Raw genomic sequence first — 144,179 nt, 5'->3', positions numbered from 1 at the left:
CTCAAGCTGAAGCCAGAGACTCCCTCTGTATTGGAAATACTTGTGGGTGACGCTGCTTTCACGCTCGCTCAGCAGAGTGGGTTGGGCGAAGGGCTCCCCTCAGCCCGTCATGTTGCTGACCAGGGCTCTGCTTTCCACACATGGCAGCCCTGCTGCAGGACCCGGCTTATAAAGTCACCCCTTCTCCCTATTCCCACAGCTCTGCTCCTGCTGTCGTGCCAGACCTAGCAACCAATCCGAATGAAAAAAAAAAAAACACACAGGCCACATGTTTTTTTTTTTAAAAAAACACCTTATTTCAGCCTAGTTGGGGAGGTAGTTTGTGGGTAAGAATCATCAGCCAAGATGAGGACCAGGCAATAGCTGCCTAAGCCATCTGATAACACTCAGCTAAGAGGTGCCTGGCAGACGACACAGTAAAACGAGCCAGGCTGTAACCTGGTGCTAAGGGAGAAGGAGGAGAGAAAGGGCAAAAGGAAGGGCAGGAAGGAGAGGACTTGTACCCACCTGGAGTTTCGCCGTGGGTGGAGCACAGTGGCTGAGACCTTATTCCTTGGGCAGCCACGTGCATCCCTGCTCTGTGGAGGCTCTGCAGTAAAACATGACTTACCTGGGGCACACGGGGAGCAGCCCCCAGCTGCCCTGCACCCCAGGCACACCTGCGTGACAAGCAGTATTTCTGCCCTGTCACTATTCATCTATGCAAAATAACTGAGTGGATGTTCTGGGGGGCAACTAATGTTACGGTACTTTTCTGAAAGGTGATCTACCCACGGCAGCGTTGCGTAGTTGAACACCAGGCTCACATAAATAATTAATATCGCAAATCTTCGCCTTGCCTTTTATCTTTGTCACAGCGACTGGAATGCACCCCACTACCATCTGTGATTATAATTCATGCGTCACTAAAACCACAAGGTATGCTCTTTACACGCCTGATATTCACCCCTCCACCCACCAGCACTGCCCATAAATCTCCTTTTTTTCCAAAGATGCTAGTACCCACTGGCAAAATCTGAAGACTTGCCAAGTATTTGCTTGAAATATTAATATATTGTTAAAAACAGGAGCTCTTCACAAAAGACGTATCTGACATTTCCAAGGAGTGCCTGGTGAGCTAGAGAATCTGGAAAGCATCTGTTGTGAGCGTGATGGAAGAAGTGGATCAGAATAATCTTTTGCAGCAGGGAACAGTTTCAGCAAGGACATTGCTTCACTAAAAAGGGAGATGTTGATAGAATTAACCTAAAACAGATGCTATATTCATTGCCATTATTAGCAGTTTTGATAATAACAGAAATAACAACAACAACAATAATAACAATAATAAATCCATGCAGGATGGGCTGCCTGCAGCAGGCTCACTGCCCCCTCTTGCTTATTTACTGGGCTATATAAGTGGGGAATCCCTAAATGTGACTGCATATTAAAGAAAAAAAAAAATGCAGCTCTGCATATTTTTAAGATCCCCTGCAAAGTCTGTGTAGGGTATTAAAACATGTAGAATCTACGTAGTGGAATAATAATTGAAAATAATAAACCCCTCAGACAATCCAAACCATGAGACTTCCCTTGCGTACACAGCAGTGAGCCTAAACAAAGCCAGGAACACTGCTTAGAGCAGAGGCTTTTTGTGGCACTATGGAGAGACAGACCATTCCCTAAGAGAGCAACACCATTTCCACAGGTATCTCGCTTGTCTGGGTACGCCTACAGGCTGACAAAATGTTTTTATTCTGAAGACTGTTTAGGCACCCAAAATTACTTGACATGATGAAATATTGAGCTCAGTGTGGTCCTGTAGGATGCTGCTAGCTTGTTGGGAAATCATAGTATGCCAGCGACTAGGTCGCAAAATCTTTGCTTAGGAAATGATTTTTTTTCCACCGCTGCTCCAGTGATGCAGGTGTAGTTAACCTGTCCGCAAAGACATCACAACCACTTTGTCTGAAATTGCCAGCACTAACGCTGCAGTGAGACAAGGACAACGATTCTTCTGCCATACGACGCAGCGGTCACAACAGCCCAGGCCCTGATAGCAGGGAAGGGAGGACGTAAGGGGGCTCAGGACTAGCCCTAGGTCAGACTCTCATTTTCCTGCGTGCTGTAGTGTGCATGTATGGGTGCGTGTAGCTTTCGTGACAACTGGTACCAGGAAGAGAATATTTGGCAAATGTTTTTCATGACAAATCCTCTCTTCTTGCTTATCCCTCCACATCCCTGCCTGCAGTGCCACCGCTGGTCACCCTCTCTGAGCACTCACAGCACAGCTGTCCAGATGTTCTTCACCCCTTTTGCCTTTACCACACTGTAGAGGTTGAGAGAAGATCCTTGGAAGAGTTTTATTCCAAATCAGCCTGGTACACTACAGAAATGCACATGGCAGGGTGTTCACGCTGCCTAACCTAACCCTCCCAGGGCACGGGTGACCCTAACAAAGCCACCTCTGGTCCACACCCTCCGTGGCCTCCACCAACCACAGCAGGACTCATGAGTCATGAGTTTTTATTGATGGGTTGAGCTAAAGGCTTGAGTCAGTCATGAGTAAAAAAGGCTGAAGCACTTCGGGAAGACTGCTGAATACCGCACAGGCGCTATGGGTGTTTAAGAACAAGGCAACATTTTGTCAGGACATCTGTCAGAAATAGTACATCTGCAGCTGATCTTGCCTAGGAGCAGAGGATCCAGCCCTGCTTCTTTGTGGCTCTGTGGTATTCAGTGAGTCCCATGGTCAGGAGGAGGAAAGCTGGAGGAAGCCACAGAGACCCCGAATTTCTCAGGAAGCTGTAACATCTTAGAAAAAAAAGTTAATGAAAAAACAGCTTTGAGGAAATGTGAAGTGTATCAGAAATTTATATTTTGAAACTTGCCTGAGGTGTCACTTCTGGAAGAATCAAGCTACTAAACCAGGTAGTGACTTGATGTGGGGTTATTCTTACAGCTATGTGATGTTCGTTTTCACTAGAAAACGGTGCTAAGTGAGCAGAGGAGTGTGTGGTTTTTGCTACAAGGTTCAGTGCCTTTGTGAAAGAGCTTGGGGAGAGGCTTTGGCAAACCTTGTCCTGAGCTGTGCCTGGCACAAACTGTACCAAACAGAGCTTATAAAGTCACTGTTAAGTCTTTAGCCTTCACCACATCTATTTGCAAAGTAAGGTCTGGGAAGCAGAGCTGGTCTAACTCACAGTAGGTTGGATGAATCAGAGGGTTTAAAACAGTTCTCATAATCTCAGCCTCTACCGCTCTGTCTGTCTGCATGTGGGACTATTTTTATGGCCAGATCCTTATCTGGCCTCTTTAATAGACTTGGTGCAAGGGTTCACATCAGTCCACACTCAAGTCTGCAGAAGTTTATCCATCTGTGGCACCAGCCAACGTCTCATCTATCAGGCTGCCACTGAAAATTTGCTATCTAAGGTTGTTTGCATATCACAGAATGTAATTTAAAGGCTGATCATTTAAAACACAGAGATCCTCGTCTTTCTTTCCTAAACAGGACGTAGACATCCATGACAACGTTCCAGTCATGCGAGCTATCCCACCATGTCTCCATGATTGCAATGATATCATGGCCCTGTGACTGTACCCAGATCTCTAGTTCTTCCTGTTTATTCCCCATGCTGCGTGCATTGGTGTGCAGGCATGTCAGGAAGGGAGTTGATCGATTGTCACGGACAGTCTTGATATTATTATCACCCTTCCCCTTCACATCTAGTTTAAAGACCTGTCAATCAGCCCCACTATCTCTTGGTCAAAGATCCTCTTGCCCCTTTGAGAGAGGTGTCTCCCGTTTGATGCCAGCGTTCCTGGTGCCGTTTATGCCATCCCATTATAAAAAAAATACAAAACTGTGGTGGTAATACCAGTCATGGAGCCACGTGTTGATGGACTGGATCTTCCTGTACCTTCCAATGTCCCTGCTTTCAACTGGAAGGAGGGAATTAAAAATAACCTGTGCCTCAGATTCTCTCTGAATCCCACTAACCATCCCAAGGCCCTAAACTCTCTCTTAATTGTTCGTGGACTACAAATTGCTGCTTCTTCTCCACCCACATGGAAAATCAGTACACTTGTAAGACATGTGTGTTTTCACCTTGAGTGTAAGGCAAGATGCTCACACTTTTTACCACCCTGCATTTGGGGCTTGATTCAGAGACCTTGAAAACTTTCCATTGACTTCAGTGGAGTTTGGATCATGCTTGAAAGCTTCCCATCGCCTGGAAAGGGGAAAAGATAAACTGACTTTTTCCCCTGGAAAGATCCAGCAGAGTTTACAAACCCGTCACAGTCCTTGTGACTATTCCAGGGGCTGGTGAGCAAGCTCCGGGAAAGACAGAGGTTTGATTCGGGCTCATGTGAGCCACACTCTTGTTTAGTCGGGGCCTGGTCCAAAGTCGGTCTTAATGCTCTGGTTTGTGTTCTGGCTGAACTAAGATTTGCTTTTGCATTTCTGAGAGAGCCCAGAGAGCAGGCTCCAGGTGTGAAAGCCCTATCAGCTAGGCTGCTGATGTGAAAAAAAGTCTCACATTTGTTTCCTTTCACATCCCTTTGGTTTAGAAGCACACAGATATGTTTAACAGGAACACACACCCTAAAAATAGCAACTTCAGAACAGTTGGAAAACCAAGGTTTTTACTTTTTTAATGATTACCTTAAGCAGCTCTGCTCTACGATCTGGCCTTGGAACTGATGTCACAGAACCGATCAGCCTTACAAACAAAAACAGTTTTCACACCTTGCTACTTTTAAACTAAAATGCCTTTTGGTAGCTTTTCTACTAACTAGCTGCCATAATGTCACACTCTCTTGGCAGAGGCTCTTTCTAATGTATGTCAATAAACCCACCAAGCATTATGGTCTTTTATTCATAAAAGGGATAAGGGATAAGCAAGCATAACAGCGCTGCTTTCTCCCCACTAATGGCCACCTCCAGCTGCATCCCTCCGAACGTCAGACCTGCCCAGGCAGGAGCTGCCAGGAGGGGCTGGGGACGGGGAGACCCCTCAGTAGGGCTGAAGTGGCCAGGAGGACGGAGCAGAAGGCTATCACTACAGCCCTGTCACAGGCTTCTCTGCTGCTAAAGTGAAGTGCAAAGCCCAGAGGCATAGCCCCCCACCTGGGGTACAGGGGACTGATAAACCAGGTGGCCGTTTCGGAGGCAGAGAGCGTTGTGCAGCTGCCCTGTTGATCCCTTACAGCTCTCTGCTTTCTCACAGGAGAGCTCTTCAGTCTGAGCAATGTACCAATAAACATAATGTCAGTTAAAGAAAAAAGACATCTGAGTATAAATAAAAGGGGCCAAAGCCTCCGTAGCTCTGGTCAGCCTCTAAACATCTCCATGATTGAGATGTTGCCAACAAGTCCGGCTCTTGCACTCTCCCTCTTACAAATGGCTTTGCTCAAGCAGTATCAAGCACTGACTGGGCTAATACCAGTAGTGGATGTTAAGGGAAAATACACACAATCACAGCAAGGAGTGACAATGATGCCCTTGGATGCCCATTTTAAAGTAAATATCTACAGTCTCAGTTCTTCAGCAGTCCACAACAGGACCAGCCTAATGCCATAATCTCAGGGTTTGTTAGCTAGAATCATACTGACCATTGGCCTTTCCAGGTTTACACTGCAAGCTGTCTCATTATTCCCAGCTAACACTATTGTGCTCATATTTTCCACACAATACAACACTCAAACATTTTAAGCCAATAGTTTAATTAAATTATGGCAACTGGGGTTATTTCAGTTCCAGGAGGATCTGACGCAGAGATGCTGAGGGTAAACATGGCCCTTACGCTTTCAGGGAACGGGATGGACTCTGTTCTGTGTGAAGATGAAGCTTTCAGAGGAGTGAATTTCATTGGTGTCTGAATCTTCTATAAATCATGCTCCTTTCATGCATTTCAAGTTGGATGCTCCAAGATGGAAGCCATGAAGATCGCTTGTGGAAATTTTGTCTTGCGTATGCAAGGAGAGCTGGAGATCCAGCTATTCCTCTGTGCTACTGAAGTGTTTTTACATGGTTTAGACATCCTTCGTGCAGCCAGGCATGCCAAGACAGCATGGCTCCCTATGGGAAGCTCTGCTTGGCCTTTACTTTTACTAGCCACCCAAAGAGCGACATTAGGTTTCTATGTCTCATGTGACTAAAGGGCAACCACAGCCAGCAATAAGACCCGCAAGGATCAATGACAGATCGGAGCAGCCTAGTGACCTGAGCAATGAAAATAGGGCCGACTGAATTGGCAACTTCCTGTGACCATCAAAGGAGAAGGATTAGACCATTACTGGTGTGAAACACCCCATGATGGGACAGCCAAATGAGTCAGACAGTCATGCACAGGAAAGGGAGATACTTCGTAACAGGATGCAGGACTTAGCATGGTAAGCACAGGAAGGAGAATTTCAGGATTGTCTAAAATTTCTTACGGGAGGTTTTCAGGGGACTATGGGAATGTGTGGGTCTCAGTAAGGGATACTTATGGGAAGGACCAAAGGTGGGAAAATGGAAGCATCAGGATGAATTGAAGGAATAACAAACATGAGGAAATAGAGCAGAAAGTGAGATAAAAGGGCCCAGTTGAGTGTACACTTGCTTGACTGAATCCTATCCTTCCTCACTACCATTATCCTGTATTCTCACGAAATCCTATTTCTAACTGGCTTCTGTGAAGTTACACTCCCTATCCCGAGTCATTTTGTGTGAGTGCTACCAAGCTTCAAACCAGACTAGTAGGGTTAGAGAGTACCAGCACCCAGAGGGGGACCACAAACCTTTGGGGCTCATAGGTCCAAACACCAGCAGCTGGAGGAGACTGGGAGCTAGGTGCCAGCTAGAGGACAGAGTGCTATGACCAGCTCCTGAAGTAGCCCATACATTGTGCATATGGCCCAGTCATGGATTTCAGTCCTGATCCCCCAGAGAGGGGAACAGGACTGGGCTGTCTGTGCTGTCCATGTTTGTGTGAGCGCTGGCTGTGCTGATAAAGGCACTGACTCCTCTTTGTGCTGACGCATATGACTGGCAATGTGCGTATTTATAGAATCACAGAATGGTTTGCGTTGGAAGGGACCTTAAAGTTCATCTAGTTCCAAACCCCCCATCACAGGCAGGGACACCTTCCACTAGACCAGGTTGCTCAAAGCCCCACCCAGCTTGGCCTTGAACACTTCCAGGGATGGGGCACCACAGCTTCTCTGGGTAACCTGTTCCAGCACCTCACCACCCTCAGAGTGAAGAGGGGGATGTGTGTGCGTGTGTTTGCCTATGGGGAATACATGCTCATCCTCATTACAGGCTGGACCCATGAATGTGGAGCTGCTGCAGCCTCACCTACATCCCAAAGCTCACCAAATTCAGCCACCTCTAGCACTATGAACTTGCTGGACACTCCATGTTGAGGCACTTTCCTAGCTTTCCAGATATAGTCTTTGTCCCAAAAAGGCTTCCTTTCCAAGTCTCATTATCAACTTTCAAAATGTCCCATGCAACTCAGGGAGAAACATCTGGCTACCTCTGGCTTTGTATCTTTCCTAGGAGAATGGTCCAACACCCCTGGTTACTGAATCGTTGCTTCTTTGGGAATGGAATGACTGTGGTTTGCCAGTTATCCTTAAATCACTCCTACCACCAGACAGGCTTGAAGATAAAGTAAGGAATGAATTTATTCAGGACTCCAAAGATCAGCAGTACAATCTCCTTATTTAGAGGCAGCTGCAGACAGATTATTCTAACTCTGTTCTCTGTTTTATCCAGTTAAAATTCCCTCAGCATGCTTACATACCTTTCAGCTGGAAACTTGTCTTTAAGAAAGACCTGGTCCAGAGCATGTATTTCATTGAAGGGATGTTGACTTAGGGATATGTATGTCCTTGCACATCTCTTTCCTCTCCTGGGATGTTTCAGGTCCCCCTCACACCTCTCCCATTCATGCCATCACCTGACCTGAGAAGTGTTGGTGCCTACTGGATAGGTGGGATCTTCTGCCCAGACAGGGAAAAAATATCACCATCCTGGTGCTTACCTCAATGCATGCTGACTGTGAAGGAAAGCTTCTCCTCGAAGGCAGAGCAGGATTCAAGCCTCCTTGCATTAATTCTTTGTACACTCAAAACACCAGCTCAAATATATGCATAAGCTAACAATCATAGTAGATATAAACATATAAACAGTGATAATGCACATAGTTAATTAGATCTTGGCTGCATCGGGACAAGAATTAATAGTAACCAAATTATTTCAGGTTGACAATGACCTGAACATGCTTGGCATGAACAATGCTCCTGCAATACATATGAGGGCATTTTCTTCCTTTGAAGGTATGGATGTACTGGCTGAGAGATTTTTGGAAAAAATCCAAACCAAAAGTCATTTATCATATCCCACATTCTATTAACACAGTTTTATTTTCCATCTGTTCTCCCAAATCCAGGACCCATGTTACCCAAAGCTTTGCATCAAGCAGTCCCTGTGTTTAGATCTCGTATGTGACACTAGTGCCCATCCTCATTTGCAAAGTTGCAAAACTGTCCACTGATGGCAAAAGTTTTTACTTCTTTTGTAAGGACTGTAGACATACCTGCCACTGTCACATTAACACCAGGAGGAACGATCTTGGGTTGTTTGACATTAATCTGATCTCACCCCTGCGAAGAATGATTTTGACTTACAGGTTATTTTGCTTTGCACAAGCACTGCTGTCTGGCTGCTGGTATGCAAAAGGGTTGTCCTTGATAAGATTCTGGCATTCAAATCTACCCAGCCACCAGGAAAAAGCCGAGTGATTTGAGCTGCTAGCATGCTACCATGTTTGAAAAGAAGAAAAAATGCTCTGTTACCGGCACATTGAGAGATGATATAAATCATTTTCCATCATAGCAGCAATAGGTCACACATTTGAAAGGCTTCTCTATTCAGTCCTTTAATGCAACTGTGCCAGAAAGGGGACTTTGGGAGCTGTGTGTTTGAGATCCCCTGGGATCTGAGATCCTCCTCCACCCAGCCACAGTGCCCTGCAGCGTGTGTAATGGAGGTGTGTCTCTTTTACCGAAAGGGAAGCAACTTTACATCATGTTTGGTGGCGGATGGCTATGACTGCAGAGTAGCTCCTCCTGGGCTGGCAGCACCAGAGTGAAGCTGCAGCAGAGGTTGGGCACTGAGGGGGGGTTCTCCTGCCGGGGCTGGGGCAGTGAGAGGCCTCTTTGGAAGGACCCATCACAGAGCTTATCTTTGGGTCCTTAATCATTTCAGGGCTGGCCTGGATGCCATAAACCAGGGGAACGAAAAGAGCAGCTGAGCGGGTTACATGCCCAGGTGAGCTCCTACCAATGCTCTGCTGTGGCTCTGCACAAGCCATCCTGGAAGTGTCTTGCAGTTTTGCAGAGGAGCAGGCACCCTCTGTCCCCTTTTGGTACCCAGATGTAGAGTAAATGGAGATTCACACCTTTTCTGCAGCACTCAGATTTTACTTTTTTCTTAAGATATAACCTCCTTTAACCTGTGGGATTCTAGGAATGAAATTATTGCATTTCTATACAATTCAATATTTGTTTTTCTAAAAATTTGATCTCTAGAAGGCAAAGCTGTCTCTGGAGTCCTTCTTGAACACAAGGATAGATCAGGACCAAAGCAGGATCAGAGCCAGAGAGCCCACTGGTCTGGGATCTGGTGCCTTTTTAGGATTTGTTGTGATGATGCACATGCCCTAAAGCATTTTAGCATGCAAGGCAGAGATAACAACTTCTCTTTCTTTCTACTTGTTCCTCTCCCTTTGTTCTAGACTCTTCAGTGCCAGGAGGCCTTTCTTTTTATACTCCTTTAGGTTTGGCAACTACTGAACCTCTTCAGGCCCAAGCTCAATTGCAAACCATGGGTGATACCCATGGCTCGTGCAGAGACTCAGAAAAAAGCCTTCTTCTTGATATGATCTTGCAAAGGAGCACATTCCTCCTAAAAGACAAAAAGAAACACTGCTGCCTGCTGAGCAGGAGCCAAGTTTAGTGCAATCACAGATCAAAGAGGTGTGAACTTCTTGTCTCCATCTTGTCAGTGTGCTCTCCAGAATATTTAATGTTTGTGCCCAAAAATTAAATGGCAGATTTGTTTACAGAAGTGTTTTCCAAGCGATGCTTGGGTTATGCTCAGCAGCTGCCCCTATTGCTGGTGCTGGGCATACCTTGAGTGTCTGGGTGATTTATCAATTTGAAGTGCTTTCTGCAAGACTCCTGCTTGCGTGCTCCAGCATGGTGGAGCAACCATAACACAACAGCCGCAACAGATGGCTTCAGCTCTCGTCTTGGTTTGGCACGCCCTGCCAAAATGGTGCCAGACGCGCGTGCTTGTGCGGGGCTTGATGGATGAGGAATAACGCGAGAACATTTGTCAACTGCAAACAAAGAGGAATAATGTGCCACAGGGAGATAAAGTTAAATGGGGAGATGTGGGGAATGAGGTGAAGGGGGAAAACTGCAGATGTTTTGAGGAAACAGCTGTTAATCCTTGACGGGAAAGAAGTAGTGGCAAAGATTCTGAGGTGGCGGAGATGGAGAGGATTAGCTTTCATAGCTTGAGTGGGGAGGGGAGGTTGGCAGACCACACTGCTGACACCACAGGTGCCCAGGGCATAAAGGAAGCAGGGAGCGATGTGGCATGCCAACCGTAACAGCCAAGAGGAGAAGAGATGGAGGAACATAGAAAGAAACACAAAGAAAATTATGGTAATGCTAAGATGGTCTAGTATTACATTGGAGGATGGTTTTATGAGGCATACAGGTGGCAATTAGAAAAAGATCAGCAAATTCATAGTCAGGATAAGTGCAAAACAAGAATGCAGATCTTGCATGATAAAGACACTAATCTCACTGTCCGTCAGTCATATTGTATGTAAGTGTATCTTTTTAAAGCATGAAAAAGGCACTGTGGGTTTTTTCCCAACAATCTGAAAATCTGAGAGCTCTTTGTGTGTTTTGATCAGTGTGTAACTAACAATTTAGCTAGTCTCAGATGATGAGACACACACAGCAAAGATGTGTCACTTCCTTGTTCAGAATGCTTTGATTTTGGTTTCTGCACTCCGACAACTTAATGGATAAACATGTCTGTCAAGACTTTTAAATTAGTGCATGGCCATAGAATTTATTATTTGTCTTTGAATCATTTTTGAAAAATCTGAGCAGCTCTGATGATGATAGAAGTAGCTCTGTTGTTTAACTGAGGTGCCATAAAGAGCTGTCCTCCTGGTAAATGTCATGTTCTCTGTTGAATTTGGCCATAAAATTAAGGTGGCATTTTTAATACACATAGCTTTTTTTCAGCCACCAGCAAAATCACTGTGAATTCTCACAAAAGGCATCACTGAAACAGATGAAGTACTAATACAATCAGCTGAAGACTTCTTATGTTATGGATGAGAAAAGAGGCAAATCAGTGACGCAGCGAAGAGAGAAAACAAGCATTTGAGGCTGATCATAGTCACATACAGGATATGGGTAAGGGGAAGCAGTAGGTGTCAGGTTTGACATTAATTTTGGCACTTACACCCAGGCTAATCTAGGCCCTACAGTGAAATTTTTCTCATTGTGCTAAATGGCCTAGAAGGTACACAGTAGCCCTGGGCCACACTTCTATCAGCAACGCAGCAAACTGCTAGTAAAGATTGAGTTACCAATTACGCAGTTGATTATGTCTCCAGGGGAAGGATATACACCCTAACGTCAACAGTTGCTCTTTATAAACATAACTTTTTAATATTCCTGGGCTTGTTCAAATTGCACGATGGCCTTCAGCAGGCTAACCTGACCCACCAGGCTTACATCAAAGCAATGCCAAAAAGCGGGGCCGCTGCCCTATTCCACAGTGTGCAGAGATGATACAAGGCTTGAACATTTTGTGCAAGATTTTAGCTTTATCACCACTGCCAGCTGCATTATCCTAGTTCCTATTTCTGCGCTGTTTTAGAAAGTGCCTTTGAAGGTAGTATAATGTCATACTAGTTTTACAGCTGATGTCCTATTTAATGCGCCCTAAGAACAGCCTGTTGATTGTGATGTAGTGTGTGCAGACAGGATGATTTTGGGGTGCTGGAGCACCTCTGCTTGAGACCATGTGCCTCCTACCCAGCATGAAACCTGAGGCAGAAGATGTAGGGAAAGGGCTATCTATCACAGCCGTTCTTGGTGCTTTTTGGTGGGAAATGTACTTCTGCCAGAAGGATCCTTCTAATGGCTGTGGAGATTCTTAGTCCACTAACGGTTAGAGATTTTTAATGACCTCCGTGTATTTTTCATATCTTGTCCTCAGCAATGATCTCTCTCGTAGTTTCTCCTATAAGTGGGAAACCTGAGCCCCAGGGAGTTTAATTTGATTTTTTTTTAAGTGCTTGGCACTTGCAGCTCCTCTGTCCTTCAGAGGGACTTGCATGCACTTGCCAGGTTTGATAACATGGATGTAAGTGTCACGTCCAAGGTCACGCAATGAATTAATGCCAGAGCTGGGATTACTATTACTTATTATGGGTGGGCTGGCAATTACACCTACGCTTAAGGGCAATCTGCAGCTTCTATTACAAAAGTCTTAGGCATGGCAAAATAAAACTGCTTAGGCTGAAATCCCTCATCCATAGAAGCACCCTCATACTTGGGGGCAGGTGAAGCAGACTGGGCTTTTGCTTGCTTAATTTTGCTAGGGGTAATTCCTGACTCTCGCTGCTGAGGTTGCAGCACTGTACTTCTCTCCAATAACAAGTTATCTCATGAGAAAATACCTCTCTTCTAAAAGGAGTCCTGAAAGTTGCTTTTGCACATGGACTCATATTGGCAGCATTAGGTACAGTGGGGTAAAGACATTAACTCAAACAGGCAAGTAAGTGTGCAAATGGGGCACTGAAATTCAGTGCTACTGGGATTGCTTCTCTCACCTGCTTCGAACTCGGGCAATCACTTGGATCCCTTTGTCACTGCAAACCCACAAATAGTTCTAGGTCAGCTTGCTGTTAAGTGAAGCCTGCTTAGCTTTATCAGGACTTAGTTTTGTGGATTATGAGGGCAGATTTAGTTTTGGACTGAAGAAGTCTTAGCATGATCCAAAAACAGCAGCTACAGCAGAGTGAATGAGTATTTCAGCCAAAATGGGAAAGGGCAGAGGTGGGGCCATGAAACAGCTGCAAAGAGCAGTGGCCTTTTGTGAGCTGTAACATTTGCTGAGCAGATAAATGGAGGAGTCAAGAAGAAACGATCCCTGCTTTTCCAAACTTGTCTGCGCTCTGGAGATACACCCAGAGCTGCCTCTGGCTAAAGAGGCACCATCCCGTCCCCTCTTTACTCAGGGCATTTGTCAGTGCTGTGTCACTAGGTTTGCAAAGTGACCCCTGGGATATGGGGCCATGAAGTAGGGGAGAAAGGACGCAGTGCAGACTGGGGACTGGGTTTGTCTCCCTCAGTGTGAGCGGGGCAGGGGATGGAGATGGGGAGAGAGGGGAAAGCTCCGAGGTTTTCCATGAAAAGTTTGTTTTTAGAGTTTTTGGAGAGTTGGGTGTCTGAATTTCCAAACTAAGGCTCATTTGCAACATTTCCCCAAATGTGGTATTGTTTGTGTGGGGGGAAGAGCTCCTGCCGGTGCTCTGAGCCTCTGCCAGCCCCCAGGCCGGGGGGTGCAGGCTGCAGAGGCTGGGCATGGGGCGGGCCAAGCACCCCGAGCGTTTGGGTTTGGAAACAGCTGCAGAAATCCACAGAAAGACAAGGAAAAAAAAAAAAATCCATCAAGGTCATTAAATATAGTTTGCTTCTGTCTCAGAGAGTCTCCAAACCAAAACCTGTGGGAATTCAGGAAATCGTTCTGGGGAATATATGTTCCCAAGCACGAGCCACTGGCCGTTGCCGGTGGTAAGCAAATGGGCGAGGCTAACCTACATCTGGCCCAGCGCAGGCCTTTTTGTGGCACCCGACACACAGCGAGGGCACCTCACGCCAAGCGAGGCGCATTTCAGATAACTTCAGTCACCAGAAGTTCGCCGTCCCCTCTCCCCCCGTACTCAGCCGTGGGAGATAGGCATCTCCACCCCCCAGAGCAAGCACGCAGATAGCCGCTTACGCTGGACGCCAGCTTTCGATGGCGAAAAGTAGGTGAGGCGAACTGCTGATGACAGCGCCCGTGGAACACGCAGAGGTCACGGGCCTCCGAGCATTTCAGCCTGCCCTCGAGCCTGCGCGTAGCTTTGCAGCGATGACACCTCCTTGGAGCCTTGGCTTAAAGCACAGGGCAGGAGGGGAAGCCGGGCAGCGACAAGGCCCCTGGGAATCACACACGCTTTGCTGCTGCGTACGAAGGCGCCTCCATCTCATCTCTGCTTCAGAGCCTGGGCGTGGTGATGGCGGTGAGGACAGCCGCCTGCCGGGAGGGAGCTAGGGCTAGGGTCCTCCAGGTGGACCTCCGTCCTTGGGTGCCTGGAGGTCACTGGCACCCCTGAGGCTGCTGCTGCTGGAGCCCAAATGCTGCCACAAGCATTTTCACAGGCGTGGGAAGGCCTGAAGGTGTGCCACACTGCTGACACCCAGCGTGCCTCCTGGCAAAAGGCGGTGTGCCTGCAGGTTTGCACGGAGGTCAGCGTTTGCGCATGGCCTACCTCCAGGTGCAGGGCAGCTGGATCTGGGGTTTTATGTGCAAATGTCTTGTTTGGAAGGGGAGTAGTGGTGTGACCCGTGGCTGCGAAGGGCGAGAAGAAGCAGGCAGGCTGGTGGCTTGCTAGTGCAGCTGAGTCCCCAGTTCATAGCGGCAAATGCTAATCCCATCTTCCTCACCGCGAGGGCCTGAGGGTAAAGTGTTTGCAAAATATTGACTACCAGAAAATCTCCACAGGCTCCCTTTTCTCCTCTGGCTCTGCTGCTAAGTCACTGGCGGTCAGTATCGTATGTACAGAACCTACGTCTAAATCCCTCAAATTAGATTAAAGGCTCAACAACATCATAACGTCGTTTTAATCCCAGTGCTACCTACCATGAACACAAATGTCAGGACAGCAAGGTCAGATTCCCATGAATCCCTGCCAGTAGAGCTCTTCCTTTAGAAAAGGCAGTACTGGTGCAAGCTGGTGAGCTTTTGTTTGTTAAAGCTATTCCGAAGATTTACATCCTTCTTGGATGCCCGCGGTCTGCTATCTTCTGGGACTTGCACAGAATGGCGGGGCAAATCCTGATCAGTCATAAAACTTCTAACCTCAGTGTAACGAATGGGCAGCAGGACCTTGGTATGGTTTCCACAGGGTGCTGTGTTTTAAAGCTTGCGGCATTTCCGTTGGGTTTCAAAAGCACAGAAAGCAGATCTGTTAGCACATGCACCTCCCATTGCCTTGGAGTAGAGAATTGGCTGAAATTCTGGCTTTGCTTCCTCCCTGTGCCTTAGCCGTGGGAGCAGCAGGGCTGGCTCCAGTGCCGCAGACCCGTGGCAAAGGGGCCTGTCATGTCACCGCTGCTTCGGGACAGAGCACTTCAGCCCCCCTCCCTCTTTTTAAAGGGCTAATTTTCAATGCCGCTATAAAGCTGAGAAGCCCGGAGATGTCTCTGCTCCCAGACGACATCCACAGGAGTGCCTCTCCTCCATCGATAGCCTGCCACCCTTCTGCATCCCAGAAGTGCTGGTGCCCCGAGCACCCAGGTATTTCCCTGCCTGCCTCAGGGGAGCAGCTCAGCTGTTACCTGCTGCGGGGAGCACAGGATCAGGCCCAGCAGCCTGACTTGTCGACGGTATTTTATCCTTCTGATGGCATCCTTTTTCAAGGTGTCATCCTTTCCCTGGTGAGTCTCATGAAAGAGTAAAGCAGTGCCCAAAATAAAAAAAGGGACAGTTTAATTAGAGGGACAGTGAGGGGCAACAAACTTTAGCATTTGCTTTTTTCGGAGAGAAAAGCAGTCATTTTTGCGTTAACAGATCTGTAATCCACCTTCTCAAGTAGTTACATGAAGTGTGTTGGGAGGCCATGTTTACCCCAAGCTGGTCCCCAGTTACTCAATGTTTACACCAGATCCAAACGTGCTCTGTAACCAGGCTGACACCTGGGGATTAATATGTCATTAGTGCTCAGTACAGCCTGGGCTGGGGCAGGGGACAACCATCTTTTATCCAGGTTGTTTCTTCAACATCACCCAGACCTTTGAATCATGCAAACAAAAAAATTGGCTAATGGTTGAGCCTAATGAAAAGGTTGAGGCTTTCCAGAGCTGTCCAAACATGTCCTAACTACCACATTTTTGCTGCTTATACAGCTTTTCATAAATGTTTATTGTTCTGGGAAATGAGAAAGGGCTGTTTACATGGTACCTAAAGGAACATGTAGCAAAAGGCCGCTAGTTCTAGGATGAACAATATTTTCAACAGGAATCTGTGGGATATTTCTCCCGTCCCCCTAACCTAAGCCTCTAGGCCATGTTCCTCATCCATGGTGCTTGGAAGCTGGGCATTTCTGCATGGACAAAAGGAGATGTGTGAAAGTCATCTCTTCCAAGAGACTTGACTCAGGCTGTCAAATCATGTTGCTTGGCAGGGGCCGAGGACATGCTGTTATGAGCTTTTTTATGTTAGGATGAACCCTTCAGATGCCAGCTTCTCATTGGTTTGGAGTTAAAACCATAAAACCTGACTGGGCTCCATGTCAAACCATAAATCAGTTTGTTGTGTCAGAAAGCCTGGCACATGGTTTGTGTTAGTATCCAATCTCCACAGCTTGACCCATGCTTGCTGTCCAAACGAACTGCTCAGAGACAAGCTGGAAGGTGACACTATCTCCTAAAGACTATTACTCGACCAGCACTCTCGAGAGAAGAGAGAGGAGGGAGATAAAGGGAATGGGGTATCCTTCAGGACCGTGGAATTAATAAATAAATCCAGCAAAGAAATCAAATCCCTCAGCAAATACTCCTGCTTCAGCCAGAAGGAGGAACAACAGGCAATCTCAGTTCAACAGCACAGTACTTCTTCAGAGAAGTATGCTGCTGTGTAGAGTCATTTGCCTGCATGTGAAGGCTACCCGATACTATTTATTCACCTCCCTGTCTTAAGGAGAGGTTTTCCTTTTCCTCCCCTTAAAAAAATCATCTTAAAATAGTTCAACTTCGTATGAAGGACCATGTCTCTGCTGCAACTTTCTCTGGAGAAGTACATTGAAATGCAGAGATGGACCCAATACTGGCAAGGAGGTAAGCAGGTTGTAACCCCGTCTCTGCCCTGAACTTTGCTCAGAGAGGTTTTCCTCCAGAGCCAGCGAGACACTGCCCACAGGAGCTGCTGGAAGAGTTTTTTTCCACCTCTAATCTCTCACTCCTTCCATGTACGAGTGTCCACCCTTCACCTGTGTTGCAGCGGGAAGGGAGCCCCAAGCAGAGGAATTGCTCCTGAGCTACAGCCCCGCTGCCCACGTGGATTTATTTTGTGACCTCAGGCTAGCCTCTGAAGTTGCTATCTTTTTTTCTCTGAAATGGTAGCATTAGTATACCACTCCTCACATGGGGAGGTGACGGGGTAAAACGAGGCAGGACATGAGGCACAGGCTCCTCTGCAACAAGGCTGCACACCTGGGATGGACAGACAGACAGATGAAGGGGAATTGGATTTTGTTACATCTGCAAAGCAGTCAGCATCTCCTCGGGTGTTTCTGTCAATCCCAGAGCCCTGACAGATAATCTGATCAAGAAATGAGAGTTACTCCTAGCTCAGCCAAAGTATCAAGCCCTGAAATATTGCTGGCTCCTTGGGGTCCCTTGCAGGACCTCCCTACAGCAGGTGAGTGTATTTTAAGATCAGGCATGATTAAATGGAGCAGAGCGAAGGGCCAGGGCTGCTCAGGAGCGTGGTAGCCCTTTCCATCAGGGGCCTCGTGCTGTGATGCCTTAAAAGGCTGGTAGCACTGAGATGCTGCGGTCCTTATCTCCTGCTGATGGCGGGTACGTTGGAGATATACTATATTTATAGCTCACCCGAAGCATGAATGCCTAACTGTCTAATTACTAAACACATAGTTTGGGCAATCCAATAAAGCAGCGAGTCTCTCCCCGTCCTCTGTCGTTCGCAGGCTCGCAAGCAGAGGCAGCGCCGAGCTGCAGCAAGGTAAGACAGTGCCTTGGTTTGGTTTTCACTGTCCTTTGGGCCCTTTTCTCCTTTTCACCTTCCCCTTGCAACGATTTCTCGGGGCTCTGTATAGACATCATGAGGGGAGCGCCACTTTCTTAGGGGAAGAGCGGATTTTAAGGTGTTTGTTCCCTTCTTGCTGCCAGGGCACATACAGAGCGTCTCTCTTTGTATTTCCAGTCTGCTGTTGGGAACCAGGTGCTAACTAACAGCTGTTCTTTAGTTTCTGCACTAATAATACGCTGTCATGTTTTCATGTTCTGAAGGAACACAGCTATGCCTAACTATAGACACTTTCCTGGTTTGAATAGCAAATGGAATGACTTCAGGCAGAAAGCTTTTGATTAGGTTTTTTTTCCCCCTCTATCAGCATTTGCTTCTTTATGAAGAATATTTGGAAAATGAATAGACAGTGAAAAAAAAAGAGAACAGAAGGAACATTTTACTTTTTTCCCCTCTTTCAGACCATTTCCTAATGGCCGTGAAAGAAAGGCAGGCAAATTACAGGCGATGCTTGCTGATTTCATGTTTTAAACAATTACTTGTTATGGATTACAGCAGCTGTGGGAAAAGGGAAAAGAAAGTGAAGCACTGAAACATAACTGGGTGTCAAAGCAGGAATTTGTCAGAACCAGCCTGCAAAACTGCATTAGCAATAACTGCCAAATACCAATTATCAGGCTATTGTTACATTAAATTACTTTTAACCTCATCTCATGAGAGCATTAATTTTCAAATGAAGCAAATAAAAGAAGACCTCTTTGGAAAAATAAGATTGTTTGTGCATGTGTGTACATTTGTTTGGATGCATTTATACATGCATTTTTTATATAAACTTTCTTATAATGAAAAGCTTTTTAATCCAAGGATCACAAAGTATGACACAAAGGTAAGATATATTAATTTGCTTTTAGTCTGAGAGCTAAAGCTATCACATTTTGCACCAGAGTTTGTTTACTACTCCATTATTTAGGAAATTAAATGAAGGAAGGCTTTTTTTCAAAATGCTGAGCAACTATTGCTCTATGGGCTTTGTCAGGGTCATGGGTCCCTGGCACCCCTGGGGATCAAGACTCCTTAGACCTGACCCAAAGCCAAAGCTTGCAGGAATGGTCAGATCACTTCAAAGTGTTTGGGATTGGGCTCAATCCCTAAGTGGGGGTTTCAAAGGCAAAAGATCAGGTCTTTAGTTGATCCAAAGCTGTTGGAGATCTACCGACTTTAGCTGAGAGGTGGGTGTTTACATCAGATGTTGATCAGGCCAGTGGATGTGGAGAAGTTGGGTCTGGTCCCCGGGCTGTCTCTCCAGCTCTGTCATGGCAGTACATGTAATACTCCCAGCAATGCTCCTGCAGGAGATGTGGCCCTGGGGCCATGCCTGGGTCATTACACGCTCCTGGCCTCTGAAACCAAGTGGCCACATCCAAAACATGTCCTAGGGACAGGATTAGTTCCCAAGCCATGCCCAAGTGGGAGAGCCCTAGCAAACATCTATACAGCCAACAGGTGCAGTGGTCTGAGTCTTAGTGCCTGGGAGCATCCTGTGGTCCTGTTCAATTTATGAGCACAGATGCTCCTCTGAGGGTGCCCCTACATGTTCAACCTCACCTGGGATGGCGACCCGCTCCTGTGGTGGATGTCCTCAGGTAACGTGTCTCATCCAGCTGCGGTCTCCAGGCTTAAGCTGGCAGGAACCCATGACCGTCAGTGTAGATAGTGTCGAGACAGCAGGAACAAGCTGGCTCCACCTTTTATGTGAAGAACAGCACATAACTTATGCAGAAGAAAAACGGAATGTAAAATACCAAATTATCTGCACACATATCTTATCTCAAGGCTTACTATCCCCACATGGATGCCTTGGAAAGCTTAACATCTTCAGACACTGCAGCCAGCACCTCTGCACGTCCCGCTGTTCTCCAGCAGTAATGGTCTCACCACTAGATCATGGTTTGCTCCGTTTATATCTGCACAGAGCTCCAATCTTCTGCTCTCCAGCATGGGTGAAATGAGTTCTGTAAGTTGGCTGGAGCCCAAAGGTAGCATGTCCAACCAGAGAGTACAGCGTTGACTCTTACTGGGCCACCAGTGGGAGCTGGCAGCTGCCTTAGCCGGACCCACTGCTCCGCTTCGTTTGTTTTTTCCAAGATCTTGCTATTAAGCTAAACTGATGTGCCTCCGCAGTAAATTGTGCAATAAAAAAATCATGTACAAAACTAATATTTTTTTATAGAGTAGTCTCACTTTTCCCATACTAGAAATTTTCTCATGTCCTCAAATTCTTTGTCTATCATCCAAGCCTCAGGCTAAAACAATAAAAAAACCAAAATTGTTCTGGTGGGGCATTTAGTGTTAAAGTATTGCCACTGGTGCATTGACAGTATTCCCTCTTAAAAACAAGAAGCAGAAGCAGCATTCCAATCATGTGCAGTAAAACATTAGGGTCTTTTTTTAAAAAATATGTTGGCGAAAGATCTTTAGCTTGAAAAAATGCAGGAATATACATACTAATGCAGTGATTTTTCACTGGATTTGAATTTAAAAGTGAAACAAAACAAAAAGACTCAAAGCCTGTTTCCAAAGTGAACCCATTCTAAAGGCAATCTTTCCAACAATACTTTGTTCTTACCTTGCATTTGAAAATATGATTAATGCATGAATAACTTTACTTTTTCCCTTCCAAACAGCAAGCCATCAGAACAAGGCAGACCTTTGATTGCAGCTGGCAGGACGCTGGGAGGGGGCAGACTCATTCAAACGCTTCTTTAATACAGAAAATGTAAAAGGCCATTTTACAAGGAAGAAAACCAGAGAAGGAAGGGAATGTGGAGACTGACTTGGGGGTAAAATCCTGCCCTGCCCTGAAATCAATGGGAGTTTTCTCAGAAACATCCACTGATTTTGGCAAAGCTCAGACTCCTCCTTTTCCTTCTAATTTTAATAGTGACAAACTTTTATAGATTTGCACCACCAAAGCACGTTTTCACATTTTTCCTTACCAGTTTTCCTTTTTGTAGCTGTGTATTGTCTAACGAGAGCACAGGCACTCTGACACAGTTGTTTTTCAGTGAGATGAATTATTACTGACTGCAATATTTTATCTTTGGCTTTATATCACAGTGAGTACAGTTTCATGCTGATAAATTTCAGGCTGTTTCAACAATGTTCATCATCTAACACTGATTAGCTTTGAGAAGCACAGGTCATATTACACAGAGTCCTAGTTTTTCTGAAAGCAGTTGGAGCAATTCTGCCTGGTTTTGCTCAGCTCGCTCAGACACAAACAAGAAAGGAGTACTACCATACACATTTTAAAGGGATCCATCAACTTCATAAAACTCAAAATGTTTCAGCTGCAGGTTGATTTACTGGCTACCGTTAACACATGCTACCAAGAAGCAGTGAAACTGAAAGGGCTAGAAGAAAAAATATTTTCCCCCAATTTCACTTTGTATATTCAGTAACATTTTGGGCGAAGACAGTTGTACAGGTTCTCTTTTATAATATTTTTTTCCCTTCTGTCTCTGTGAAACTTCCATAGCACAACAAATGCGAGGAAAACTCTCCTTTAAAAAGGAAAATAAGTTCACTATCAAATCACGTTGTCATGGGAGTAGAATGGGCACAGACGTGGGGACAGAAATTGTTTCACACACTTCATAAACAAAGCCAGTTTTCAGATAAGCATATTCCCTGTCAAGCTTACGGATTTTCACCAAAGTCTCACTAGAAATTTGCATGCTTTCTGTTGGAGGGAAGTAGGTAACACTGACTAGTGTTCCTTTTTGGCAGTCTGCAGCTAGGGGACCAAAGCCCGGCATGCCTAAAGATTAACACACGAAAACAGGAGTACCTACAGTCCACAGATACCACCACACAGAAGCCCATTATTGTGTCATTTATTCCATTTTTTAAATGCTGAGTATCCTAATTTCCTATGCATGAAGCCCATTGACTGCAACACGCCCCACAGCCTCCGGCGTTGGGTGCAGAGGGATGCTCAAGGGGTTAGGACACCGCTTACAAAACAGAGAGATGTGCCAACACTGTATAGCATGACACTCCTGGTACAGAGCAATAAAAGAGAGGAAACTATCAGAATAAACTCTATTTGTTGTAGTTTTTACCTTCTGGGTGTAAGCCCCAGCTCAAGAATTCACATAGCACAGGTTAAACACAATGTGTGTTACGTACTTGTTTGGCCCGCATTTCAGATAGTCAAGTATTTCTTGTCTCAACATCCTTGTAGGGGAGAAAAGTAGCACTTTTTCCTAATTCAGAAAGGAGAAGTAAGGGCCAGATCTGAGGGCAGACTCACGTGCGGAAGTGCGGTGAGGATCAGCAGGCTGTGGTACCCAGCTCAGGACTGCAGTGACCCAGGGCTCCAAGAAATAAGTCTTGGAGAGAGATTCTCCCCTCTCTTCCTTTCATCTGCCTTAAAAATCCTCTAGCCAAGAAGAGCAACGTTGCGTCCAGTTCTGCTCAGTTAAGCAGGGGGAAATACAGTGGCTGAATTCAAGTGTGTGAATTTTGCCTGGACATATCCGCCCCATTTTAGCGATCCAAGGTCAGGTGTCTGAATTAGACAGCCGGATTCCCTCTAGATTCAATGTGGAAAGAAAAGCACATCTATAGGGAAGTTCACTTCATCCTCAGTAGGTGTCTAACAAATCACCCCTCCTAAGTGCCTCTCTTTCTCCACCCGTTATAGTGGGATCATGGACGGCTTGTTTGTATCAGCTAACCTTTGGTCAGTTAAAATGAGGCGAGATGGATGCCACTCTGGGATATTTGCTCAGATTACACAAAGCATTTTGTTGCTCGAGGAACAGACTGCTACCACAAGTCCCCGTCTACTACCTGCAAACTCTCACTACCTCTCTACTTTTATGAACCAGTAGTGTAGACTCTCTGTAATAAGAACAGGGTTGTGCTTACTTCTCATCTTTCTCCTCAGTCATTTTTACTCCTTGTATTGATTTTCCTGTAAGTTGATGTGTTCTGGGGAATTCTCTGGAGATTCATGAGGTGAAATAAGGCTATCCTGGTGCTGTAGGAACTCTTGAAAGTCTGCTTCCAGGTGTGAAGCAGGTCCCAGAGCACAGAAGGAGCACATCAGATGAATGGGAAGTGCTTCTGATGGAAACAAGAACCCGTGCAGGAAGTGGAAATATTTTGTTAGGAATTTTTCCTCGCTTGATGAGGCTGTAAAGGAGAGCAATATTCTGCAGAAATTACTTTGTCTCTCAAAACAAAAGAGTGTGAAAGAGTTTATTCAGGAATGAAGGGTTATCAAAGAGCGTAGAAACTTAGGAGAAGGGACTGACCAATGATAGTTTTCTAGACCATCCATTCTCATCTACAGGGAGAGAATGGCACAAACCTATGTGAAAATTTGTAATGGCAATAGTATTTTCAGCCAACATTACCTGAAAAGGTTTAAATGCAATGCACCTTTTTGTGCAAAGTTGAAGGTCTCTGAAAAATTGCAGATTGCAATGGAAACATTAATGGTCTTTTGCAGAAATCCTGAATGGAAAGAAGTAGTTTTGCATGAGATTGGTACCCTATTGATATGATGTTATGACTTAGACTTGCATTCCTGACTATTTTTACTGAACTGCTTCCAGAAAAGATCAGTGTGACTATGGTTAACAACGACAATCAGCCAGCTAGGACACTGGTATCTCTCATTTTAGACTGACCATTTAAAATAAGAAAAAGAACAGAACTTTCCCTAATAATGCAAGGTGTTTGTGTAAGTTTGTTAGTTAGGCAATAAATAATCTATTATAAAAGACAATTGGAACTTCTTATCAGGACTCATACCAAGGTCCTTCATTTGTAAACTGTTTCACCCTTCACCTCATCAAATTCAGTAAGAGTTTTACTCTGAAGCCTCCAAGATTGGCTGCAGAAGCATTTCTGAGCTTCATGGTAATAATATTCACATTTCTTTGTAGACCACAACCTTAAATAAAATCATGGTGTTATCTGTAGTGTCATCTTACTCAAGTCTCGCAGTTCAACAACTTACAGATTCATAACCTAAGGAGGATCTAGATTTATTAGTGAAATTAGTGTCTTGGGATACAATTTTTTTTTTCTGTGGAATACTGGTAGCTGAGCAGAGGATATAAGTATAAGGACTTGATTACACGAACATAGTATATGCTGTGCACAGTAAAAAGACATAGTGTTCTGCTTAAGAAGATCTTTAGAGAGACAGCAGTGAGGAAGACAATGGTTCCAGATGTTGGCACCACAGTACACACTTGAAAAACAACCAAAAAAACTGTTTCAAGAATCTTACATCCACACTCCACATACCAAGGGACCACAGGACTACAACCAGCAAAGGATTCAAGAAAGAGGGACTAGAGTGGGCCAGAGAGGCTTTCTCCTGACCCTGAGGAACAAACGGTGCATAAGGTAGAGGAACAGACTACATCAACAAACCACAGAAATCTCAGGAACGGGTTTTCTAGGGACATCCCTGTGGAAAATAGGTGGATCTGTTTTACTGTCATGTTTCTCTGTTTTGTCTCAGTTAGAAACATTTTGGTTTATAGCAAAATATTGGCCCTGAGGCCAATTAGCATTGGCAGAGCTGATGTCCATATGGTTATACCGTCTTACCAGGCAAAACGGGATGGACACATCCACCCTCCTGCTAGGAGCCATTCTTTGAGCAGGTCAGCCCTTGGGCCACACCAGGGACCCCTTGGGAGAGCAACAGGGGCTTTGGGCTCAACCCAGCCCGAGGCTGCACTTACACTTGAACAGCGTGGACCATCCTCTGCTGTGTTTGAGCCAACACAAGCCACTGGTACAGATGCAGGCCGGGAAGGCAGAGGGGCCAGAGGAATGGGTGATGCAGTCACCCTGAGAAGTTCTGCCTGTCATTGGCACAAGGAGGTTGCAAGGAAGTTGCAGTATGCGAGGGCAGTTTGTTCATCCATCCTTTTCTTCACAGCAGCCCTTGCTTTGCTTCCAGTGGCAAAATGCACACACAGTGGTGACATGACCGGGCCACCCTCTCCCACCACCACGAGCAGGAGCACCCAGCTTGCTTGCTGGGGATCTTTTGGGTCCATGCATAGTCTTCCCTTTGTTCTAGACATTCCTACCCGTTATCATTGCTTCCTACTAGAGTCTGTCACTCCTCCCAGTTGCCTCCTTTTGGTAATGGTTTCCTCATTTGCTGAATGAGAGCAGCTGAGTCAGCAGACACCCAGCATATGAAGGGCATGGGCACGTCCAGCTCATCGCGCCGGGAACGGGTCAGGGTTCAGTTACGTGGGCGGTTGTGCCGGCTGCTGGGAGAGGGTTTGTGGCCAGACTCTCTGCCTGGCTTGCGGCCCAGGTGCCTACAGCCCTGCCTCCTTTCTGCCTTTCCCTCCCGTCCTTACAAATGCCAATGTTGTGCGGCTACGCGGCTTGCTAAAGGGAAGAGCACACAGCTCTGGGTCGGAGGCACGCTCACACAGACAGCCAGCAGGAGAAGCAGCGTGGGCATGGCTGTACGAGAGCTGTGGGCACCCAACCAGAGCAGCCTGCCTTCCTCCCAGGTCTTCCTCTGCCCTCTCCTGCGAGTGAAGTTTCTGCTGCCAGACCAGCCAGCCTCTTCCCCGCATTTTTTTTCTGGACATCCAAGGGATAGGGACTTTTCCTTGTAAATGAGGAATCTGGATTCCTGGAAATCCTTCTGGATATACGGACGGGCCAGCACCACCGTGGAGCGGGTGCTCTTTGGGGAGCAGCCAGCCAGGCGGACGGTTCTCAGGCGTGTCAGGCATGGGTATTGTAGCAACCCAGCAAGGACTCGCTAGATCTCATGGTTAGCCATTAGGGATAAATGAAAGGACTAGTGCTGCTTTATAATGTGATTTCCGACTCCTCGCTAATGATTGAAAAACATTACTTATGTAAGCATGAGACACATTATCTTCAAGACAAGCCATTGTCGCAAGCCTTTATTTCGATTTACTCACAACATTTGAATTTAATTCACAGTAAGACAGTATCTCCAATAGACAGCCATGTGAACATAAGTTTGGCAGGGACAAATACAATCCATATGTCTATCAGACTGACAATGGTTAGTATATTTTTTCAGCTCTATGTGAAGTGTTAGACGTGAAATTCACATCAGCAACTAAATGATTGCTTTAATCCTATTATTTAAAGGGCCTGAGCGCTTACAGAGTTCAAAGTAAGCACAGGCCTGAAAGGATCAACAGCAAGGTCTCTACTTCAAAGTGCACAATCTAAGCTTTTATTTTCAATCATAATATATGTCTGAGCCTATGTCTCAGACCCTCTTAGTTTATGTGTAGTATATACAAACAGCGGTTGAGCAGGAAAATAACTGTTGCCATACAGAAGGATCTCTCTGCAAAACAGGATGTCCCCAATCATATTCAGATTGCAGAGAGCAACTGTTTCTACTTACATTAAAATATTAGGAGTCTGAAGTAATCTGGGAAGTGATTTGCAACTGTATGCTTCTTTTGAATACTAGGCAAGTTGAACGTTTTGGGGAATGATAGAGCCAATAGATAACCAGGGTACAGAAAGAGTCCTCAGGGAAGAGATGGTTGTAACACAAAAAAATAGATGAATTTTTTTTTTTGCTCCTGTGTTCACTGTGAGGAACTTGGAGAGCTTCCCACAGCAGAACACTTCCTTATGGGGATCGTCAGAGGATCTATTTCAAGCTGAAGTGTCTGTAGAAGAGGTATGGAACAAATAAACAAAATGAATAGGAAGAAAATGTTAAACCAGATGGTGTTCACCCAAAAGATATAAAGGGGCTCAAGGCTGAATTAGCTGAAATAATAATAGTGCATGGCCTCTTATTTAAAACAAGCTTAGAACTGAGCACCTGAAAGTAGCTAATATGGTGCCAACCTCTTTAGAAGATTCCAAGAGAAACTGGGAGAATTAGAGCCTGGTAAGTTTGATAAATTTAGTAGAAATTACTATGCAGGGTAGAGAAGATGGATAAATATGATACATTGGGAGAAATTCAATACAGCTTTGTAAAGGGAAATCACGTTTTACAAAACCATTGGGTGCCCGTAAGATGATAAGAAGCATGCAGATACGAGAGATCTTTGTTTGTCAGCATCTGCTTACTTGTACTTTTCCATGTACAACAAGAACCCTCGCCAAACACCCTTAAAAACATGTAAACAGCCACAGGATAGGAGGGAAGATTTCTGCATGTATTGCATAAAATCAGTTGAAAGATAAACAGGCAGTTCTTACAGTAAAAGGAGGTTAACAGGAGATTATTAGCGGAAATTCTACCAAGACTGAGAAACAGAAGGATCTTAGGCAACAGGATGAGTGGGCACTGGAACAGCATCTTAAACTGAATGTGCATAAGCACAAAGCAGTGCACATGGGGGAAAATTAACTTTAGCTATAAAGTAATGGTTCTGAGCTGACCACCTGGGTGTGAAATTTGGGGGTTATGTAGGTTTACAAAACAAATCAAAACTGCTCAGTGGTCAAAAACAGCCAAAAAGCAAATTGAATGTTAAAGATCTGTCCAATTCATCTGAAGAAGTAAATTGGTATATTGAAAAAAGTTGAGGGAAAGATGATAAAACACAGGGAATAGCTTTCATACAGAGTGACTAGGTAGGCTGTGACTCTCCAGCCTAGGAGAGAGGTGGCGGAGAATAGATATGATAAAGATTGACAGCCTGTAGCATGTGAATAAAGATCAGTTGCTCATTATGTCTCCAAATGTAAGACCTAGGAGGCATCACATGAAGCTAGTAGGTAGTATGTTCAAAATGAATCCAACAAGATGGTTCTTCAACAATATAGAGTAGAGCTACCTGCTACAGGAAACTGAATTTCCTTTCAGGGGCCAGGAGGGAACTGGGCAAGTTCATGGCAATGATATTCAGTATGGATACTGCCTCCAGGTTGAGAAATCCCTGAGCCAAAAGTTGTTGGAGGCTGGGAGAGTATTATGTGGAGATACCATTACAGGCTATTCTCAGTTTCTTCCCAAGACGAACTGTCTTAGTCCCCAAGAAGACAATAATGAGTTGGAGGAACCCTTCTGTTCAACGATTCTCATATTGCTATGGTGTGATCTGAATACCTGCAAATTACAGGTTCTGCCTGACACTAATCAACCTTTACAGGCATGAATGTTAGACTGAAAACTCTAGTCCGAATGTCTTTTTCTTTCTTTCTGCCTTTTTACATCTGTGTTCAACTGATGAAACTTATGCTCATTTGACTTTGGAGGTTATGGAGTCCTATCGTTAATCCTTAAGGGCAAATTAGACAAAGATCTGCCAGGAACGAGATAGATGTTGTCATTCCTGCCTTGGGAATGAGTTAGACAGTTCCTGAGGCGCCTGCCAACTGCTCAGTTTTACAAATCTCTTTTTGCTCAGAAGCTCCCAGTGCCTCTGGCTGGCTGATAAGGGGAATCGGCAGTTACCAATGTCGCTGTTGGCTGTTTCTAGAGGGTCACAAAAGATGTCAGGGATGCAGGCAGAAAAAGCGGCAAGGGGAGCAGAAGGAAAGTGGTCACACAGAAGTGCGGTTTTAGAGAAGAAGCCATGAGCATTGGGCAGTGGGAGGGGGAGGATTCTGGAAAGGGGACTTTGCATAAAACACTGGAGCGTGCTGGGAACACTGCAGGGAATACTAGGTATGTGAACTATTTTGTACAGAATTGCATGTCTCTTGTGCTATCAGAAACAGAGAGCGATTAGTTTTTTTTGGAACAATCACAGTGTGCTTGTTTCATGTGTCTGAAACAGGGAGCTGTAAATCATGATTATACTAAAATGAATAAATACTAAATTAAGGGGTAGCATTTGCCAGTTCAGAAGACCAGCAATTACTGCAAACTCTGTAGTAATTTGACAACCCAGGTTCCACCCGCAGGGGTAGGAAACCCAAAAGCCTTTTCCCATCTGTCATACTCGGGGCCTCACACAGCAATCAAGCTGAATCCAGAGGAAAGGAAAGAAGCAACAGCTCCTTCTCATAGGTCTCTGCACCTTCATTGTTTAGACTCATCATTTCTAAAGACCAGTCACCTCTTGTCACAGGTTGTCTGTGGATCCCAAAGCACTTCCAAAGACGTGCCACCAAGCTCTCTATCCCTGGTTACAGATAAACAACCTATGGAGCTGAGGGGTTTAGGGAATGTTTAGAGTCCAAAGAGGTGTGAGGATGGCAAAGATCAAAATGTTTCACTCTGGTTTCCTTAAAAGTAGGGGCACCATCTGTTCCCTAGTTAGGGGAAAGAAGGAGAAAGAATGGTAGGGAAAGTAGGGAAGGAGAAGACTACATTCAACAAGAATTGTTGCTTTCTACTCACTTTGTTACAACTCTTCATGATTTCTTCTTCACTTGATTAGGAGCTCTCCAGGGTGAGGGCTCTCCAGGGTGCCTGGCCCACATGGAACAAATACCTGCTGCTTGGGGAACTGTTTGATGGGCTACCTGTATTCTGCAATGGCTTTTATGGCTTCTTTTAATCCATGAGGACCTGGGATGGCTCTTCTGATGCTGCTGCTTGTCCAGTGAAGGACCTGTCAGTCCTGTAACATTGTACCTCAGCTTTCCAAGCTGTTGAAAACTCAACAGTCACCAAGACAAGTTTTCCTTAGCAAATGCCAGTTCCTTAAAACCCTGGCTTGCTTCTTGAAGCTTCCTCTGGTGTGCTGTCTGCTCCTTCCTTGAGCACCACTACTCTCCTCCCCTGTGATCCCTGCAATTCATGCTCCACTGCTCATCAATGTCAAGAGCTGTTTGCCTGCCCAGCTGAGATAGAGGAAAGCAGCAGTAGCAGTGACATAACTGTCTTTCACCTGGGTCATCCGTTGCAAAAGATCTCTACACTTCAATTTTTTGTGGAGAAAGGGGCATAGGAGCAATTACATAGACAGTGGCAGACCACATGTTGACCAGTGTTTCACTGCCACATTGACCTTGAGACATCTTTTTCAGAGGTTAGATTTCTCTGAATTAAACTGGGCTTAACTATATAGAAAAGGAAGTCATGACTAACTTTAAAAATTGAAAGAAATATTTGACCAAACTGTCCATAATGGTCTAAACTGCTTTCAGCTCCATGCCAGACCATGCTATCACAGAAACATCCTTGAATTTAAGTCAGTATCATCTATCTTATTACAAATATGTTATCCTTCTGAAGATAATTTTTCCTATACAAGACCAGAAGTTCTTTGGTGCTCCTGAGCCATGGCACCTTTCTCTGTATTCACTGAAGAAAATTGTTTAAGACTGTATGTGAAAACTATTCAAACACATTAAGAAAGCAAACATGGAAACATTTTTTTCCATATTAGACTGGAGTTTCTAAAACACTAAGCTTTTCACATTGATTTAGGTTAAACACCCTCCCAAAAATAAAAGAAGTCTTGCATCAACCCAAAGCAGACAGACAATCACTTCATGTTAAGTTCCCTCTCTGTCTTGGCTGCGGTTGTTTTAAGGGATTGTCTGAAGGTATCCGTAATTCCTTCATCAGTATCTGTGAAACTCTGATATTCCTTACTTGATAAGTATTTCTGCTTGTGGATTGGGTCACCAGCAGGTTGAAGGAGGTCATTCTGCCCCTTTACTCCGCTCTGGTGAGACCCCACCTGCAGAACTGCATCCACCTCTGTAGCCCTCGGCACAGGAAAGATGTGGACCTGTTGGAGTGGGTCCAGAGGAGGGCCACCAAAATGATCAGAGGAATGGAACAGGTCTCTCATGAGGAAAGGTTGAGAGAGTTGGGGTGGTTCAGCCCGGAGAAGGGAAGGCTCCGGGGAGACCTAGTGAAATGATTGTCCCCCTGTACTCGGCACTGGTGAGGCCGCACCTCCAATCCTGTGTTCAGTTTTGGGCCCCTCACTACAAGAAAGACATTGAGGTGCTGGAGCGTGTCCAAAGAAGGGCAACGAAGCTGCTGAGGGGTCTGGAGAACAAGTCTTATGCGGAGCAGCTGAGGGAACGGAGGTTGTTCAGTCTGGAGAAGAGGAGGCTGAGGGGAGACCTTATCACTCTCTACAAGTACCTGAAAGGGGGTTGTGGTGAGGTGGGTGTTGGCCTCTTCTCCCAAATAACTAGCAATAGAATGAGAGGAAATGGCCTCAGGTTGCACCAGGGGAGGTTTAGACTGGATATTAGGGAAAATTTCTTTACTGAGAGAGCGGTCAAACATTGGAACAGGCTGCCCAGGGAGGTGGTGGAGTCACCATCACTGGAAGTGTTCAAAAAACATGCAGATGTGGCACTTTGGGGCATGGTTTAGTGGGCTTGGTGGTGTTGGGTTGATGGTTGGACTTGATGATCTTAAAGGTCTTTTCCAACTTTAATGATTCTGTGATTCTGTGACCTTATTGCAGCCTGGGGGCTTCTAAGAAAGATGGGGACAGACTTTTTAGCAGGGACTGTTCTGATAGGACAAGGGGTAACGGTTTTAAACTAAAAGAGGGCAGATTCAGACCAGATATAAGGAGTTTTTCACAATGAGGGTGGTGATACGCTGGGAGAGATTGCCCAGAGAGGTGGTAGAGGCCCCATCCCTGGAAACATTCCAGGACAGGTTGGATGGGGCTCTGAGCAACCTGATCTAGTTGAAGATGTCCCTGCTCATTGCAGGGGGTTGGACTAGATGACCTTAAAAGGTCCCTTTCAACCCAAAGATTCTATGATTCTATGATCAAAATGTTGCAAAAAAGCTGTGTGACTGGGAGACTGAATAGGGAGAGAAAATACAGACTAAAAAAAATCTGTTTACACTTTGTATATTCCTCGTATGCTTGGGGAAAACTACGTATCTGAGAACATCTTATGAGGATGAAATTTCAGAAAGATTTAATATTGCTTGGCTGTTATTTTAGGTTTAGTGAACTAAAATGCACCGTCTGCATGAGTCTACACTACTTCCTAAGCAGTAGTGCCAAAAATAGCAGTTCTCCTAAGTGCACCCTCTCGTATTCAAGGGATGCTTGTGTTACACAGGTTCTAGCATTAGAAAGGGATTTGTTGAATCCTGATAAAGTAACTTACTAGTTTCCAGGATAAAATAGTGGTGGAAGGAATCAGTCAGTAGCATAACCATTTTCAAACCTAAAAGTGCAGCTTTCCACCTCCCCTGCACTCTGAGAGACATTAAATTTCTCTGTGACTCAAACTGGGGGAAACAGAAATATTCCACTTCCAGCTGTCTCTTTCCACTATTTTATTTTGTTCATTCTTTTCAGGCAGAAAAGGAGATAAGTGCTGAAATGGTAGTTATTCCAGCATCAACCCAGCAGCTGAACTGAGATTTCTGAAGGATTAATAAAATCATTGAGAAGTCCTGCTATGAAAATTATACTTTTTCCATCTTGTTGCCCATATGTGAGGTATGGCCTTCTCCACATAGAATTAAACCTGTTAAAGCACACAGCTCAATGAAGAATAAGCAATATATGCTATGTTAATGCTACATATATGAAGAATATATAAGGCATAGGGTATGTTTCTAAATCACAGGATGGCACTGAATGGTACTTGTATTTTCAACCTTAAATTTAGGCACCATGTTAGAAACATTGCCCCCTGTTTTCTTTGCATTGTCTCCGCTAAAGCCTTGAGGATGGCTGATCTGTGCTGGGTTAATCAGAGAAACAATTAATTTAAAAAAAAAAAAAAAGTGAGTCACTCAAACATTAAATTTGCCAGTGAGAAAAGCCCCTGAAAACTCCCTGCCCTTTCCTCCCCATCTCCCTGACGATTAAGGAACTTTGGTTTTCTCATGCCGACCTATCCCCAGTGGATTTGATGCTGGTGTGAAAGAGGGTGTGTGGGGTTTTGCCAATCACTGATGAATATTTACTTGTCAGATAAAAAGGTGACGTGAGCAGGGATGGACTGACTGAAGGAGGATAAGACATCAGAGGTTCCCCCTGCCTTCCCTTGCAGTGTTTGACGGAGTGCATACACCCCATTGTGGGACGAGGGAAGGAGCTGCCTGGTAACTCTCCCTCAGCCCTTTCGCAGCTCCATGCAGTCTTGACGTGGCTGCTGAGTGTCAAGTCCCACAGTGAGCCCACAGATCGTTGGGTTTTAAATTGGCAGAGGCACTTCTGCCTTCAAGGCGTCAGAGATATTAGGTTAAATCAGACAAAAATGATATTATCTTCCTAAAGTCAACCCATGACCTGCCACAGTTAAACTAAACCATTTCAGCTGGAGCCAGTATGTATTTTAACTTGCAATTGTGGAAAACACTTGTATTGTATTCCAGCAGGTCACATCAAAAAATCTCTGGCAGAGTTGCTGCAGTGGCTGTCAATGGACAGACAGGGAAATTAAAATATCATGGAAATTGAAAAAATCAAATAACACGTTCAGAATTTAATTTGTTTTAGAAAGATATGGAAATAAACTGACTCAAATAACCCAAATCTAATCACCTTCAGGGCCCATTTTTCTTCTTTACACACACTTCTAAATCAGAGCTGAGCTAAGAACTGTAACTAAGATGGACATTAATTATTATTGTTATCGCTGTGCAATAGTTTAATCTAAAAGAAAGAAACGTTATTATTATTCTGCACTAACTAGTCCTGTGTAAATTTGCTCACAACTCACGCAAGAGTTTGGCTGTCCTGAGCTCTATATTTACAGACAGTGAAACTAAAGAACAGAAAAATGCAATGTCTTGTCCAAGGGCATCCAGCAAGCCGGTGACAGGGCTGGAAACCCAACCAGCAGCTCTCTCAAGGCATAGGTGCAGCTCCATGGTAGCTCAAGGGCTCACTGAAAATTGCTTACTGTCTGGTTTAATTAATCTTCCAGTGCCAGTGCAAATGCAAGGGAGGAGCCAGGGACATGTGGCTGGGCGGTGCAGCAGCTTTGATTTAAATAAGCTTTAATTACCATAGAATCATACTCCTTAATCCCATAGATCCATGCTCGGTCCTCCAGGGCACGTCGTCTGTGTTTTGACAATGCAACTGCAAAGGCTGCAGCAACAGATAGACAGACCCATGGGCATTGCTCATCATCGAAATAACTCACATCTGTAACGGAGGTTTTGCTTCTGATTGATAGAAGGACTAGGAATGGCCTTTCCCCACCATTTTATTCTGTCTGTGCTTTTGTAGATTTGGAGGAGCACTGAGACCTAACACATTTCACCCCCATTCCAAATCTGACTACCATTCAGGTGTACAAGAGGATAATAAATAGAGGTCAGGGTGCTGGCATAGGTGTGTTTTGCAGGAGAAACCCTTAGTTAACCCATATGCACACCTCCACCATCACCCAGACACATGCTAGGACCCGGTGTCCAACGCAAAAGGACATTGGACTACCTTGCATCAGCTGGATGCAAAACAACAGCAACACTGTCATGGGCTAATGGGCTTCACATCTTTATCCTACTGGTTTCTCTTAGGGTTGAAAGCATGCACATTAAAGCACCTCCCTTTGGCAAGCACCAGTCATTACTAAGTATTACCCTGAATTGCCTCCCCACCCTACCCCTGAAATGGCATAGAACAGACATCTCCCGTGTGCTTGTGATACAAATTCTTCCCTCTGGGAGGTTTCCCAGGACCCTCACTGTTTGGATTAACAGAATGTGTTTCTGCTAGAACGGTTGATAGATGAAATTGGATTTTGTAGCAGAAAAATTAGTCCTTGGTTGTAGGAGGATTAATGGTTCCCCCCCTCCTTAACACGTGCCCACTGGCAGGGCTCTCTGCTAGGTCCTGAGCATGTGCTGAGACAATCTGTTCCTTTGGCTTTCTCTTACACAAGGTGCGTTTTTTTGTTGGTTTTTTTTTCATTAATTTCCCGTGCTTTTCTTCTTTTTCCTCCTCACTATGGGGGAACTTGGAAAGAAAGAAGGGTGGAGAGAAACAAGAATGGGCTCTGAACGCTCATAAAGAACGCCTGCACACTTGCTCCTCAGCAAAGTCTGCACCTCTCCGCGAAGAAGAGAGACAGCGTGTTTCACTCTTCTCTGAGCAAGGCGCTAAGCGGCAGAAGGCAAAACAGCCAAAGCAAATAAAGCCTCATACCAATTTTAACCAAATACTTTATTTTCTCAGCCAGGTGAAGAGCCTTACAAAGGTTTGGGTTTGAGCTGCTGTAAAACCTTTCCTTCCACAAAGCGCGATCCCTCGGATTTAGCAAAGCCACGTTATTACCGAGCGTCAGGAGTTTAGGGAAACAAAGGCTGGAGGAGGCGGGGGGGGAGCTTTATTTTAGGAAGGGGGCCAAGAAAGACAAGATGTTTAGGAGAGGGAGGTATTGACACCCTTGGAAGAGAGAAAGTGTCGAATGCCAGCTGCAGAGCGCCTAAAAGAATGAGTGTCTCCGATGCTTTGTCTCCTTATATGGTAAAATGATAGAGAGGGGTTTCACTCGGCTGGGGAAGGCGGCAGCCTCTTTCCGCACAAGGCTGGCGGCAGAGCCGCAACGGGGAGAGCCGCCCGTCGCGGGCAGTGGGAAGCCCCGGCTAGCCGTGCAGCTCTCCTCTGCCAGCAGGCCGGGGTGCTCCTCACACATCTCTTCATGGATGTGACCCCCCGTCCCTGGTCCAGGAGGTGACACTAACTGCCCGCCACTGCTCTGTAAGTAAATACCCCTTTTTTCCCCCCTCCCTCCCCACTCCCCACGGACTGTATCTTTGAAAGCGTCGCTTTAAACAAAGGGTGCAGAGAGGAGAAGAGGGTTGTTAGGTGTCCCTAACCCTTAGGTGTTGTGTAAGGATGCCAGGAGAAAGATCGCTGGTCCCCCTTTCTCCTGAGCACACAGCGAGGGCTGTGAGGAGGCGGGAAAGGCAAATTTCTTTATCAGAGCAATTACTGCTGCGGGTCCGTCCGTAAAGTGACACGCCGGCGAGCTGGTGAGGCGCTGGGTCAGTTCGTGTGTCACTTCGTGTGTCACTACTTTTACTGACCGTGTTGCGCTGCGTGTGTGATCCGCTGGGGGGGCGGCGGGAGGCAGAAGCTGGGGCTCAGGCGCCTCACGCCGCTGTGCGCGCTCCTGCGGCCGAGCTCAACAAAGGAGGTTTCTGCGCTGTAGCAAGAGCAAAGGCACAGGGAACAAAGGTAGCCTTTCCTCTCTGCGGGCAAGCGCTGTGGACAGATTGTCTACGGGAGGAACGGGGAGCCATCAGCGTCGTGTTTCTTCTTTTTACGTGGAGAGGATAAATTAGAACGCAAATCCCAATTAACAGCTCTGAATTCCTTCCCTCCGTGCTTCTCGCTGCATGCGTGTGTGTGCAGCCACAGCAACCCAGGTCCTTAATGTATGCCGTCTAACATGGATTTCTCTGTGTAGATAATAAAGGAAATACTAACTTTCATTGCCTGTACTGATGGCTGTTCTAAACTTTCCACTTCCCTAAAGGGATACAGCTTTTGTTTAGTTCACCAGACACCTGCATATTTCAGCTTTGCTGCGTACAGCGACACACACCTAGCCACAAGAAAGCGAACCTTACAAAATCTATATACCAGCAGCAGTCAACCTGGCTGTTGTCGCTCCCCTGACTCCTATCCAGAGCTGTGTTAACTATTATTAATTATTAACTGTGTTAATAATTGCTGATTGACACCGAGACTGCCACAGTCAGTAGCTATTGCATTTATTGTTGGCTGTACACATTTGTACGCTGTCTTAAGTAGGATTTGTCCTAGAAGGGACCAACAGAAGGGGGTGTGTTATTAGATACTCACATGCATCCAAATGTGAAGGAATGCTATAACTAAGGTTGCCATTCGGTTTCTGTTATGGACCCTAGTTTTATCAGTTCATACGTTTATGGGACTCCCTGCTTTCTGACTAAAATCTTCTGTGCCTTTTATCAGCCAGATGGTAAACTTTGGAAATTATTGCTTTGGGAATTTGGATTTGGAAGGCAGAAAAAAAGTCCTTTTTTTAATTTATTTTATAAAAAATTCTGTTTGTTTTCTGCCCCTGTATATATAACTGGCCAAGGATCCACTCTAAAGGCTGCTCTATCAATAAAGACTGTGTATATTCTTGAGAAAATTTTTTAAAAGGATATGAGGTACTATGTTTACTGAAAACTTAGTTCCAGTAGTGGCACTACTCTATCCAAAATCTGACCAGAGCACCAATAAAATTATCTTTTACCCTAGCCATAGCATAGATGACGGTCTTTGGCTTCCGAGCCAACAGGTGGTTGAGGCGAGTGGGGGAGCTGAAAGGACACAAACCACTATTGCTCAGAAATCATATTTGTGAAAGTTACCTGGGGTTCCCACCTGACATCTCCATCTGACTAGCAGGCCTCAGGTTGGGGGATGGACCAGTTATTGAGATCTTTTGAGAAAGCTTAGAAGATCCCAAGATGGCAGAAGTGCTGTGGTAGAATATACTTATTTTTGGTTCTTACCGTTCTGCCCGGTATGCTCCCACAGGAATCAGCTGTGCCACACCTGCAAGCACCAAATAGTCGCTTCCAGGTGGCTGGGCTTTAAAGCAGAATATTACTAATTTTTGTGAAACTAGCAGTGGCTATACTGTGTCAGGTGTTGTTTGTATATGCAAAGCTCTTGCCATGAAGAGCGTGTAATGGTGATTCCTGACTAAAGTACTCTGGTGCAGATAAGGCCCCGTTTCCTACCTGTGATTATACAGTTCCTTAAGGAACTCTTAGGGAAGCCCTTTCCCTGAAATCACATTCTTCCTGTCCATACAGACACCAGCACTCCCAGTTGGCACACTTTGCATTAGAAAAAAATCAGACAACTCCTTCAATTACATACAACACAGTCCTCCCATTATGCTTTAAACACCAGGAGCCAAAAAACCCCCAAAAGTTGATGACAAAGTACAGCTCCTGCAATTGTAAGGGCTGGCAAGAGTTTCTGCTGCATTGCACTGCAAATTCAAGCTTTCAACCCAAAACAAAGGGGTGAGGAGAGCTGTAAAGACCTATATTCACATGAGTGTCTCCTGGCTCAGTTCTCCAAGGCATTGAGCCCTAAGCCCACAAGCCAAGAGCCAAGTCATGCCTGCTGTTGTCCTTACCTCCTTGCCTCACCTCCCAGGGGTCAGGACATTCAGAATTAAGGAATTTCGAATAAATGTTCACCCAGAGGAAATGGCTTCTTCTCCACGAAAATCAGTCTGAAAACTGAAGTAATGCCTATTGTTGCTGCCACTCTTTCTAGGTCCCCAAAGACTGGTTACATGCAGGTCTGAGGCTCATTCATGTAACTCTTACAGATAAATCTGTCCTGAGCATCTTCAGAGAAACTCTTGACGGTGTATTGTTGTAGGCAGTCACCTTCCCTCACTTGGGTACTCCTTCAGAGATTGGGGATCTCACAATTTGCATTTTTAGACTGATTAATTCTAATTGTGTAATTTTAATGTTTCATTTACATATGCACAGTTATTTATGATGCAGATTCACCCCAACTGAGGGTGTGAAATGGCAGGGTAATGACAGGTTTCATGGAAATAAATCTTGGATACATTGACAGCCTCTGAAGCATTAACATTTCAACAATACTAATTAGCTATATATAGAGAGCTTGATTAAAAACCACTAGAGGCTTCTTTTAAGTCTGAACACCATAACACTCATGCCAGGTGAAAAAGTTACAGTTCTCATTTTGTTCCTTTTCACATACCCTTCTTTATTAAATTGGGTAATATTAACTAGGACGCTAAATGGCTACTGCACATATAGCAATATGCTGTAAAAGGAATGTAGGTGAGCGTGACAGTGACATAAGAATATTCACCTCTCCCTCTCACAGAAAATTTTCCACATTAAAGTTACAAATCTATCAACCACAGCAGAGCAAGCCCTAAGGTTGCACTTTTGGTGGTGGGAGGTAGTTCTAGACCCTTGGTGAGCACAGACACAAGGGCTCGAACCCCACTACTCTTTACTTCATCTTGCATAAGAAAAGTAGCGAGTTACATAAAACCATAAAATTCTTGTAAGCATTTCCCCAGCCCTGTTTTGTCATTGCTCTGAAGCACTCTTGAGATTTAGAACAAAAGTATTTTCAGAGACGAGGACCCCACCTCTGATGAATGGCCCCTTGCCACACTATGCAGCACATCTCTCCGTGATGGACCCAGCATCTTCCTTCTTCAGTTAGAAAGGATCACGCCCACAAAAAGATTGCCTTCATCCTTGTCCCTCTGGGTTCCCTGTGTATTTTTGTGTTTGCTTCTGCATCTGTCATGCACCACAGATACTTTGACCCCATGTTAACAGCTGATCTCTTTGCTCTCTGTGTCCAGTCTCCAGCCCCAAGCCCCAGCAAACAAATTGGACCAAACTGGTTTCACCCAGTTGTAATCAATCTATCTTGCTGAGAAGTGCCCAGCTGAATGGGTACCTCTAAGGTTTACGTAGCCTCCTTTGCCACATTTTGGAAAGCCAAGAGCACAGCAGCTGAGCAGAGAAGTATGGATGCCTCACAGCCCTGAGGCACTCACTGCTACAGTAGTTTTATACAGCAGCTGAAAGACGTACATCATCTGATCCTCCAAAGCACCGTGCGTGCCAGTTATCTTAGACAGAAAGGGGCTTTGTGGTCCTGCCTCTGTAAACAGAACCAGACAGAGCGACCCAGAGCTCTTCTGCTAGAGGTCGGGACAAATAACAAAGCATTCTTCCGACATAGGGTCCTCCCAGTTTTGCTTCTATCCTTTCTAGAACAAAGGAAACATAGAATATTTAGGACACCGTTCTGGTTTTGTGCCCTGGGTTGTATTATGCAGGATTTCAAAAATACGGGAGAATTCAGAAGTTGCACTGCATGGTAGTGTGTGGCATTTTCTGGATATTTTTATCTTAGGGTCTAATTTCTCTGGGATTAGCAGTGTTCGTGTCAATAAGAGAAAGCAATCCTTTTCTGGAAAAACAAACCTCCGTTGGAGTTTAGTCTCTGCAGCCATTTAACTTATACATTACTTCTGTAGGGTAGGGCCAGAGATAACTATTGGTTTTGTTAATCTTATACTATTTTTCTCCTCTATCATTTTCTGAATTTTCATCATTTCATCTGTTAAAATGCTCATATTAGAAATACAAATTTCTATGCTTAAGTAATATCAAGTATTTGATCTTTCTCTTTGAGTAAGCCTTTGATTATTCTGCAAGAGAAAGAATGAAGACAGTAGCTTCAAAAGGCTTTAAAACAGAAAATAAGAGCAAGCCTTTCCGCTTGGGCTGCGCTCCTCCTTGCTATGGTAGATTTGAGGGTCATGCTCCATGTTATTTCAATAGGCTCCTTTTGTAATTGAAATGTATGCAGGAATGTTGGTAAGACCATACATCCTCCCGTCATTTCAATATCAACCTCAGATAATCATAGTGTAAATTGTGTGGGGTAGACTTTCAAAGTGTCGGTGCTCAGGTTTTCTGTGGCCTCTGTAGTTACTACCACTGGTGCTTACTCTACCACTGCTGGAGTGGCTCTAAACTGGAGCAGATCCTTATTGACTGCCAAACACAACAAACCACACAGAAACCACAACTGGAGTGTTCCCTCTCCACTACTATAATTGGGATTTCTTTAGCCAGGCGCATGAGGAACCTTACCACACGAGAAACATTTTCTGGTTGTTTTTTATTATTATTAATATTATGTTAAGGAAAACAATCTTAAATAGCAGACTATCCACTTTCCGATTCACGATAGGCTGACTGTGCAATCTAGACAGGAACCAGGCATGCTTTGGTTATCTGCACATGTTAATGCAGTCCCTCTGCTCAGAAAATTGCTCTGAAGTACTTAAAAAGAGACATGGGAATGTTATACCATAGGCAAAATAAGTCAGCCGTGTACAAAGGGAGCCGAGTCACTGGAAAAACCTAACTGTGATTCTGAAGAATGTTTTAAGGTAACTTTAAAAAGTTCATTAAAAACTAAACATTTTTAAAAATAGTTTTTAATATTTAATATATATATAGAAAGGCCTGAGTTGGATATTTAGGAAGAGGTTTCTTTACTTGGGTTTTATTTTTATTGTTTTTTATTATTACTAATATGTTCAAATATCAAACCAAGTTTTCCTGGCTTTTGCCAGGGAGCTTCCAGGAGATCTGTGAATATCTACTCTGAGCTTAAAACCTTCAGAAGCAGCAACGAACACTTCTGTAATTAGATACTTCTAATATCCTAACCTTGATGTGGACACTAGTAAAGCAGTCTGGGCTTGTTAACAGGACTGTTCTGAGAGAGCAATGACATATTATGCTATAAAGCCTTGATTTCTTGAAGACAGGGTGCCAAATTCTTTTGACGGGCTTACTACAGGATTGTTCTTCCACAGCAGCAGCAAGAGAAAAAGGCTTCTACTTTGTTCCTAACTTAAAAAATTAAAGTGTGCAGCCACATCTGTCTAAGTGTCCTTGTTCTCTTTACAAGCTTAGCATAAACCCCAGACCATGGGATACAGGGATACCCAACAACTTGTTCCCTACAGTAATCACGACTCCCCTTTTTAAGGACCTATCCAAAGGTGATGTTATGAACAGCAGTCATAGTAATGAGCTTCAGTGTCTCAATAGCCTTTCAAAAGTGTTTTCCTTTTCTTCTCTTTAGTCAAGAAATGCACCTTCATGCATTCAGTAGCCACTGGCAAGGACAGAGGACCTATGGAAGGAGAAGAGTGGCTGGCTGGAGTTCCTGCAGGATGAGCTGTGCATCACTTGCCTCTCAGCACCTGGCTAGCTTTTGCATTGGCCAGCTTTAGCGTAAGGAAGCAAATGTCCCTCTGTGGCCCATGGAGGGGGACTTGGCTGCTCTGTATCACCTGGATTGGCTCCCCACGGCCAGGAACCTGCTGCTGGAGGGTCAGGGATGCAAGCAACACCTGCACTATGGCCAGCTAGACCTCCAAGCACTTAGGCTCCCTTTGCTCTCCCTCTCTTCTGTCACCACGGTGTCTGCAGGCACTCATCCCATGAAGAAAAGCATAAGTTATACCTGCCCAGACAAAGAAAGAGGGCTACTGCCTCTCAATGTGTTTTAGTAAGTCTAAACATACAGGGTGTATGCTTTGGGTGTTTGTGGTGCTCATCCACTCCAGCTAAATTCTGAAATTCAGGTGGACTCTGACTGTATGTTACTACTTTTTCCCCTCTTGTCAGTGTTACTGGCAAATGGTCATTCCTTCTTTTCCTAAAGGAAATTAAAAAGAAATAAAATTAACTTTCTCCCCTCTCAGCTTGCATGGCATGATGGCCTCATTTGGAAAAATGATTAGCTCTTAAAATAGTGTCTTGCAGTTGCTACAGTGAAATGGTAGATAATGAATGTGGCAATAGCTGCTAAGTTACAGGAAAATAATCACCTCTTGCCAGAAAGACCAGTGTAGTTTGAACTGCTAGTTCATAGTTGCAAAGGATATCATAAATCTTTGCATTTTAGCCTTTGGAACATTAACATAAATTGTTTCCAAATGCTCTAGACCTGCATGGCTTATGTCACTAAAGTTGACAGACACAAATCTTCCTTTCTCAGGGGAAGGAAAATAAACAGAGAGAAAATTCTCCATGTGCACGGTTCTTCTGGAAAGAAATCAGGTGGGAGAAGTGTGTGTCCATCTTGGATGAAGATGGGTGTCTCTGAAGACCTTTTATTTCCTGCGCGCGGGGCTAGCAGAACAACCTGCCCCAGGGGATCAGGGAGAGCCCCAGCCTATTGACCTAACTGAGGTCAATAGCAAGTCCCCCTTTGGCATCTACAGGGGCTTAATTCTGTGTCTCCAGACGCTGTTACAAGAAGAGATCAGAGCTTCACTTCACCGAATAAACTAAACAACTCCTACATTTTTCAGACAGTTTCCCTTGGCTTTCTCTCTCCCCCTAAGAGGGGCTGAAATAAGAGGTGCACAGAACATCTCTTATTAGGCTTGCAGCCATAGCTGAAAAAGCAGGCAAGGTCTGGGGCAGCTGGTCCCCTTTTCCAGTAGTCAATAGTGTCATGGGATGGGAGAATACCAGATGATTTCTTAATGACATTATGAGCCCTAATTTTTATAAGGTGATATGATAACTTTAACAATTACTCTAGTAAAATGAGACTGTTTGAGCAAACAGGAGAAGGAGAAGAAAGCAGCATAGTTTTTCAGTCAGCCTACTAACTTTTTGGTAATTTTCGTGCCAATTCTTACTTCCTGGAAGACACAATGTGGGTAGTGCTAACACTTGGCATAAGCTGCAACTTTTCTGGGCATGCAATGGAAAAATCTATTCTTTTTGGAGATGTACTTGTTATGTCTGATGTTGTAGGAGGGAGACTGTATGGCAGAAAAATCAATTTCTCTTTCATGATAATGTTGAGAGCAACCTGACAAAGAGTGAATATAAAATGACTACTGCGACTACTAAAGACCCTGTTGTACCACAAAGAGGTGTAATAAAATTGAGGCTCTGACCCACTAAGCTTTACAGTCAACAAGTGTTAAACACAAGAGGGAGAAATAGATCAACGGCAAGGATGTTGAATAGCTATTTGTGTCCATCCACAACTCTTAAAGTCTTTGGGTTTTTTCTTAAAGCCCAGAGCAGTACATAAAGCCTGCACTAAGCTAAGCACAATTTTTTTTATATGACAGGGACCAACAGATTGGTGATGTAAAGGACCATGTGTAGAAAGTGACAGGCAAAAACATTGCTCAGTATGATTTCATACTTCTTGTTTGTAAAACAACAGTGAAATGATTTGTTTGACATTGCTGATAATTTTTCATTAGATAGGCCCTGTGATTACTTTACATTTAATTCTCTCTAGAGAAGAAAAAAAAAATGTCAAATATCCTCAAAATATCACATAGTAGATTGTGACATCCAATTCAAGGCCCAGATCTAAACAGCCTAGAATTTGGGATGCTTCACCCTGAATTCTAGCTTTCTGAATGAAACCACATGAACCTGAAGTGCTAACTTTAAGAGATATTGGATCTGAAATTGGTCCCAGATCGAATAAAAGATTCACACAACTAAATCCAAAATTCAGATCTTGGAAACTTTCCTCTCTTGTCTTTTGATTTCCCAGATCTCTGGAGTTGTGCCTTCAGCCCCATCCAGAGCTGCCCCTGCCATTGTCTTCATGGAGCAGAGTTCACCCCTAAATCTGTTTGGGATTCAGGAATCAGGCCTGTCTCTCCCTGCTGGGGGTGCGGGGAACAATCCACTGTGACAATCTTAGAGCACATTTAACAAAACTAGATCCCTCTTAGGACAGGGAGGCAAGTGCCCAGATACTTTCTAAAACAGTCACAGTGTCTATTAAGTAATTATTAATTACATTAATAAATAATTAAATACATTATTAAATAAGTACATTAAATAATGCTGGCCTCTGTTCCTGTGAAAAGCACTCGAGAAGAAACCTCCCGTGACGAAGAGGCAGGAACATCCACCTCTAAGGGAACAGTCCTTCTTCCAGCCACAAACCCTTTCTGTATTTTACATTTAGCAGCTTTGTATGAAGGACAGAATTGGTATAAACCTGTAAAGGAATTGTAAACCTGTAAACCCTCTGTGTTTTTTGCTTTTACACATCTTGACTGCAGAGAAATTTTTCAGTCTTTGGTATCACACATCTAATTCAGGGCTAGGAAGAAGTAATTCTGAAGAAATTAAAAAAATGCAAGTTCATAAATGGTTCCTGCGCACACTTTAACTGTGCAACCAAATCCTATCATTTGGGAAAAAAAATCTAATACAGTCTGGTAAAAAAAAGTACAGATTTCTGTCCTAAATACAGACCATTTCGACAAAGCTATCACTCCTCTCAGACTCCATCGTATGATTGTTCATGCTGGTCTGACTCCATTCATTTTGCTGAAATTACTCCTTGAAGGAAATGAAGTCTCTCTAGTTCTTCCATGGGAAAGTACAAACGTGTTGTGTAGGTTGGGGGTGTAAACAGACTCAAAACAGAGGGGAAAATAAATCCACCATCACCTTTCAAACGTTGTGGTAAAGACTGCACCTCTGCCTCAAGAGGAGGCTAAGCTGCTGGAAGCAGTTTTTAAGGAAAGGTCAGTCTGTACCAGCCCTGTTCTCCCTTACGCTTCCATTGCTAGCCGCTGCTGTTGGAGATGGGCTAGGGGGAACTTCGGGTAGTCATTACATTTCTCTCTCCAGCGTAACTTACTTTCTGTCTTTTTGTCATCAGTCCCTGTAATCCTCTCTGCTGCCTAAGGACCAGGACCACCTAATGTACTCCTAGCTCCCCTTTGGGATAAGAAAGTTAATTAGTCCCTAGAGCATCTATAGGGTCAAAGCAGCTGGACTACTACTCCTTCTGGGTCGTCAGTAGCACTGGTGACCAGCTGTCAGGATTTTTCTTCCAAGAACATTTTGGGGTTCGGTAGTTTGTCCCTCTTTCTTCTTTAGTAGTTGCTTGGAGATCAAAAGACTTCCCAGCAGCTGAGCCATCACTCACCTACTTCACACACAAAAGCACTCGCCCCTTAGTCTGTGCTAGTCACCACACAATTCAGCAGTTGACCAAGCATTAAAAAAAAAAAAAAAAAGGAAAATCTCTCCAACCATCAAAACAAACTTTGCCTTTTCAGACTGTCCTAAAACCTTAATCGAACCCCAGCTATGGGGAATAAAAGATAATAATAAAAATTGAAATCCCGGAGGAGAACTCAGGATTCCAGAATGCCCTGAGGGTGACTCCCACCAGCAGAAGGAGAGGACAAACTCCAGAATTGAGCAACCTGTGCCAAGAACACTAAGCAAGTAACAACTTTTTGTTTAAAATTGAGAGCTGAAGTTGGCAAAAAGACTGCAGCTGCAGTAAATGTCACTTGTGTGTGAAAGACAGAGGTAGCCACTTAAGCCATGAGTACCCAGAACTTTTAAGGCTTTATAGATCAAATGGCTTAAAGTGGAGGTGAGGCCTGGCAGGCAGTGAAGATCATACAGTCCAGGTGGAATGTGCTTTCCGCCTGGGAAATTCCCCTTCTTAAGGAGGCAGCTATGCCCTGCTCCAGCTGTAACCTCCAAGCAAGCCTCAGGTTAAGAAAGAAGCTGATGACTCCAATGAAACACAAAATAAATTGTCCCAGGCAATAGTGAACATTCCTGCAAGTAATCAAAGGCATTTGTGTCATTGTTGCTTGTGTGTGCCTTCAGAAGACATAGCAAGACCTGAGGAGTGGTTGTGCGTAATTCAGACAAGCTGATACATCATTTACAGTTTCTTCTACTTGCTTTTCCCCTTCTGTAGTCATTGTTTGACATTTGCCAGAGCCAGGGCAGCTGGCACCCATTTATGTCCCAGTACGCTACAGCTGCTGGATAACTTGTTCAACTGCATCAGAGAAGAATCAGATATACAATCTGACCTCACATCTCCTGCTGTTAACAGTGCCCATGGTCCCATGCATGAGCAGAGGTGAAGGGTTGGTATCTCACTGCGGGGCAGTGATTGCCAGACATCGGCTCACTGAGAATGTAGAGAAGGAAGGAGCAGAAGCACATAGCAGTGGTGCCCGATAGCCTGTGCATGACTAAAGTCTACCAGCAATGCAACCTTTGTTTTGCCTTATGGAGGAGATGTTGCTCCTTCTGAAGATTAGCTGGCTGATCCACGTAATGTACTTGGCTCCCTCCATCCCCTACAGTGACAGCTTCTTGCTTTGGACCTATTGGTCAAATCCCATTCACAAATCCCATGTGAATTCTTCAGACTCAGGAATTACTTCTCTCTCTTGTCTCTAACACTAGCTCTGGTCAAGGACAGGTCAGTGAATGGCTAAAGTAGATGGTCTATTGTCATTACCCAGCACTGCAAAATTCATAGTCAAGTTTCTTCCTATTGTGTTCATTTATCTGACTGAAAGTTGAAATAAAATTGGGGTGCAATGTGACAAACTGGAATTGGTAAACCTTTCTTGGGGGATTGGGTCAAGTGTAGCTCAGTCTGACATGTGCCTACTTCTGTCTTCATGACAGGATAGCTGGACTCCTGTTCCCAACATGACTGAACGCTTTGACTGCCACTACTGCAAAGAGTCCCTGTTTGGTAAGAAGTACATCCTGAGGGAGGACAGCCCCTACTGTGTGAAATGCTACGAAAACCTTTATTCCAACACCTGTGAGGAATGCAAAAAACCTATTGGCGCCGACTGCAAGGTATGCCAGATTTTTGTCTTGTTGCAGAAATCTTGACAGAGTAGCCTGGATACATAGCTCTGAGGCATGGTGCTATCACCTGGAAGAATCCAGCTTAACAACTACCTAAGGGTTTCTTTTGGTGGGAGAACATGCTTTCTGGATCCCTGTATCTGCTTTTCACCACCTCACTTGGCAAACCCTTCTTTACTAGGCATGTTAATAGAAATGGAAGAACACCCCTTTCTTCCTGTAAGGCATAGGGCGACCTGATGATCTCATGTTAGAAAGTCTCTCTAACTCACTAGCAGAGTCCAACTGTCCATGGGGCCAGCTGGGATCTGGAAAGGTGGCAGAAGCTGATTTCGCCTACCTTTGGGTGAGAGGCAGGTAAGGCACTGCTGGCTTTGCAGTGACCACAACTCAGTTGTCCTCAAGAGACAAGACATGCTCAAGAAAAGTTGCCAACTCATGAACCACAAAAATCTGGCTAATGCTGACCCAAGTAATAAGTCAGTTAGAACACAGAATAATTAGCCTTTTACATACAGGATTGTCATAATGGATTCTAACTACAAGTTGCAAAGGAAAGAGCAGAGGCCTTGCTTGCTTGAGCTGTGCACTGCTGCACCACATGGAAACACCCACCTGATACAAATAACGTGTAACCACCTGCATTTCTTTTAAATTAAGCAAAACAACTGGAGTGCATGCCAGTTTGACTAAAGGAAGACAGATGATATTTGAGCCATCCACTGAAGTGTCTGTTGGACTGCTGCAGACAGACTTCATCCAATATACAACCTTCTTGCACGAAATTGTTCAAAGTTGCTCAAAGCTGGCCAAGAGTTTCACTTGACAGAGTGAGTTTGTACTAGAACAGCGATTTCCATTGCATGGCCACAGGATTCTTGACTGTTATGAGAAAGTCTGATGTTTTATTTCCTGCACTGCTGATCCATACCTCTAGAAGCACCGATTAGTCCCTATTACTGGTGCTACCACTCTATCATTAGTTCAGAGATATAAAAATATATGCTTACTCAGATTGGGAAAAATAAATGTCTCATATCTTCCAAACTCATCTATCCCACCCTATTGGCAAATCAGTAGGAGAATCCCTTTCAGAAGCCTTAAAAAGGTGAGAAGGTTTCACCATAATGACCAGCAACTGGCAATAGTCTGTAAGAGGGTATAAAACTGCCAGCTTTCCTACAGCTCATAAATATTCAGATTAGAAAAGAGATACAGCTGGCCTGACCTGAAAAAGCAAAATATTTCTGCCCCATTCCAGAATGTGCTTTTGTTTTAAGGTCTCTTCCTAATCCCCTGAGAAGATATTTCCATGTGTTGATATTCAAGAATTTAAAAACTTGGATCGGCTTCAACAAATCTCGGATGAAGTATTCAGGAATTAATCAGGCTGAACTTCTCAACCCAGATTTATGGATTTAGGGAGTGTGGGTGTTATCCGATATACTGCTCTTTCTGTACCCACTCTAATAGCAGATAGGAAAAAAAGCCCCTTAATTATCTGCAGTATAAGAATGTTTTATGTACGTAAAGAACCAGAACTATATGTAGAAAACACAACTATAAGATAGTAAATAAAGATTTCTTAAAGAACTATACAGTGTCCCAGAAACAAATGTGTCCTCTTCTGTTGTTTGTGCCTGTCCATGCTTTATGCTGCAGCTTTTGAGCCTGTTGACCAATTTTAATCAAAATCTGACAGATGTATAGAAGTTGCAAACTGAAATCCCTACAAGTTTTCTGAAAAAACATGTGGTTGGGTAGAAAAAGAGACCCTGTTCCCACAGAGAGGAAAACTAGAGTAGTTTTTCAATGACGGTAATAAATGTTAGACAATACATTTGAGTGTGCCTCAGCCACAAGATAAGTTTCAGTCAAAGTTTGTGCACTGTATGACTGATCATAATTAAACCATGGAACACAAAGTCACAAAAATCCATGTTTCTGCTCCTCATTAAACTATATATATACATAGGTATATAAATACATAAGAAATATACCAACATGTATCTATGTATTTTTCTGTATATCTTTTTACACATTGCATTTGCATTTTTCCTTGAGCAAAGAAGATAAAGCGTGCTGCGTTTGGGAATAAAACCAATATGTTGACTGCATGTACAAAATGGACTCCATATTTATTTGTATGTTCTGACATAGTATTTATGCAGCTGTAAAATGTGGAACTAAAACCTAATGGAGTGACAGCGTTACCAGAAAGGGTCACATCCAGGCCTCTGCATCTGGCAGGGGCACCCACCCTCACGTCAACATTGCAACCTGAAAAGCTCCACCATGTAGCTCTCACCTCAGATCCTCCTTTTCAAGTCCCTTCTTGGCTACTGCTGTTTCTCTACACTGAGGAGAGCTGAGCTGAGAACCCAGCTGCCATTGAGATGCTCTTAATTTCCCTCCTACCGGCCCTCCCAATTAAAAGCAACCCTCCCATAGCTGAAAAGGTTACACCAAAGTAAAACTGCCGTTGGCAAGAGGACAGCCAGCGCTCTGTCTCTGACGCGAGCGTAGCGTATCGGCACTGGTGCGTAGCATCGACTCACCGGAGTCAAACTTAAGCCTGCTCAGAAACTGGTAATGCTCCAACTTTGACAGTGCTGGGCTCTGGGAGGATCAAACTGATGCCAGGCTTTTCACCTCGTCTTGTAGCTGCAGCACAGAGAGCCCAAAAGACAACTATTGTGAAGAGAAGCTTTCTTTGAATTCGAATCAGGGAAGAAGTTGCTTCACCATCTTTCTATCTTTCCATGGCAATTTACGGGTAACTGAACGTAACTGAGTAATAACTACTTTGTTCTTTATTTTAAACGCTTTTTTTCCCCCCACCACAAAGACCCTGAATGACAAAAGTGCTTGAACAACACTTGGGGCTTAGGCCTTTTCATCGGCCATAAAAAATTCTAGCTGATGTTTATGAAACTTTCACAGACAGATTAAAAGCTTCATATACTGAATGGCAGGAGGCACTGGCAGGCAGGAGAAAAACACCATGCCATTTCTCTCGCAGTATGGGGCACTATCCATATGCCAACAGGTTCTAGTAGAAATGTACTCCTTCTGAAAAGAATTGGCATTTCATCGCCTGTGTTGCTGGTGAACCCTCACCACACCTACATTTTCATGCTTCTTTCCAGAAATCCGTCCATTATGTTCTCATTTGCTTAATTGCTGAAGTGTGACTTTTGGTTGGTTTTAGCTTTTTTAATAGTTTCCTTGCAGGCCCAATGGCACAGAAACCATCACAAATACAGGAAATGCCTACAGTAATCCAGTGTTTAATGCGGTCCACGAGTTGGTCTTGGCAAGGCAGGAGGGGCTGAAAACTCTCTCTGCAAAACATGAGAATGATATTAAAAGCGGATTGTGAGATAAAGCTATGGTGTCAGCACACAGGCCAAAAATGAATCAAAAGGGTGGGTCTTACACATAAGTTAAACAAAAAATAAAGCCTCCAGTAATGTGGATCAGGAAGAAGGAAAATATTTGCTTTTCTGATTTTTAATGTTTAAACCCTGTCCTGAGTTGCAACAGTTTTTCAGTGCATTACTGAATATCAGACTAGTTCTTGTGAAGTGGAATGGTAAAAGAGACAGATACCCTCATCTCTTCTCATATCCCTAAAGGGCTGGATTCAGCACAATATCATGTGTTTTTACCTTACCTAAACATGCTTTAGATAGGTATGTGCCAGTCTAACATACTTAAGTGTTTTGCTACAGGGTGTGCATGGCTAAAATCTGTACAGCATTATGTTGGCATACCCCATTTCCTCTGCTCAACCTTCTGAAAAGAGTGCTGAGGCAAGCAAAAAAGTCTGATGTAGTCTTCATTCATGAACAAACATATACAGTTACTCTTCTGGTAATAAACTCTCTAATCTCTTTCTTCCTGTTGGGTTCCTGTTGAAAGCCAGTTCAGGAGAAAAGGTAATCCATAATGGCTTAAGTTTGCTTAGACTTAAAAAGCCAGAGTAGAAGACAGTATAGTTGCAGGATATGAGGTGTCTATGCTTATCCCAGTTACCTGGTAACTCCAGTCTTGGGGCTCTTCTAGTTTAAAAAAAATCACAACATTTCTGATTTTAAAAAAAAGGTAATCTGCAGTCCTACCCTAGAGGCCAAATAAACCATGCTGGACCAAAAATACACAGAACTATAGAGGAGCTATAAAACATGATCTTGCCAATGTTGAAAACAGTTATCTTGACAAGTTTTCTTTGGAGATGACATCATGAAAATAAGTAAAAACAAAATTGCTTGAAAAACACGTAATGGCTTTTCAAAAACGTAAGTTTCAAACTTATTTTGCATGGGATAACTCTAAAAAGTTTTGGATACAAACAGGATCTGCATTAAGTTTTGCTTGTACCATATTCTTACAGCTATCTGAGTGTGTACAAAGGATCTCCACTTGGCCCACTCTCTGACATCTGTTTGAGAAACATCCATCATTTGTTTGGTTGTCCCAAGGAATGCTGAGCTGAAATTTTCAGCTGAGGTCGATTCTCAGATCAGGCTGAGAAAAACACCCATTAAAATTTGAGTAGTTTCAGGGGATGTTAATTTGGTTATTTTTTGTCTTCAAATGAAACCAGATGAGGGAAAGATTATTTTCCATGTTCAGAAATTTAACAGAGTTAAAACGAGTTGGCGGCCGGTCACAAGTGGTGTTGCCTAGGGCTCAGTACTGGGGCCGGTCTTGTTCAATATCTTTATCAATGACCTGGATGAGGAGATCAAGTGCTCCCGCAGTAAGTAAGTTTGCAGACCACACCAAGTTGAGTGGGAGTGTTGATCTGCTGGAGGGAAGGAAGGCTCTGCAGAGGGATCTGGACAGGCTGGATCGATGGGCAGAGGTCAATTGCATGAGGTTTAACACGGCCAAGTGCCGGGTCCTGCACTTGGGTCACAACAACCCCATGCAACACTACAGGCTTGGGGAGGAGTGGCTGGAGAGCTGCCCAGCGGAAAGGGACCTGGGGGTGCTGGTTGACAGCCGGCTGAACATGAGCCAGCAGAGTGTGCCCAGGTGGCCAAGAAGGCCAACAGCGTCCTGGCCTGTATCAGAAATAGTGTGGCCAGCAGGAGTAGGGAAGTGATCATGCCCCTGTACTCGGCACTGGTGAGGCCGCACCTCCAATCTTGTGTTCACTTTTGGGCCCCTCGCTACAAGAAGGACGTTGAGGTGCTGGAGCGTGTCCAGAGAAGGGCAACAAAGCTGCTGAGGGGTCTGGAGCACAAGTCTTATGCGGAGCAGCTGAGGGAACGGGGGTTGTTCAGTCTGGAGAAGAGGAGGCTGAGGGGAGACCTTATCGCTCTCTACAACTACCTGAAAGGGGGTTGTGGCGAGATGGGTGTTGGTCTCTTCTCCCAAGTAACAAGCAATAGGACAAGAGGAAATGGCCTCAAGTTGCACCAGAGGAGGTTTAGACTGGATATTAGGGAAAATTTCTTTACTGAGAGAGTGGTCAGGCATTGGCACAGGCTGCCCAGGAAGATAGTGGAGTCACCATCACTGGAAGTGTCCAAAAAACGTGCAGACATGGCACTTGGGGACATGGTTTAGTGGGCACGGTGGTGTTGGATTAACAGTTGGACTTGATGATCTTAAAGGTCTTTTCCAGCCTTAATGATTCTGTGATTCTGTGAAGGAATGTAACTGAAAGAAGTGTTAAATCTTTCTCCCTGCAAATTCTGCTGCAGGATTTATTGCAGCCTGCAGAGACAAGCATTACTCTCCTCCCCTTGTCTTTTCACTAGTAGCACATCTGTATCTGGTCTGCCGCTCTCTGCACTTCAGCTGCAAAACACTTGTAGAGGAGAGACCATGTCCATGAGCATCTGTGTGTATGCATCTCTATATATGTAAACACCGTTCCACTTGTCAATCTACAGTAATTCTTCAGTCTCTTGTCTGTGCTTTATCTAACAAGTCTCTTATCTGTGCTTATGTGTGCTTTATCTAACAAGAGCATGTGGCTGTCAGTTTGCATAGACAGATGTGCAGATCAATGGCAAGAGGAGTCATTCCCTATATTGCTTTTAGGCAACATAGGAGGCTGCACTCATTTCCTTCAAGCTGCATAAAGTGGCTGAGAAGTCATGCTCACCAATATCTTAAGGATACACTCCAGTTCTGAGTCCACAATAGTAATCTTCTTTATTAGTTCCTCCTGAAAATCCATGCAATAAACAGGAATTAGTTGTATATCACCTGCACCTTCTGCTGGAACAGAGTTATTTGGGTTACAATCAGCTAGCATAACCTAGAGCTCACGTGCCTGGAGTAAACCTAATGCTCTTTCAGCTTAACTAAGGACCAGCCTGACAGTCAGACAAGCTTGAAGCCAGTTTTGCACATGCAACTTCGCCAGTGTAGAATCTGGTCCAGATCAATACATCCACAGCTTGTGTACACGCCAAAGGCTCCAATTAGATAAGCATCACACTGAAGTAGACCAAACCTCATTTTCAGTGACTTTATTACACTGACCTAAGAACAAATCATGATGCAGAAATCGTTTCATCAGTACCTTTGAAGTCCTTGCTTCGGATGTGGCAGAGTCAGGGAGAGAAAGCAATATCCATTCCATCAGTCTAATATTCTGCTGTAGGCACGTCAAAGCCAGACATCTTAGACTCCCTCTACATTTAATGACAACATCTGTTATGATCATCCAAGGTAGCTAAAGATTATTCAAGTCAGTCTGTATCTTGAGTACTTTGGGTTGTAGTTACACTTCATCACTTTGCCGTGATGAAATATCTGCTATTTTCACCTACCCAGCTACTGTCTACAATCTGCCATGATAACTGACTCAAGGATCAAACCTTTCATCATTGACACCTAATCCTTGTCTTCATTACTCCTCTTCTGAAAGGCATGCACCTTCTCCTGGGTATAATTTTAGTAATAAAATAAGGCAGAACAAAAGCAGATAACAGCACATGAATTTTGGAGATAAAAAATAGCTTGCAGAATACTGCAAAAAGAGGAGAAAGGCAGCAAGTGGAAAAAAAAATTGAATATATCTTCTTGCAAGAGAAAGAAAACCAGATATGTTGTCATTCTACTTTTTAGCAGGCAAATTTCACATTTTGGAAAACTCTGTTGTCTGTATGTTGTATTTTTCTGTTGAAAATATTATTACCCTCTGAGATCATATTTAGGCTATTCAACTTCATTTAAAGAGAAAAAAATGTGAATAACTTCCAAAGAAGACTTTTTCATTTTACTATTAGAAAAGATTGAAATTTTACAGTCAGAAATCTGTCTTGTTTCAAAAGGAGTTAGCTTAAATGAATAGACAAGCTGAATAAACAACTGTCTGAAAGTTGTAAAGTCTTAAATATCCTATCACAGAGTGCAATCTCAGAGGTAGCAGACACACTGGGTACCAATTGTCACTCACAGTGATTTAAGAAATTTAGTGCTACCCACCTTAGCACAGATCTCCAAACAAATTCTTAATTGCATGGTCAAATTCTGACTGAAGTTACTGTAGTTTAACCAGTTACCACATATCAGCTGAGCTAGGTGAAACTGTGTCAGTGGTTCCTGTTAGCTATTCATGAGAACAAGGCTGCTGCAGACATCATGTGCTGTTATTTTTGGTTAACCTAAATATTTTTTATATTTTATAATATTTTAAATAGTTTAACTACAATATTTTTTATTTTCTCTGGGCTAAGATTGCATATTTAGAGTTACCTGTGACTGTACTTGCCAAAATACAGCATCTTAGGCCAGATTATGTTTGAACACTTTGTGATGCTTCCATTCACACAATTAAAAAATCTGATATTCTACAACTCATTCTTTTCCCTCAGTTAACCATATTAATCCAGTGCCTGTAATTAATACATAATGGATCTTGAGCTAGAACCTGAGAAGTTATTTCTGCTGAATTTTTATACTCCCCATTCATGACAATACTAGCCCCCCACACTCCCACCTCAAACCGAAGCTTAAATATTTTAGGGTAGACAACTTTTCTTGTAATGCTCTAAGCTCCATTGTGTTTGAAGTCCAAAGACACTGTTCAAGTGTTACATGATTAGGTCACCTTAGCTTAAATTTTAAAAGGCACAGGCCATCCCTTTAGGTCACAATTTTTAGAAGGACTGCGTTTTTTAAGTAATAAAAGTACTGCTGAGGAGAGTATTTTAAATACTTTGGTGGCCATGCTAATCTCTTGGCTGGAGTGTTCTGGATGACTGGCTGCAGGTACAACGTGGTCTCTCATCTTTCAGTCTGATCCATGTTTGAAACATAGGTAAACCAAGAGTTGGTAAAAATTTGTTGCAGTGAAAAAAAAGGAGCAGAGATCAGACCAATTCCACCCTTGGTGTAAATCTGTTGAACTGAATAAATACCAGAAAGTAATTGGAAAGAGGATTTCTGTCCAGGAGTGAACAGCTACGAAATGACCTAGAAATCAGTAATAGTTAAGACAAATAGGGGAAGTCTATTATACCTATAAGGTTAACAAGTTTTAATCTGTCTCAGAAAAGGGGCTTTTTTCTCAAAGGAAATACCTAAATGAAACTGGTTATTCCTCTGCCACATCTGAAAAATGAAGGTTACTTTGAACTGGAAAAGGGTCGATAGCTGTCATGAGCTGTTCTTGGTTATCATAGCAAAATAAGTTCACCTTCATCAGAACATTTTGTTTTCTCAAGCTGTGAGAATTAGCCTCAGCTCCTGGCTGGGGTTCAGATTTGGACGTGTTTGCATTCTCTGAGCTTCCAGTTGTCCAAACTACTCATTCTGCTTACTCTGTCGTTTTGGATTTCTACAGGATCTGTCTTACAAGGACCGCCACTGGCATGAAACCTGCTTCCACTGCTTCCAGTGCAAGAATTCATTGGTGGACAAACCTTTTGCTGCAAAAGAGGAACATCTACTTTGTACTGATTGCTACTCCAACGAATACTCTTCCAAATGTAATGAGTGCAAGAAGACTATTATGCCAGGTTAGGATGCTCACTTTTTGGACTAAGAAAAGATTAGGCTAAGTATCAAGCCCAAACTCAACAACATTTGTGACAAATGTTTTTGACTACCTCTGCTAAGTCATGGTGAACTTTGTAAAATACAGTTGATGGTTCATTCTAAGTCATTTACATGACCAGAACATATAACCTTCATAATATGGATCATGGTAGAACTGTTATTCACATGAAGCAGACTACTCTTGAAAATTAGTACTTTTATTTCATTTAGCATTTTTTTAGTGGGATTTATAATTTTCTACAGCAGTATTCGTTAAAAGGCTTTTGATGGCTGGACAACTAAAACTCAGCTTTCTGTCCAATCCCAACTTTGCCCTTATTTGTCTTGATTGGCTTCCACTGCTTGAAGATCAGAAGCAGCTTGCAAATTTAACTGCTTGCTTAATTCACAATTTAGCTTTTCATGTAATTACTCGAAATTTATCTTCTCCCGTAAAAATGACAAATTGGTCAAAGTGCCTCTAAGGTCTTTCCTGAGCACAAACATATGAAGAAACAGGAAAGAGCTATTTCCTTTTTCAACATGAAATACCAGTTTATAGTAATAGATTGCTAAAACCTCATCTGCTCATGTAAATACTGTAGCATTCTGTGATGATTTGAGGGCTTACAGTGGAAGGAATATTTATCCAGAAATAAAATATTAAAAAGCAATTTGAAGAATCCACGTACATGCTCCATAATGATTACTAGTTCCCTTTTCCAGTAAAATTTTTCCTTGGCTGGTTCTGATATTGGTCATTTTAGACAAATGCTGAAAACTACAACATGGTGCACCTAAAAGGTAAAAATGAGGGCTTGATGATGAAATAGGATGAATAAATAGAAGCAACAATGATTTTTAAAAGCAGATGGCCCTGTCATCATTCATGATTGAGTTAAGGCGTCTCCTGTTATTCCATGTGCAGCTGTTTGTACCGATACAGCACTAACAACTGACGTGTTTGGGAAAAACCAGTGCTAGTTTTAAAGCTGGAACTACATATATATGTATAGTTTTAAGCTTATTCATCAAATTCACCCCCATGATCAGTGAGATTATTTGCCGAATGGATCTCTCTTTGCCCGTTATGCCAGCTATAGATTGATAAGTAGTAATGGATGCTGGATTCAGCGACCCAGAGAATTCCTTCTTCTCTTAAAATCTGAAACAGAATAAATCAATTTTTATGAAGCTTTACAACCACCAACTGGTCTTTAGCTGCTTACTCAAGATAGCTGTGATGTCACCACGTTCAGAGAACAGTACACCCAGCACGTATTTTCCACTTAGCATGCCATAGAGTCATAGAATCTTTGTGTTGGAAAGGACCATGTTAGTACAGGAGCTACACCAGAGCACTATGATCACCAACTGAAGCATAATTAATTTTGAAAGAACCAGCAAGTGGTTGGATACCCTTTATGGAGACTGTTAATGTTACACTTCCCTTTTGCTTGCTTCACTAAATGTACAATTTAGATTTAATAAAGCATAATCATGACATGCCCATTAAATACTAAAGTAATTACAAGCTTGATCTTTCAGTCCTTCCGCAAACTAAACCCCCACCAACTTCAGTCCAGCAGCTAACAAACAGGGATCTCCCTGCCTTGAGTTTCAGTGACAACACAATCCCAAAGAGACAACAGCTAAAAATGTGAAAATAAAATTCTAGACTATTCAGAAAAAATTTTCCACATCTCCTTTTTCTAGAACATCATTCCTTCAAGGACTGATTTATTTTCTCCTTTGTATGATATAGAAAATTACCAGCACAGAGAGGGCATAGTTCTTAAAAGGTGTCCGTTAATAAAATGGATCAGAAATATTCAAGCATGTAGGAATCGGGCAGAAAGATGATTAGCAGTTCACCTACTACACTCCTGCAAGTCAATTCTTTGAAAAACAAAAAAACCAAACAAGTATGCCTCTGGGCAGAATTTAATGACACCAAAAAAGAAAAAGAAGAAGAATATGCAACTAGTAAACAAAGAGGAATTAATGCTTGAGAAAGGAAAAATGGCAAAACTTCACCCTGCAGTATTGGGGGTGGGAAGAGTTGGCATCAAAGGAGTTAGTGTGGTTCTTCATCATTAGCCAACACGATCAGCCTGTCAGTCTTCCAAGCACTTGACATCACGTTTGCTGCTACAGGCTTCAAGAATAATGCAGAACTGTAGGAGCATCATTTGTTTGTTTTCCCTTCTGGCCAGTATCAAATATTCCGACTCAAGTCGGTATATAGGAAATTATACAGTGTGCAAAGAAATTTGTCCATATAATAGGGCATCTCCAATTTCCTGGAAGGGCTCAGAGTCCACCTGTCATAGAGTGGACTGAATCTGCAAAATAAAACTTCATTCTAGACAAGTACATTTAGCCCCGAACTACCATACCACTTTTCTGCTTTTCAGTAAAGGATCGTTTAAAGGTTTTCCTTTCGCATTGCAACCATGGTTTATATACAACTGAAGACAGAGAGAAAGCTTCTTTCTTACTGAAAGTTTCGAGAGACAGAAAAACATTTAGGATAGGTGTTGCAGAGCTGGAAACCATTGCAAATTTATAGCGGACCTCAGTGAGGACTGGAACAAGGCCTCAGAGCAGATATGAAATAATCCTTTGTCTCAGACAGTGACTATACGTTATTGGGAAAGGGAGGCAAGAAGCTTGCCAGGAATTAACCAGGTATCTTGCAGCTGTCTGAAAAAGAAACAAGAGGGACTTGGAATGAACAAAGTCAAACTTTAATGAGGAATGGCCTTACCTTCACTCAGCACTAGCAGCAGCTTTTACTGGTGTCTTGTCGATTCCCCAGAATCTTCCTGTGCATAAGAATTCATTATTAACTAATAACACCACAAAAAGGTGTCCTAAGCCTTCATTACTCGCAGTAAATGTTCCTCTTCTTTATGGGAGGAGAAGAACCACTCACTCTCCAGAAACTTAAAATGGTACTCAATACCATGGAAAGCTGGTAGGAACACAAAATAGCCTCTAGCTCATAGCTGCACTGCTTATTGACCCATAGCCAGCTGTCAGGCAAACAAGAGCTACAAACTGCATCCCTCTCGGGCAGAAGAAGTTGAGTTGACGCTCTGGTCTCATTACAGGTACTCGGAAGATGGAGTACAAGGGAAACAGCTGGCACGAGACCTGCTTTATCTGCTACCGCTGCCAACAGCCTATTGGGACAAAGAGTTTCATCCCCAAGGACAATCAAAACTTTTGCGTACCCTGCTATGAAAAGCAGTTTGCCATGCAGTGCGTCCAGTGCAAGAAGGTAGTGCTCTTATTTTACTTACCTAAAACCTAAGGGATTGAAGTCCGTCCCATTTTACATCCAAGTAGGTAGAATATCTTAATTCTTCTATGCATGACAAAAGATTCAGAATCAACTGATTTTAAGAGATGATATAATTTCGGTTCCCATCCTGCATCAGGCACAGCATTTACTAAAATAAGAATTCCCTTACTCAGGGTTAAAGATCCCTTTGTACAGAAAGCATACAGAGAAGACAAAACACAACAAAAAGTCTGCAGTGGAATAACCTCATTCCAATATAACCTGTCATATATCATGTACCTAAACGTTTCAACTGGAAGGAAGATGAGCTAACACTGATAATTTTTTAATATTCTAATGAAGTTCAAGACAGAGAGATAAGCTTTACACAGAGCAAATGCTGTTCCTGAAATAAACACTAGTAAACTCAATACGCCCAGAAGTACAACTTTCTAGGCTAAGGACCTTTCATTTGCGAATTTCCTAAATTCTATACGCAGACACTGATAAGAATGTTAGAATTCTTTCCTAAAAAGAATTGTCTCATCGCTTAAGAAACTAACAAATCCCAGTTTCCTATGGATATATGCATAGGCAAAGACAATCAAAACTATGGCTATAGGTGCAGTAAATCCCCTTTTCCACTGCCACTGTTTCCTCTTTGTCTCCCTTTACCCTCTGCCTACTTCCAGCCACCACCAGTGCCCACACTACCCAGACTTTCTTCCATGTGTGCTACCTGCTCATTTGCCCTTCCAGTCAAGCAAAGGTGCAGTCTGGTCAGACATACCAGCTGGCCAGAAATGACTGCATCTTTTCTGCTACACAAGCAAAACAGGTAAAGGCTAAATTTTTAGACTTTTTAGCAGAGCCTGTTGCGATAGGACAAGGGGTGCTGGTTTTAAACTAAAACAAGGGTAGATTTTCACAACAAGGGTTGTGAAATACTGGCCCAGGTTGCCCACAGAGGTGGTAGATGCCCCATCCCTGGCAACATTCAAGGTCAGGCTGGATGGGGCTCTGAGCAACCTGCTGTAGCTGAAGATGTCTCTGCTCATGGCAGGGGGGTTGGACTAGATGGCCTTGAAAGGTCCCTTCCAACCCAAACCATTCTATGATTCTGTGATCACATACAAGCCTGATTCCCAGGGAATCTTCCTTTAGGGAAGAAAGAAAGAAAAATTAAACTTCCCAATTTTTTAAGATCAAAAAAGTTCAGTTTGTCTAACATCAGGGGAGCTGGTTTTGTAGGCAATAACTTATTGTAAGAGAAAAACCTCAGACAAAGTCCAGAGAAGCAGAAAGCAAAGACTTCAGCTAAAATTTAAAATAAAACAGTCTTTGCCAAGGAAAGTTAACAGGGAAGTTGATGCACATAAGGTAGTTCCTTCCCTATGAAGAATGGGACAGGTGAAGGAACAGAGATGAGACGAGTCCTAGCACACGCGTATGAAAAGCGACATACAAAGACTAGCTTTAAAAACAAAGTGGACAATTGAGAGTGAGATTATACAGTATGTGGACAATAAAGTACTTTTATTATGGGGCTTCTTTGTACAAATTAGGAAATTTTAATAAATCACTTGCATGCTTTTCTCAAGGTCAACTCCAGCCAAAATGATGATTTTGCTGCCTTACTTTCCCTCCTCCCACCCACAAAAACCTCATCACCCTTCCTCTCTACTGAATCAAGATACAAACCTGCCAAGCTCAAGAAAACACTTTCTGTCTTACTTCCCATAAAACAGGCTATCACTACAGGAGGCGTTACCTACCGGGAGCAGCCGTGGCATAAGGAGTGCTTCGTTTGTACTGGATGCAAGAAGCAGTTGTCTGGACAACGCTTTACCTCCAGGGATGAGTTTGCATACTGCCTGAGCTGCTTCTGCAACCTCTATGCCAAAAAGTGCGCTGGATGCACAAACCCCATCAGTGGTAGGTCTCTCATGGCCAGTGCCTTTAAATTTGGGTTTTTTTTCAGTGAACTGCTTCTAATAGTAAAAATGGTTCAGTAACTCATTCTGAGTAACTTGAGAGACTCAAGACAGTATACAATTCAAGATGCGTGAAGTTAAATACTTATGATGCCTTCAAGTGCCTAATAAAAAGGAAGAGGTCATTAAATTCAAGTTTCCTCCTTTTCACCTCATTTTCATGGAGCACAGTGGACACAGTTACAGAGCTACACATGTAGTGGGGTATGCATGTTCTGGACGTCATTCCACGTGCGTTCATCAGCAGGATCACTGATCTCAGCAACAACAGTCCCTCTGCCAGCAGAAAGTGTCTAACTGGCTTATACCTCGTGTTGTAGCACAGTGCATTTCTTCTCTGATTTTTCATGACAGCAACTAAGAAACCACGAGGCTTTTAGATACTGCTTTCCAGGGCAGAAGTACTTAGTGGAGCAACTGCTTAGAGCTTTACTGTGAAACACTTAGCATAAAAATATAACCTCCTCTATGAAGTAATCAGCATTTAACAGCATGATACATACAGTCCAAGACTGCAGATCTGAGTTACATTTGGACCTTTTTGTCTTGTTATTGCTCTGCCCTTGCACCTGTCCCTCACTAACATATACTTGATTGCGCAGCTCTTAGAAAAGTCACTGCATAACACCACAGGTACTGTTTTCTGTTTGTCTGAGAGGCATTTCTCATTTGAATATTGTGCTCCTTTCTATCACATGCTGGGTTTTTTTTTTTCAAATGTTGCTACTAAAAGCAAAACAAAACAAAAAATCCCTCTTGTCAGGTAAGAGATATGCCTAACTAGATCTTTTCACTGAATCCCAGCTAGTCATTCCAATGCATCATATTCAAATTGCTTGTCATTTCTGAGGTTAAGGAAGAGATAATTTCTACTAAGAGACATTTGTCCCTATTCTTTTTTTTCCTGTACAATTTCAATAGCCCTTATGATAACCTCCATAACCTCAAACTCTTGAATGCTTTTTTTCAGTTTGCTAATCTGCTGCTTTTCTTGAGGCACTCTTCCTTCAAAGCTATGAATCAAGTCATGACATAACCTGTCAGGCTTCTTTTTAAATGACGTAAATGCATTTTTACAAAACAAAATTGACTTGCTCAGACACCATAAAACATCCTGTAAAAGCTATCAGACTTCTGTTCAGGGGCAGTTGCTTTCCTCTTCTTCTGCTATATATCATAGTGCCATCCCTTGAAAGTTCATTTCTGGCATTATCACCAGCGATAACAGCCTAGTTCACTAACTTAGCTGAAAGCAACAATTTTGAGGATGAAAAGTATTACTTGCTACAGCATAAGGGTGGCAAAATTAGCACAGCAACACATAGCCCTGTCACAATAGCATTTTTTTACTACTAATGTTGGATCTCCATAGCAATCCATGAGGGGAGTCTGAAACAGCATCACTGGAGGGCTGAAGTGCTATTCCTTTCTTGTAACAGAATGCTTTTGGTTTTCAAACAGGACTCGGAGGAACCAAGTACATCTCCTTTGAAGAACGGCAGTGGCATAATGATTGCTTTAACTGCAAGAAGTGTTCTCTCTCATTAGTGGGTCGTGGCTTCCTCACAGAAAGGGATGACATCCTTTGCCCTGAGTGTGGGAAGGATATTTAAAGCTCAAAATAAGAAGTGGGGAGAGGGGAGGAAAGCTGCGCTTGCAATATATAGTCTGAAATACATGGATGTTTGGAACTAGCTTTGCCACTCTGTGTTTCGCTGTACTATTAACATCACTTAACCTTTTGCTTCAGACTCTCCAAATCTGGAGGGGAAACAACTTCAAAATCTCTAGTAGCAGTATTGGTGTTTAAGATTTCTGCAGCTAACCAAAACTAACACAAAACCTGAGATGTAAAACCATTTGGGTGTTATTGACATAACATAGTCTTTTTGTTTTTTTTTTTTTTTCCTTACAGTAAATATTCCAGTTAAAAGCAAGTGATATAGTTCAAGGATTACAATGGCCACGCACAACACATTCACAGATGGATATTCAGGGTGAAACCCTCAGCCCACTGAAATCAATGGCAAACACCATTCAAATTCAGTAAGGCTGTGGTCTTGCCTCAGTGTTCTTGAGCCATGTGACTAGTGTGTGCCGTCAAGTGTGTAGAAAGGCTGCGAATGTAGAGGGTGTTTCAATGTGCAAGGATTTGTGCTGTGCCATAAACAGGTAATGATAAAACAGTTGAAGTGGGAGCGCTTCATAACAGGTACATATTTTATTGCATGACTAGCTGATCATTACGTGAAGTACAAGTTCTGATTGACAGTGTCAGTATTACAGTTAGTCGACATTACACTGCACATTGTATTTTTCAAAATAAAATCATTTAAAACAAAATTGTGATTGTGCTTTAATTGTATTTACATATTAGATATTTACAAATAAAATGCTTTCCCAGTCTGAAGAAACACAAATGTAAGAGCCATACAAACACAACCCTTTTTGCATCCAGTCATTATGAAATTGTGGCGTTTAGACCATCCTCATAAGGGCCCTGCAGATACAGCAGTCTTCTACTAACTGAAATTAGTGGGCAAATCATCAGTAAAACTGAACAACTGTATGAAAATACTGAATTGACTGCACCTGATAAAAATGTGTTCATAGGCTCTAAACTCAAAATCAAAATGTTGTTCTCAGCAAGCAAGAAGGTCAAGGCAACTCAAAAGACATTTAATCTCGGAGAAAGAAGTTTAACTTCTATACAAGGGCGTGCTTTAATTTCATTTTGCAATACGCGACACCCTTTGCTCGAGCATCATTTCTGCTACATGTTTGCTGCAAAGGCAACTGCCAGCAACAGCATGCTGGCAGGACAATAAAATCAAGAGGAAATATTCCAAAGGACGGTAACTCTCTTCCCAAAGCAAACTTCAAGAAATACGGCCATGTTATGCAATGTACAATCTTGGTACATCTTCCAGATGGAATTAATTTGCATCTAGCAAAAGTAGGAAAGTAATGTATCACACTTCCAACAGGAACCTTCAGATGTGGAAAGAAGAATTAAGAATATACTTACTCTGTGTGTAACTGGTAGGGAAAGTTTGCTCCTAGTTCCTGCCACCACTCTTGAATTTGTCTCTTTTTGTACCAAGTATAAAGTGGTCACAGGTCATTCCTCTCTCATTAATTGAACAAGCTAAATAGATGCATCGGATCAGATTTTGTTTACTGTACACCATTTTAAGAAGTTGGCTGGCTGACATTTTTGAAGTGTACACTGCCCTAATCTGATCTCACGGAATGACTAAATTCTATCCTTTGGTGACCTCATTCTATTGATGAAGGCTGTAGTAAAGAATAGCTATAAAAATCCATCTTATATCCACACCTCCCAAAGGAGGGCAAGCACCTCACTTACTCCCTCCTTCGGGGTCTGGCAATCCCCCAGTACACTGCAGCTCTGCTCTAACACTTTGCTGAGAGAAGACAGATTACTATTAGCTAAGGGGGCAGGGGAAGGTTGGAAGAGCTGCATGGCTTGCACCTTGCCCCCCAAGGGCTACAACAGATGGCAAAATGGTCCCAGCTTTGGGGAAAGGTAGGTGAAACATGACAAGGCTGGAAAGCACACTGGCCTGAAAACAAGACTGTTACTATGCAATAGCAGCATCATGCTATTATTCCAGTACAGTTCTGCATATCACTCCTCAACACTTACCAAGACACACATGCTCCTAGCAACTGAAACTGCAACAAAATATAGCCTAGACTCTAAATAACTTCCAAGAAGCCACCCACAAAACAGACCTCCTACCAGACTGTTAAACTAGTGCAAGGACCAGCAATTCACATGATCCTGACTGCAGCTAAAACTCCAAAGTAGCTACTGAGCCTTTTACCCTGTAAGCTTCTTTTTAAGTTCCAATCACTTCAAGTCCACTGAAATATAACGTATAAAATGAACAAGCTTAATTACATCACAAAAACAAGTCATCACTACTTTGTTTGCTTTTACTTGAATTTATTTAAATAGGATAAGTCTACTTAAAAGACAACTCTTTACATACAAAATGTACATTACGTTAAAGTTTGCTGTACTCAAGTACAAAAACTGCACAAGTGTTTAGTAAAAGGGAAACAGCACACAATATTTCAAAACACATTCTTACCATTTTACAGCATTCGAGAAGTGCCTTTTATGTCATAACAGGGAATGGAGAACTTCTGTCAGTCATGAATTAAGCTACAGTTTTTGGTTTCAATATTAACCAATGTTAAAAATGTAAACAAGCTTTCAGATCACTACTGACAGCTTCTTTTAGTGAGTTAACTAAGTGGATTCAGAATTTGATTATGGTTTTGTTTTACTAAGGCTGGGAGCATTATTATTATTTACCATCCATACGTAAAATGTATCTAAACTGGCTTCACCCTGAGCCACTGAGATTTCATAAAAATGTTTCCATCAACTTAACTGGACTTCTGCCTTATAAGACACTACAAATAATCCAGATGAAACACCAAATTTCACAGAAAACCAACATCCATGTTAAATTATCAAAGGAAGGGAAAACAGGTTGTTTTGTGTTTTGTGGGTTTTTTGGTTTTTTTTCCTCCAAAGAGTTTAACTACATACACTAATGCTTTCAAGGTGATACTTTGCCTTCCTACCCCTGTCCCTCACCAACTGTTAGTAAGTTGAGAAAGCACTGGCCTGCATTCCACAGGTTTTCTCCATATTTTATAAGCATGATTGTAACTAGGAAAACAAGCAAATTTGCTATATCGGCACATTTTTACACTTATTCATGTATAAAGTATGCCGGGGTATTCAAGAGAACACGGCACTAATCCATTCACTACTTCCTCTCAAAGATTCCTATCAAACAGTCTAATAACATACTTCCATCTGTGCATTTCTTATTTCATATGTCAATAAGAGAAACTTCAATTTGAAGTAATGCTGTTAAATAGTTCATCTGTTATTACCAACCTAACATGCACTGTAAATTCTACACTCCTGTTCTGTGCAACGAAAAGGAAAGAAATTTTGTCTCAGACTATCTTATCAGCAGAATGGTCAGTTTTCTCATCTAAATTAATTACTTTTTTGAAGCCAAGAAGGCTCTTGGGATCACTCTGAATCTCAACAGCTATTTTAACTATTTAACCAGAAGTGGAACAAAACTGAATCTTACTGAAACAAATTTTAAAAACCCCATATTTATATGTGTGAATCATAGGGACATGCAGGAGATGAACCATAATAATCTTGAAAACTAAAAGTGGAGGGTTTAGTATATTGTAACATCACCAGCTTTTAAAGAAGTAATGAACTACTTGGTGTACAAGAGTAGACACTCTTAAGGTGACTGATGATAATGACTCCAGCTTTAGAAGAGGGAACTTTCAACCTTGTTAAAATTTCACAGCAACCTGAATCCCTGTGAGGTTTAAAAAGAATTGTACTTAAACTGTTTAAATATGACTTATCTGTTTGAAAATATGGAAGTAACATTTATATTTTAAGCCCCATTGGCTACTTCATGGCCATGTAACATGCTGGATTTTCTTCTTTGCTTCCGTAGGCTTTAGGTCATTCTGGAATACAAGAAAATATATAAATAAGTATGCACAAGTAGAAGTTAGTAATTAACCTGCAATATTCAAAGCTAGTACTTCACTATTGCTGTACTCAGCTACATGCTACTACAACAGGTTTCTATTGCCATCTTGTGGAGAAAGTTAAATATCACAGAACTTCTCTGGAGAAGATAAAAATAAAGCCAACGAATGTAACTACCTGCAAATCATATATGTTTTTTCTTAATCCTACAATTAGTTATGCAAAAATGTCTTTCAATTATGTAGCTTAGAAACAGGTACATGTTGGAGTTTCAAAACATATTTCTAAAGTTATTTCAGATTGCCTTCTTAAAAGACTTGTTGCAATGGGATTGTACAAGAAAAGAGCTAACACACAACCAGGAAACCAATTTACTTTTGTCAAATAGTAAAAATGTTAGAAAAAGAGAAGGAATAGTTGGTCTTCCTTTGTAATGACATGTATAAAAAAGTGAAATAATTGCCAAAGCCTCAGAGGAACTCATATTTCAAGCCCTGTCCCAAGAAACCAGGAAAAAAGCAAGCAAGCCCAAAGTAAAACAATGGGAGATTGAAGTGGTGAAATAATTACATTTCACCATGTAAAATAAGAAAAAAAATCTGAGAAATTAGAGCTTTAATAGTTCACACAAGCAGAATAAAAACAGATATACGAGTTTTCAAGAACATTCTGCAACAGACTGGTTTAGGGAGCACAATCTATAGATTTCTCGTCTCATTAAGAGTTTCAGCATTAGTTTATTTGTAGCGATCCTGGATTGCAACCTCTGAAAGGTTTAAGGGAATTAGACCCAAAGATCAGAGGGATAGTCCTGTGCTATTCAGTACGAGAACTTCAGTTTTTCTTGAAAGTCAAAGGACAGTCATTGGCTTGAAAAGGCAATTGTCATTACTGTCATTATACTAAAAATACATCAGGCTTTACAGTCCGCAGCCATCTGCCAAGTATACTGATTCTTCCTGGCTGCATCACTTAGTATTCAGTACAAAGTTCTTTAATCTCAGACAGTAAAGTAACATCCATACAACACACTTGCCTAACTTCAAACGTGTCTGACCGACATCAGCCAAGGAATGACTGAACTTACTGGTATTAACTTGAACAATATAAACTGTGGCTAAGCTAGAAAGTCAAGTGTCAGAAGCCATAGCTTTTGAGTGTCAGTTATACAGCGTCACTTAGAAGTGTTCATCATTGTGTCTACAAAACATTTAAATTAAATATAAAGAACCTGTGAGGTGTATACTAAACAAATTTCAAAACCTCTGTAGGTTCAGATCTGACCAATACTTGGAAGAGTTCTAAATACCAAAATGCTCCTTGCTCACTGCCAAGCCCTCAAAGGCTGATCACACCTTTGTCAAAAATAACCACTGTTCTGTGGTTCTCCCCAACTGGCAGCTACATTCAGCACAATTACCTACACTTTCAAAGATATGCCCTCCTGAATTCGTATATCCTGCCTTAGCAATTCTCTCATCACTTCAGCTCATCAGCATCATTCTGCACCCATCTGTAGTGCAGTTCCCTTCTCTACATTAGTTTGCAGCTGAATCTAATCTTGCAGAAAGAAGATAACTATTTACCTTAACAGTTAACAGTTCAGTTATCAGTCTTTGCTTGGGAACAGCACCCAAGTTCAAGATCTCAGCATGTCTTTCTCATTGTCTCACAGAAGCCCAAGTACCTGGTTAAGATCACCATGGCTCAAAATGATAACTCGACCTTTGGCCTCTCACTTCAACTATAGTATGGTTTGTTGTTATGGCTTCTCGTTCAGACCCAGCTCTCCAGATTTTCACATTCAGTTCCTTCCTCCAGCCTGCCAATTCCTATGTGAGATTTAAGACAGATGGCATTCTTCCTCTAAGGATATATTCTATAGCTCTCAGCATCTCACTTCAGTTCCTGTAACATCTCTTCCTTCACTTTGACAAATGAAAGCTTGTCCTACTCAACCATCTAAGTGTAATTGTTACAAATGTTAACATTCCATTTTTTTCTTCCTTACTACAGAAAACAGACCACTTGTCCTCCCTTTAAGGCTGTTCATGTTGTTCTGTAATACCTGTTCTCTCTCTCAGACCTACCAGTAGGATTATTTTGTTAGTGTTTTATTTGACTGCTACCACCTTAAATATTACCTACTCACTCACTTTAAAATTACACGCATGTTTTCTACAAAGCTGCCTCTCACACAGAAGTTGCCCATGAACAAGCATAAAGCACTTCATTTCTTTCCTTCTCATCTTTCCCAAACCAGCTACTCTTTTGCCTGTTTCTAAATAAAGACTCTACTATTACTCCGAAATAAAATAATCGTGGAAACTCTTACAAGGGTCTACCTTTGGCTCCTGCAAGTTTCAATTAAAAAAAAACAAAAAACACCCACAACTGCAAAATAAGACACTTAACATACATACCGGCAAATCAGATTCTTCTTTTGGAACAGCTCTCTTTAGCTTCACAACAGTAGTTCCTGCTACTGGAGACAAAGGGTACACCTTCAGACTAGCCAATACACTGCTGTTAGTCTTTGAAATATTGTTCTGCTTAGTCTCATTATTCCTCATTCCCAGCTTATCATCCTCTGATAAACTGGAGGCTGAAATGTATGTTGAGGCATTTGAAGGAACTGATAATCTTCTAACGGTGTTGATGGTGCTTCCAGCTGGAGGAGGTTTTAGGCGATCGGCAGCTCCGTTCTCCGTCTTCTTCACCTTTATGCTTGTACTTGTTGAATTGCCATCAAACACAATTAATGGCCGTTTCCTTAAACCTTCTGTTGTTGTAACACTGAAAATACAAATTGTAAAATTCTCAGAAACACAAGCTAGACGATCCAAAAATAGCATACCCAATACATGAGTAGTGAAAATGAGTTTAATCTTGCCTAAAGCAAAAATATATCCCAAAATACTAACCTTAAACTCTTAGCTGCTCCAAACTTAGGCAACAGAAATTGCTTCCAAAATCTGAAGGGGGGAGGGGGACAGGAAGTTCTGTGAAAAACAGTGTTCAGCAGGGAGGGTTGTGTGAGGAACTTCCTAGGCAGACAGTTACAACTGTGTGCTTATACCACTGTAGCTATTCCAGAGTAACTAAAGAGATAATAGCTGCTAAGTATTTCAGAAGGTGAATAGTTGAGAAAGCGTGTGCCACCTTACCTACAAGAACAGCATCTAATATTCTGATGCTTCTAGATCTCCCTGTTTCCACTCTGAATCAAAACCATAATGTTAAGACAGTCTAAAAGACTGTGAGACAAGGAATAAAAACATTAAGCAAAAAAAGCATACCTGTTTTTGAAATAAGCTATCTTTGAACAGGAACACTAAACGGATTTCATGAGTTGGGTTTTTTTTTAATAGTTTGTGCCTTTAAGCCTGTGTGTAGTCAGAGCTGGCCAATTTAATAACAAGTGATAAATGAAAGAGGAATACTATCAAGCTAATATCAAAACAGTAGTATCAGAAAACATCCAGACTGACAAAAAATAAAGCAGAAAGTTATCACAGCTCACTCTACATGAATTCAAAGGTTTTAAAAAGCATTGGTCGGGAATGACAAAGAGAAAGTGCTTGGAAAGCGCAGATCTAACAAATAAAAAAACATTAAGTTATATAATATTCCTGTTCAGAAACTTCAGTTTTCAGTACACACTTACTGTTTCATCATCTCATATTAAACACAGGAATAAAAGTTGAACTATAGTGTTTTCAACAATGAAATGTATTTGTTAATTTGTAATTACTTTTACAATATTGATGTTGGGTTTCTTTAAAATAAGCCACAAGCAGAGACTCCATTTGTTTACTTGGAACAACATTAGATTAATAGCTGCTGATAAGCCTCACATATTAAGAAATTACATGTCGCTTGTACAATTTCTGTCAAGATCAGGGGTTTCTTTAAAAAAAAAATTAAAGGAGTCACAATTTAAGAGCTCAGAGAGCAAGAGAAAGTTCGGCTCTTATTCAGATTTGCTTCTACATTACTATCTGTTCACAACAACATATGTCACATAATCCTCTTTTTCTTTTAATTGGGTTCCCGGAACTGATAGAGACAAAGAAAGACCTTTAATTCATTTGGGACTTGTTTGTCAAGAGATCAGACACAACTGATGTCTGTACTACAGTAGAAGCAGTTTCTGGGAGAGCTTCTACAAAATGAGATTAGCTTCGAACACCAGAACTGTTCAGCCAGGCACGTTGTTTCAGTTAAATACTACTGAAATAACAGTAATATATAACACATCCATTAAATTAAGGAGCATAACTTCACTTGAAAAGCCTAAAAAGCTGAACATACTTTGGCTTTGTCCGAGAATTTATTCAACGCTCCTGACAAGGTACACGTTCCCTCAGCAACCTTTTTAGAAAGCTAGTTTACAAACTATGTGAAAGAAAAGATTTTTATACCTTTTTTCAGTCACCTTCCTTAATACAAGTCTGCTTTCCCTATGGGGATGATTTTTTTTTTTAATTCAGCTTGGTGAAGACTGGCAAGTTAGGAACTAACTGCAGTTCTAGAAGGACTGTTACCTATTCTAAACTGAATTTTACAACTGTAGCTCTTGTACAAATGAACACATGCTACAATAAAGATAACATTCCCAGGGAAACACTTTGGGAAACTTCCAAAAGAAATTTGGATGCTGTACCATCAAGAGCTGTCACATCTTATTTTTAGATGCATGGCTCACAGAAGAACATAGAACCTTGGATGCCACATTCACTTTCTTCATATAAAGCACAGGCAGCTTAGAAACTTCAGAGTAGGACTCGTATTAGCCAGCACTCTTCTGAGGGAGAACACTGACGCTAGCTGACAGCTGAAAAGAACCATTTTAGGACTGTGTCCCCTCCTGCAGGACACTCTCTGTGAAGCCTAGATTTCAGTACGCATTCTAGAGAACTGTTCTAGCCACACCTTGGGCCGGGCTGGACAGAGGGCATGTTCTAATCCTTCTGTTTACTTTGTAGCACATGGTAAAGAATACAGGATTTACTAGAGGAAGCAAAAACTTCTCTACATGAGCAATCTGAGATTCCACTGTTTCACCGATTACTCAGGTAGTCAGCATGGCCCCTGAGAAATTCCCAATTATGAGGACAATTTAATGAAAAATGCTCCTATTCTTGTCTAGCTTAGCCTGGTACTTAACATAGCACCCTAAAACCAGAGAAAAGTGTAGATTTTACCTCCCATCCCCTGAGTATCCTAAATATTCATCTGTTACCAAAACAGCCCTGCCAAGAAGGACTTGGGAGTACTGGCGGATGAAAAGCTGGACATGAGCCAGCAATGTGCGCTCACAGCCCAGAAGGCCAACCGTATCCTGGGCTGCATCCAAAGCAGTGCGGCCAGCAGGTCGAGGGAGGTGATTCTGCCCCTCTACTCTGGTGACACTCCACCTGAAGTCCTGAGTCCAGATCTGGAGCCCTCAGCACAGAAAAGACATGAACGTGTTAGAGCAGGTCCAGAGGAGAGCCACAAAAATGATCAGATGAGTGGAACACCTCTGTTGTGAGGACAGGATGAGAGAGTTAAGGTTGTTCAGCCTGGAGAAGAGAAGGCTCTGGGGAGACCTTCTTGCAGCCTTTGAGTAGTTAAAGGGGGCATCTAAGAAAGATGGGGACTGACTTTTTATCAGCGATAGAACAAGGGGTAATGGTTTTAAACTAAAACAGGGTAGATTTAGACTAGACATAAGGAAGAAATTTTTCACACGGAGGATGGTGAAACACTGGCACAGGTTGCCCAGAGAGGTAGTGGATGCCCCATCCCTGGCAACATTCCAGGTCAGGTTGGACGGGGCTCTGAGCAATGTGATCTAGTTGAAGATGTCCCTGCTCATTCCAGGGGGGATGGACTAGATGACCTTGAAAGACACCTTCCAGCCCAAACCATTCTATGAAAAGAAGCACTATAAGCTAGATACCATTAATGACATTTGGACGACAAAAAAGTATTATCTTCCTCTTTTTCCCGTTATTGCAGTATTAGAGTCTAACACTTCTGACACAGAAGACCTGACATGGCAATTCTCTGTAAACTGTAACAATGTCCAATATACAAGTTTCATTAATCAGGCAAACAAAGCTTAAACTAAATGCATAGTCCTAAATTCTCCAGGTCTAGCCTAATAAAAGCTAAATTACCTTTTATTCTGACTTTTCAACTCATTTTGCTGCCTTTTCTTTTCCATCATTTTCCCCCATCTACTTTTTGGTAAGTCACGCTGAGGCAGAGGAATGGCATGTTGAATATAGAGATCAGTTAGATCATCTTTGTCCATCTTTACCTCATTTTTGACTAGTATATTCTTCTGTGGGGAACAGGAAAAAAGGTTATTATTATGACAAATTCAAAGCACAAGCATCTTAGTGGCATAACTGCTTTTTTCAAAAGCCACTTTAAGGTAGCATATTGGGCATAAATGCCAGGTTTTCAGAAGTGAGGGGGCTTGCAGGGCTGACCAGTGTGGAGAGGCCATGAACTGCCTTGTGCCAGCGACAGCCTGGTCTCATGCCTTCCTACTGTCAACTTGTCTCCCGTGTGGATTCCACTCAGTCCCTCCCTTCAGTGAGGCAATGGGAAAGGCGGATGTTTGAGTCAGTGCATAATTGTTTCTTTTGCCACTACCCACAAGTGCATCTCTTCACATATCTCAGGTGCCTCTTCCTGTGTATCCTTTTGTGTCTCCTAACTCTGGTGGCTGCTGCTCTTTGTTAACTGCATTTGAGCACAAGTGCTATCAGTTCCTCTGCTTGAAATTTTGATGTGTGATGGGTTGTTTTCATCAGTGTCAAAGACAGCTGGATCCAGCTGTGACCAGTAGTAGGCAGTTCATCACCTTTTCCCTCACAGATCAACTCTGCAGCCCCTCTCCATCCAAAACCCTGCAATTTTTCCCAATAAAAATAGTAGCAAAAAAGAAGGAAAAAGTTATGATAGACATACTGTTGATGACTGCTGTATTCATGCACTCTTAAACACACTTCCCTGAATCCAACTGCAATACCAGAACTCTTCTTCACACTTCCAAAAAACAGGCAACTAGAACACAGCACATTTCAGACTTACAGACATAGAGCTGTGCCTCCTTCCCCAATTCCCAAAGAATGAGTAGCAAAAGGAGATTTCTAGTATCTGTCAGTTACAACAGAACACCAGTTTTCTTTCTAATCATGTATAGAGTTGTGAAAACAAAACTTCTTTGTACCTCCTGCCAAACTTATTAAAAGAGATAAAAACCCACTAACTTCCTACAAACCGGAGGTCACTGAAATCAGGTCAAGTCTCTGCCACTACTGGTTTTGGCAACACTTTATGACTTCTGATGTAGGCCTAAAACCTGTACCTTTTTTGTCCACATAAACTGGATGGACAAGAACATCCAAAAATTCAGTGAGGTCATACAAAAACCTAAAACTTTGATTAGTATTGTTTCACGCACCTAGCATTTTTCAGGCAAGGCAGCAACAAGTATTCCAAATCACATCAACTGAAGCTCCAAACAAAGAATTGTTTATAACTCACTTTCAGACTTTTTTCAATTATGCATACTTAAGCATTAGCTTGACCGATTATGTAGGATGCATTTCCTTGATTCACTGGGTATGGATGTGGCAACTTTAATAAAGGCCATCTTTCCACATACAGTTTTACTAGATGCAAACACTGCCTCACAGACCTGCTGATTTGGGCAAATTCCTCTTTAGCAGCTACAGTGGCAGTGTTCAAACACAGCCCCTTTGCAAACACAGAGACATCTGTCACACTACAGGCCTCCTCTAGGCAAGTACGTAGCCTACAGAGGATGGACTTGGGCTTTGTTTGTTAGGGTTTTTTTTCGCCTTGAATCCTTCTTGCCCACCCGTTAAGGGCAGTACAAAGGCTGGAAACCGTAGGAGGACTGGGAGGAAGCTTCCCGTGTAGGTGATGGAGGATAGGAGTTTCCCTGCAGAGTAAAGCGGAGAAACAGAGAGAGCGGATGTAACGCGGAGGGGGAACAGGACAACAAGCAGGGCCGCAGGCCCGGAAAGCCTCCCTTCCCGCCGGGCGGGGCAGGCGCCGCACCCCCCGCCCCGCCCCGCCCCGCCTCGCCTCAGGGGCCGGCTGGCTCCCCGGCAGCGCCTGGGCGCACCTGCTCCAGCGTGAGCAGCAGGAACTCCTCGGAGAGCAGCTCCGGGTGCAGCAGCAGATCCGAGTCCGGGCGCCCCGAGCCCCGCTCCTCCTTGCCGCCACCGCGCGCAAGACCCCTTCCCTGCGCCGCCATCTTCTTCCCCCGGCGACCCCTTTCCGGCCTCCCACAATGCCGCGCGGGGCGGGGTGTGCGGGAAGTGACGCGCGCCGCGGGACGCCAGGCGGGGTGGGGACGTGCGTTCGTGCTTTTACCGTGGGTAAATGCGTGTGGCGGAGGCGTTCTGGCAGGCTCCTTATCGTGGAGGGGCTGGGAACGGGCTTCCAGAGTAGCCGGTCCACGCCAAGCGCTGCTTTGGCGTCAGGTGCTGGAGCGGGAAGCGTTCCGTGACGTGGGCAGCCTGGCTCGGGGACAGCAAGAGCTGTCCCTCCCGGCGCGGCTTGGCTTCTCGGGGCAGGGGCGGCGAGCGGGTGGGAAGGAGCCTCTCACCGCCGGTGAGGGGCGGCCCTCCCCCGGCCGAGACGGTTGGGTCGGCAGAACACATCTGTTCGGTTAGCGCTCCGTCAGCGCGCAGCAGTACGAAACGGTTTTGAGCAGCTAGACGCGGAGGCCTTGCCACCGAATTAAACCGGATCTAAAGCTCAGCCCATGAAACGGGATAACACTTCTTCATCTGCAGTAACAGAAGTCGCTTCGTAATTCCGAAGTAAAATAACTGCTCGTTTGAGTGAGTAGTCCCCTCACGTGTTTAAAAGCAAGTAGTAGGGAAATAAATAGTAGGGAACTACAAATAACCACGTTAGTAAATTGACCGCGTTGTCACAACATTAAATTGCAACGTAATTTGAAGTACCCGACGCATTTTTCAAACGAAGAGGCACAGGCAACAAGTGCTGTAACACAGGTAACGTAACAAAAACACGCACACGTGGAACAAGTCGCATACATATGTCTCTGTATGTAACATTATTGCTGTATATATATGCAGCGCTGCTGAGAATATTAATTCAAGATTTGAATATGTAAAAATCATTTAAGCGTACAAGCAAGCAACGCAGTAACATTTATTGGCAATATTTCATACGGTGTCCTCAAATCTGTCTTCTGGCAGTTTATGCAATTTGCTTCCTTGTGCCCTTCCTCCTTCCTTCCTCCCAAACCATCTGCAACTACTGTTACTTCTTGATTTATCTTGGAAGAGCTGCTTTTTCCGTCAGCGTTTATCCTTCGCACGTCAGGGTTGGGCCTTGTCTGTAGCCACTAACTGTGATGTAGCTACAGCCTTTGGAAATAATAAAGGGACCTCTGCGAACCTGCCCGGGTCACGAGTGGCGCACGTCGTTTGCACCGCTGGGCTTGCTCGCAGTCGGATCTTCCTCTGCGTAGACGTAGATGTGTGTGCAACCCCTGGCGCTCAGCGTTCCTACCTATGAGGGCCTACTGGGCCGGCCGGAGCCCAGTGGCCCAGGGAAGGGGCCACTGACTACGGGAACAGCACAAGGGCGCCGCTACCCTGCCTCGCTTCCTCCTCCGGGGAAGACCGCACCGAGGGGGGTCCCCGCAGAGGCGGGCCGGGGCCAGCCAACACACGCCCGCCGCCGCCAAAAGCCCTCCTCCCGCGCGCGCGTGGCGGCGGCGCTAACGTAACCTCCCTCATCGCCCTGCCCCAAACACGCCCCCTGATGGGCGGGGTTCGTTGAGGCTCTACCCCCAGCCGTTCGCGCTGGGACGGCTGGTGCCCCTCCCTCACGTGACCGGAAGGGCCCCCGCCCCTGTCCCTTCCTCACCCCTCCTCTCCGGGAAGCGGTGACGTTAGCTCGGGGCGGGGCCTGTGCCACAGCGGAAGCTGCCCGTCCGTCCCGTACCCCCGCCCCCCCCCGCCGCCCGCCGGCGGACCCCTGCGCGCCGTGAGGCCTGGGCGCTGACGGCGTGGCCTGAGGCGGGGCCCGGCCCGGCCGCCGGTAACGCACCGCAAGGCCTCGAAGCGGTGGGCCCGGCTGTCGGTGGTGGTGGTGGCGGCGACGACGGCGGCGGCGACGACGACGGCGACGGCGCCTGGTGTTGGCAGGTGCTGGGGAAGGGCGAACGGGAGGAGAAGCTCCGTCACCCGCCGGGGTGGAGGCGGGCGGCCCGTGGGCTGGAGCGGCATGGGGTTGCGACGCGGCGCAGGGGCCGCGGGGCCCGTCGCGGCCGGGCCTGATCTGCAGCGCCCGGTCGGGCTGCGGGCGTGTGCGGGGACGGGGGCGAAGTGAACGGCGCCGCTTCGCCGCCGCGCGGCTCGGCGGGCTGGGCAGGGTGCGGGCGCTCCGCGCCCCCGTCCTCCCGGGGGCTGGTGCGGCTAGTCCTGGCTCTGGAGAGGGGCCGGTACCTCGGGCCCGTGGAATCGTATCGAAAGGTTATTTAGGGCTTGCACACAGTTAATTGCACGGGGTGTAGGAGCATGTCTACGTGAGCGAGCAGTGTGGAGGTAAGGTATGTAAGGTGCTGGTTTACAGGGCAGCAGCAAACAACATGTAAATTCAAAGCAAGGTATTATTTAACAAAAGTGGGGGAGAGCTGCTTTCCACTTTTTACTGGAAATGAGTGCGTGCAGGGTTATTAGTACACTTAAGAAAATAAATTTAGTAGACTGATAATTTGTTTGCATATTGATTATTTTTTGACAGGAAACATCCCCATTATCTTGTTTTCCGGAGTTCTAAACATCTAAAAAGTGGCATACTGGCTTCCATTTGTAACTCTGGGGCAGCCTCTTGCACTTGGTCAGCATGTTCTGCAGAGCCTACCTCTTTGCAGTGGGCATAAGCCCCTAAGCTCTTATAAATGAGAACAAAATACATGTTAAAAAAAGTCACATGCAGATGATGTGTGTTGACATTTGCTGTTCTTAAAAGCTTTTTTCACAGCTTTTGTCTAGCATGAATGTTTTAATTTCTTTGCTATCAGACTTATGTAGTACTATGGAGATTTTGCTCAGGGATTGTGTATTTATTTTGATTTCTTTTATACTTTTAATCTACTTTCGCTTGTAAGGTTTTTTGATGTTTTTAAATGCATCTTGGTCGAGAGTAAAATTCTGTCATTCTCTCAATGACATACATTGACATCTTTATCGTGGGCTACAGGAACATTAAGTTCTTGACAGCTTCAGGTATGAAAGCTGCCTGACCTCTCCAGATGATAGTTTATCACTTCAGGCTATGCGCAGGCTCTTAAGAATGGTTGGAGTTTTTTGGCAGTCAACCTTTTGGGCAGCTCCCTTCAACTTAACACACCGTGTTTCATTTGATGATGTTGGAGGATAACATGGCTGTGTTGCCACAGACCTGCATTATCATTTTACTTCTAGGCTATTTCTGTAGTACTTCCTGGGTTTGTTGGGTTTTTGTTGTTATTGTTGAAGGTCAGAACACTAATTTACACTGCAGGTGAGGATGCAATTTGAAAATGTCATGGAAGCCCAAACTAAGATCTTTTTAACTTCTTAAAAAAAAAAAAAAAAAAAAAAAAGTTGTTCTTGGCACAAAACATCACTACTATATCTTGGTAACATGGTTTGCTTCTGGCTATATTCTTAGTTTGATCTAATTTTATTTAGTGATCACTTGTGAATTGTGTACCTTACCATTTCTCACTCAGTTTTGGACATTTTCGCCATGGTTTTCAGTGTTCTCTTGCAGAAATGAAGGGGATTTTTAGATGTAATAATTTGAAACTAAATTCCTTTTGACTATGTTTAGTTTCAGGATTATTCACAAGAGCATTTTGTTAATGTTGGTCTCTCTGGTCCATAGAAATTTCATTTGAAGTTTTACATCTCCATTGTCCGTGTGGACTACAAGTAATTGTATATGTTATTTCTCAAATCTGCTCAAGATGTTTAGTGTCTTCCCCTGTGGTGGCTAAGTGGACGTTCCAGACCAGTCATGACAAATTAAATGGTGATTAAACAAAGTCAGCAATTTCTCATTTGCTGTTCTTTGGAGCGTTGAGCACAGTTGTCTGCTGGCTTCTTATAAAAATAACACAAGTCTGGAGTACAGTAAAATTACATGGATGGTTTCAAAAACACTATTAATTGCTTTGTAAATTGCATCTGTTCCTTGACAGTGCTTGATTGTAAAAGGGTAGGTATAGTTTGTAGAATATGAATAGAAGTGCTGCTTAGCACTTAAAGAGTCTTTTGGAATAGCTGTGATAGTCGTGAACAGAAACTCTTTTAATTTCAGTGATACTTCATTTTGAGCTTAATGAATGCTTTATGGATCATGCTTCCAAATCGTCTGTGTGAATATGCTTTATAATTGCTGGTGCATATAGTATCATACAGAGAATATGTAAGTACCACTGAACAAAGAGAGATTATGAAACAAAGAAACAAAACCCAAACAAACCCCAAAAAATCTCAACCCCACCAAAACCAGACCAAACTCACAACTTTTATTATGAGCTGGATGATACCTTGTGTAAATTATTATTTAAGTGGCTTGGAAGTTACATATTTCTGATTGCTGGGGAGTAAGGAATGTAAAGTATGTGTTCAAATGGAATATGTCTATGATATTTTGCTGAGAGACTTATGTACTAATAGGCCTAAATTGTGTGTAAAGCAACATGTTAACTTGTAGCACTAAATGCCTTGTGGACTGTTCAGAAATCTGAGAGCCGAAGCTTGTATCTTTTCATGTACAGGTGATAGAAACCTGTACATGACAGATTTATAAATTCCTAAGTACTATGAGGAACCACTTGTAGTGTCTGAGAGCGCCAATAATATACTGGTTACTTGTGCAGGAAGCATCACTTCAGAACAGCTTAGTGCTCTTGTGAATCTGCTTCAGCCTTGAAGTGGCAGCATACAATTCGACTAATTTCTGTGGTTGTTAATGTACTCATTCTGGCTTTTGTAATCAGGTTGGAAATAGAGTATAGACTTATTAAAAAATGTAACAGTTAAATTTTTGTATTGGTGAATGTTAAAATGCTACATCTGGTATTAGCTTATATATGTGGAGGTAAATAGTGGGTTTTTTTCTCTTTAATCAGATCACCCAGAAGACACAATGAGTGTTAAAGCTTTCAAGCTTGTTTCTGCTGTTGAGCGGGAGATGTTAATGGGAGACAAGAATTACATCAACATCGAATGCATTGAGTGTTGCGGAAAGAATCTCTATATTGGAACCAATGACTGCTTTATCTACCACTTTCTGTTGGATGAAAGGATATCAACAGCTGGAAAAATAACTTTTGCTGCCACCAAGCAACTGCATAAATACCTGGGCTTGAAGAAGCCTGTGAGTGAGTTGAAAGCAGCCTCTGCCCTCACCAGGCTTCTTGTGCTTTGCGACAACACAATAACACTAGTTAACATGATGAACTTGGAACCTGTCCCCACTGGTGCGAGAATCAAAGGAGCTGTGACATTCGTATTAAATGAAAACCCTGTGAGTGGGGATCCTTTCTGTGTAGAAGTCTGCATTATCTCGGTCAAGCGGCGGACCATTCAAATGTTCATGGTGTTTGAAGACAGAGTCCAGATAGTGAAGGAAGTGTTTACTCCAGAGCAACCCTGTGCTGTGGCTGTAGATGGTTATTACTTATGTCTTGCACTTACTACACAGTATATAATTTTGAATTATAATACTGGCATCTCCCAGGATCTATTTCCTTATTGCAGTGATGAGAAACGGCCAATTGTGAAAAGGATAGGCAGACAAGAGTTTCTGTTGGCTGGCCCCGGAGGCCTAGGTGAGACTAAGAATTGTAATTTGTTTCGATTTTTTTAACTTCTCTCTCAATTTTTCTCAGTTTGGGAAGCAAAGCTTAACTAACTAAGTGTTGTGCACAATAATGATAATTTTCTTCACAGAGCTATACTGGAATGTTGAGATAAAAGTTAGACGGTAAATTTTTGGTGCTAAGTATTATTATAACTCTCCTGCTTTTTTTAATGCACAAAAATCTGATTATTTTTATTTTACTTGTGTCTGTAGAAAGCTTCATTTCTATATAGACAGCTAACAGTAGTATCTTGCAGGCCAGAGTAAAAAAGTTTGTTGGTACCAAATTAAACTTCAGAGGCTGATAAGCCTCTCTGTGGTGACTAGCTGGACAGGCTTTGAGGAGCCTAGTGTTGCTATAAATTTGTTAAATTAGTGTAGACAAGTTATTTTCCCCAGTTACTACTCAGAGGAGTTTATGCAAAGTCCATTTTATGGATTGTAACAGATTCACAAATAGGTATGTTGTACTACAGTGCTAGTAAGAAGTGTTAGTGGAAGTAAACTGTATCTTAATTCCTGTAGAAGTAAACTCTGTCCTAATTGTAGATGTTGTCAGATACTACCCAGTTTTTATGTTCCCATTTGATAAATTTTTAATAGTATTTTTCAGCTCTCTATTGCAGTTTAAGTATTGCAAAACCAAAGTGAAATCATGTGAAATAATGCTCTGTCTAATAGACAGATGATTGTAAGGACTACTGCTGCTGTAATCTATCTAAATCAACAATATGCTGTGAGGTCAGTAATTCTGAGCTTTTTTTGGAAAAGCTGCAATATCCCAGAGCTGACTGACCATAAGCACAATGATTTCATGCTGTTTGCCATATGACTGTTCATTTAGGAGATGCAGTTTATGTATCTTCCCTGACACATTAGGAGTAGCATGACACAAAGACCACAACTATTTAGGCCCCTAATTCAGGGATCTGCATGGGTTTTGGCTTTTTAATATGAATTCCAAAGAAAAGCAAGAGTGCAATCAGTTGTTTATATTGAAGTTTTGTCTTGTGACCAGAATGTAGATGTACATCAACTCACTAGTTTTTCTTGAAAGAAGTAGAGGCTCATTAGAAGATCAGTTTATGCAAATTAAAAATGTTCCAAGATGAACTTGTTTTTTCAGACGTAGGGCTTTTCCAAGTCATCTTGGTTGCCCATTTCTTGTTACAACTGTTAGTTGCTTTCAATATGGACATGTGTTTGTGGACATTAACTACATTTTAGTAGTGCTATGAAAGTTGCAATATGTGAATTGACTGTCTGAAAATATTCCCATTTGACATGTTTCTAAGGAAACCCCATTCTTACTTTGATCTTTATTTATCTTTTTAGGAATGTCAAACCAGATTCTGTTCAACTGGTTCATTTCTTCTTTTTTTTTTAATTTAAGAAGAATAGATACACTTTCCAGAGCACAATGGTATTTAGTCAGAAAGCAGAATTTTATTTAGTCTGACTCTGCTTTTAGCTGGTGTCATGGAAGAGAGCTAGACAATAAGACCTTTATTCATAAAATCCAACATCCTTGTGTAAGTAGATTGTCCTGGGGTTAAAATATCATATATGCGATATCTTAAGCAAATGCACTTCTACAGCTCTAAACGTGCTATAAACTTCCCTATTTCCTGTAATACAGGCAAAGTCTACCTTGTACCCGTTCAGATACCTTACAAAGACTGCTTGCTATGGATTGTATAGTTTTTCCTTCCCTAATTCAGATTGTGGGTTGATTTTCTTTAATCATGTTCTCTATTCCCTCCTTACTGTAGTTTTGATTAATATTATCCATCTTGCTGTTCTTCCGTGGTAAAATTCTTAGTGTCTTGTCTACAATAAGCATTGTATATCTTGGTGTTTGAGGTAGGCCTCTGCTGTGAAGTGGATGGACTTGAAAAGGCTTGATGTACATCTTCAGTTCTAATTTTGGTTTCCTTTTGTACATCTTACTGGTTAAGACATGTTCGTTTTGCACTTGGTAGAGCATCTATGCTAAATTCAGCCTCTTTTACTGAGGTGGATATATTCTGCATTAATATATTAGGCTTCATAGTGTTTGAAGTGACATTCATCTAGATTAATTTGCTTTTGAATTAAGAGTAGATTTTAGAATGGCAGAAAGCAACTGCTTAAAATGGTAATCAAAAAGTAAAACATCTTTGAGTTTCTTGGCTATGTAACCTTTTCCCTTACCTGGGCTCTTTGCATTTAAAACTGAAAATTAAACTCCTGAAAAAAACTGAAATTCAAATGCCTCCAAGTTCAAGAATGGTCCATCCCAATGAGCATGCAAACAAGCAAAGATGGCAGGAGGCCTGCATTAATGAACAAGCAGCTCTTGACTAAACTCAAATACAAAAAGGAAGCAAACAAGGTGAAAGCAAGGACAGGTGACTTGGGAGGAATATAGAGACACTGTCCAAGCATGTGGGAATAGGATTAGGGAGACTGAAGTCCATCTGGTATTGAATCTGGTGAGCACCATGAAGAGTAACAAAAAGAGCTTCTACAAGCATATCAGCATCAAAGGAAGTCTAAGGAAAATAGATGCCCACTGCTGAATGGGTTGGGGGACCTGATGCCAAAGGACATGGAAAAGGCTGAGGTGCTTAATGCCTTCTTTAACTTCATCATTAGTGATATGACCTGCCTTCAGGCATCCTCACAACCCCTACGACCAGTGGGAAAATCTAGAGCAACAAAAACCTGCCCTCAGTAGAGAAGGATCAGGTTATGGAACATTTAAACAAACTATACTGACAAATCCATGGAGCCTGATGGGATGCACCCATGAATGCTTGAGTATGGTGGTTGATGTCATTGCGAGGCCACTCTTAATTGTCTTTGAAAGGTCACGATGTTTGGTGGATGTTACTCAGGACTGGAAGAAAACACATGTCTTCACTCCTGTCTTAGGTGAGCAAGAGAGGATACAGGGAACTACAGGCAGGCCAGCCTTACCTCAGTCCCCAGAAAGGCGATGGAGAAAATCCTCCTGGAAGTTGTTTCCAATATACAAAGGACAAGAATGTGATTTGGAGTCATCAACATTATTTACAAAAGGGAAATTGCCTGACCAGCCTGATAACCTTGTATGATTAGATGTCTAGCTTGGTGGGTGAGGGGAGAGCAGTGATGTGTACTTCAGCAAGGCTCTCCCGTAACATCCTTGTAGACAAACACATGAAGAATGCACTAGAGAAACAGTGAGGTGGATTAAAAGCCTGTCTCAGAGTTTTGTGGTTAGCAGCATAGAGTCTAGCTGGAGGCTAGTCACTAGTCATGTACCCCATGGGGCTGATAGTGAGGTCAGTACTACCATCTTGATTAACAGCATGGGTGGTGGGCCAGAGTGCACCTTCAGCAAGTTTGCAGATGATAGCGGGAGATGTAGCTGATACACCAGGGGGTTGTGTTGCCATTCAGAGGGACTTTGACAGGCTGGAGAAATGGGCTGACAGAAGCCTCATGAAGGTCAACAAAGGGAAATGTCAAGTCCTGCACCTAGGGAGGAACAACCCCATGCATCAGTACAGGCTGGGCCTCACTGGCTGAAAAGTACCTTTGCAGAGACAGTCTGGTGGGCTCTGGTCACTATAAGTCAACAATGTGCGCTTGTGGCAAAGTCCAACAGCCTACTGGGCTGCATTTAGTGGTGGACTTGGTAGTGTTAGGTTAACAGTTGGAGTTGATCTTAAGGGTCTTTACAAACTAAATGATTCTGTTAGGAAAAGTGCTGCCAGCAGGTTGAAAGAGGCAATTATTCCCCTCAGTCCTAGTGAGACGATGTGTGGAGTGCTAGGTCCAGTTCTGGGTTCCCCAGAATGGCATGGACATAAGGGAGTAAATCCACTTGAAGGACCAGAAAGACAACAGAGTGATTGGAGTATTTCATACGTGGACAGGATGAGAAAGCTGGGACTGATCACTCTGAAGAAGAAAATACTTACAGAGATCTTATCAACATGGGGAGGGGGGTGGAGTAAAGAAGACAGAACCAGACTCTGCTCAGGGGTATTGTATCCAGTGAAAGGATGAGAGGCAGTTGGTACAAACTGAAATACAGGAAATTCTATGTAAGCATAAGAAAACAAATTCCACATTCTGATCATGGTCAAACCCTGAAACAGGTCTTGGGGAGGATGTGCAGTGTCTTTTCTTGGAGATACTTAAAACCTGACTGGGCAAGGCCTTGAGCAACCTGTTCTAGTTGAGCCTGCTTTCAGCAGGGAAGTTTGACAAGACAGTCTCCAGAGGTCCCTTTCCTGCTTCAACTATTCCATGACTTTAATGAGTAAGAAAATACAAATTTTAAATACCTAATTTTAGTTTATCACTTTTGCTTGTCCAGAATAAACTCTTCTCAGTGGTGCATGGTTTGAACAGTTGTATAGTGGTTGAGTAGACTACAAATGGAGAACTGAGCCTTACCACTTGTAACAAGCACACAGGTACTAAGCAGAATGATACACGGAAGGTTATGCAGTGCCTTTTCTCATAGCTGACAACCCTGCATGAAGCAGGATAGTCAACAGTAACCGTGTTCCCTTCTTGTTTTCACCCGCTTGTAGGGTTCCTCATGCCATCAACTTTTATGATAACTGAAAGTTTTCATACTCTTTTTTTAAACGAGTAATAATAATAGAAGAACTTTCATTTCAATTTTTACAGATATTTTCACTAAGAAAATTTTTTTTTTGTTTAAAACAAACAAAAAAAATCTATAGTCTATTGCACAAATTCCTGAGTAACCTGATCTAAGTTGGTCCTGCTTTGGAGGGGGCTGGACTGGATGTCCTTCAGAAACCCTTTCTGACTTAGATTATTTCAGGATTCTGTAAATTTTTAGATCTTTTGGTGCTGAAAACAGTGTAGCAGTGTTTTGGATAACTCTTGTAACCTTTGGATAGCATATGCATTTTTAATACAGAATTGATTACTGGCTTCATCTCAGTTTCATCAAACACATTCCTATACTATAAAAAGGCTGTGGTTTCTGATTGTAGTTGACATGTTTATTGTTATCCTTAGATCAGAGCTTGATGAAGACAGAAAATGCATCATTCTACCACAGAAGCCCTAGCTATTGAGGGCGGAGCGATGTAGAGAGATGTTGATTTGGAAAAGTACAGTGCGTTTCTCTCCATACCCTTTCAGTTCCATAGATTTTTTGAAATTACCTAAAAAAGAGCTTTTTTATTTAAAAAAAAAAAAAGTGTTTAAAATCATGTTTTTACAATATCTTTTGAGAATGTCAGAGAAGCATAAAATTTTAAGAATTAATATTTCAAATATAATTTGCCCTGAGTTTACTACTTGTTAGTATGTATTTAACTCAAGTTTTGTCTCACTTTTTGAAATGGGAATTATAGCAGAGAGTAACAACTGGAAGGCATTAAAAATGGATAGTACAGTCTGCGTGGCATAAAATTCCACTTCTGATCTGTAAGAATATCAAGATCTATAGAGGAAATTGGGAATTAATGTATTATGGCAAAAAAAAATATTTTCTGTGAGACACTCTGATTGAAAAGCTGATCATTATAGTGAAGAAGAAAATAGCATTACTTGCTAATAGTCAGATGTGACATTTTAATTTTGTGTTGCATCCTTAGTCAAGGGAGAGGGATGATCATTTCAAAGCTGCTGTGAAGGATCCAGAAGCTTAGTCTCTAACCTTCTGTTTTCTCCATCTTCCCCCTTGCCACAGCACACCAAGATGTTCCTCCTACCCAGCTACCCTTACCTCATTACCCTCTGTTTAGAAGAGATTTTGTAAATTGAATAACATAATCTTTTAATCTCCTCTGTCCTTTAAAGCTCAGTCTTACTCTACTAGCTGTGAAGTGGCTCATTCCTGCTGAAGAACAATTTTCATGGGCATGTCTTTTTAGTGGCATGAGAGTTCTGGTTTTAAGGGATATGCATTCATGTTTGGAATAGAAGTTTACATAGCGCTTCAGTATGGCTCAGCTGGCAAGGGGTTACTGAATTAGCTCTGAAAACTTTGATGGAGTTTTTCTTAAATTAATGTCTCAGCAAGAATTGGGGAATACCAAGCAGCATAAATAGAACCAGTGGCTTGTGGTCCAAAAGCAAGTCAAACTTCTATTAAGCTAGGAGTAGGAAAGAGGACAGAACAGACAGGAGGAAAGACAGTATGAAAGAAAAACACAAATTAACTGAAGATTTAATATGGTGTCTTTGAAGACAGCATAGCAGGTATCACTGGGATATTAAAGTCTTTACTCTGTGCTTGGCTTTTGGGAAAATATGCTTTATATGCAGCCTCTGCATTTTTTTCAAGTGATTGAAAACACAGATGCCTCACGGGAAGTGACTTGTCCCAAGGAGATGGACCCTCATTCTGTGAAAATTTTGCTGTGGCAAAAGTGAAGAAGTGTAAGTAAATGATTCTGTTGACTTAAAAGGCTCTTTAGACATTTGACACTACGAGGAACAACTTTGCCTCTGTTACCAGATAGGTCAGGCCGTGCAGGTCTACTACTCCTACAGGGCAGTATTGTTTGAATGCTGGGTCTCACTACATATCAGTCTTTTGAAATGAATTCAAACTGCATGGCATAATTCTTATTAAAAAAAATCTGAAACTTACTAAACTCAAATAATTCTTTCTAGTTTCTTCCAGTATTCCTCTTTTTTCAGTTTTTGGTGTTGTCTGTTATGAAGCAGAAAGGAAAAAAAATTTGAACTGAACTTAACCAACAGGTCTGTAAGGACCCAGGGAAGTGTGATGCGCTGTCATCGTGCCACCTGATACTGCATCTGTTCTTCTGAGACTTTTTATTTCTGTACCTTGGTACCCATGCTTCGTATTGGGGCAAATAACAGTCTTCAACTAGCCCAAGGCTCAGGCTTTGTTTTTCCCTTTTTGTAGGCATGTTTGCAACTGTAGACGGCATTTCACAGCGTGCCCCTGTGCACTGGTCAGAGAACGTGATTGGAGCAGCTTTGTGCTTTCCTTACGTGGTTGCTCTCGATGATGAGTTCATTACGGTGCACAGCATGCTGGACCAGCAGCAAAAGCAAACGCTGCCTTTTAAAGAAGGTCACATTCTGCAGGACTTTGAAGGTATTTAAAAAGGACACTTTTTTGCATCAGTAATTATGGAACAACCTATGCTGTGGGCACAGTCAGTTCAGTTTGGTTTTTAAACAAAATATTTAGCAAACACATTAGCTGTTGAAACTTCTATTGCAAATGCTTTCCTGATTAGATTCCCACAGACTATGATAGGAAAACTTTAGTCATCCAAAATTCCATGCTTCTAACAAAATGTATGCTCATTAAATGTGCTCTAATTGTCAAGTTAATTGTCGGGTAGGAGTCTGTGGGGTTAGAGCTTTTTCATGTAACTTAATGATTGCTTTCAAAGGAGCAATGTTAATGTAATGCTACGAGCCAATAATTGTGAGCTACAGATATTTGTCCATTGGTTATCCTGACAAGTTCTAACATCTTAAAAATTGTTCTTTTGTATTCATTTCTAAAGTATCTGTGTAAGGGGCTTGAAAGGGGATATTTCATAAAGAATTGTTAAACAAAAAATACAAAAATTTCTGCTGATTTATTCTTCACTTAAGAACTTTGAATTGTGGAATACGTTGTGTTGCTATTTTTTTCCAGGAGAGCTATGAACTCTAGCACTATGAACTGTATGTTACTTACTACCTTTGATGTACAGCTTACAGTTTTGTAATGTAAGCCTGTGGAAATATTTGGCAGTTAAAAGTCCCTGTTCTCTGGAATCTGGGCAATAGTTTCAGCGGTGGCCTTTACAGCTTAGCTCATCATGAGAGATCATAGCCAGTTTCATTTTTTCAGTGTGGAACAAAATCCACTGTAAATAAATAAATTTACCATTATCTCTGTATTTCCTAGGTGCAATTTACAGGTAAACTATACTATCTAGCAAATATGTTAACAATAAAGATAAATTTTGGAACTTTAACACTGTTTAGGTTCTTGTATCTTAAATAGTAAACCTTAAAGCTTATTTCTGATATGTGTTGTGTCTGTAGAGAATGTAAACTGACTATGTCTGTTTGCTCTGTCCAGGAAAGGTGATTGTTGCTACTAATAAGGGTGTGTATATCTTGGTGCCGCTACCTTTGGAAAAACAGATTCAGGATCTTCTAGCTAGCCACAGAGTGGAAGAAGCCCTTGTTCTAGCAAAAGGAGCTCGAAGGAATATTCCAAAAGAGAAATTTCAGGTCTGTCCGTCCTTTAATTTTCATGAAAATATAAATTTCATACTTGGACCATGTATACCATTGGCCAAAGGAGTAGAGAGGGTGGGGGAGGAATTTACATTGAAAAGAAATCTAATACCTTTTATGGTTTCAGGCTGGGGAAATAGATGTGCTGTTGAAATTGGCTTGTAAAGGCTGTGGCATTGGCAGAGTTGAATGCTGCTGTTCTGCTGGGTTTTTGGTGGGTTTTTTTAAGTATGTAACTTTGAAAAAAATTAGAAACAAAACAAAACCAAAAAACTAGTGATAGAAAATCCACTGCGATGCTTCCTTAGTCCTAGGTTCAGTTATTTGCTATTGCGTCTAAAAAAGTATACTTTATTTCAAATCAGAATTTTTAGGTTTGTTTTTTTTTTTTAATTGGAGTTTCTCACCATATCCTAAACTCCACAGTAGTACAGCTTCAAAGTTAAGTGATGGGAAATCTACAGCAAGTACATCCTACTTCCAAACTCGTACAAGTAGTACTTGTACTGGTGTGTAACTGAAATATTTAAGGTGTTTGTGTGGCAAAGTATCTTAGTAACTCTCTGATTGGAGTGTTGATTAGAGATTTGTACTCATTTCCTTCTACCTCTCGTTTATATTACAACACATATTCTACTGTATTTGTTCCTATTTGTCATTTAGAGACTGAAACTTGGAAAAAGTAGCGTGAAATCTCTACTCACCAAGTCGGTGAATGGATATTTGACTTGGTTTCTTGCCTTTCATAAAGCAAAATTTGGTCCGTAACCTGCAGAAAATCTGGTTTGATTCTTTTAATATACTTTGGAGCATTTTGTTGCCATTGAAATAGGAACTGTTGCATTACTTTCTGTTTGTTTAGGAAGATGTAAAGTTTGGAACATGACTGTGGAAACTACAGAACTGCAGTGGTCCAAAATGATTCAGTCTGTCAGGGTTGTATCCAGTTGTTTCCAATTTCAAGAAGTTTCTAATTCCTTGTAATTTAAATTTTGGTCAAGGCCCTTGAAAAGCAGTCATTACATTAAATGAAATTTGTATGTTCATTCTGATCCTTAAGTCCTCCGTTGAATGAACAGCTGGGAGGCTGCTGCAAGTAAAAGACTTGGCCTGAAAAGTGTTTCCACCCTTTTGCTAAGGTACAACTGTCTGGAAGTACTTGAAGCTGAAAAGTATTTAAGCAAATACAGAGTTCAGTTTCCAGCATATTTTGCTTTGCATCTTCACTTCCATCTTTTCCTATGCAATCTGCTTAAAGAAGCAAACTGAAATCCTGCTGTGAGGACAGGATGCATGATCTGATCAATGTTTTCTGTGTATGATGACCTCTAATTCTCCAATTATTTCTTTACAGTTTATGTAGATTTAGCGTGGGAGATGTCTTTCTGTGTTTTGCCACAGGATGAACTGCAATTCATTATCTAAAATACATGATGTAGAATCTCATTCCTCCTAAGTTTTCTTGCATTTAGGATCTTTCTGTCTTTAGGATAAGTTACTTTCAATTCACACAATGTCTGTCTTCTGAAATTACCGTTTCCAAGAATATCGTAAGTTCTTTTTAACTCAACATGCTTTTAAGGGTGTTCAGTTACTTTGAGTCAATGCTACAGCTGAAAAACAGAAAACATACTACTTGCAAGCAAAATAGCCTGTTCTAGTTCTGGGCTGTACTTGCAAACTGATATTAACCACCTTAAATTGATGGAGTCTCCCACTGACTTGTATTAAATTGATTCAACTTGACTTAGTTGTTGAGACATTAGTCCATTTTTTCAGAGCTTACCTGTGGTTGGAAATGTAACATGTTGAACTTGCTTTCTAATGTGCCTCTGGTCCTTAATGCTGTCATTACAGGTTTGTTACAAGCGTATCAGACTTTCTTTTACTGTAGTCTTGCATAATATAAATCTACGGAGTTCAACCAAATTACATGCTTTACATATGTCTTTCACAACATTTCTTTGGCATACTTTAACTGGTCACAGAGTTGCTCCTTTCTAACTTCTGTCTTAAGAGATATCTTCAGATAATAGGTATTAGATAGCTAATAGGTGTCTTCTAATAGATGTCTTCAGATGTCTGTTTTGCAAGCTTTACTGATTCTTGAGTAGCTGACACTTTCAAGGCCTTATTTTGGCATTTTATATGAGCAGTGGGAAGGAATACATAGGTTTGGCCTTAAGGCCCTTGATCCAGCCATTATAGTTTATCTATACAGAAGAGTGATAGTAATTATCTGGTACCTGTAGTATAGTGCCATCTTTTCCAAATGCTGCTTTAATTTCTCCATTTGCAATAGCTGTTGCCATCTTACATGTGACTTGAACTCAGTCTCAGTGTTGTAGGACAGTTCTTGACAACATGGGTTTTTTTTTTCCTAGAGTTCAATACTGCATTATCATTGCATGCATACACAGGTGCATGCTCTCTCTCTTTATATTAGCAGTAATATATCAGCATAAATATATATATAAATGCTGGTAATGCAGAACGATAGTGGGATTGAAACAGTGAAGTACTGTACTCTCAGAATTATTTGTAAAGCCAATATTTAGTTACTGGAAGGAAGCAGGTCATGCATTAGTAGCTCTAGCCTGTTATTTAACCTGTGATTCCTGCAGACTGCAAATTTATCTTTGCCATATGAGATGAAAATTCCTTTGTCTGTGAGCATCAAGAATTACTGCTAGGTAAAACATGCTAAGCAGAAGTGTTTCAAGGAGATGGCTTTGCTGGATATCATTTTTGGTAGAAGAATACAAAGGCCTTTCTACCATGCTACCATGAAATGACTGAATACTACTTATTAATTTTTCAGGACAACTGAAGTTTGCAGAAATCATGGTTGATGGTAGTGAAGACCTTGGTTAGATTGACACACATCTTGCATAGGTATCTCTTTATTTTTTCTTTTTTTTTCTTTTAATTTCTTTTTAGTTTCAAAAAACATATTAACTGCACCCAAGCCTGACCAAAAGACAAAGTAACTTTCTAGAGTAAAATCTTTTTGGCAATTTAGTTGGTAAATCTGACCATTTTAGAAAGGATTTTTCTAGCAGTTGAGAGAATTAAGGCTTCACTATAGTAGCTTCAGCAGTCATCTTTCTGTTTTCCAGCACTTTTTCAGCTATGAATTAATACAAATCTTATTTCATGTTTTTGTAGCTAGTTTTTTAATATGAATTCATATTTTTAATATGAATGCATTTTTAATATGAATTCATTTTTAATATGAATTTTTAATATTATTTAATGTGAATATTTAAAACTGAATTCATCTTAAACAATAGAATAACAATATAGAATTTGCGTAAAGCACTTCAAATCCCATAGTGGTTCTGCAAAAATGACAGGGAATGAAAAATGCATTGAATTTTGACTGGATGTAACGTAGTACGTTTTTAAAAGCAGCTTATTCTGGCAAACCGGTCTGGAAGAACTCAAGAAGTTTTTTCCATCATAAATAAAAGTTTACTGTATGTGCTTGGCATATAGGTCTAGCCCATTTTTAAAAACCTGTGAGAAAGACAATATTGAATTTTCCACAGACAGTCTGGTCTGTTGCTTCCATAATCTTTACCACAGGACATCTTAATGTCTAGTGTTTATCCTGTCAGCTAAAAATCAACCTGGATACTCCCTATCCCATCATTGCACCTTTAAAAAGTTGGGAAAGTGTCTTTCTGTAGACATTCTATAGCTTTTGTCTTTAAGTGAAAAGTCAACATTTAAATGAAAATTAATACCATTTAATCAGTTCAAACTTAAAAATGATGCTTTGGGCCTATACTTACACTGTTGATGAGCTCTTTTCGACTTCTAGTTGAAAAGATTGCTGTACAGACTAAGCTCTACAATTAAAGCAGTAATCAATTCTTAGATCAATTCAAACTTAATTCCAATATCCAAATTCACTAAATATGTAAATATTAGTGGTCACTCCATTGCAAAGATTGAAAACAGACTTCAAAAAAGAAAAAAAAAAACAAAAGAAGCCAACCTACTTCTCATACTAGTTAGCAGGGTAAGAAATGTTTGTACTTCAACCCTTCCTGGAAATTCTGAGGCCCGATTGTGAAGTTTTATGGTGCCAAAAGATATAGATAGTGGCAGATTGAAATTGTTTGCCAGCAACCTTCAGAATGTGACCAGACAGGTATTCATCAGTTCAGAGATTACCATTTATTGATGTAATAGCACAGTCATAAATCCAAAATATTTTTGATATTTTGTGAATTAGTCACCTGAGGTAGTTTTACTTTATTACTGTAATTAAATTCCCTTTTAGCTTTAGTTAACTATATTTTGAATTGGTACACTTGGATGAAAAGCACAGTACCATTAATTAATAAAAAGATATAATGAAGTATTGTTCGTTTATTTTTATATTATTAAGTTTGTCTGAAAAGGTGTGCCAGAGAGCATTCCCTCTGTTTCCCTTTCTCTCCCACACATTGGGGAGGCAAGAAAAAGTCCCACAGCCGTACAAATCAGTAGGTTTTAATGGTTTGCTAATTATCGAGATTAAGTATTTCTTTAAGATAATCCGTTAGTAAAGCATACACAGACTAAATGGATTTAAGCCAAGCGTTTCTCTTGGGAAAGCCACAATCTTTAATCAGGGTGAAAAATCACCAATTAGAGTATCAGTCCACCCTGCTTGAGGCCTCACACTCTTCTAGCAACTCCTGCCTGGAATATGTTGCTGATGTATTGCAGTTTCTCTGGGTATTTTTACTGAAAATGGGAGTCTGTTATTAATAACAGCATTCATGTACACTGTTAAACATTAGAAAGCTGTATATTCATCAGAAAGTTGAAGGGAAAGACTGAGGGCATGTGGATATAACTGGGTGTATTTGCAAAATACCACTGTTGTCACAAATGGTGGATGCTTTGCAGAGCACAGTTTAGGTTCCTTGCTTTTAGTAATTCTCTTTTGCGGTTGGAAATATTCTGGGCGGAAGGGTTTCATTTAATCTCGTGGTAGCTAATTGACCATTCAGATTAAATAAATACCTAGCATTTAAAGTAATTTTGTGTTCTTTTTCTAATGAACTTCTTGTAAACTTTTTTCTGTCTAGGCATGACCTTATCAGTGAAACTTCATAACACATAGCAATTTGTATGGTTTACTTGTGCTCCTCTTTTTAACTGTATTTTTATATACATTGCATAATGTACTGCATATTGGATAAGTTGAACTGCTTTGGAAGTATTTTTATTTTAAAAGAACAAACAAACAAAACAAAACAAAAACCACAAACTGGCAGAAAGTCAGAAATACTTCATAAACTGGGGATGTGGGTATGACAATCATCAGCGAGGTTGCTGGAGAAGTGAGGTGAGACAGGGAGAAAGTTGGCTGTGTGTGGCCAGGTGGGACCACCATTGAATTTAAATCTTTTTTTTTTGTACTGCTGAATCATGGGGAACTTCAAATATGACTGTTGGCTTTTATGTTTGCAAATACCACAAGCAAAAACTTGAGGCAAGTCAGACTGATGTCAGATAAGTCATTATTTGAATAAGAAAACTTAAACTTGCTATTTGTTGACTTTGCTTTTGTAAGTACTTGTGAAGTGTGTTCACACACTTTTGTGTAAGAAATGAATTGAGCAGCAGATTCAGTATATTCAGGTACATACATGCAAAATAAAGCCTTGATCCTCTACATTTTAAATTGTAACTTGAGAGGTCTGGTTGAAGATCATGTGTTCAGTGTTTTTGGCAGATAGTTATTGCAGTAGTGATTAGCACCACGTAAATAACTCCTTACAAATATAATAAAGCTCTTTTCCCCCCTTCTCTTTCATAGGTAATGTACAAACGAATCCTGCAGCAAGCAGGTTTTATACAGTTTGCACAGCTTCAGTTCCTTGAAGCAAAAGAACTCTTCAGGTAATGGTATGACAAGAAATTTATTAATTTATCTTCTTTAAATAAGGAGTTAGTGTTCTTGGTTTTAAAAACTTAGTTGCTTGAATTTTGTTTTTGATGCAAATGTGAGTTTGCTGTGATAAAATGGTTTTATTGGGGGTAAAAACAGAGTAACATTGAAACAACTTTATAACTGAAGAGTTAATGCAACTGATTTTTTGGTATGCTAACATACAGTAGCATTAAGGCGGTAATCGTGTAATCTGAATGTTGTATGTGTGGAGATGTTTTACTTTATGCCCATGAAGGTCAAGGCTTTACTATTGAGCCTGTGCTGTGATTTATAGCATGAACATTGTCTGGTTCTTTTTTTATTTAAGCAAAAAAAACTTTTGACAAAAAGTTACAATTTAAATATTATGGACATAATAGCACTAATTTTTTTTAGGATACTGATCCTAAATTTGTTTTAAAAAATTGTTCTGCTAGGCCTTTTCCAGAAGACAGATTATTTGTTCTTGAAGTCTATACTAACCTTCCTGATTTAGCTGTTTCAACAGTCACTTGTTTACAAATTGACTCTGGTACTCCACTTTTGTTCAAAAATGCTGCTCGTTATCTGTATTTACCTGATAATTTAATTTCTGCTAGCCATGCCTCATTTTGTGATGGGGTGCTGTCCAGAGTTAGTGTAATCCATGCTGACCACATAAAAGAAGTCTCCTTGTTACCTGCTGAAATTCAATTTAAGTCAGTTTAGAGTCTATGGAATAGGATTAAGGTTAGACAATTTGCTGTATATTGTAAGGGTGTACAGTATAGCAAAAAAGTTGTCCTTCAGTTTATGGAAATGTATCAAGAAAAGTAAAGCTTTGGGGAATGTTGCTACTAATGAGGGACTTCACCATTTTGCCTCCTGCTCACCAGGATAATGGGAGACACTGGGCCTGAATGGTCAGTGTATACTGCATAAAGATGCAGGAATGGCAGGAAAGGCCTGAACAGCATTTAATGGCAATTTATTTTTGGCCACAACCACTTTCTATATCACCTTGTAATTTTTGGCATTAGTGAGCAACTTGCAGTCTTCCTCCTCCCTGTAATCTTCCAAACACTAGACTGAATCACTGCTGTGTTGTGTATCTGAAGTACAAGCTGTACATGAATCCTTTACAACATTGCTGCAAAGCCTTTCCAGGTGGCTTTCCAATGGACTTTTTTTCATTTTTTTCAGTGTGGCCAGCTTTTGTAAAATAGCTCTTTGAGGCTGTATGGGCTATTAAAGTGTCTTCGTTGTCTAGGTGTGGCTAGGTGGCCAGACTTGATAGGTCTGCACCTGTCCGACCATGGCTGACACTTCAGCTTTTTTTTCTATCACTTTATTCTGCCCTGCCTGGCAATAATTCCCTGTGGGGTCTAATCTGGGCGCCCCGCCTTGGTGGTAGTGGCTTGAAGATCTTTTAAAAGAAGCAGTGAGAAGGGGGAAATGTATCCTCTGGGGAGCTCGAGCACGTCATGGTAGCAACCAAGATCAGTTATGCAGCCTCTATCCAATTAGCAGTCCGTCTGAAAAATGAGCTTTAATGAACAGGATTGTGGGAGCTCCTCTATAGAAAGAAACATGCTTCACGAGAAAACATGCTGTCCATGCATGAATTTTGGAGCTGAGTCGGCATCCCAGGGTGTTCCTTTTCTCTAAGAGCTGCAACTCCAAAGCAGAACAACTGTTCATGAATTGCTGAAGCCTGCCAGCAAAGATAAGTTTTCTGTGCTTTTCTTCTGGCCAGCCATAGAGAGTTTTTTGGTGACTCTGAAAAACTCCTTATGGAATCCATGTTCCCTGATTTTCAGCCCTGGTGAGTTTGAGTAATATCTGGTTATGCCCTGATACACTCTCAAACAATCTTGTTCATTTTAGACTTACTGATGCTTGGAGGAAAAATGGGAAAGATAATGGCAGTCTATGCAAACACTTCCTCCTGTCCCCATGTGTTGCTCTGCAGGTGTTTCAAGCTAGTGTTAGTCAGAAATAACTTCAGTCTTAAAATGCCAAAGGGAAACTTGGCACCATCTGAGAAAAGATGGATTTAGCAGTGTAAAAGAGAGGCAGCAGTACCTCCAAGAACTTGGTGTGACGTGGGCCTACTTCTGGCCGAATATGAAGTGAGGTTGTCTCACTCGTCAGAAAATACCTGTCAGTTACAGACTAGCAGGGGAAATTATTATACTGGACTAAAGTTCTCATTTTCTTGTATCAATAATCCTTTTCAGATAACCTTGTCAAGATACAGTTATATCTTGTTCTTAAATACTGAAACTTTTAAGAGGAATACTTTCCTGCTAAGTTCCTTTTGGTTATGCTGATATTTTTGAACACTGAAGAAGGTTGACAAAAAGGAAGGAAGTGGTAGCTTTATTGAAACTCAAATAGTTCAACAAAGGGAGGATAACTTTTATCAGCTGGTTCCGTTAACCCTAAACTGAGTGAGCTGTCACAGTGGGACTTCTTTGGTCTGATGAATTCTGTTATAAACAATAATGGAATTGTGATTGTGTTACATAGTTGTGATTTATATATTGTATCTTTGCTGGTTCATATTGCTGTCATTGGAGGCTCGCACACAGTTAGACCAAACAGTGATGTTTAGCAGGCCGTTTGCTGAATTCTAGATGTCTTGCAGAGATGTTGGTATCTGTCACAGGGAAACCATTTCTCTCCATAGTGCATTTAGTTATGTCCTTTTTCTGGTTAGGTGTTGCTTGCAATCTGACACGCCAGATACTGGAACTTTTCTAAACTTTGCTCTTTTTAACAAATCAAAATGTTAACTCTTCACAGTATTGTCTCACCTGGGAAAGGCTATAGAGAGACTTATAGCTAAAGTCTCTCCTACACTGGAAAGGTTAAAAAAATTGCTGGCACTTATGCCTGGAGACATAAGAAGTGGGACTCTGTGAGATTTGCATCTTAAATGTGATTCAAGATTATAAGCTTCTATTATATTACAGGCAGTGGGATCTAGGCAAAACAACTACATCATGTAGGCTTCCTTGACATATCTGATATCTGTAAATTAAGGATCTGAATTGAGACCTAAGTTTCCAAAAAACTTGTAGATTCTGCCTGTTGCATTGCTTCTATATATGAAGCCCAAAAAGACCTAATGCAGGATTACTTGAAGGGAAGTTGCCTCTTAACACTAACAGCGTGACTTGTCTTAAGAGCCTGTTTTCTACTTTTTGATAAGTTGCTAGCTATATTTTGCTAAACCTGTGATGCTAGAAGCTGAAGACTCAATGTGTTCTTCAAGAGAGATGAGGTCCTTTGTATCTGCTCCTAAATTGTTTCCTTCAAATGTGGTGGAAAGAGCCACAAGACATCCACAGATCCCAGGAGCCATAAGCCTTAAGATGAATGTTAACCATTCATGCAGGTGAGGGACATGTAGTATTTGGTATTTTTCTGAAGAAGTTTGTTCTGGATGATACTGTGCTTTTAAGGAGGCTGCTTGATTGGTGATTACCATTGCTGTGGGGAGAGCAAAACTGTACAACGTGAGCTTGAGTCAGACCTACGGAGAGAACCACTGGTGATTCACAGCCCAGGGTTTGGGCTAGCCTGAGTTGGAAGCTGGTTTTGATTCTCCTTTTTGAAACACATGGTCGTTAAAGCCAGAATCTGTGAAGTTCAGAGGTGATGTAGCTGACTACTTCCTCATCTAGGAAAAGTTGGATGGTAAAATGAAAGGATGCAGAAGCTACTGTAGAAGTTGGAGAATGTTTTAAAACTTATTAAAAGTGCCATGTTAAATATAGCATTTTTAATTTTTTCATCCCTCTCCATGGTCATAGTCTCCATCTCAAGCTTAGCCCATCTCCAAATACTTGGCGGCATAGCGAGCAAGGGAACCAATGTTTATACTTCAACTTCTGTGGATTTATCAAGACTTCTTGCTTCTGCACTAATTTTAAGTAGCCTGTTGATTGAAGTTATGGGTTAGCTTTTGTTCTAAAACAAATCAGGGAAGAACCTTGGAGGGGGAAAAAAATTCTCTCTTTAAATAGGGTTAATTTTCTAGTGTAATACTTCTCATGTAATATATTTTATCTGGTGGCCCTCAGGTCTTAAACTTTCATAAGTAGTTGGACTAGCCAAAGCTGCAGTTAGATTGCTGTAACAGGTTCTTACTGAAAGCCCAAATGCTCTTTGCACCATCAGTTCACACCACTGACAGAACTTCCTACTTCTTGGTTATTCTGCCTCTTAAAAAAAAAAAAAAAGTCTTCATCTACCTATGAGTTCCATCATAATGTGGATCTAAGAATTTCAAAACCAAATATCAAGTCTGAAAAGAGGGATTAAATGGAAATTTCAACTGCAGGAATCTACACAGTAGACATGAACACTTTACTCTTGATTAGAGGCTGGCCTTTCTAGTGTAGAGGTGGTTTTTAGGCAGTAGGAGCTCTGTGTACAAGTCAGAAAAACTTGCTATTCAAGCCTCTTCTCATGGGAAAGTTTCCCATGTTCAGATTTTTCTCTGTTGTGATCCTCTCTTGTTCATGTTGCTGTTCCCATGCTTTGCAGTCACTAGGTTCTGGAACAGAATATTTTCTGCTTTTAAATTTGCTGTTGCTGCAGTCTCTGAGAATTTCTTACTTCTGGTATAGAATTTTTTTGTAGCCAAAGGACAATATTTACTTTTTTTTTTTTTTAAAAGTTCTAAATAGGAAGCCATGGTGATGCTTCCTACTAGTTCATATTTCCTGGATGGTTTTGCAACTGTGTCTCTGGCAAGAAGCAAACAACTCAGGGCATGCCCCACTGCTTTAGTTACTTTACAACAGTAGGGAAGGGACGACCCTGCTTGTGAGGATCGTTTACACTTTACTGCCTGCATAAATCTTAGAATCATAGAACAGTTTGGCTTGGAAGGGACTTTAAAGATCATCTAGTTCCAACACCCCTGCCATGGGCAGGGACACTTTCCACTAGACCAGGTGGTTCAAAGCCCCATCCAACCTGGCCTTGAACATTTCCAGGGATGGGGCATCCACAGTTTCTCTGGGCAATCTGTTCCAGTGCCTCACCACCCTCATAGTAAAGAATTTCTTCCTTATATCTAATCTAAATCTACCCTCTTTCAGTTTAAAACTATTACCCCTTGTCCTATCACTACATCCCCTTGTAAAAAGTCCCTCTCCAGCTTTCTTGTAGGCCCCCTTCAAGTACTGGAAGGCTGCTATAAGGTCTCCCTGGAGCCATCTCTTCTCCAGACTGAACAACCCAAACTCTTCCCGCCTGTCTTCATAAGAGAGGTGCTCCAGCCCTTTGATCATCTTTGTGGCCCTCCTCTGGCCTTGCTCCAACAGGTCCATGTTCTTCTTATGTTGGGGGCCCCAGAGCTGAACACAGTACTCCAGGTGGGGTCTCAGGAGAGCAGAGCAGAGGGGCAGAATCACCTCCCTCGACCTGCTGACTGCACTTCTTTGGATGCAGCCCAGAATGCAGTTGGCCTTCTGGGCTGCAAGTGCATGTTGCCAGCTCATGTCGAGGTTGTCATCAACTAACAACCCCAAGTCGTCCTCTTCAGGGCTGCTTTCAATCCATTCTCTACCCAGCCTGTATTTGTGCTTGGGATTGCCCTGACCCAGGTGCAGGACCTTGCACTTGGCTTAGTTGAACTCATGAGTTTTGCACAGGCCAACCTCTCAACCCTGTCAACGACCTTCTGCATGGCAACCCTTCCCTCCATCATGTTGACCACACCACACAGCTTGATGTCATTTGCAAACTTGCTGAGGGCGCACTCAGTACCACTGTCCATGTCACTGACAAAGATGTTAAACAGCACCAGTCCTGATACTGACCCCTGAGGAACACCACTTGTCCACTTGGACATCGAGCTGTTGACCGCAGCTCTTTGAGTGCAGCCGTCCAGCCAATTCCTTATCCACTGAGTGGTCTATCCGTAAAATCCATGTCTCTCCAATTTAGTGACGAGGATGTTGTGTGGGTCAGTGTCAAATGCTTTGCACAAGTCCAGGTAGATGACATCAGTCACTCTTCCCTTATCCACCAATGCTGTTAGCCACATCGTAGAAGGCCACCAAATTTGTTATGCACAATTTTCCCTTAGTAAAGCCATGAAATGTAGACAAAGCATGAAATCTGCTGCTTCATCTATTTCCATGGTAATAACTTGTTTCTTTTTGGAATTCTTTCCAATCAAGATTGTGAAGGGAAAGTCTTTTTGAGGTTGCTGATCACCAGATAGATAAGAACTATTTTTTTTTTCCCAGTTTTATTTGCAACAAAATAGTAACTAGCAAGGGTTTCTTTTAGAGAACTGTCAAGTTCATTTTGATTTTTTTTCAGCAACAGTATCTCCTGCATCTCAGGAATGCTCATCTTTAAAGATGAAGTCTGAATAATAGCTTTGACAGTGTAATAAAATATAAATCCTGATTTCTTGCTGTTCTTCTAATGTAAGGCCTGGGAGGAGCAGGCATTCTAGCTGTGAAAATTGGGGAGTTGTTTGCCATGTGTGAAAAAAATCATTTTATTGTTTTGTCACAACATGCAGTCTTCAAATGCGTGAGAAATTTCTTCAATCTAGACTGAAAGAAAAATGTCTTGTGTAGCACGTCTATGTTACAACTTGCTCCTGGATAAAGTGTAGATGCCCTTCACATGCAAAGTGGAAAAGCCACTCTGTAGTATCTGGCATAGATGTACACCCAAGAGCTATGCCTGTACTAAAGCTACTACTTATTGGTTAGACAGATGCATACTCAGTATCCACGGTTCATTTTCAGAACGTCCTTAAGAAGTGAGCCGCCGAAGGAGGAATCTGGTGTGTTTCAGGGTTGGGGAAAACATTTCCATCATCCAAACATATGTTCTGAAAGCTTTAGCTTTCTACAAGAAGTTGCAGTTTTCTACAGAACTACACTTGTGCGGTTTCTGTGGCTTGCCTGAAAGGGTTCACTCTCTCCATTTTTTTAATTATTTTCCCTCCATCAGAAAACTAGCTCCCATAATGTATGGATGAAGTCTAGGACAGTCCTAGGAACTGCACTAAGGCTATTCAGCTGATTTTTGTATGTGCCACAGAACAGCTGTGGGATGTCAAAAGCAAAAGGTTGGCCAGTCTCCGAATTCTCAGAGCTTTCAACGTCTAGAGGAGGAGAAAGAATGATTAACAAGTTTGGATAGAAAACAGCAAAAAAAATTCCAAATTTGTTCTGAATATGTTTTCTCCAGCATAGAAGGCAATAACTTTCAGAAACTGACAACCTGTTAGTGTCCTGACTCTAAACATATGTGAGCACACATTCCCAGTATGTTATTTTTTTGTGCCTATGTATACTTTTTCTTTCTTTTTGCTTCATCTAGTTTGACACTGTAATTGCAGAAGCGGCCAGCTTGATGTCCGGGAGCTGATCTCTCTCTACCCCTTCCTGTTGCCTACTTCCTCTTCATTTATACGGTCTCATCCCCCTCTGCATGAGTACGCGGACCTAAACCAGCTGACCCAAGGGGACCAGGAGAAGATGACAAAATGCAAACGATTCCTCATGAGTTACTTGAATGAAGTCCGCAGCACTGAGGTTGCAAATGGCTACAAGGAGGATATTGACACAGCTTTACTCAAGCTGTATGCAGAGGCAAATCATGAAAGCCTGCTGGATCTGCTAGTTTCGGAGAACTTTTGTCTTTTAACAGATAGTGCTGCCTGGCTGGAGAAACACAAAAAGTGAGTGGATTTTTTTAATATTTCACCTTTGAGACCAGAGGGAAAATTGTCTTAAATGCTATTGGCTTGTAGAACAACGTGCTCAAATCCTTGTAGTTTCTGTGCTTTCATGTCCAAAAGATAACTTGGCCTGACTTGTCAGCATTTAAAAATGTTGGTGAAAAGGTGTTAATTGACAGTCTGAGGTAAAGGAAATGCATTCTGTCTTATGCTGGTAAATACAGAGTTCTCCCTGAATGTTTCTGTGTCCAACACAAAAATAAAGGATTGGTACAAGTTTGGTGGAAGACAAAAGTGATTTGTTTGCCCTTGTGACAATGTGAGAGTTGAATGGACGCAGTAGTGATACTCAAACAGAAAGCAAAGCATGCACTACCTTAGGTAGAAGCTATTAAGCAGCTACTGGCTTTAAAATTGTAGGTCCTTATTCAGGGAAAGAGATCTTACTTTTGAATTGCATACTTCCTGTGCTTCCACTGATTCACCAAAAGCAGGTTGCTTAAGTTGACTGCAAATGACTTCAAATTGGAATTGCCAGCAGGTGGAGAATTGACTGTCATTAAGCAGGAAACACTAAATAGCAAATGTGTAAAATACAAACTCCAGTTGTAGGTGGTGCCTCTGTCTTGGATTTGATTTCTTTAATCTTTAAAATGTGTGGTGCAGTAGTAGCAGCTACAGTGGTGGTGAGGAGTCTTTCATTGTGGTTAGATTTAGTTTCATTTATTTCAGGTGTTTTGTTAAATCTTCTTGGTAAGTATGGTTTGTATGGCAAACTCTTGCAAACATGAATGGTAGAACGTTGTTCCATGAGAATAGCCATTACAGAGCTTTAGCTGTATTTTTATTACAATACACATAAAAACTTTGTAAAGGCACTGTGCAAAGCTCTTCCTTGCCTGACTTGATTTCATGCTGTAGTGAAGAAGAAAGTGGTTCTGATAGTAAAGCAGAGTTTTAAGCAAAAGCATCATAAAAATTTGATTTAATGACACCTGATTAATTATTGGAGGAATATTTATTATTTGGAGCGGTGTGTTAAATCTGTATATACAATTCAAAGAATGGCATGGGAGACATCTTTATTTTGACACATACTTTGTTTAAGTTGGAGCTAGTAACTAGAAACTGTCTCAGAGACAGGAGAGACACAGACACATTTCTAGGACAGAAGTCTCCTTTGATTCTGAAAAAGAGCCTACAGACACTTCTTCAAGTGTAGATATGGCAGTGTACGTGTCACTGTAAGCAATTATTTGTTATATTCTGTGCTAATCAAATCATAATGAAATTGGTAGGAAAGATCTAGCCTTTTTAATATTACTTTCTCTTTCTATACAGGTATTTTGCCCTTGGTCTCCTGTATCACTACAATGGTCAGGATGCTGCAGCACTTCAGGTTAGAATAAAGCTTTTAGTGTCATCTGTAAACCATTCCAAAATACCAGTTTACCTCTGAGACAAAAATCTGAGGTGCTAATTTATCTGTTTGAAAAGTAGTGATGTGTGTTTATAAGAGAAACTTCCTTGAATAAATTAATGTGCTAGATGTGAAACACCTGAAGAGCTTACTGAAGATGACAGCTATTTAAATGTTTGTATGCTATTTTTTTAAGCAGAACTGTGCATACCAGAACCATCTGTCGTGGTTTAGCCCCAGCCGGCAGCTAAGCACCACGCAGCCGCTCGCTCACTCCCTCACGGTGGGATGGGGGAGAGAATCAGAAGAGTGAAAGTTTGGAAATTCATGGTTTGAGATAAAGACAGTTTAAGAAGTAAAGCAAAAGCCGTGCATGCAAGCAAAGCAAAACAAGGAATTCATTCACCACTCCCCATGGGCAGGCAGGGGTTCAGCCATCTCCAGGGAAGCAGGGCTCCATCATGCGTAATGGTTTCTTGGGAGGACAGATGCCATAACTCCGAACGTCCCTCCACCCCTTCCTTCTTCTTCGTCCCGGCTTTATATACTGAGCATGACGTTATAGGGTATGGAGTATCTCTTTGGCCAGCCTGGGTCAGCTGTCCTGGCTGTGTCCCCTCCCAGCTTCCTGTGCACCCCCAGCCTTCTCGCTGACAGACCAGCATGAGAAGCTGGACTGTCCTTGACTACTTAGCAACAACTCAAAACATCAGCACGTTATCAACATTTTCTCATCCCACATCCAAAACATATCCTCACACTAGCTTCTATGAAGAAAATTAACTCTACCCTGGCTGAAACCAGGACAGTTTGTACTCTTAAAAGATGGACAGAAGTGCTAAAATAATCAAGAGATCACTTAAAAAGGTGTTTGAGCGACTTCAGGAACATATCTTGTGCTGATTAATCTGTGTACACACAGCAAAGCAGTATTGTAATCTCGTGGCAGACACTGACAGCAACTGAGAGCTTATTTCCTTATTTGATGATGGGCAGTGAACACGTTCTGCAAGATGTGTGGGTTTCAGCTAGGTTAGTGATCCCTTTGGGGACCCCCTTTCTGATGTGACTAAGACTAGCGGTGGCCTGTAGAATGCACACTAAATAATTTTGTTATTCCTGTCTGCAAAAATTCATCTAGAAAAATTAATATGTTCATGATCAATAAATAGCATGTATGTCTCAGACCATATCCGATACCTTAATTAGTTTGTCTTACTATGTGGCTTTTTGAGTACATTAATCACAGTAACACTGTGAAGTGCGTTCAAGTCACTATGTGAACAGTAATTTCCTGAGCAGAAAACCAGTAAGGACAACAAAAACAGTATGTACCTTTGTCATGTGCAAGATATTTTTCTTCACGTTTCAAGGAATCAGGTTTATTGCTAAACTGGTGTGCTAGATGTGGCACCTTTTAATTCCAATTATAATGCATATAAAAATAATCTCATATGTAATTTAAAGTTCTTCAGTCAAAATGAAAGAAGAGTAAAAAATCAGATTTTTTTTCTAAATTGTTCACATCATTTGCTTTTAATCTTGCACACACAGAACACATGAAAAGTATACCATGCATTGGAAAAAAGGACTTTTTATCCAAAGCTTTCTTTCTGATTAGTGTGCCTCCTCCTGAAGTATTTGTCCAATCACTCTTAGAATGAGAATCAGTAAGATAGAGGGTCTGAAGTAACTGAATATGTCAGGTGCAATAAAAGCCTGTGATGGAGAGGAGGCATACATTTAGTGACCAGTGAGGTCCCTTGCAACTGATATTCCTAGGAACTCTTTCTAATGCCACAAGTACCAGTAGCTAATACTACGTGTTGTAGTAGCTCGCATAAATTTGAGTTGGAAGAGTTAGTACATGTTTTAAGCACTTTAATCTGTGTGTGCTTTTATTGCAGTTATGGGTGAAAATAGTTGATGGAGACATTCAAGATTCTACACGTTCAGATCTCTATGAATATATAGTAGACTTCCTCACGTTCTGCTCAGACCAAGATCTAGTGTGGAAATACTCTGAATGGGTTTTACAAAAAAATGAAGAGGTTTGTGATCGGTGTACTTCTCACGGAACATCATAAATATAAAGTATTTCCCTGCAGTGGTGTTTGGGCGTTCATTAACATTGTTCCATCCTGATAGCTAATTGGACCGTTTTTGCAGCTTATTTCATGCCAGTTAAATAGTGAACAACAGAAGAAAACTTCAGGTTTCTCAATTCTTTTAGGTTCTTCTGTTAACAAGTGCTAGTGATAATTGCCTCTTTTTCATCTGAAAACAAAGTTTAGGCCATTCTGTACAATGAAAGATACAGCATGTCATCTGTTTTTCTTCATATTAATCAAGATAATTTTCAGATCTTAAAAAGAAATAAAAAAAATGAAAAAATCACCTAACAGGTTGACTGTTGCTGCTGTTTCTTTTCTAAAAGGATTCCAGGGACGGATACACTAAGACATGGAATGAATAGCCTTCATTCAAGACAAAACCTCATTGCTACAAGAATTAAATTTATCCACCAAAATAAAAAAAGTTTAAAAACCCACAACTTTGTAACATACATTAGTGTGGTATGCTGTTAAATGGCATGCTTGATGCTGTATGAGACAGTTTGTGCTTTGGAACTTGCCACTGCCAAATTAATATAAATTTAAAGCTCAGTTATTACATGCAATGATAGATTTCTATTTTGGTCATTATAGAAGTGTCTTGCTCTATGTATAGAATCACGTTTGAGAAGACTGTAGACATTCTGGTCTGTAACTTATGCTTTCTTGCTGCAAAAGCTGAAGTCTCTTGTTCTGCTGTTACGCAGATCTGTTCAATGCTTTTTTGTGGCTGGTGGAGGTTGTGCCCAACACAAGGTTTACAGGCTGGACTATGTATAGACTACGAATTGAGGTAATGGAGATAGGAGTGAGCGAGCACAATAAGCAGAGAGTAGTGTAATCTTGGTGGGTTGAGCAGAGTTTTGCGTTACCTTCCTGAATAATGTGCTAACTAATCTGATAGTGCTGTTAAATAAGTATTTAAAATAAAAACGTAATAAAATGGTTGCCACTGAGTTCTTAAATGCAATTAACTCTTTCTAGATTGGTGTGCAGATTTTCACTAGAAGGCCTTTGGAAGAACAGGAGAAAAACAACATTAATCCAGATGATATCATCAGTTGCCTTAACAAATATCCTAAAGCACGTGTTAAATATCTAGAACATCTAGTATTGGAAAGAAAAATAGAGGTGAGTCCTGCAAGAATACTAAAAACAGGTATAGGATTCAGAATGCAGACGATGATGAACAACTCTGAAAAAAGCCAAAGTCTAGAAGAAATAAGCATAATTTGAATGCTTTCAGATGTACTCTGAGTAGGGAGGGAGTGGCTTTAAGGTTAAAGTAGAAGATGAGGGCGGATACCTGCATTATTTTAAACTTTTCAGCTCTTGTGATGGCAAGATAGTTGCTTACCTCCCCTCAGAGGTTTTGGTTTTTTATGTCTGATTATTGTATACTTTCTGTTTCACTGATGAGGCTTAAATCTCATCTGGTAAGATCATAGAAAAAACAGTTGAGCAACTGCTAATCCTACTGCACTGTGGCAGCAGTATACTAAAATTACTACTTAAGTGTTTTACAAGTAGGTACATTTTATTCTGTCCTTCTGGAGAGATTTGAGCAATTAATGATAGAATTAAGCCGTGCACTTCTCACTGTAGAATTCCAAATAACTCTAGTTGTTGAACGTCCAAAAGATGTGTTGACAAGTCGTCAGTGACAGTATATTCTACCTCTGGGTTTTTAAGCACAATACAGAAGCAGACAAACATTATGGTACTTGGATATGAGACGTTTTAAGCATGGGAGAAGTTACTTTAACCTGCAAGTAAGGCAAGGAATTGAACATTGAAATAAGTCAGCAGAACTGATGGACCAGTTCACTAATTTACATTGTTCAAATACACATGCTAGATCAATGGTTTCCCTCTGTCTCTATTGCAAATATGTTAAGGTGTGTGACAGCATGACAGATGAATGTACTGGTGTCGTGAATATTTTCAAACAAACTTTTTGAGTTAAATGTAGTGCCTTGTAGAATATTTGTAACAAAAATAATTTTTAAGTAAATCTACTCTACCTGCTTAGTAGAGGCTGGGTTATAAATTGATTTGGGCTTTAGAAAGTACTACATTATTGTTAATGCTTTAGTGAGAATGTTTCAAACAGTCAAATCATCAACTTGTTTTGATGAATTCTGGGTAGTGGATAACACAAAAAAATTTGCGCCTTCAGAGTGCTTGTCCACCATTGGTGGCTTTGTCAGATTTTATTGCAGAAATAGAAAAGGTCAAAGAACTTACCTGAATATGAGGAAGAATGAATTATATCAAAATTACTCATCTTACAAGGGAGGAAAAAGGAGAAGGCACAGTGGAGATAGTACTTGTACTCAAAGGAGAGAGATCTGCTTTACTGCATTGACTTTCATTAGGTGGACTTTTGAAAGGAAATAATTTTTGTACAAGAAAAGCTATTTGTAGAGTTTGTTTATTTAAGGTGAAGATGGATTTAGGAATAAGGCGTTTCATATCTACATTTTGGAAATATCTGCATTAATGAACTAGAGAATCTCATACTGTAGGTATAGTGTATTTTGTGAAGTTGGTCTGAACAAGTTGTCTATCTGCATGAACAAAAGACTTTCTGATTAATTCGAATTAAATTAATAAAACACTTTTCTATGTAATTATGTAAATATTCATGACTTATTGGTGGAGAGAAGGGGTTGTCTTTGTAAACTGAGCTAACACTGTTCTTTTCATCTGTAGAAAGAAAAGTACCATACTCATCTAGCTGTCTTGTACTTGGAGGCAATACTTCAGCTAAAATCTGTGATCACAGATAATTGTGCAGAAACAACTGAACTGCTGTTTAAACTACGCAGTCTTCTTCAGAAATCTGATCTTTATAGAATTCACTTTATTTTGGGTAAGGTGCATGTTGTCTATTACAAATGCTATATGTCAGTTCAAGCAGGAAACTGAAGTCCTCATAGAAAACTAAAAGATCTGAGTTTTCTAAGTGTATTTGGTTGACAGGCTTACCATCTGTATTTCTAACAGAACCAAGTTAATTTAGAAAGTATATCTGTTAGCGTTCTCTTCGATCTCCCATAGCTTGTGAGGTACAATGATATGTTTGCACCAAAGACAGAATACCATAACTCGCTAGAAAAAATATCTTCATACAATTATCTTCTTAATTTATAGACAGTTTCTTTTTAATGATGGGCGTGTATCTTGTGACAGTCTTTTGCAAATGGAAGACTTACAAGTTTATTTAAGCAGTCTGTTTCTCAATGAACTGAGGCAAAGCTTTGCGGAATCTCATTACCAAGGACTTGCTTGTTGTCTATAACCCACCCTCACCCCAAGAGCTGGGGTTCATGCTAAACGAAAGTATGAGCATCTTCTCGAGTGAAAAGTGCAACATACCTCTTACTGTTGGTATAAGGCAAGCAACAGTTGAGCTAAATTTTTTCCTTGGCCAGTGTTTATGATGGCTAATTTTTATTGTTTATTTTTAATGTTTCCACTGGAATCGTGGATGAAAGGGCAATGACTTGTTTTTGTACTGAAAGATGTGAAATGTTTTTAAGAAATTCAGTGGAAAGATACAGTGGATGTGGAAATAAAATTTAGTTGCTGACTAGCAACTAAAATGATTTACCAGTGTTTAATGTCCCCTTGCCTTTGCAGTCAGCAAAACATTATATGACAGATAATGTACAAGTATAATAGTCATTGAAACTCTTGCTCTTTTTCATCTTTTAAGTTTTAACCAAATTTTTAAGGGCAAGAGTTACAAGATGGATTATTCTCTTGAAATCCATGTACTCCCAAAACACAGGATTTCTTACATGACAATTCTTACCTTACGTGAAGGTAAGATCAGTGCATGATAGTGTGTTCCTCCTTGATAACCAAAATATTCTGGGGAGAAAAACACCATATTTCCATACCTTTTACAGAGGCCTATGCCAAATCTTTATCACCTTTACAATAAGTAGAGGATTTTCTACTTTATCTTGAAATGCCAGATGAACTTGCCATTCCCCCTGCCTGTCTCTCTTTAAACTGTCAGACTGGATTAAGGGTTTGTAGTGCCCTTTTCTTAAAGGGAAGTACTATTTGATCTCTATTATCTTTTACAGACTTTAAACTATTCTGTAGCTTTCTTGAATATTGGGAGGAGCAGAGATCAAAAATATTGCAGCTTCATCTTGCAGTTTATCATACGTAGTAGCAGCGTGTGCAGAAACATGCAAGACTGACGTGCTAGAATTTAAAAGATGTCAGTGACACTGGTTTTATGACCTGTTATTTAGTAATTTCTTTTCCTGTATTTTGTGGTGTTCTTTTGTTTGGCATGTGTTTCCATACAGCTAGGTATGTACTTAGAAACATCTGTCCTCTTTATAGTTGCCAGCACCCCTGCAAAAATAGCCGGAGTTGAGTTCTGTGGGCTTGTTTGCATTGACTCTGGGAGTGGGAGTAGTCATCTTCTCCACTGAGCAAATATTGCCTTGTTTCTCATTTAACAGACAAAATCCAGGGCACAGACCTTCATATGGAAAGTGCAATTTTATATGGAAAACTAGAAGAACATGAGAAGGCTTTGCATATCCTTGTCCACAAGTTAAAGGACTTCCATGCTGCTGAAGATTACTGTACATGGAACTCTGAGAACAGAGATGTGCAGTACAGACGGAGGCTTTTCCATATGCTGCTGTCAGTGTATCTGAATCCAGGCGCTTCAGATTGTGCTCTAGTCATGGCTGCTGTGGATCTCTTGAATAACCACGCTGCTGAATTTGATGCGGCTCTAGTTTTGCAGCTGGTGCCTGACACTTGGTCAGTGCAGCTCCTCTCCCCATTCCTGGCTGGAGCAGTGAGGCAAAGCATTCATACAAAAAGAATGACTCAGACTGCACTTGGGTTAGCACAAGCTGAAAATTTAATCTACAAGCATGAGAAGGTAGGTTGTTTATTTGTCTTTTTTTTTTAAGTAGGGGCACTTTGAAGCTTTACAGTTAAGTCCTTTGATACATAATAATCAGAAGTTTGAAGAATTAGGACAAACTTGTCTTCATGTCCTTGGCAATTTTACTTGCTGCATTTATTAGTTCTTTGCCATGGCTGCTAGATTCAGACTTAATTTTATGCTTTCTCTATAAAACAAAAGGGAAGGTGGAGGCCTTGAAATAGGAACAACTTTGGTGAACTGGGCTGAACGAAAGTGAATCTGGGATTTACAGATTAATGAAGTTCTTGCAGAAGCTTTAACAAATTTGAGTTAGTGTTTTTTTCACTAGGATTAAGACCTGTCAAAATTTGCAAAGAAGTTTACCCAGCACTTAGTATTAATTGAAGCTTGTTAGCAGCTTTTGTTAGTGGTAAATTCACTTGTGAAGCTTTCTTCTATTCCTAGCTAGAGCCATGTTGTTTAAAGCTCCCAGCAGATTCTTAAATCTGTTTAGTTCTAATGACGGTATATCCAGCAGAATATGACTGGAATAAAAATGCATCAGTGCTCAGTTTGCTGTGGACTTGTCCTGTGACTTTGTTTAGGAAGCTGCATCAGGTTTTCAGTTGCATTAAATGTGTGAGTGCTTTTCTTTATTAAACAAAGGGAAAAAAAAAAAGTAAGAGGAAACATGAAAATGAATGAGTATGCATGTGGAAATTGAATTCAAGTTGAATAGTTCAAGCTGTCTTTTACTATACTACCTCTATAATTGATCAGGTTTGTGCATTTGGTACAGTTGAAATTATATGCCTTGTAATTTCCCTTCCTTTCTTGCTAGATTCATGTTTGGATTTTTTTCCCCTCTCTTTAGGTTAAACAAAAAGGAACCCCAATTCTTCTTTCGGACAAAAAGGTCTGTCAGGTGTGCCAAAACCCTTTCTGCGAACCTGTATTTGTAAGATACCCAAATGGGGGTATGGTCCACACACATTGTGCTGCTAACAGACATCTGAATTCAGACATGACTCGTCACTGTTCCAGCTCCAGCAATCAGACTTGAAACATGTTCCAGTCCCACAGGTTCCCATGACTTACACCCCATTGAAAGTGGGCTGGAAAAAAAGAACGAAGTGCAGCTACTTTAGATATAAATCAAGATAAACAGCTAGTCATTGGGTTAATGGGAAGACTTCCACGAAATATGAAATATCACCACTTATCTTTTTTGATTTCTAATGAATGTAGATAGAAAAGAAAATTCACTACCAGAAATGGAGAGGTGCAAATATAGGCTCTTCTGTATATAGTAATAAACAATTAAAGAAAATGGGCCTTTTCTTCACAATGAGGATGAATTATGGAGACAAGGCAAACATTTTAAGAAAGGTCACTTTGCACTGCACATGGTGTTGATAAATTTGTAGAGGTGGAGATGGCATCTATTGGAGTTGGAGTTCTTGGAAGATTACGTGACAAGGCTGGCATCATGCAGCTTACTATCAAGACAAAAACGTGTTGGTTATAATGTTTGCTGCAGCATGTCCGTGTTTGGGCTGGGTTCTCTTCCCCAGGATCACATCATGAAGCTCTACAAATTGTTGGGTTTTGATGCACTTTTTAGTACTTCTGCCTTCTCCCTGCCCGCCCCCCCCCCCCCCCCCCCCCCGCTATATAGAATTTAAATGTAAGCACTGGTCCATTAGTTTTCTACTCCTATAGTTACTGTAATAAACTGAGTGGAAACCGATAGCCTCAGTCACACGGCTGTGCTTGGAAGAAGAAAAAAAACAAAGTCTGATTGTCTGGTTAGACTGTAGTCACTTTGATATGGGGGAAGAGACCTTAACTCTAATATTGATTTATTTATTAATATGCAAATATACTGTACATACAGTTGAATAAATTGATCTTATATCATTCTAGAGTTTCTTTGGAGAATAAAGATATAGGTGATACGTAAGTGTACAGGTTATGTGCTAAATGTTTGCTATAACATAACTTACGCAGATTGAAACTCCATAAGGATGGGTTTTAGTACTTGTGGATGACTTTGTGCAATCAAAATCACGGAAAGAAGGTGTAATTAGGAAGGAATCTACAGAGGTGCACTACAGGGGTACTGGATTTGTTACATTCTACAAAACATTGTGTAAACGAAGGTGGTTTTTTTTTTTCAAATAACAACAAAAACCCTTTACTTAATTGCCCTGATGAGTATTCATATTGCTGTTTAACCATTTTGAAGTAACCAGTTTAAAAGAAGCAGCTTCCCACAAGAGATGTTAAAAAGTGACGACTTTAAATAAAAGTTAAGTATTTCAAAGTCAAAGCATTTCTTTTAATTCTGTAAAGCTCTAATAAATACCAAGCTTACTGACCCACATGCAGTTGAGTTAGTACGGCTGCTCATTGTTACAGCGTTCCAAATCAGAGTGGAGACTTTCAGCAAAATGGGATGTCTGCATGGTATCTTCTAGATGCTGTCTTGTCAGAGGTCTCCTGTTAGGGAGAGGTTGGCTTATGAAACAGCCTTGTAAGCATAGTGCTGCCTCTGGGAAGAGGCAACTAGACTACATCTGGGGGGGGCGGAATATCCATTTCTTTGTCTTTGAAGCAAAAGGCCTTTGGATCTTTCCTTTCCAGACTTCGAAATTAGAAAAGTATAGCTGTTGTGTTGGGTTTTCAAAAATAAATAAAATCCTAGTAAGGAAATTTGTAGTGCTTTTTAGTAAGTCATGTAATCCACGTTTAGTGAAAGCCATCTTCCTAAAAAGACAAATGTGGGCATTTCTGACGTAATCCTGGCATGAGTGATTCTCCTGTGTTGCACTGGTATGAGCAGATTCTTCTATATGTTGTATGCATGGTTTTCAAACATTGTGTATACAACTGGCATTGATGACATAAACAAATTTGTAGTCCCCTGTCCTCAAAATACTTGCTGATAGAGAGGAAGTGATTTTACAAATATGCGATAAGCCTTTTGCGTATGGTAGCATGCAATTCATAAGAAATACTTTCTTTTGCTGCAAGCATCCTCAATATGCTTTGCTCCTGTCTAGTAAGGAGGTACTAAAACAGTACTCTAACTATAGCTAACTCTTAAGTACTAAGGAGGTACTAAAAATATCACTCTCCATGATTAAGACTAATTCTAGCCACTAGGTAGTGATGAACTTAGTCTTGTCTAGGGTTGCAGTGGAATAGATAACATATCATTCCAGACCACAAGAAAGTTCTTAATTGTTATTGCATGAAAAAGTATGTCTGTAAAAGCTTAAACAATTCTTTATTAATATTTGATAATTTTTTCAGATTTGTACTTCGGCTAAAATGCAGCTGTAATGATAATTGTACATACAGAACAAATACAGAAATCGGAATAATGCAAGGTAGCATATTTGCAATCACAGATGACCAAAAGGGTGATTAATATTTAAGTTGGGGGATCTATTTCTTTTAGCCCCCCAGAAGTGTGGACTGGAAAAATATTGACATTTGATTCATACATTGTTACCTGATGCTCTGTTAAATTTTATACCGGAACTCATTTGGATGAATTAATATGGAAGTCCCATGGTTAACAAAACAAAAAAGCAAAAAAACCGACGTGAGGCTGAGGTAGAGCAAGATCTCAGCAGGGAGGTGGCAGGTGGAGGATGCTCTTCCAGTGTGCGTGCAGCCTTGCCCAGTTGGGATAATACTCAACCAGAGGAGATGACAGCCTGCCTCAGAGCGGTGTGTGGTATTCTGTGCTTTATCACCAGAAAATTTGTGAAAGGTCTGCTTTAAATTTCCTTAGGTAGGACAACTACAACACCCCTTGTGTAAGAGAACTTCAGACTGAAGAACCCGAGTTCATTCCTTCTCTTATTTTGGCACTGTCAGTTTGCTCGTTCTTCTTTTATGTACCTGAAGTCCTGGGGCAGCATCGCTACTGTGGTAAGTTCTTCTGGTATGGCTGCAGCAGCGACGAGGGAATGACTGGTAATCTGGTCATTGCTGACTCGGTACGTGAAAGAGGAGAGCCAGGAAAGAGGAGTATTTCTTTGACCATCCTTCTAGTTTGGAAATTAAGTGGGTTGTGGGAGTTCAAGCTTGATGCAAGCTTTTTCTCTCCAGTTAGGGAATGTGGTGTCTTAGACCTGACCTTGGAGAGAGGAGATTCTGTCAGAATATTTCTTCTTCATTTAGCTATTGCTAAATTATTTCTGTTTGTAATCCATCTCTCACTTTTTTTTCCCTCCAGTGAATCTCCTCCAACTTTGTATGTGTGAAGACCAAAACAGTAGTGCAGATTTTTTTTTTTTTTAATGTGACAGTCTGTCTGTGATTCAGGACGTAATAAATGAGATTAGTCTTTCACACAGATGCTTTTGCAGATATTGCGGCACGCTTGCTTAACATGAAGCTTCTAGTTTACAGAAATACTGTAGTTCTTACTTCTTTTTTTTAGCCATTCCCCACAGCACTCACTAATGCACTCCTTAAGCCCTTTTCTACTCTTTCATATCTCCACGCTTCCTCACATAAAAATCACCTATGACGTGTATATGTCATCTTATGCAGTTTTTCCCCTCTCCGAGTTAAAAAGAGATGAAAAAAACTAATGAGAAAAACGGCCCAGAATTTGGCACTCTGCTTGAAATAAGGTTAAGGGCTGTACGTTTATGAGAAAGAACTCAGATCTTCATGTCTGTGATTTAAAGGGATAAGTTATCACACTGATAATATTACAAGAATACTGATCTCAAAGTCTGGAGAAAACAAGCAGTTGGTTTTCGTCGCGCGGTGTGCACCACGGGTACCTGTGACCTGGCTCCTTCGGGCGGCCGGTTCTGCGGTGGCTCAGGTGTGCGCGGGAGTGCGGGTTATGGTGAGAACTTCGCTCCCCCTGCTCCCAATCTCCAAAGACTTTCCAGCCTTTGTTACCTGACTAATGTCACTCTTCCAGCACTTAATTGACATGGGTGTAAATCTTGAGAGTTCTGCGTGGACTCCTGAGCGCACCTGTCTTTGTGCAATAAAAATCTCACTTGATTACGTCAACCACGTGAAACCCTAATAACGTCAGCTGTGGAGAGGTGGTGGTAGCGATCGAGTATGTGTATGTTCTCAGAGACCTTCGTTACATGGTTGAACACAACAAGCATTATCCTGACTCAGATGAATCTTTATAACAACATCCGTTCTTTGCAGGACTCCTATCCCGAGTGACAGTAGAAAATATTTTATTTTGTACAATCGTATCAGGAAGTAACTTTTTTATTTATTGCTCTTCCCAGTTTGCTGCAGTCTCTATTCAGCGTAGCTCTAAGTGGTTTATTAACATCCCGCTGTCTATAATAGGCAGCAAGTAATACATTTTCATTGTGAGCGCTTGTCCCATCGCCTATATTTACTAATTAATTTTTCTCTTGCTGTACAACACTTTGGGGCTTACGCCTTGTGCACACTGATAATTAAATGTGCTGCTACTTTTAAAGGGAAAAGAAGTTAATGACATTCTGTAATGTCTGATTAATGACAAAACTGAAGTTCCCCTGCAGTAAATTTGTTCAGATGGAAATCTGTACTGTTAACGCTTTCTGGTTATGTTGGTGAACATACACAGCAGTATGTGGAATGTACAAATGTATAAATATGTTGATTTTTAATAAAAAAATCTTTTAATTATGTTTCTGTCATACATTCCTAGATATATAAACCCTGGGATGCGAATGGCCAAGTGAAGGAGAAAGATTCTTCAGTGGTAAACTGAGGATTCATCCAGGTGACTGACAGAGGTGGTCAGATGACGAAGGCTGAATTAAGCAAGCGCAGGGCGTTAATGGAGATAAACAGGTGTTCTTAAAAACTAGTGAATTTTACCCTGGGGAAGAAGTTTTACTTTGTTTTTACCTCTTCCTTGACTGAATCTGGGTTTTTACTGAAAGCAGCTACTGCCGTTACACATTTGAAAGATCTTGATCTGCCTCTGCGTTAGCCAAAGCCACCCCTTCCATGGTTACAGCCAGCGGTTACATGGGGGGTCTGCTCAGCGACGGGTGCGTGGACATCCTGGAGCAATACGAACAGAAGTGCTAAAATGTTTTGAGAGGAAGACCTCGAAACAGGGCTGGTGTTGATCTGGGAGTGTAGGCTGGTAGTTGAGAGCAGTAAAAGCAGATGCTCTTGCAGAGGCACCTCGGGGACCAGGTAGACAGTGAGCTTCATCTGCGGCTTCTCACCTGGGCGCTCTTCAGTAAAAACAAAAAATTCGGGAAAACGGATGCAAGTGCTACCAAGGTTGGACTGTATTTACTTTCATTACGAGAGATCCCTAATTCAACCTTAGGAGGCCAAAAGCAAGGTTACTGCCAGAGCCTAGCCCAAGTCCCCAGCAGAAGGGGGTTATGAGACCCCTGCAATGTGGAAATGAGGCTGGTGCTTATAGACTCTACAGCAGGGAGCCGGTGTTCCTCGTCTTCCTCCTCACTGCTCAGGCGTAATGGCCCTGGCTCAGCGCAAGCGTCAGTTGTCCCCCTCTTCCTCCTTCCAGCAGAAGGGGCCAGGGCCACCACAGTGGCACGGCAGGGACCTGCTGATGAGGAAACCCCAGGAAAGGGAGGGTGGTTAACGGCTGGAAAGGAGGCTGTGGTGAAGCCAAGGAAACCGGTGTCCTCTCCAAGGGGAGGCAGGGAGGGAGGAATGCAAAGGAGGAGTACAGAAAAAGAAGGAATCTGTGTTTAGGACATCCAGGTGCAACCGAATTCAGCTGGTCTCCAGCCCCACTCTGCAGGTGCTTGGGTCTTCTCCCTGCTTCTTCCTTGCCCACGATATAGGTGGAGTCCTGCACATGACTGAAATGTACTGAGGATGCTGGCCAGAAGGTGTAGGCAAGTGGTGGCCTTTGGGTAACGAGAAATGGGAAAACTGGGTGAAATGTCTCTCAGCCCTGAAAAAAACATCAGTGGAAAAAATTTAAGAGAATGTGGCAGTAACCAGGCAGGGGGAGAAGTGGTCACTGCTAGGTTTATGTATTGGTACGGGCCTGTGCATCTTGAGGGGGTGGTATGTCCTCTGCTACATCCCTCTCTTTCTCAAATGCAGTTTGTGGATGTGATGGTTGTCCTGGCAAACTGTAAAATGGGTAGACCTCACTGAAACCGTGGTTTAACTTTGGTATGGATTAATCTGTCACCTCAATATTTTACGGCTCTTGTGCTAAAAATCACTTGGTTCTTTGCATATGCTGTTTAATCACCAGGACTTGCTGCTGGTTTCAAGTTTGTGCAAACACTCTTTTCACCTCTTTTTTTGTTGCTGCATTTTTTAGCCACAAGTAGGTTTGTTTAAAGAAATAATATCATAAAGACTGTTGAGCAGTAGCTATGTGCCATTCAGTCAACTTGGTTTTAGTTGCAAGTGTGGCTTTGACAGTATTGCACTGTTGTGGTTTTACTTGATGTCTCAAAGCCAAATGACAAATGAGAACCTGCTCATTCTCCAGATTGGTTTGCGCACTAAAAACTCACGGGGTGGTCAGAAAGATGCAGAAGCAAAATTTGTGCAGTTTGTCTAGTTCTTCCCTGATTTTTCAGCAACTTCTCGGAAACTGCAGCTTAGATGGTTGAGTGACTCTGATCGGAAGTGTAGGTTGTATTCTTTTTCCTCATTCGGACACTTTGGGGACAATCCTGGATGTCTTATGCCTGAGCTCAGGTCAAACCTCTTGAGGCATCTTGGTGCTCAGGCAGTAGAAGACACAGTAGGCCCTCAGCCAGGCAATATAGACTCTAGTAATGCTGCAGGCATCTACTGGATGCCGAAGGCAGGTTGTGCACTGCGTAGCTGTGGAGCCAACAGCGTAATAATCCAGTAAACTGAGTGGGAACTGTAGTCAAAGGCTCTTGTTTTGAAGTTCAGGTCTATGTTCACCTGGCAAGGGTTCTACAGCCCTATCAGGTCAAGTTTGTTCCTTTGGCTGAAGCAAAGGCTGTGGGCACGTTGGTGGGTGCTCAGGACGCTCTTACAGAGGGTGTTTGTGATGCAAATGTTGGAGTGCAGCCTGATGCTGAAAGGAATGAAAAACATTACCGCAACAAGCATCACTTCGTTAGCTCAGCCAGCAGGAAATACACCCTGGAGAGCCCTGGTTTGCATTTCCCCGACCATCCATCCAGTCAGTGGAGGAAAGGCAATGCAGAAAGCACCAAAAAAAAGCAGTTGTGGCTTTGGCACGGTGGGATTTCAGCTAGTTTTGCCTCTAGACTGTGGTTAGAAAATGGTCCACGCTAATCATCCAGATGGCAACTCCTTCCAAGACAAATAATCAATAGAGCATAGCTGAGTTTTGGCAGAAATGAGCCCCAAAGGTCCAGTTCACTGCAACAACCATAGCTGCAGGACAGCATAGGGTCAAAGAGGCCAAGGTTGCCAACAGAAAACTGATGGCTGAACACACAGCAGGTTTTCAGCAGGCGATGAGACTGATAATAATAGTGCCTAAAAACCTAACAGCAGTCATGAACATTGCCATTGCCTACAATTGCCAATAATCCCCTGAAGATACTGCCTTTTGTCAACATGGTACTTGCATTGAGTGGGACCCGACCACCCCAACATGTGTTAAAATCCTAGAAAAATGTAGGCTGGTTGTGTTCTCCAGAGACCATGTTGTCCAAGCCCAACTCAAAGCAGAGTCAACTTGTGTCAGGTTGGTTGTGTTGTTTTAGACCAGTGCTGAGAAGCTTGAAACCAGACTGGGAAGGATCCAAATGTCTTCTAGTCAGCTCTTTGCCAGAGGAACGTAGTGCTTAAGCACCCGCAAGACTCTGTGGTGGGTAAATGGCTAAAGGTGCATCTGTCTTGGAGGAAATTTTGAGGATTTTTTTTCAAATATTACAGGACTGAATAAAGAGGGCATTTCTAGAAAACAACAAGCTACTGATGACAACTTCAAGAGCATCTGCTCTTGATTTTTATATCTGTTTGAAAGTCACAGACTGCACGCGAAGATGATTTAATCCCTTTAGTCCCTGGAATGTACAAGGTTACTCTTCAGCATCGTGCCAGAAAGCTGCCAGAGTTTGACAGGAGTATGGGTTTTTCTGCTTGAACAACAAGCAGTTGAAGATGGGCAAGGAGGAGCACAGGATGGATCTGTATCTGCTACTTTAAAAATGTTATGCACTGGGGATTTACATTTGCAAAGAGGAAGGGAGGTTTTCATTTCTGTATTTATTTGATCCATCTTTAGGTTTTAACTTGTCATATCTTACTTCAAAGCATCTCTGTGGCCTATTGTGACACACTAATTTGTCAAGCAGAAGGTTTAGTGCTCCTCCTTCAAAACCTTCCTGAAAGCTCTTCTTCGGGATAGCAGCCACTCAGTACATCCCCCCTAGGTACCCCCGTCATCGTGCCAGCAGTATTTCTGGCAGAAGTCGCTCACTCTGTAATGCTGAATGGCCATAGAAATGTGATGGTCAAAACTAAAAACTACAAATGAAAGAAATCTCAATGCTGGAGAAGGGAGGAATTCTCTTGTTGAGCTGCAATTAATTATTGACACCTCGATACCCTACGCTTTTGCTTTTCCCATCTGCCTGATACCAGGTCACTTACAAGTGTGTGTAGTGTTTTGTACAAATAATCACTTGCACTGATAACTTTCCTCCCCGTGGAAGGAAAAATCAAAAGACTTTCTTGATTGAAGCCAGGCCTGACAGGATTCGAAGGCAGCCAAGCAGAAGATCTGCCAGGACCTTTCTTCAAGGCGAATACCCCTAAAAGCACTAAGAGGGCTCTGAATGCAAAAGCCAGGCTTCAGGAAGTTGTGAGCTAGCACAATCTTAAAATGGAAAAAGCTCATGAGTTGGGTAGGGAGAAAGTTTTAAAGATTTGCAAGTAAATCCCCCACCTTGTGTCTTGTCAGGTCAGGTTTTGACTTCTTGTTAGGCTTCAGAACAGACTTCGGTGGCTTCCTAAATTGCAAAGCCCCCTCCACCCATCCCCTTCTTGCTCCCTTGGGGAAAAGCCCCACTGCTTCTGCTCTCAGGGGCTGCTGGTCTCCGCTGAGCCCGCAGACTCCCCTCGGTTCCTGAGCTGCACCCTCTGCAACGGAGCTGCCTTGGGAGAGGCAGCACTGGAGCAGGAGACGGGGAAAGACCAAAAAGGGTAGTTCCCGTCGTCATTTTGCCTGCATGGTCTGCTGGACATGACATAGTTGTTTTCCCTCTGACATCTTTCCTTTTTTACTTGGCCTTGTAAGAGTTTTCCCTCCTTTTTGCTGTGCCTTTAAGAAAAAAAAAAAAAAGACTTCTCACCTGCCCGGCTCTTCAACAATAAATAAGTTGGTATCTTCTTGTGAAATCTTGGTGTGTGCACAGGCTTTAAAGGACTCTGGGAGGGAAAATAGAAAGGAACTAACAAAAGGTGAAGGATTTTGTTAATTTTTCAGAATCCCCTTTGCTGTTGGGAGAGGGTTAATTCTACCAGTTCTGAGAGTGAATGAAAAGGGCAAAATACAGAGCTTGCTTTGGACTTGACGACTTTCCCCTCCAGACTTGTACCAAAATGTTGTGCTGTTTGATATTAAGATTTAGTAAAGTGCTAGATGGTAAAAATAAAGTAAAAATTAAGAGAGGACCCTGACTTTATTAAACAGTGCTGCATTAAGTAAAGAGCAAAGCTGTGCTCTAATACAAGAATTCAAGGTCTCTTAACTTGGCAGCAATATCTTTTTCTTTTTGCGTTGAAACATTTTCATACACCATACACTATTTTCATGAAGTATCTACGGTGAAATGTCATCTTCAATGGTTTTACTAGGGAAGCAATGGGTATTAAGTCAACGTAACTGTTTCAATGCATAAAGGAGGCTGCAGGCATTCGTAAGCAGTCCCGCCAGATTCTGTCCAGCTCTATCTGCTGAAGTCTGAGGAAGCCAAGGGGACAGCCCTGCTGCATACGGACTTACTTCATACAATACATGTAAGTGCTGATATCGTGCAAAATAAAAGCCTCAGAAAATATCTCCTGAATCAAAAATTGTGAATCATGAAGACATCCTTGTCTTCTGAACTGAAGGAAATGGGAGTTGAACCTGCTATAAGGTTTGCGTCATTTTACTCTCCAGTAGCCCTAAGATTTGGGCTGAGAGGAACGGAGTGAGGCCTGACATGGCTTAACTGCTGAACTGTTTTCACAGGGGTACTTCGTGAGATACCTTGAACTCCGTTTTCATTCTTCATCTCCAAATGCCCAAACCAATGACCGCCCCCCACCAGAGCATGACGGATATTTGGCAAATGCGCAGGGAGCGGGGCTGTTCCTCGTTGCTTACATCCAAGCCCCCCTGGACCTAACCCGAGACGCTGGCAGCGGGGTGGCGGAGGAGCCAGTAATGTCTGGTAACAGAGGTGACAACTACATCTGAACCTTCTCATTTCTTTCATGCCACCAACATAACATCAAAACACTAAAGCTACCCAACCTGTTTGGGTGGTTCTCTTCATTTCATAGCATTTTCCTAAAGAAGAAAATATTTTTTTTTTTTTTTTTTTATTAACATAATATTTTGAGGGTGAAGTTCATGCCAGTTTTGGGCAACAAATTTTGTGGGCTGTGGGTTTCTCAGCCCATTCGGGCTGACCTCCATCTCTGGCGGAGGTAAGCTGAGGGAGGTGGAGGAAAAGCTTAAGTGCTATCCATGGGTTTTCATCATGTCATCATGTCTTATCTAGGTACTTTAGTTCTGGTATAACATGGCTTCTAAGTGTTGTGTGCTGCCCGCAGCGTGGGGTTAGACCCATCACAGAAAACTTATAAAATGTCTTGTTCAGGTGGTCCCAGCAATAGAAATCATTAAAAAACCCCAGCAGCTTTGATATGCTCATTTTATGCATCGTTACCTGCTGTTGCTTTACACGACTGTTCTCCTGCTGTTGGAGCACTGGCAACACCCTGGCTTACAAAGAGCTTTTTTTCCCTGCTCTTTGTAACATTTGAGGGGAAGAAAACTGTAACTGAGGTAGAAGAGGACCTTGCTTCTTCCTTGAATACCGGCATGCCGCACCGGTGAAGTGCCGGTGCCGGTGCTAAAACTCTGCTCTTGCCGACTGTGCTTTCCAGTAGGAAATGGAACCACGCGGCAGCGAAAGCAGGCGGCATCAGCAGGAGTGTGGTTCCTCGCCGGCGGAGCTTTGCCCGCCGCGGGTCCCCGGTGCTGCGGAGAGAGAGACCCAGCTCCGGCGCTGCGGCGGGCACGTGAGGTTGGAGGCAACCGTACCGCGTCCTCGGCTGGGCAGCAAAACGTGCTGCTTACGGGGCTGTCCTTCACTCGGCCTTTTCCAGTGGAGGTTTTCCTTCAGCCAAGTCCAACAGCAGGTGGGAGGCAGGGCACCCGAGGGGAGACCCGTACCACAAATACGCTGCTCCCCTTGAAGCGCGCGGACGAAGAGATGCGTCAGAAACCGGTACAAACTTGAGAGTCCCATGTGCCCCGCGGCAGAACAATGGCATTAGAATAGCAGAAAAAAAGATTGGGTCACGACACCCAGCACCTGGTGGTGCCCCCAGAGCCCTGCCCTCGCACTTGACCTCTTTGCTCCATCGGGTTACCCAGCCTGGCCGCAGGAGCAACACGTTTCTGCTTGTTCTGATCACACCAGTAAAGGTCACCGAACAAATCCACGCAATCCAAAGACGACTGACAGCTTTATCTTTCGCAGCATAACGAGGTGCCTACCACACTTATTCGGGTCCGTGCTTGTCACTCGACGTGCTTTCTTACAAAAAAATTTTAAAACCTGTGTGTGTGCCTTCTAAAAGATGGGTACGTTTTTCCTCTAGCATAATCGTGGAGAATAAATGTTCACCCTGAGCTAGTGCTGAAAAGAGCACTAACACTGTGGACTTATGCTGCCAAGAAGCCCCTCTTCTTCCTCCCTGCTCCTTGCCCTAGTTCACCTTTGGGACATTTCTATTAGGTTCGCTGTCTCCCATTACAGTCTTTTAAAGTGTGTGGTCTGTATTCATGCGAGCTCCGTTGCTGCACACCCATCACATAAAGCTGATTAATTCACCCTTTCTGAAATTATGCACACTGCATCAATATGATATCCAGTGTTTCACCCCTTAAATAGTGTTTTAAAAAAGGTCACATTACATTCTTCCATTAACAGTACTTTAGAAACACTGAAAAAAACCCCCACACACTGAAAATGTCAGGGATCTCATCCAAGTGGCCTGAGCTCACAAGCCTGAGTTTAAAAACGAATTAATCTCTGAATAATTTCAGTGTTTTAAGTATTCATATTTATTATTTAAGGTTCAGCACAACTCAGATCCACTTTTACAGAGTTGATGTAGTTGAGTCCCAGGAGCGTCTGTGCCTGGTCAGTGCACGCAAGCAATCAGAAAGGCAGGGAGAGGGAGAAGCACTCCAAAGCAAAACTAAGGAAGGAATCAGCACTATGTGCCTTTGCAAATAAATTGTAGAAATGGCGTAAAAAATCCAGAGATAAGGCTGGAGGGGGCTAGCAGAATAGGGAAAAGAACAAAAGCCAAGGCAAAAGAAAAGGAAAGGCAGAGGAAAATAAGAATATGCAAGTATTCCCCAGTGCCCGCTCAGATTTTAGGACTACCTTTCTGGCTGGAGGCACCCACACGTGCCCCTGGGACTTCGAGAATGTTGCCCCTTGTCCTGGTTTCAGCTGGGGTAGAGATAATTTTCTTCCTAGTAGCTGGTGGTATGGTGCTGTGTTTTGGATTTAGTATGAGAATAATGTTGATTGATAACACGCTGATGTTTCAGTTGTTGCTAAGTGGTGCTTACACTAGTCAAGGACTCTTTGGCTTCTCATGCCCCCCCAGCGAGAAGCTGGGAGGGGGCACAGCCAGGACGGTTGCCCCAAACTGGTCAAAGGGATATTCCATACCGTGTGACGTCATGCTCAGTATATAAACCACAGGAGTTGGCCGGGGGCACCGCGGCTCGGAAACAGGCTGGGCATCAGTCAACGGGTGGTGAGCAATTGTGCTGTGCCTCGCTTGTTTTGTATAGCCTACTGCTACTACTCTTGGATATTATTAGTATTAGTCTTTTCTCTTGCCTTGCTGTCCTATTAAACTGTCTTCATCTCTACCCATGAGTTTTACCTTTTTTTCGATTCTCCTCCCCATCCCGCTGGCAGGAGGGGAGGAGCGAGCGGGTGGCTCTGCGGCACTTAGTTGCCAGCTGGGACTAAGCCACGACGCCCCTAAGAGTCAAATCTCTGTCGTGCTGCTCTTCTCCTTGCCGCCCCTCTTCCCCTCGGCTTGTCCCGCCTGCAAGCGTTACGCTGCATCTCAAACGCAGCGGTTCTCTTTCCACTCCGACCTCTCCGTCCTGGCTGCTGGAAAGGGCCAGGGACTACACCAAACTCACGACGTTGCTTCATACAGCCACAGCTGCGCTACCTCAGCCATACGTCAAAGTTTTACCAGGCGGATTCGTTAGAAAGGTGACTTATTTACAACTGCAAAAGTATACAAAAAGGACAATAATGAGCCTACTTAATGATCATGAAACAGACTTAATGCCATTTAATTACTGCACCTGTACCAAAAGGCAGAAGGAAAAATATAATTAAACTCCAGAATTAGAAAGAGGGGGAAAAACAGTCTAATAATAGCTGCTTCACCAATAAACATAAAGGTTATAAGTGGAATTCCCAGAATTTCAAAGTCAAAATAAATTTGTAAAAGTGAAAAGGTTAGAGAGAGAAAAAATAATAATCAGGCAGCAAAAGGTAAATAATCCGTTAATCATGCACATCTGCTGAAGCTGCTGAGCGGACGGGACGCGCGCCTGGCGGCAGAGCCGCGAAGGCGGCAGCCGGCACAGCCAGCGCTGCCCCGCGGGCGCCGGGCAGCCCCTTTGCCTACAGCAGCCTGGCCCATCGCTGGAACCAGAGTAATTAGAAACAGGCCCCAGGCAACAGTTCCTCCGGGAAACACTGTGCTTCAAGGGGAAGCGCGTACGGCAAGGGACAGAACTCAGCAGGTTAGAGCTAGACATACGGCCGTGGAAAATGGATTTTAGGTCTGTACAGACAATTAATGACCAAAATGCTTTTAGTGCTTCAGAATGTGGCTGAGCCTTGTGGGTATGCAGTTTTAGCCAGCCAATGTATCGTCCTGACTCTCTGAGAGATGGGGGTCCGCCCCGTGCAAGCCCCTTGGCTTTGTGAGATGCTGCCAGGCAGCTGGTGCTGTGTTTGTTTTAGGGGATGGGCTGGGGACACTGGCAGTCCCTATGAGCTTCTACACGGGTAAGGACAAGGTATTCGCAGCATTAAAACTTTATGAACCCAACACACGACCGAGCAGAACAAAACTGGGGCAGCAGTCCTCACAGGACAGTTTTGAAAACGCACGGTACCCACCACATATAATGGCCATTGCACCTCTGCAGCAACTGGAGCTGAGAAAGAAAATATGAGCGGATCTGGAGCTGTAGCGCTTTGCTGGCAGAAGAGTTGAGGCCGGACAATTTTAGCACCAGAGAAGCCAAAATCCATCCCAGGCTCCCACTGAAGCCTGCTTTGATTCATGTCGAAGGTATGTTTCCCACTATTGTCTTTAGATCACTTTTTCCCGGATAATAACTCGCATTAGGACACTTTGCGCCCTTGTTCTTTCGTGGTTACTCATAAGCTGAAGGGCCTCCTGATGAGCACGTTTCGTCTAGCTTGGAACAGGTGATGTACGTGTCTGGCTGCGTCTGCCCCAGATGTTCACACCTTTCATACTCTTCATTTAGAAACCTCTGCTGTCACAATTATTCAGCCAAAAAGTAGTCCATTTAGTTTATTGTTAAAAGCTAATTGCACTGTCGCATCAGCCCCTTTAATATTCTTTTAGAAATTTTGAGTTTAGTATATCTACATCCTAGGTGTGGAAACAGCCGAAATCAAAGGAGATGTAGCAAACTTCAGACACACCCAGGAATGGCAGAAAGCAACATCTACAACAAAACGTAAGTAGGGAACTTTCAAACCAGAAGGACTCTGGGAAGAGCATTACCTTGATTCAGATGCCAGAGAGGTAAACTTACGAGATACATTATCGTGAGTAATTATACATAGCTACTCAGCACTGCGAAGTTCCCTATTTTCAATGAGTTTAAGGTCAAGGAGTGGATCCCATTGCAAGGCTCACATTGCGAGAGTCTATTTTCACACGGGGGAAACATTAGTGGCTTCTGAGGTCTCCTTCAACCTTTTTGGCTTTTCACAATTTAAAAGACCTGAAAAGGTTAAAAGAAACTTACTAATCTGAGGAAACCTGTGCTAGAGGATGAGGCACAACACAGAAACTTTTCTTCTGCCGGGTACCTGGGGTTGAGCATTGCAAGGACCCGCAGAGGCGCGGAAGCGTCAGCTTTTGACACAAACTTAGCAATTCCTCCCGTTACTTGTACGGAAAAATGCCAATGGGCAAACGTTTTCAAATCCGTGGAGCAAACAGACTCCAGCACTGCTTCAGGACGCCGCGCAGCATCGTCTGGCCCCGCACAGCGCAGGGAGTGATGGGGACGGTAAAAGAAGCTCTCTCGCACCTTGCTGCCTGCATGCGGGAAGAGCTGCTGCCCTGGTGCGGGCGTCCCCGAGCGATAACCTGCAGGGTTATCTGCCTGTCGAGGCAGTCTACTGAAACGTGAGGGGTCTACTGAAGTGAGCCGGTTTATTTTACGTTGCTCTGAAGCAAGGGAGGTGTGTGCCCCGCTGCAAGTGTACCTTTCGGTCACCCCTTCCTTGGCCTCTCTCCTGAAGTGGTCCTGAGGGCGTGAAGGAACATTTTTTTCCTGGTCATTTAAATAACACACAGCGTCCTGACTCAAGGTGTGTTCTCACCGTGATGCTCAGTTTGGTTTGTCTTCATGTGCTTTGCCTGGCAGCCTCACCCACTGCGAAATACCCTCTTCTGAGGAGGTTTGCTAAATCACGTCTTTTGCTTTTTGATGTCAGAGGTGACAAGACACCACCAGAAGCAGGGACCTACTGATGTAATAAGGCAGGAAAAAATGTTACTGGAAAAAATGTTACCAAAACAAAGGAATGCTGTTGAACACGGAGTCAAATCAGATCAACCCCATAAGATCTTGTTCGCTAGGTCTTAGAGAATAATGCCTTTGGGTGAATTAGAGCACATTTACAAAAATACTTCCTCATGCCTATTTTTGGTCTAAACCCATAATAAGAGAGCTGATCTCAATGCTGAGATGCACAGAGAACCCTGACCTAGCAAAGCACTTAGACAGAAAAGCAGTATGCTATTACAGTGCTTTGATAACTGTCATGGAGATTTTGCCCTAAGTGAGGTAAAGATCTGGACTTGGGAGGGGAAGGTCTTTGGCACAAGAGCAGTCAGTGTTTTTTCCTGCAGACAATAATCCCTTCAAGTGCTTTGCGCAATGCAAGGTAAAACAGGTCCTTTTCCGCCGGGCAGCTCTCCAGCCACTCCTCCCCAAACCTGTAGCGTTGCATGGGGTTGTTGTGGCCAAAGTGCAGGACCCGGCACTTGGCCTTATTAAACCTCATACAGTTGGCCTCGGCCCATCGATCCAGCCTGTCCAGATCCCTCTGCAGAGCCTTCCTGCCCTCCAGCAGATCAACACACCCACCCAGCTTGGTGTCATCTGCAAACTTACAATAGTTTAACAAACTTTAATAATAATTCCTAAGCCTATTCCTCTAACTGTGTGAATGCATAGCAAGTCTCTCTGGTAGCTCTGGTAACGTCTCCTAGCTTCATTAATTTTGCCTGCGTTACTGCCTCTTTCACTTCCCCCACCAAGTCCTTTGCCTCTGATGCAAATAATTCCCAGTGGAAGATGGCCTATGCTCAGAACTGTCTTTTCATCCCTGAATAACAGTCCATGGAAATTAGATGCACAGCTAAGTAAAATACAACTAGCTAAATACCAGTAAAACTGTGTCATGGAAACAGACCCTGCTTTTGCTTTTACCCACCGCTTGTCAGACATAATCACAAAAATAGCAAATTAACTTTAGGGGAAAAAAAAAACCCTGACAGGGCAAAGATACTCGGGCAATATTCAAATGAACCACTTAACCTTTTTGGTACTAAAAGCTTCCTGCAATAGTGAAACATTAGTCATTAACGCGATGCGCTTTGTTAAATATTAGGCAAGAGCGCACAATTTACCACTCACATACACTTAGCGACAAAGAGCCATCTGTGTTGACTACAATCTCCAGGATGGGAAGTGTGCTGTGAATGGCACTCCAGCCTAGTAAAGCTCTGGTGTATGGGGAAAAATACACAACAGCCAGTACGTCATGGGAAAAGGTGATCCAGAAAGGAGAATAATCCTGTTTATGAGGTTATTCGCCCTCCTCAGTGCTACCCATCCTCTGCAAGCACAGAGGAGGGCCCAAGGAAAAGAGCTCCACTTAGGTAGTGGGCAGGCGAGGAAAACTGCCCAAAGCAGGGTATTGCCCATGCTGTCTGCATCGTCTCATGGACATTTCATGCAGCATCTCACTCCTTAAACTGACAGTCACAATTCACTCGGTCACCGGGTGGCACAAGCATCGTAACAGAAGCAGTGCTGGCATGTAAACCCCTGAAGCATTGACTCAGCGACGCTGGGGAGGAGAAGGTGAAGAGAATGACAACTTTAAAATATTTTCCCAATTAAGCACGTGGACACAAAGGCTGCATGAATGGGACCTATGTGTAAAGTGTGTCAAGTTCCTTCCCGAGTAAGGAAGTAAAGGAAAAAAAGGAAGACTGGATTTTTTGTCTGTCAGAATTTCATTTTTGTCTTCTTATGTTCAATGCAGAAAATTTCTGTGTACTCCCCTTCCCCACTGGCCTTTGCTAGCCCTTACTGACTCCCGGTTCATCCTGACCAAAGCGCAGTTGCTAGTTGGTAGCTAATGTCAGTGGCGCTCCGTCTATTCTCCAACGTTTGATACGAAGGATAAAACATCCTGACAGACCTCCGCTGGTCACTTGACAAGCACGGATGTTAGCCCAGAGCACGTTAGTAGATCCTTAAACAAAGGTTCTTCAAAATATCTAAGTCTGAATTTCATTTGCTGTATGATAAATAAAAATTTCAAGATGAGCTTCTGAGCTGTAAAATACTCTGTTTCTTTGTTTTAAACATGGGTATTAGTATACCTATAAATTCATGTTAAAATAAGAAACATTATTTGGCTAGCATCACATGCATTTCAATTGCCTGAAATTTTTCTTCTTCTTCCACAAGAGCTCAGAAAGTGCTTTAGACAGCTCCTGACCAAGACACAGTACAAGTGTCGTCTTGTTTAGCTTTAATGATATTGCTCTGGGCAAGGTCAGCTGTTTCATATTGTTCTGTCAAGAAAAGAAAATGTATAAGCAATAAGATCTGAAAGGTTTGTGGCCTTCTGGGAATCCTCCCTGCAAGGATCACTACAGCAGAAAGTCTCAACAGGAGCAGCAACAAAAATATGTGGCAAGAGCTTCTACAGCATAAATTTGTATTTTTGATTATTTCCAAGTCTTTTAGACTCAGAGAAATGTTGTACGGTTTCTACTGAGACCTAGAGAGGGCTTCTCATCAGCAACTGGAAATTCAGGGGATTCTTGAGCATTACAAGCTCCTTGTGACATATATCCAAGCCCATAATGCAGTAGTTCGTATTCAGACAACAATGCAATTAAGATTCCAGAAGCAAAGTTTTACAATGAAAATCCCTCTGCTGTGAGCCATGATTTCTGTATATTTCGGGATTTTGTATGAGCTAGTTGCTCCCTTCTTTCCAAGGACAGAGACGGTCTCTACTATATCTTGGAAAGTCTACGGAAACTTTGCAGATGTGAATCATAGGAGTCTTCAGCTGGTGACTTCTACTTCTGCTGGCAGATGCCAGACAGAAACACACACATGCTAAAAACAATCGAAAAACAGCAAAGGAAGATTTGCTACAATTTGTCCTGGATCTCTCACCACAAAAATTTTTTTCAACTACTTCTCTACAATATTGGCTGCTTAAAGTCACCCTTGCCAGCCACAGCGAAGAGCTGAGAATACATTAAATGCCAAAATGTAAAGCTGAACAGTTCTTGTCACAGTACATTATGATACGATGATAGTGCTTTTTCTGAATTGTTCCATTAGAAAAGCTATTCTAAGGGGAAAAAAAATGGTTAGCAGTCAAAATATTAGGAAGAATTCTTAGTTAATGCTGCCTTTAAAAGTCTACTAGAATAGCTATGGAGATTGCACGTATATGGAATAAAGAAAAAATACAAACAGTTTTATGCTAATGTCTCTCCTTGGCTGGGTTTAACTGAAAGATTCAATCTACATTAGTAATGTATAGGCCAACAGAGCAAAGGGGGAAAAGATACATTTCTAGAAGTATTTGTGATTTTAGCCAATAATAAATAGTTGCATTAAAGGTAACTAGCAAAATGAGTCCATAACTAAGGATACATGCTTAAACTGAGAACGATGAGCAGGCACTAGCCTGATCAATGGGAAGCTGTGGAAACATTAAATCTGACCTCAGCCCTAGCAGTTGCGTGGTGTGGAAGCAGGACTTCTGACCTCAAACGAATTTTAATACTACAGGTTGCACCCCAGGCGAGGAATGAGCAGAGTGGGTTTTAAGAACCCACACGGCCTCATGCCCACAGGTTACCTGGGTTATGGTGACTGGTTTTACAGATGCACAAGTCTCTGTACTCTATCACCGTAGCACACGGCATCAAGTTCAGAATCCCAGATATTGAAGCTCAGTAGCAAAGACAACTCAGATTCCAGCAGACTTCTCTGCTACCTGCAGATAGCCTCTCCTTTCTGGCGAAAAAAAACAAAGAAAAAAAAAAAAAAAAGAAAAAAAAAGAAAAAAAAGGCAAAGCAAATCTGTACTGTCAGAGCCAGCACAGGATGGTTCTCGCGTGTAGAGATGCTGCAGAGCCTGATGCCAGGGAACCTGCAGACGACGTCCCTCTTTAAAACGTTACCAGCAACTTAACCCCTTGGCGAGCTCTCCGGGGGCACTGCCAGGCTAAAGGTTAAGGTCTGGTCAGGGCTTCAGGGGTCTGCCGTGCTGAGACTTGGAAACTCGGCGCAGGGTCACCGCGGCAGAGCACTGCTGTGGGACGCTGCTGGTCAGCAAACGCGGCTGGCGTCCTACCATCGAGCCTCTTCAGAAGTATGTTATTTCAAGCGAGGGGAGTTAATCAGGATGCTGGTTCATTACTTAGGATCCCCATTTAACAAACAAACACCCTCCCCGCTCCCCCAAATCTGTCAGTTTAATGCAAAAGCAAGAAGAAGACTTGCTCTTCGGGGTGCTTCCCTTCACACTCTGCCTTACTCTGCAGCACTCTCCATCCGAGTCACCTTTAGAAGCTCCAAAACCACGTTCTTAAGGCCCACTGGCAGCTTTTTCCCACAGTTACTTTTCTCACTGACTTGCAGAGCATAATTTCTGTTATTAATTCACATGCATGTATAATACTTGCAGAAGAGCCTTCCTTTATCTGCTCGTACTTAATCCGCAGCTCAGTGCTGTTTCCCTGTCCCGCTGTACTCCTCATGGGCACTGCGCTACATACTGCTCTCCAGAACCGGTTTGGGCACGGAGCTGAATTTCCAAGGGATCTCTCTGTCCAGCACTTCCCAGCTCTTTCCTGAAACTTCCGTTAAAAACTGCAGGCTGGCATTAGTTTATGTCAATTATTATTACCAACCAATGCTTTAAACATTGGTGCTATAATGGCATCGCGGTTGGTGTGGGGGAATGGCACGAGGCAAAGAAACCAGGAGAGCTGGGCTAGGAGAGCAAGGCCAGCCTTTCTCTTCAGAAGTGAAGAATAATACAGGCTGTGTATTCATTATGAGAGAATTTTAGCTCCTGTGGTTCTTCTTTCCTCAGCGTGGTCTCAGTCGGGGACTGACGGGACTGCTGACGGAGCGGGGCGTTGCTCCCACCACGTGTGAGTGGGAGGGTGGCCCTAAGCAAGGGCAAGTGAAACGTTCTATCCCAAACAGGGGTCGTGCTTGGATACCTGAACTCTCCAAATAGTAGTGAATACCTCAAGGACCCGGTCCAAGACACTAGACTTGAGGTGTTTTTCAAGAGGCCGTAGAAGCGGTTGGGAGCCTGAGCAGCTTTAGGAATGGGGACTGGCATTGCCGGTTGCCTTTAGGGGTACAGGCAGCGCCGTAGCCAATACACCACCGCAGCTCAGGTGTGCTCAGTGCCGGGATCCAAAATTCACTGGAATAAACTCAGGCCCAGAGGAGGATTTTGAGCAAGGTTTTCCACCTTGGGGCCTGCTCCATGGCTGTGGGGTTTGGTGGGCTACTTCCACAACAGCCTGCCGGAGGAAAACAAGCTAGTCTACGTACGTACGTACACATACCTGCGCGGGACGTTTGGAAAGGCTTTCGCGCCTGACTTGGGACATTCCTGCCAGTCTTCAAGTCAAAATAAGTTGTTTGACTCCTTAAAGCAGTGGATTTCAAGTTTGGCTTAAATATGCACAATATATTTTATCAATCATGTACAATATGTACATATGATATATAGTTTTGTATTTGCATATATATGTATACATATATGCCTATATATAACTATATAATTGTCATTTTTTCTGACTGGTTTCTATAAAGCAGCGAAATAGGCATCATGTGATTGTCTCATCTTACTATAACAAAGTTCTTCCAGATTTCGGGTGGAGGGGAGAGGAGAAGGGAGGAAGAGAGAAACTGCACGTGAACACTTTTGCTTGGGGGCATTGAAGGCATTTAAGGGACCTTTACAAAAATCACATTTAAGAGACCTCTCCTTCATCCTGCGAATAGTACAACAACAGCTTGCAGGAAATTATAATTATCTCCTACTACCACTTGCTGGTACCCTATAAAATATTCTTTTAAAATATCTAATGCGTTGAGGTGTGTCAAGTAGCTTTTTCACCACATGATGTGTGATAAACAGGATATCTCTCGTAATCAGAAATCTAAAGCATGCGGAATGTAAAGATTAAAAGAGCAGTGTTTTTCTTTAAATGAATGTAATCAATGCGCTTATTAGTTTGCTGCGGCAGAAGGAGGGAGTGGGTGGGTGTTTCAGAGTTGGCACATGTCTATTTGGCAACAGTGAATAGCCTGAGTGTTTATAGAGAGAGCTCTGTGGAATCCCTAGATTCTGCAGATTTCCTTACCAATTTTGTCTCAGATAATTAAGGATTTTAAATAATAAAAGAAAAAGTTAAAGAGGAAGTACAAGCTCCAGCTGGATCAAATAAAAAATAAATTAAAAAAATAAAAAAGAAGGGTTTTTAAGTTCTCAATATTCCTTAAAACTAAAAATCAGCACTAAAGCGCAATTTGGCTCTTAAAAGTGACTATGGAAAACTGGCACCTGCTTCCTCAACAGATCTACTCCCTGGATGTATCCAGAGATATATCTTCTGAAACTAGTGATTAAAAAAAGTTTCTACAGCTGTTGGACCTGCAAGACACAACCCGTAAATGGGACAAGATTGAGCTAGAGTCTTTCTGGTCCCTACCTGGCTGAACTGCATCACTGTACTGGCCTAAGTCCCCAGCTGCAGGTTTGGATAAAGCTGTTGTCAGCCATGGTGATACACCAGCAACAACAACCAGCGTCTTCATATCCCACTCTCTTCTTCAAGTAAGGCTAAAATGTTGCGGCAGCCCTCCTCGTCTACGTGGAAAAATGTGTGTGGGTTTGCACACACGCAGCCTAGTCGCTCTTTGGTCATGCCTGGGTATGACCGTGGCAGACGTTCAGTTCGGAGAAAGCCTCCCTCTCCCGCCTGGTGAGCAGGACAACCTTGGCGTAGGCACAGCGAGCGCATCGCCTGTGGGAGCAAAGCTCTGGGCGCAGCAAGCTGGCCGGAGCGTTACTGCCTCTTTCACGCCCATGAGGCTCCTGGAGAGCCAGTGTGGAGGAGGCGACGACACGGAGAAAGAGTATCATTTGGTTTTGAGGAAGGACTGCTTCCACCCCAAAGCAGTGGTCATTCATCGTACCTCTCCAGCATCTCCTGTCCATGGCCCAGCCTCTCACCCTGGAGACATAAATCTGTTTCATCTACAATTCCAAAATGCCATAGGCCAGTTTTGACCACCCTCTAAAGTTTGTGTAGCCATATTAAGGCCAAACAGGCCTGTTGAACTGAGGCCATGGAGGGCTGGTGGCCAACTCAGAGCAGGTAGGGAGGCAGCACTCTTTCTTCGCTGAGAGCAGCATCTCCAGTGCTATCGGCCATGAGGATGTGGCTCAGGACAAAGCACGGGGCCTGCGAGCAGCCCTAAGGATGGACAGACAAGGTCAGGGTGCCAGGCATTAGCATTTATTTGGCTTCTCTACTGAAAGCTTGGACACCGTCAGAAAGACCAAGAGCTGAAGAGACATTCAGTGCCATTCCCACTGTTTGAGTGGTACCGAATTCCTGCAGCTCGTGGTCAGGCGGCAAGTGATTTCTCTGTAGTCACACACGAGCTCTGGAAAGGAGCGGGAGCTGAACGGTTTCCCATATCCTAGCTCAGCACCATAAGAACTTCTTCTTAATTGCAATATTGTTCTGAATTGTTCCAGTCTTTATGACTTCCCTAAGCCGTAACTATAGCATAGTTATCAAATTAGCTCAAAAAACTTTTTTTTTTTTTTTCAGAAAGAATAAACTATCTTCCCTCATTCTAATACATACAATGTATGTGTATAATACCTGGGTACCTACAAGTGTGTGTGTGTATATATATATGCATATAATACACTGATCAAATACTATTTTATTATTAAGTGGTAACGTCTGGTTGACCAGAATCTGTTTACTACTTTTACCATGACTAAAAGAGACTGATACTCTTGGGCAATGTATTATTTTGCCAGTTATATGAAATTAAAAGCTAAGTAAAACCAGCAGCAATTCAGACTGGGGAAAAAACTGTATATTGTAGAGATGTTATATCTAGTTTTGTCCAGTCAACAGCTAAAAGAATTAGACAAAATAGTATTCAGGAAAACATTTTTTTTTAATGCATACCTACTAGGTGCACTTGCCCTTTTGTCTTTTTAAAATTTAATATTCAGAAAGTTACGGTGAGCCGTTAAACCACGGAACAACGTCGTGCGCTACGCGCAGTTGTAATTGCCATATCACAGCTCTGCGACACCCCCGTTAAGGAGGCTCGTTCTTTCCTGTGAAGCCAGATCCTCCTCAGACACTGGCACCCTCCCCCTACCCCCCAAAAAAGAGAGATTATGTGCTTTTATAATCGCTCTAAGAGCCACTTCCATACACTTATGTCAGATCCAAAGTCCAACACCAGTTTAATCTTTGCGTTAAGGCCATTGCACTGAGGCTTCTCCCTCCTTAGAGGTGTCCTGTCACCCGGGGAAGCACCAGGAGGCATCCCACAAGGAACCTCCAAAAGGTCCCAGCTCCAGAGGCTTTGCCATCATTAGGAGCCTCACCAGACCTTTCTGGCCACAAACCTCAGGGTGTGGAGTAGCCTCTTGACTCAGGACATTTCTACCTGGCGGGAGGGAGAGGGAGAAGGGACGAACCTCCATTTTGCTCTCCCCTGGACTGGCAAGAAGCCATGGCAGGAGGGCAACCCATAAAGCACGCTGTGCCGTACACGTTGATGGGATTTCACAAAGGATAAAGGTCAGATCTTAAGTTCCTAAAAACATAAGGGCCTGATGCAAAGGTCCGTGAAGTCCCTAAGATTTCCACTGACTTCGGATCGGGTCTTGAGTATATCATGCACCTGGGTATTATCCTTAGACAAGACCAGAACAATTGTCAGGTGGAGGAGTCAGGCTGAGGCAAGAGGCGTTTGCTCGCCCTGAGCTGTGAGGTACGGTGGAAGCCCCATCCTGCATCCTTTCTCCATACGCATAGTATCTGCATAGAATATTTTAAATCTTATCCTTCAAAGCCCTTTCCCAGCTATTCAGCTTTGGCAGTGACCATTTTCTCATACAATGTTGATTACCCCTACCATTTCCATGACCATTTATTATAAATAATGGCCGCGCACAGCGCTGCGTAGGTGAAGCACATTAATGGCGATACCACTCTGCGATCGGGGCATGGGAAGCTGCTTCTATGGGAAGGTCCCTCCCCCCTCCTATTTTGATTTTTCTGCTGCTATACTTGATGACTAGCAATAAAAATGGGTAAACAGAGATCCAAGGGAAATGAAACTACATCTGCGGAACATTCAGAGCCAAAATACACAAGGTGGATAATTTGCATGCCGCATGTAAAAAGTAGTTATGCAGCTTTCTTCCTACTCTTTACATCTCCATAAAACATAATAATGGATTTCTAATTATACATCCAAATAATAGGCAAGCTGCAAGATGCTGGGAGAAAATTGGAAATGGGGAAAGAAACTAACCAAAGGTACAGATGTAACGAGGGTAGTGACATTTTTATAAAGATGCTTTAATGGTTGTTAAGTAGTCATTTTGAAACAGAAATTTTTTAAGTGTCCTAATAGGAGTTTTCATTTTCAGACCATTTGCTACGCAGTTAAGTGATGTCAGACTACAAGCTGTAATCTACTACAATGACCAAAGAGGAGCTCTTTTCATGCCCATTAAAATATATAATTGATTCCTAAATTGGCTTTCTGCAAAAGAAACCAATCAGATTTATGCCAAATTCAGGCAGCAGATGAAGTCTTGACTTTTGATGATAAACATTCGATGAACTTCAGGCTAAAGTAAATCATTATATTTGTAAATGATAAACTCCTTACGGTAAAAACAAATCCGCAGTGGATTATGAAACACAGCCAGTGTCCCCTTTTTTGTTGGTAAATGACAGAATTTGGATGGGCCGTGGTGCAGTAGGGAAGGGGCGCATCTTCTGCCTGTGGTGCAAACTGTGAGCGTGCTGGCCAGGGCTTCCTCCTTCCCTCGGTGAAGCCCTTCCCCACCCCTGCCCTGCCCTGCCTACCTGCGGGCAGCCCAGCTGCCTGCCTCCTCCTCACCAGCCGGCAGGAGTGTCGGTAGGGGGGATCCGGGACCCCATCCCCCATGAATGATGGACGACATCCCAAACAGTCGAAGCACTAGACACCTTCCCCGCATCAGTCAGTGCCGCAGCTTCCGCACTAGACAGCGATTAACTGCCGGAGCTGGCTCCTCTCCTCGGACCTCCCCAGCCCCCAGGGTCGGCTTGGTGCTCTAGCAAGTTCAGTTGCCCTTGACTCTCTGCTACCGCTCTGAGCTGTTCTGCCTCCTGCCCAGCTGTTGTTTCGTAGCTTGGGATATCCTTATGGGGCAGCCATCTTGCGTGTTCCTGGTCTGAGGCATCTTAAGAGTCTTCCAGAGGGTAATGTGTATGCTTCGCACGCTCAGCCCATCAATATCAGCTCCATCAGCATATCTGATGCAATCAGCTATCCCCGGTGAGTTAAGGCAGAGATTACCCAGTAATCTTTCTGTTACAGAAACAAAACAGCAAATGTTTTATCTAATGACATTTTCTAAAAATCGTTTTCCTTTCTCATTTTGCCTTAGTCAAATAAAATCATTAAGTGTTCTTTGCAACTTGAGTACAAATGAGTCCTTCAGCCTTGGAAGCACGCAGTTAGAGGAGAAAATAATCTGCCTGTTTGCTTAACCTTTGAAATTAAACAGAGTTCAGAGGTAATGTTGGAAGGGGATTTAGAACAGGTCTCAAAGTGACTTTCTCACAGGGAAAGAAACTCTATGAGGGAAGCTGACTGTTAAAGCCTCTATGTCCCACCAGTTGTCCCAGCAGAAGCAACAGCTACCAGAGAGCTGTCTCGGGTGGAAGATGCGGGAGGGACCCCTGCAGCCTCACCTCATAAACATCCAAGAGAAGTCAGCACTCATGTCAAGGTCTCACCAAAGAACAAGTTTTTAATGCTTAGGAATTTAACTGCAGCTGGGTGAGGAGAAAAATAAATTCCTCTCTATCTTGCAGGCAATATAATCCATGGGTTAAGCTCAGTTTTAGTATTACACTAAATAACAGGGGCAAATAAGAAGGGGCAGCCTTGGCTTTAGCACTGCTGGGGTCCATCCCCACAAAAACTTTACAGCCTCAGTGAGATCTTTCCGAGTCTCATTTCCCTCTTGCAGTCAAGACAGACAGCCCACATGCCAGCACCAAACTGGCACTGTGATGCACCGCTGCAACTGCCTCAGCGATCCCGAGTTACGGCCGAGATGGGGATGTCCAGCTCAGGTTGCGCATGGAAGGTGGCATGCAGCAGAAAGTTGGATGATCCTGACAACCCAGGTGCCCCATGGTTTTGGAGGTGAGCTGAGTGGGGAGGATACTGTGGAACTGCGTGCTTGCGCTCTCCTTTTTGCAATGGAGTTGAATGAAGCAGATATTGTCTCACACGGTACGTTCAGTACGCACGTTAGAGCCTTCTCAGGCATTGGTGTTGCTGCATAGGAGCCCTCAGTTGGGATCTCAAAGTAAGTATCAAAGTTTTAGAGGTGCCATCAACCCAAATCTTACAGGGTTGCTCTGGGACCTGAAATAAGGACTGTGCTAAGACATGCTGAAGCTTTTTGAATCATTTCTGCCATGGTACCACCGGTGCAATCATCTTTATCCTGGCATCTTCGTGTCTTATGAGAAACAGCAGTTACTAAGGGCAAGTGTAACCAGGCAAGCAGGAAGGTATCAGGGACCAGTCCCAGAACAGAGGGGAATGTGCCCGTCAGACCTGTTAGTCTGAAACTGCTTCTGTGATCTACTAGTCTGCTCCAGACCTGCGGCAAGCACACGTCACTCTGCTTATGTTATTTATTACCTCAGTATTGACAGCATCCAAGTATGACGTTTCTTCAAATGATGAAGAAATGGTCAGCACACATCTTGAACGCCTTGAAGATTTAGTGCGTTGAAATACAAGACCTCCTCTGCGGAGCATCCCAGGCTTTTTCCTTTCAAAATGAGCAACTTCCCAGCCAAGTGGGGCAGCACCTGCAGAAGGCTGGTAACCTCAGCTTACTTCTGAGAAGGCTGGTTACCAGGAGAGAAATGGCAGGTGGGATTGGAACTATCCACCAGGAAGACTTCAACATTCAGTTATTTAACACTGAAAACTAACAGTGAAAGTGATTGCTGACATCATGGTTGAGGGTAGATGCGAAGCAACATGATGTCTAAAACCATTCTTGGCCATTTCTTTGTGTTTAGTTCTTCTCCCACACAGTTTTGTTTATGTGGGTGTGTACACAGGCAGTGACCTGTGTTCCCACGTGTTTGCAGGACATTTTAGTAAGCTACTGCCACCGATGCCCACTGGGTGCTTGCAGAGCATAAAAAATACGTATGTTTCCAATTCTAGCCCGTGAATTCTTACCTATGTAAGATATCACAGAATACTGTGAAAATTAACCTCTATATGCATAAGGATTTTATGAAACTGTACAGATACAATGCAGTTTCAATAACAAATCACCATCCCCTCAGCAAAAACCAATTTCTGGCATTTTATCTAAATAATTATATTTATTAGTAGTATGATTATGAGATTGTATGGTTAGTATGAGATCGCTAAAGGTAGGTTTAGGTTGGACACAAGGCAGAAATTCTAGGAACAGGTTGCCTAGGGAAGTTGTGGATGCCCCATCATTGTAAGTGTTCAAGGCCAGGCTGGATGGGGCTTTGAGCAACCTGGTCTAGTGGAAGATGTCCCTGCCCCTGGTGGGGGTTGGGAACTAGATGATCTTTGAAGGTCCCTTCCAACCCAAACCATTCTGTGATTTTAACTTTGTGATGACTAGCACAATTTTACAGTACCTTTACCAAGCTTCACACATCAGCTGGCATTTCTTAGCCTAACATTGTAATTTTAATTTGAAGATACCACTTATATATTGAAATTAGACTACTGAAAACTTGTTTCTCTTGTCAGGAGAAAAAAATCCTGGAAAGACACTCTGAATCCACCCTTTTGAAAGCCCATACATATATTTTCATATTCATCTGTCGTTTTAAAATCACTATTTACCAGGAAGATTCATCATCATTTCTTTCCCAAGTGTCTACATACCACTTCTGAAAACAGCTCATTTCATTAGATTGGAAACTGCTCCATCTCGTGGTAACATAGGAGCATTAATACAAAACAGAAACATCCTTACAGCTTTACCTTCTAACTGGTTTCCACACTAAAGAAACTTGACAATTACCAGAAACCGACAACATAGATAGATATATTCCATTTGTCTTAAGAGACAATTTTGGTATCTTAACTCAAAGCAAAACATCAATGTGGTGGAGGAAGAAAAAAGGAGGGGGGAAGCCTGGATGAATCACAACATGCATTGACCAGAAAGCACAAGGAGGCTTATTTCTTTTTGCCCACATTCAGAAAACGTTTTAATGTTTGAAGTACAAGCACCTGTCACATTCAGGACATTTTTCTGAAATCTTTTTGGCAAGATAAGTTGGTCCATACTGCAAGTGGTTCAAAATTGAGACCTGAGAAGCCCGTCTTGGACACAGGTAGCAGGGAGGTGTTCAGGACTGCTTCTTTCAATAACCTCAGGAATGCAAGGGAATGAAAGGAACGGGAAGTTAAAACAGATTATTCAAACTGATAATCTGATTCTACAATTGTGCTGCTGTCACAAATCAAAATTAACAACCCCAATGAAATTTCCTTATTTGGTTCTCCCATAAGATACTTCAGTTCTGATGAATCTGTAAAAATGAGTTGAAAAAATGCTAGTCTCACCTTTTGATCAGCTTTAACACTACAGAAATAGTCCTTTTTAATAGAATTATTTCATCTCCTAACTCCTGAATGTTGACGTGATGATTGATGTAAAAAAAACATGTACAATTAGGGTTTTTTTCTTTTCAAAATGTTTCTCTCTCTTGGCTCAGTTTCAGAATTAGTTGGAAGCCAGAGCAAGTAGCTGTGAACCAAGTGACCTGCTTGCACAGCATTAACTAGTATTTCTAGGGACTTCCTTAAGTTGTGATAAATTCTAAAGTTTTACCCTATCTAAAATTCTTGCTGGGTCTAAACACCAAAGGCTGTGTCCATGCTTTTTTGGAAGGTAAGACATTAAGAAATCCTTTAAAAGAAGATAAAAGACTTTGTATGTTTTAAGTACTGATACGCTGTTGCACTCTTACAGCTTTATTGGCTAATAATGAGATAGGAAAATGAATATGGTCAAACTGATCAATTTTCATTTGTCTTAAGATAAAAATTCCACTGTTTAATCTCCTCCTGTATCTTCTTCAGCTAGCACCTTCATTTAAATCCATGTGCTTATGTACATTTTGTTATGTAAGGATGTCAAAAGAATCCTTAGGTACCTGTCCCAGCATGGATATTTACTGAATGCTTTTATTACAAGTCACAGCTTTTGCCAAAACATGAGAATAGGTTATTTGGCTACACACAAACAATTCAGAGCTAAATTAGCAGAAATGCTAATTAAGCCATTTTGTATTTGCCTTAGTGTAAAAACATGTCCCATGTAACCCCCCACTTGTTTTTCAAAAAGAGTTAGGTGAATTGCCTCAGCTGTTGAATCCAGCTTAACAAGTCATAGAATAACAGAAAGGTCTTTTCCAACCTAAACGATTAAGATCATCAAGTCCAACTGATAACCTATCACTGCCAGGTCCACCACTAAACCATGTCCCTAAGCAACACATCTACACAGCTTTTAATCCCTGAGTCACCTCCAGGGATGGTGACTCAACTACTTCCCTGGGCAGCCTGTTTCAATGGCTGACAACCCTTTTGATGAAGAAATATTTCCTGTATCTAAATTTAAACCTCCCCTGGTGCTACCTTAGGCCATCTCCTCTTGTCCTATTGCATGTTACTTGGGAGAAGAGACCCACACCCACCTCGCTACAATCTCCTGTCAGGTAGATGTAGAGTCGCATATTTTGAGACAAACTACCTTAGCAATGAGAAATCCTGCTCAAGTTTTCTGAGTATTCTCATGGGAAAAAAGAAAAGTTAAAAAGAAGCACAGAGTGGCTTTGGGGAGTAAGGAACCAGAAACACATCATTCAAGGATGCATATCCAGTTTCTGACCTTCTCTGTTTTGCTCAGTTCAAGAGGTCTATTTACTTGCTGCCCCCTCTTGAATGGTGCTCAGGAAAATAACAACCCCTACACATCACTCATAGTTGTTTACCACCTGTGGTGACCTGAGAGCACCTTTTGTTACCTCTGAGGTGTAATGTTTTTGGTATAATCTACAGCAAATAAGCAGCAGGGCACGTATTCTAGCACTTAGAAAATCTGTCTGGGGAGGAAGAATTCCAAGTACCGAAATCTTCTAAATTAAAAGAAAGTTTGAAAGTGCCCTGTTAAAACTACCGAGTTGAATTTTTTTTCTCCTGCTTTCTCCTGCTGAGATGAACCTTATACTTTTTTGCTGTAGCCCACCTTTCCTGTAGGAACTGAAGGAAGAGCTTCCTCCTCCTTGGAAGCTCTATCTATTTGACCTCTGTCCCAGGAAGGAAGTTGGCAATAAAATCAAACCCTTGCGCTTTTGGGTAAGTGCTGTAACCACCGATCTATTTTGGAAGGCTACAATTATAGACAGGAGGTGGGCAGCACTGTCATCACCTCCTGCTTCTGATCTTAAAAAAGAAGAGTTATGACTGTATTTGGCAGAGAGTCCAATGCTATCTTTTGCATTAGCCATTTTCAGAACACGCCTCCTTGATCAGGCCCCTT

At 42.3% G+C, this 144,179-nt stretch overlaps 3 protein-coding genes across 3 annotated transcripts; 2 read left to right on the top strand and 1 right to left on the bottom strand.

The window, feature by feature from the left end:
- Positions 1–47,096: 47,096 nt before the first annotated feature.
- FHL2 (four and a half LIM domains 2) lies at positions 47,097–63,187 on the top strand (the record flags this gene model as incomplete). Its single annotated transcript, XM_082000083.1, has 5 exons — positions 47,097–47,270; positions 56,098–56,272; positions 59,408–59,577; positions 61,329–61,515; positions 63,036–63,187. The coding sequence occupies exons 1-5, from the start codon at positions 47,115–47,117 to the stop codon at positions 63,185–63,187; spliced, it is 840 nt and encodes a 279-aa protein (XP_081856209.1). The 5' UTR covers positions 47,097–47,114.
- Positions 63,188–67,070: 3,883 nt separating this feature from the next.
- Positions 67,071–75,439, bottom strand: LOC309409320 (ashwin; the record flags this gene model as incomplete). The annotated part of the gene is made up of 4 exons (XM_082005455.1): positions 67,071–67,127; positions 69,576–69,948; positions 73,320–73,486; positions 75,308–75,439. The coding sequence occupies 4 exons, from the start codon at positions 75,437–75,439 to the stop codon at positions 67,071–67,073; spliced, it is 729 nt and encodes a 242-aa protein (XP_081861581.1).
- Positions 75,440–80,367: 4,928 nt separating this feature from the next.
- Positions 80,368–112,477, top strand: TGFBRAP1 (transforming growth factor beta receptor associated protein 1; the record flags this gene model as incomplete). The annotated part of the gene is made up of 11 exons (XM_082014434.1): positions 80,368–81,052; positions 87,983–88,177; positions 89,165–89,319; positions 95,147–95,229; positions 102,627–102,968; positions 104,310–104,367; positions 106,296–106,439; positions 107,487–107,633; positions 109,218–109,377; positions 110,993–111,426; positions 112,289–112,477. 11 exons carry the CDS (start codon positions 80,368–80,370, stop codon positions 112,475–112,477), a joined length of 2,592 nt encoding a protein of 863 aa, XP_081870560.1.
- Positions 112,478–144,179: the final 31,702 nt, after the last annotated feature.

The sequence above is a fragment of the Phaethon aethereus genome (genome assembly GCF_964289735.1).
Source record: "Phaethon aethereus genome assembly, chromosome: 1".
Lineage (NCBI taxonomy): Eukaryota > Metazoa > Chordata > Aves > Phaethontiformes > Phaethontidae > Phaethon > Phaethon aethereus.
This window is presented reverse-complemented; position numbering and strand designations above follow the sequence as displayed.